Genomic DNA, 111,935 nt, shown 5'->3' with positions numbered 1-111,935 from the left:
AGACATCTTTTGTGTTGGTATACATAGCTTTAACTATTCTATCTTAGCTGTAATATGGTATTTTATCATTCAATGTACCATCCAAGGATGGATAATTTAGTTGATTCAATTTTTTTAACCATTACAAGCCAAAAAAGTACATCAATGGACATCCTTGTATTTACTCTTGCTCAATTGTACAGATATCACTATAAGGTAAATTCTACAGAGCATGTTTCAATGGGTATGTCTTTTAGATATTGATGAGTATTTCCAAATTCCCCTCTAAATATATTGTACCAGTTCAGCTCTGCTAGCTGCATATGAGCATGCCCATTGCCTTTTGTGCTCCTGAACTTAGCTTACATGAAAGAGACCAGAATAAATATTTTACAGGATTTGGATTCTTAGACCTATTGAGCCATGGCCCTGTTTCCTCCAGCCTACTACCTCCTGTTTCCATCAAACCTCTATCTTCAACGGGTCATCCTCCTGAGGCTCTACTCCTCCCATGGCCACTAGCATCAGGGTAACTCCCCCTCACCTTGTCTCCCATATCCAATTGGGGACTCTGTCCCTCATAATCTTCCTCTTCTCAGTCTCTCACATTCATTACTTTTCTTCGAGCTTGTGGCTAATATCCCAGTTCAGAATCTTACTGCCTCCTTCCTGACCCCCCCCCCCATCCCTGATCTCTTCCACCTTCAGTCCAATCTGAGCTTAAGACTATGATCATCTTTGTAAAACTCTCCTTGAATCATGTGGGCCTCTCCTATTTGGAAATCTTGTTTTTCAGCCAGGTCCTGGCTGAACTTTCTCTCCTGTCACTAGCCTACTCTACTAATCACCAGCATGCCTGGTGCTTGTCTGCATTTGATCATGTTAGTCCTTCCCTGAAGTTTTTTTCCCCATATTTCTGCCTAGGAACACTATTCAAGTGAACCATAAAGATGTCTGGGGGAAGAGCTTTCCAGATGGAGGGAATGTTGGGGTTGCAGATTATGTAGTGTCTCATAGGACATTGCAAAGATTATGACTAGGCAAAATTTAAGCATTATCATTATATATAAGTATATAATGTGTCTCTGCTGACAGATGGTCACTAAATGCTTTTTACAAATCCATAACTTTAAAAATATTTTTATGGCAGGAATAAATTATTTTGTGTTAGACTAAAGATGATGACAAAAGCTTTGCCTCTCCCAGACAGGATTTCATTAAGTAGATGCAAAAACTTCAATTTAGCAACTGCACCTACTTATGATAAAAAGGACCCTGAAGTAATGTCTTCCTTATTGTTCATCTTTTGTGTGTATTTATTAACTTATTTTTCTTATTTAATACAAATGACAATCATTTCTACTTTTAAAGAGGTGATTCTTAAATCATGATAGAAAACTATTTGCCTATTTTATTTAACTTGAATTCATATTACATATTTACTCATTGCTAATTCATAGGGTTGTTGGGAGTATTAAATGAGTTAATAGAAGTGCTTAGAACAATGTCTGGCTTATAGTAAATGCTCTATAAGTACTTGCAGTAATAATGTTCTATGTATATGAGGCCTGTCTGGGAAAAGTCCAACCATTGTTAATATGGTTTGCGAGACATCCTTGTAACCTGGCAGCCAAGGAGAGTGGACTGGAATGCACATGTGTGAACAATGACAACTTCACGTTGCTAGTCAATGGAAGCGGTAGACGCTATTGAGTGATCATGTGTATGTATTGTGTGGCTGACGCATTCAAAATAACTGAGTGAGTAGAGCAACAAATCTGCATCAAATTTTGCGTTAAGCTTGAATATTCCTCCATGGAAACTATTCAAATGATTCAGAAGGTTCCAGCTATGGGCAACTGGTGATTGGCAGCTTCATCCTGACAATGTGCCCACTCATGCATCACATCTCATACAGAGTTTTTTGGTGAAACATCAAATCACCCAGGTGACTCAGCACTTCCACAGCCCAGATTTGGCACCCTATGACTTATGGCCTTTCCCAAAACTAAAACCACCTTTGAAAGAGAAGAGATATCAGACCACTGATGAGATTCAGGAAAATACAATGGTGCGGCTGATGGTGATTAGGAGAACTGTGTGAAGTCCCAAGGTACCTACTTTGAAGAGAACTGAGGTGTCATTGTCTTATGTCCGATGTTTCTTGTATCTTATGTCTTCTTCAATAAATGTCTCTATTTTTCATATTACATGGCTCAGTACCTTCTGGATAGACCTTGTATATGCAATCCATTCATTCATTTATTCATACAGCTAGCTAATTATAACTATGTACTGAGTACTATGGCAAGCACTGGAAATTAAAGGCATATTAAGCTGGCTGCAAGGATCCCATGTGTAGTGGAGAAAATAAATGTATAAACACATAATCAAAATAAAGTGTGATAAATTCAATAACTAAGGTATACTTAAGGGGAAGTGGTTGTTAAAGGGCAAAAGGAATGATTCTGGTTGAGAAAGAAAGTTACAGAGAAAATGTTGCTCCCAGCCATGTGGTTAGGTGTAACCAGTTGACGAAAGTTGGTAGAATGTAACAAAACAGAGGAAATTACCTTTAACAAAAACATCAAGTCATGGAGCAGCAGAGTGCATGTGGGGCCTGTAAACATGGAATGGCTGAAGTATACTGTATGTGTACTTCATACAGGATAGGGAAGAGGGAAAAGTACTTGAGATTATGAGTATAAGGGCAAGGAATTTGGACATTCTTTATAAGGGATGGTGAGCAATTGAAAGATTTTAGGTAGATTTCCATTTTAGAAATAGGCAACAAGAGGCACAAATTCAATACCTTGGAGGACTAAGCAAGTACCAAACATGTAAATTGGGGGCTGGTCTAAAGTGTTGGGAAGTAGTGGGGAGATAAACTGAAAAATGTATAAAGACATTTAGGTGATTAAAAGCTACAACAAAATTAAAGGTGCTAAGAAAATAAGTCCAGCCTGAGAGCTGCCAGTTTGAACCCCTGGTATAGAGGCTTGGGGAACAGAGTGGAAAGAGGAGGAAACGAATTAAGGAACCCCTTCATGTAAAACATAATGAGAAGCAAGAGAAAAGCTGCAGGGGTAGAGAAGGACCAGACCTGAAAAATATTTAGGGAGAAGATCCATAGGCCCTGATGGCCTATGGTAAGGCAGAAGGAAGGAAGCTAGAAAATTTCCACATTTCTGGCTTAAATGACTGGATATATGGTAAAAGTATTCACTTCTATAGAAATGGTAGAAACTGGGGCAGGTAGACACAATGAGTTTTGCTTTAGAATATTTAGTTATGAGTGTTTGTGGGTTATCCAAGTGTGAGCTCTCAGTAGAAAGCTAGATTTATAGATGCAAAGTACAAAAGTAAGGCTAGGGTTGGAAAGACAGATATAGGAGTTGTTGGGTTATAGGTGGGAATTAACAACAGAAAAGTGGTGAATATTGTCCAGGGAAAAAAAGTGTAAGCAAAATTATAAGAAAAAATCTTTATCTAACAATTTTAATACTTTATGTATCTGCGGTCATTTTCATATTCATTATATCCTAAAAATTTTATTTAATTTCGTATCTTTCTTCGCAAATTTAAAATGTAGAAATAACAGTGGTAATCTATATAACTTACCATGGGTATTAGAGAAACCAGCCTGTAAATAACATATATAGAAATTATAACACATCCCTATAATTTTTACACATATTTCTAAAAGTATATATAATCCAAAGTGCATATAATTTTGTACAATTACCTTAGATGGACCCTTGCTATTTTATTTGGCAAGACACACAACTAAAAGGGTGGGTGCAAGTGCCTGACATGTCTGGGGACAGAGGGAATGGCACAGTCATGGTCTAAGGACACTGTTCACAGATAGTATGTACATGCATGTGCAAGTGTGTGTACTCGCAAAAAGCAAGAAGTTAAGCTTTAAAAACCAAAGCTAGTTCCAGCTCATGTATTGTTTACGGTCCCTGTTTCCAATAGCAGTGACTCAGCCATAATAAGCACCTTTTGTCTCAAGCATTGAGGAACAAATTTGGACTGAGGAAAGGGAGGAAAGGTCTCCCACATTAAAGAACATACATCCCAAAACCAAGAATGGGTCAATCCCTATCCAAACGTTTTCTTTGGGTCTATATCCATAATCTTAAAGAGTTGTCTTCAATTAGCAAAGAGAAATACTGGAAGGATAATGGAGAAACATTATGGCTGCCAGCTCCTTTTAATCACTGTTTGCTCAACACTTTTAAATGAATTAAAAGCAGATGTTTAAATTGCTGCCAACTGTTCACTTGTCAGCAGTAAATGGGAATTAATTTGGTTTTGTTCGTCATTAAATTAAATGTTAGACTTAAATAGTTTAAAGAGTCTTGGAATGCAGGTCCTGATGAGATTTTAAAGTTACAAATAGTACATAATTTTGGTAACTGTGAAAACATTTGTTGTTGTAAGATAACAATAAAAATTCTGAAACCCTCACACAATATCTGACAAAACAAAAATCAATTTTGTGTTATTGGACAAGAACTTTTGGGTGCCATCTGTACCTTCAGCCCTGCATTTGCCATAGTGGAAAGCATGAAAGAACTTACCAATGTGTGCCATTCTTGGTGTTAAAGAATACAAGATTGTTCCCTGGCTGCTGCCCACTCACTTGGTCTGGGTGTCTTGCAATAAACTGAGTTCTTATCAAGCTGAGTTCAGCTTGATAAGATTGACAGGTGTCCTGAACTTCACAAGCAGGAATCATACAGGAAGCAGTAGGGGGCAGTCCTTGAGATTCTATGCTGGAAAAAGAAGCTCCTGTAACAATTTCACTAAGACAAAGTGGCTTTACCAACTGAGAAAGAAAACCTTTGTAACTGTACATTATTCCTAAAATTTAGAAGGGGGAGAAGGAGGGGTACCTCTGGAAGCTAGCTAAGTTATATAACCCCCAAACCCCAACAGTCGGAGTACTTAGATTAACCAAGTACCCACTTGTAGACTTGGCTCAAGTGTATAGAACAAACTCACTAACTTAATAATAAACTTACTAACAACTTTCTTACCTCTGTATGTGGGGCATTTAGACTTGCCAGGTGCCTGCTTGCAGCTTTGTGCCTGTATGTGTTTCATAAATAAACTTGCTATCTCGTTTCCACTATACATGTTTGTTTCTCACTTGAATTATTTTCTTGTGGGCAAGACAAGGCCTCCTGACTCAGGTCTCTCTCCCCATCTGTAACAGTATTATTGATGAACTCTTCTTACAAAAGGAGAAAAGGGTAATGTAAGAAAATACAGGCAGATAATGTCATCATAAAATTTCATCTAGCCCTTGAAAAGGTTTTTATTTTAAGCAGAAATCTACTACTAAAGCTTACCATATTCTATAATAATCCAGGTAAACAGCAGGACTTTGAGGGGTTTTTTAAAGCACAAAAATACTCAAAGTTTCACCTATAAAAATTTGCATCCACCTAGAAAATGTTCTGTGGGCATAGTGTGGTCCTTGTCGCCTCAGGGAGTGAGGCATGTTGGGGAAAATATGGTCAAACCTGATCCAGAGCAAGAGGAAGAACTCATGATCAGAAAGCTCATCAGCCAGGCATTGTACACTAACTCAGCAACCTGGAGATCAACAACCCAGTGTGGTGTTTGTCACTTCAGAAGACAAGCCAAAGTGAGGGGAAGGTATAGATGGTCCCGATTTAGAGCAAGAGAAAGAGGAGAAAGGGCTTATGGGAAGAATACTCATCTATCACTGAGATCTGCAGTAAGTCAGCAGCCTGTATATCAACAGGCTAAACCTGAGCAAACCTAAAGAGTGAACCAATGGAACCTGTTCAAGAAAAAGAAATCAAAGAAATACCAAGTTCAAGGCTTTGACCTAACAACCAGATTCCTAGAATTACCACTGGAGGAAGAGGATGTCATTTTGGTGAATATCATGACCTCAGAGTATGCTCAGTAGAGCATAAAACAGGTTAATGAGAAAAAGGACAGATGACAAATATTTCACAAAATATCATTGCTAAACATTTTCAATTGAAACCTTATCTCCCAATGGGTTATATACTAACTAACATCATATTGATCCTATCTAAGATAGGCTACATAATTTGTGTGGGCCTAGTGCAAAATGAAAATGAGGAGCCTCTTGTTCCAAAATTATTATGAATTTCAAGATGACAATTGCAGGGCACTAAACCAAGTCCCAGGCCCTTCCAAGAATAGGGCCTTGTGTTATTGCACAAGTTGTATACCCATGAAGCTGACTCTGACCCTTTCTACAGAATGAAGAACTGCTTGCAAATGTCAAATAATATATTCTTAATAGAATAATATTTTACCACATGGTGTATAAAGCAGTCAGTGATTTAATTACACTCAAGATAAATTGCAGCACTGGCCCATGTGGCTCACTTGTTTAGAGTGTTGTCTGGTAAACCGAGGTCACAGGTTCAATTCCCAGTCAGGGCACATGCCTGGATTGCAGGTTCTGACCCTGGTCATGGCAGCTGATCTATGTTTCTCTCTCACATCAATATTCCTCTCCCCCCTCTCTCTAAAATAATAAGTGTGTCCTCAGATATGGATAAAAAATAAATAAAACAAAAAGTTTAAAAAAAAATGAATTGCAACTGAGAATTAGAATCACCTTAACCAATGAACAACTGCTTGCTATGTCACTGAGTTAATAGTTTTTAAAACCTTCTGAAATTTAGAGAACCTTCTGAAAAGCCACTGATAGGAATGAAAGGGAACCAACAGAAATCTTGAATATTAGGACAGTAATTTAACCTAGATTCATGTCTTTTAGTCTTCCTGTTAGCTGTGATCTAAACCCTCATTCCATGTTAAAAGAAATTTTTCCCATAGAAAAACTGAACAGCATGCAGATCCTGGGCTTAGAAGTAGGTGCAATAACATGTGGCTCTGTATTATCCCTCTTTGGGGAAGAGAGTGAACATGTTTTTGATTATAAATAAATAGCTGTACTATGATTTGTGCTGATTTTAATCAAATACTTTCTAAAATTATGAAACATTTTAGAGACCAAAGTACAGACTCTAAAGAACACTGAACACCCACATAGCTCCTTCTCAGTTCTTAAGAAACAAAATATTAAAAATATAACTGAAGCCATTTCCTGCCCTCCCCTAAATATAATTGTGAGAACTACAGAACTTTCTGCTGATAAAAATACTGTGTTCAAGCCCCTGCACTAAGAAACTTGGCCAAACTCTAGCATGGTTTCTAGCAATATAAGCCTGTGTCCCTAGGGTGACCCCAGGTCCTCACTGAACCCCAGCTCTCTATTAAGTGCCTGACTGAGAAAGCTCAATGCTGCCAAGAGAATTTACTGTTTGTTCTAGCCAACAACACCTGATGATAGGCTCCTGACCTCTCTTTCTTGGACTATTTACTGGAAAGAGCTTATGATTGTGAATCCATATCTCATAACTTAGAACTGTTCTCCCAAGGACCTAAGACCATTCCTTTGAAATGCAATCATCCAGAAGGATACGGCCTCTGTCTCCCAGTCTCTGTGGGAGGATAGAATTCTTACTTCAAATATTACCAGCTAACAGACACAGCTGGCCTAGTCACAATTACACTGACCAACGCTTTGTAATTTTTCACTTCTCTGACTAATGAGCCCCTACTCTCCCCCTTCCTCATTCTCCCTTTAAAACCCCTAGTCACCTCTGCACAAATCAGAATGGAGCTCAGCTCTTTCCCCTACTGCCAGCAGTTTCTGAATAAAATCTCTCTTTACTGCTTGAACTAACGCCTGGCTGCGTTTGTTTTTGAGAACTGTCATTCTGATTTTTGTATATATCATTTCCCCAAATTTTTTAAAAAAGACATATGTATCTATTCATAAACAATATATTGTTTTGTCTAAGGCCAAATATGAATGATATATGACCAGTTGTTCTGCAGTTCATTTAACATCATACTTTTCAGATTTATTCATATTGTTACATGTAGCTCTACTTGGTTCCATGACCTGCAAAATCATTTCGGGACGGGGACGCGGGAGAAGCATTTCCCTAGGTCCATCCTTCTGAGCCTGTGCCACACCCCAGGCCCGGGAAGGGTCAAGTGGGGACTAAAAGCCAGTGGTTTGGTTGCGGTGGTGGCGTGACCAAGCTTGGATGGGGAGAAGGCCAAGGAGCCCATCTGTGTGAAGGGGAAGTATGGTGGGAAGAAAAGAAACGTGAGCCGCTCTCCCTGCTTGGAGTTCGAAGAATTTTAGAATCCTAAATTTGAGCTTGACCTTCCAGGCTGTTAGGAAGCTATAGGAAGCTATAGTTATAAAGATGGGAAAGTAGAACATATTTCTTTTACTGTTTAACTTCTTTTATAAACTAACTTCCAAGTATTCAAACATAAAGTATGTAGCCTCCATTTGCTCTTTTAACTGCACCCCACAAATAAGGATGAGCCTGCCATGTTTCGACACCCTACTTTCCTCAAACCCAGCTTTTATAGAAGAAAATTACTGAAATGTGGCACGTTCCTACCTCCTATCTCCACGTTCGAAGTGGAATTCCCACCTCCCCTCCTCCCTCCACTAGTTAAGTCTCTCAACACTGACTTCTTAAGTAACACGCGAAATAGGCAGGAAGACGCTAACTGGACGCCAAGGAGCGACGCTCACTTGGGCTTCCTCCTGGAACTACCTTCCCCACCAAGCTCCGCCCGCCCCGACCAGCCTGGGCCCCGTGGCATCCTGGGACGTGTAGTTTTGGAGGGGAAGCAGCCTCATCCTGATCTCCTCCCCTTAATGATGCCTTTGGCCCTCTGGACGTCGTGACGTCGTGTTCCTCCCGTCCCTCGCCTCCTTCCTCGTTCTTTCCTTCTCCGGAGTCTCAGCCCTAGGCTTCCTAGGGCCTTTTACGACATTGGGTTTCAGAGTGTATCTCGGCGCCCGGTCCACTTTTCGGCAAAGTGACGTGGACGTCAACAGCAATGGCGGAAGGGGAAGAAGTCCCGCCACTGCCACAGTCTAGCGACGACAGCTGGTGAGTGGAAGCCCGTGGCTGATTCTCGCTGCTCTTCCACTCTCCTTTCTCACCACCCTGCCTCTCTCTGAGGCCCCAGCCGGCACCAGCGTGGAACCGGGAGGCCGGTCCTCCTCCGAGTCCCGCGCCCTGCCCCGCCCCCTCTGCCTGCCCGGTGGCCTCATCCATCCTAAAGCCGGAGGGGCTAAGACCGGACTTGAATGGAGAGGACTTGAAGGGAGAGGGGCGTCAGTGGTCGGGGTGCTGGGCCTTAGTGCGGCCCTCCGCCTCGTCCCCCGGTTTCCAAAGTGTGCTACAGGGGGTAGGCTCAGGGCCGGGGTTGGCCGGAGCCCCTGGTCGTGGGTGTTAGAGTAGACAGCTGAGGAAGTTTCGCGGTGCGGGTCTGAGGCGCTGGAATACCACTTGAAGAACAGACCACTTGAAATCACCTTTGCCACCTTTGCCCGCGGGGTCAGAGGTTGAGACACACACCCACGGAGGATCCTTCCGACATAGTTGATATATACGTTTTTTAATCTTAGTTTTTATTTCTCGTTTCGAGCTCCAGCAGTTTCCACCGTTCGTCTCTTTCACACAAGTCATCTTTTCCTTCCTACCACTTTCCTCACAGCTCGAGCTTCACAGCTTTGGATGCAACGTGGGCCGTTGCTCTTGCTGCTCCCAAGCGCTTGAATGCTTACCTGATTTATACTCGGGGTTGTGGGGAGCCTCTCCAATAGTTTTTTGGTAGACTTTAGTCACGCGGTGTTGTTCATCTTTAGGAAAGGCTCCTACTTTTGAAATAGTTGATGTTCACAGGACATTTTTAGGGACATCGTAAAAAAAAATGGAACCTTGAGAGGCTTGTCGAATTTTTACAGTCAATTTAAATGTGTTAGCCACATGTATTAGATAATTACAGGTTTCGCTGTTCATCAAATGTCCATACAGCTCACTGACATTCTGCGTAAAAATAATACAGAATATTTGTACATATGGACTTGAATCCCTGACAATAAATGAAGTCTTTGAAAGGGATAGGTAGTACAGTACTTGGGAAATTCAGCTCTCAATTAGCTGACATCTAGTGTTACTTTAGTGCACGTACACTCCAAGGTGTAGAAGGAAAGTTTGTGATGACCTAGATGTAGTTTCTTTCCTCAATTTGCTTATTTTGAAGTTGGGGGTCTCTGACAGGTGCGTCAGTGACAAGGTAGAATTGATCCAGTTCTCTGGGAATGTGAATAACAGTGTTACGAGACATCAGGGGGCAGAAACCACTTCCACTTGGAGTCACTGGGGGAAAACTTCATGGAGGCAGAGGTGTTTGAATTAGGCCTTGAGGAATGAATAGGATTTGGACCAGTGCTGTTCAGTACAAAGTACACTGTGAGCCAAATACGTAATTTCAATGTTTCTACTAGCCATATTAAAAACTAAAAAGAAACAGGTGAAATTAATTTTCATTTTGTATGTTATTTAATCAAACATACCCAAATATTATTTTAACGTGCAATCATTGTTAAAAATAGATAATTTTACATTTTTTGTACCAAGTGTTTAAAATCCAGTGTGTATTTTACATTTACTCTACATCTCAACTTGGTCTAGCCACATTTTAAATGTTACATAGCCACACATGGCTAGTGACTAACATGGGATAATTCAGTCAGATTAACGGATTGGAATGGCCTCTGAATGGAGTGATAGCATGAGCAAGGACATAGGCAAGAAAATGGATTTGTTTGGAGAGTAGTGACTAGAACTTCATGAAGCTTGCTGTTTTGGAGGAATGAATTGTTGTGTTGCAAACTGGCTGTTACCAGATGCTGATTGAAGGCGAGGAGGGAAATATTTCTAGAGTTAAGGTATCTTTGAGGAGTTTTTGTTCAGAGGAGTGTGAGCATGTGTCTGGTTCACAGGGGCAAGGAACATGGAGTGCATGGTTGTTAGAAGTACCGTTTGGTCTCTTTTGGGTTGCTTTATCTTTGATGTGGCCTTCTGTTTTTCCTCTTTTAATTGTTGTAAGTGGAGGAACCCTGAGTTTTTCTGTGATTTCTGCTTTCCCTCGATTCTGTTTTAATTGTTCTCCTTTTTCTCTACTGACTCCACTCATCTGTCCCCTGGAAGTGAATCTGAGTAGTGTCAGAAGAGATATTAGGATTTGGAGCCAGTGGTTCAGTAAAGCCTCTACTTTTAGACTGCTTGGTTAATGGGTTGTTACAGAATAGGGAGGTTTTACTCTTTTTAAAAAAATGCTGTCATGTTCTTTTTCAGATAGAAATTTTTCTGAAGTGTGTAATATCTCATTGCCCAATTTAAACTCATCTAAATAACAGGATCATCCAGTTTTGCAAATGTAAGTATATAAGAATAAAGCTAGATCTCTGTTTTTAAGGAATTTGTGATTTGGTTAGAGGAATAACATTTAAGAAAATCAGTTACTGTTACAATTCTGTAACATAGTGAGATCTTTAGAACAGATAGGGTAGATCGTTGCTATGTTAAATGACCCCACTCAGGGATCCCATTTTGAGAATGCTTGTTACCAGTTTTTCCTATTTTCTTTCTTTGTTGTTAGTGGTATCTCCCAGTTTGTTCCTGATCTGTGAACCTAGGTAGGTACATTTGTTGAAATTGTGTATACATTTGTAAAAAGGCTCAGGATGGAGCCTGAAGATCTTAAAAGTATGAGATGTCACTTTTACTTACTGGTTTTCAGTCATGTTGTAGATTACTGCTTCTCGGAATTTAAATATACATTGGGTTTACCTGGGGATCTTGTTAAAATGCAGATTCTCATTTAGTAGATTTGCTTGGGACCTGAGATTCTGTATTTCTGACTTACTAGCTCCTAGGTATTGACAGTTTTGCTGGTTCATGGACCACATTCTACTTAGCAAGGTTCTAAATAATGCATATTTCAGAATGAGTTTGTCAGAGGGATTTATCTCTCTATATTATATATTATATGTTATATTGTATCACTTAACATTATACTATAATTTATTGGATTACATGGTTTATCATTGATTACTCTTTAGATAGTGAACTTCTCAAGGGCAGTGGCTGCTAGCAGGTAGCTCAGTAAATGTTTATTGTCTGAGTGTATGTATGAATGAATACAGACTTTTGTAAAATCGTGTGCAATAACATATCAAGCTATGATCTCATATAAATTTTCAGACTCCTGTGTTTTGTGAGCTGTATAATTGCTGGTATAGTGTTCACTTTTTATGGAAAGCCAAGGTTATCAGAAACTGCCTCAGCTCTCAAACTTTCTGAAACTGCAGCCATATAGTTACATGGAGATATTCTTGTAAAACTGTGTATAGTTAGTTTGAAATGATCTAAGTTTAATTAATATAAACTACAGGTTTTTTAAATCAAAGAAATGTTAAATTATTAATTACAGTGCAAATATTGGTAATTGTTCTTCTTGGTAATGAAGAAACCAGCCTTGGATTTGAACATTAGGTCTCATTTTCTGAGGCTGTCTTCCTGAAATAATTCCTGAAGATTAAATCATCATTAAAATTTTTTTTTTGTATAGACATTAATCGTATAACTGTTGGTATTCAAAGTTTGTTTTACTTAGTTTAACATTTTTGTACAACATTGACTTTAAAATTATTTTAATTTATTGCTAAACTTGTCAGTTCTGTAAAGAAGCCTCTGTTGTTAATTTAAGATGTGAATAAAATTGTTTTGAGAATAATAGGGTCTTTTTCAAAGTTGTATGCACTTTGTGAATAGTGCTCTCAATGCTTCCCATTTCATAAGTATTGAAATAGGAGAGATTTAAAATGTCACCTGAGGAGTAGGTAATTGCAGTTATAGATATGATATAAACAAATAAATGCATTTAATATGAGAGAGGATGGAACCTGTTGTTGAAGGATATTGATAGCCTGGGATCCTGGGGAGGCTAGACTAGATACTACCTTACAAAAAATGAAGAGGAAATGAATCTTACTATTCTGAAATAGGGGCTTTTAAGTGCCAAGTGATTTTGTAGACTATAAGCAGACGGCAAAGATTAGAAATTAAGAAGACTTATTTATACCATGTACATTAATGTTTTATTGTAATTCAGGTTTTATTGTTTTTAGAGGTAATTCCTAAATAATAATTCACTCCTATAATTTAATAACATTTATTTGTATTTACAACAGGGAGTACAGGTGCTTTCCCTATCTTATTGCGCGATTCAGGTAATTCTGGAATACCCAGTGAAGTGTACAGCAGTGCACAACCCAATTATGAGTAAGATGTCTTCTGAACAGAATTGATAAATTATACTTGGCAAATCATTTCTGCTGTTTATGCAGAAATGTGGATTCTACTTGGTATAAACTCAAGACAGTGCCGCCACCACCCATTCCCCATCTATCAAAAAGCAAAATAAGAGGAGGGAGGGGGAAGAAAAAGCAAAATAAAGTTTAGCAAAGTATTCGTTCATAATTCATTCAAAAAACATTAACTAACTTTTTCTTCTATTTTGCAACCATACTCAACCATTTCTGTGAGCATCCTGATTATCAGTGTTTTGAGCTCTGCATCTGATAGGTTGGCTATCTCCTCGTCGCTTAGTTCATTTTTTGGAGTTTTGATCTGTTCTTTCATTTGGGCCACATGTCTTTGTTTTGGCATTCCTGTTACGTCATAAGGGATGGAGCCTTAGGTATTCACCAGGGTGGGGGATTCCATGCCACTGTGTTATAGCCAGTCCTCTCTGCCCCTCCCACTTGTCCGGATGAATGTTTCTTTTTTAACTCCTTGTTTATCTGGTTTCCATACAGTTCAATTTTCTGGCAGTTCTGGTTGTTTTTTGTTTTTAAATTTGTTGTCCTTTTGGTTGTGTGAGGAGGCAAAGTGTATCTACCTACACCTCCATCTTGGCTGGAAGTCAGTATTTTTTGTTGTTGTTTTTATTCAGTGATATTGGAGAAATAAGAAGCTTGTTTTTAAAGTAACTTCCTTAATGACTATTTTCCCCTTTAAAAAGTTTCTAGCCTTTTTTTTGAAGTATAAAAGTGACCCATAGAAGGGTGTATGTATCTCATATTACATGTATGATTGAATACCAGAAATTCTTGAGCTTTGTTTTGTAGATTCCACTTAGATTTAATCACTGCTGTGAAAATAAATGAGAACCCCTTTTACCAAATAAATTATAATCAATGGTTGGAATCCAAATTTTAAAAAAAAATCTATCATCTCCTTCTTTGCCAGGTTATGATCTCCATTGGTAAAGTACTTTGGAAAGAATTGTCCAACGTTGCCAAGTGTTGTCACTTCATTTGCAATAGTTGTTCCTTTATTTACCAAAATGATGTTTGCAAGAAAAGAAATATTGGTGGTATTTCTTTCCTCATTATATTTTGGATAAAGTGGAAATTTGTAATAGAAACTGTACTTTTCTGTACATTTGTGTCAATTTGTGCTGTTTTCATTCTTTCTGGTAGGCAAAGGAGACAATCTATTTTCAGTTTCCAAATAAACTACTGCTTTGTTTGGAGGAAGGAACCCTGATGCATTTCTTTGTGCATTAAAAATGCTGGAAAGTCACCTCATGTGTACAGAAAAGAGCAGTGTTTTAGGAACTTTATTTTAAGGAAGCATGAAAGAGGAAAAGATTTAGAGCACTTTCTAAAGTTAACTTCTACTAAGTAGAGAAGTAGAGAATATCTTAGTAGAGAAGATATTCTTCTATTTTATTAGCCAAGTCTTACAGCAAATGCATTGCAACCTTACACATACAGTAATCTAAGTTTTTTCTTAGCAGAGGAAGGGGCACCATTGGTGCAATTTGAGCTACATGGATTATAGATCAAAAGTAAGTCTGTGAAGATTTACAGCATCTGTCCTATTTGTAGTTAATTTTAGTAGTTTACAGAAAAACATTCTGTGATCTCCATCTCCTTTGCCAATTATAGTGCTTAAATACTGTAGTTATCATGTTTGTTTGACTCCTCAAGTCAAAAGGACTAGGTTTAGCACCTTCTTTACTTGGCACCTGGTTAAATACAAATCCTGGAAAGGATTACATTATTTGAAAAGGGACTTTCCTAGAGTGGCTTTTGTAAACTTGATCTTGAAACAAGAGTTTCACCACTTGTGTGTGTGTGTGTGTGTGTGGGTGTGTGTGTGTGTGTATGCCCATATTTATGTGTTGGCATTCAAATATACAACTTGTTAAAATGCTCTAACAGGAATGTCTGGTTCTGACAAAAGTCTAGATAACTTCAAGATTTCACAATAATCAAATCGTACTCTCACATGGTCATGGTCATATTATTTGTTGTTAGGAAGTTTTGATAGTTTGAGATTGGTATTTAAAAATAAGTTACATAGTATACATTATAGTCATTGTACTCCATTCATCTCTACTATATAAGTTAATCTGTAACAAAGTTGTGGTAGTAATTTGTAACCAGTGTGCTAACAATAGTAGCAAAATAGGTTCAGACAAAGCTTTAGCACTGTTGTCTCATGACCTGGGCATTAAGAAATAATCAGAAATATGGTGGCACAAAGTAAGTCATGCAACCACAATTCAACATGTGCAACTTAGTACTGTTACTTTTACACAATTTACTGGTGCTTACAACTAGTTAGCTGATCATTTTTGAGTTTTAAATAATTGATCAGAGGTTTGTGCCTAGGTATAATATATACATGGGCAAACTGACCTGCCATAGTTAATCTATGCTTATAGTGGTTTATGCATTCTAAACAAGTATGAATAGACCACACCTCAGAAAGAGCTGCTCCCACCTCTGTTCATTCGGTTTTAGATAATAAGACTTGGGCTAAAACCTTGGAATAGTCAGCTAGAATGTAAACTATGTAAGAGCATGGACTTTTTTTAAAAAATTTATTTATTTATTTATTTATTTAAAGAGAGGGGAAGGGAGGGAGAAGGAGAAGGAGAGAAACATGAATGTGAGAGAGAAACCTCAATCAGTTGCCCTGATTGGAGACCAAACCAGCAATCTTTTGCTTTGTGGAATGACACCCAACCAACTGAGCCTCATTGATCAGGGCAAGAACATGGACTTTATCTTCACTGCTGAATCTCCAGTGACTCACACAGTGGCTAGCATGTTGTAGGTGCTCAGTACATATTTGTTGAAGGTTTTGAATTAAAGAATACTTTTGTCAGGGAAGGAAAGAATTCAGAGCATGGGTTAGAGATATAGGAGAATTACTGGAAACTGAAGGAGTGTTTTAAGGAGAGGCTAATTTTGGAGAGTATGTAAGGAGGACAAGGAATGAAAAAGATGACATGACTTCTTGGAGCAGTTTTAGTAGAGCAGTGGAGAGTTTCAGTTATTGAGAAGAAAGTAAGTGGAGATGAGTGGAGACTGTATTTAGGAAGTTGAACTCTAAAGGGAAAGAGAAAGATGACTTCTTGAGAGGAAATAGGTTATGTATAGGAACTGTTGAATAAGCACATGTGAAAATATTTGAGGAAAAGAGAATGACAATCACAGGCTATACTGTTCTTTACATTTCTGAATACTAGAAATACTTTAGGTGAAGATTTCAGAGTCTGTTTTATCACTTGGCTCTGTTTCATATGCCAGTAGACTCAGAGGTTTGAACAATATCCTATGCAGTAGGATAACATGTTTAAGATGTTTAGATAGGAGCCTTTGAGCTTTTATTGATTTCCCCAGTAATTCAGTTTTTGTATTTTTATTTGAATCAAACAATAATATATCTTAGACCCTGACATTTTAAGACATAAAATCATTTTTTTAAAATTTGGCAATTGGGTTTTCTTTACAATTTCTCTGTACTCTGCATTTCAGTTTTAAGTGATTACATGTATTCTAGGTCCTAAGTGGTCTTTTTGAACTGTTACAATCTTTCAATTTTTTTTTTTACAATTACAGAAAAGGATTGAACTTAAAATTTTTTGAAAACTGATGATTTGACTTAGCTTACTTGATAGACTAAGAAGCTCCATGAATTAAAAAAAAAATTTTTTCCAATCCAGAAAACATCCTGTCTTAAGTGTTTTTAGAAATTTATCTCAGTATTGTCAGGTGTGAAGTTGAATAGGCTATGGGAAATTTTATAGACCATAAGTTGCTGGAATTATTGCCAACTGCTTAATCGTAGGGCTATTTTATTACTTCATTTTTTAAAAAAAACATACTATTGCCCTGGCTGGTGTAGCTCAGTGGATTGAGCACGATCTGGGAACTAAAGTGTCCCAGGTTTGATTCCCAGACAGGGTACATGCCTGGGTTGCAGGCCATAACCCCCAGCAACCGCACATTGATGTTTCTCTCTCTCTCTCTCTCTCTCTCTCTCTCTCTCTCTCTCTCTCCCCCTCCCTCCCTTCCCTCCCTCAAAATGGATGAATAAAATCTTAAAAAAAAATTAGAAATTTAAAATCTATTAAAAAAAAAAGAATAACTTACTTTAAAAAAACACTATTTATTTTGTCTTTAAAGATTTGTTCTTGACTAAATGAAGTGACTTAGCAATTCCTATACATGTTTGCTCTTGTCCTCTAATTTTAGCTTTTTCCACATTTTATTGTTTTTTATGTCTCAGGGTTTGTGTCACCTGTACCCAAATATGGTTCATATGAATAATACCTCACTCTCTGACACTGCTCTCCTTTGCAAACAGTGAAGACTTCAATGCCTGTGGGAGTCCTGTATGGAGACTATCCTTAAAGAGAAAGTTGAAAAGGACAGATTCAGGCAAGCTGTAGGCATTATCATGGAATGGAAGGAGGACTCAGAGGGATATTTTGGTAGAACAAGATAATTCATATTCTGTATGAATACTGTCCACCTCTTTTGATTAGGTGGTATCTGGTACTGTCTCCATTTTATAGGTGAAGAAACTGAATTTGTATCCTAGGTCACACAACTAGCTATTAAGTGTGTGGAGTTTTCCAATGTCATGTTTTCTAATTTTAAATTTTATACTGTTTTGCATTAATAATACTTTGCCTCTAAAAACCTTTATATCCTTAATTCCTTGGTGCTTTTGCTATTGAGCTGCCATGGCAACTGTTTAGGAGGCTCTTCTTTTCTACTATAGTTGTTAACATGTACTGCTAATCAATTTAAGGAATTAAAGAGATGTTTGAACCCTTCACAGTGATATACTCACTTCAGCGAAATGATAAGTGAGGGTTTGACACAGTAGCTTCCTCTTGAAGTCCTAAATTAAAGAGTTCCTAAACTCCTTCTAAAGAGTTACTTTTTTGGGTAGTATTTTTAGTGAAGACGTAATTCTTGTATCATAAAATTCACCATTTAAAGTGTGTAATTCACCCTGTTTAGTGTGTCTCAGTGGATTGAGTGCTGGCCTAAGAACCAAAGGGTCACCAGTTCGATTCCCAGTCAGAGCACATGCCTGGGTTGTGGACCAGATCAAGTAAAATCTTAAAAAAAAATGAAGTATATAGTTCAGTGGTTTTAGTATTTTTACAGAGTTGGGCAGTCATAATCATTATTTAAGTTTAAAATATTTTCATTATCCGCCCCCCAAAAATTTCATACCCATTAGCAGTCACTCTCATCCCCCCTGTCACCCCAGATCCCAGGTACTGCTGATCTGCTTTCTTGTCTGTGCATTTGCCTATTTTGGACATTTCATGTAAATGGAATCATACAACATATGGTCTTTGTGTCTGGTTTCTTTCACTTCGTATCATGTTTTTAAGGTTTATCCATGTATCTCATGCATCAGCACTTGATTCTTTTTATTACTGAGTGATACTCTACTGTATGAATATATCACATTTTATTTATCCCTTCATCAGAGGTGACAGACATTTGCAAGGTTTCTACGTTCTGGCTGTTATGAATTAAACTGCTGTAAAAATTCATATGTAGGTTTTTTGTTACTGTCTTTTTAATGTGGTAAAATTACATAATATAAAATTTACCATTTTAGTTTGTATAGTTCAGTGAAAATAAAGTTCACTCACAATATTGTTTAACTGTCACCACTATCCATTTCCAGAGTTTGTCATCATCTCAAACAGAAACTGTACTTCATGCACAGTAAATTCCCATTCCCCCTACCACTGGCCTCCAGTAACTTCTATTCTACTTTGTGTCCCTAAGAATTTGTCTATTTTTGGTGCCTTATATAAGGGGAATAATAACAATATTTGCCCTTTGGTGACTGGTTTATTTCACTTAGCATTTGTCTTCAGAGTTCATCCATGTTGCATAGCAAGTGTCAGAATTTCCTTCCTCTTTATAAGGCTGATTGATAGTCTATAGTATGTATATACCACATTTTGTTTATCCATCTATCCATTGATGGATATTTGGGTTGTTTTTGGCTAGTATGAATAGTGCTTCTGTGAACATGGATTATAAATAACTATTTGAGCCCCTGCTTTTAGTTTTTTTGGGTATATGTCCAGAAATGGAATTGCTAGATTATATGGTAATTCTATTTTTGACATTTTAAAGAACTGCCCAACTTTTCCACAGTGGCTGCATCATTTTACATTCCCAGCAGAGCATAAGGATTCTAATTACTCAACATCCGTGCTGTATGTTTTTGATGCTAGCCATTGTAATGGGTGTGAAGTGCAATTATCATGGTTTACATACAAGTTTTGTGTGGCTATATATTTTGAGTTTTGAGGGGTATCTATCCAGGAGTAGAATTGCTGGGTCATACTATAACTTTTAACATTTTGAGGATCTGTCAAACTGATTTCCAAAATGGTTGCACCACTTAACATTCCTATCAGCAGGGTGCGAGGGTTCCAGTTTCTCCACATTAAACACAATACTTGATATTATGTCTTTTTTTATATTAGCTGTTATAGTTATACTTAACTGACCACTGCTTTGAACATACTTATAGCTGAATCATTTTACTCATTCTCAATTATTGCTGGGTGAAAGGGTATAAATGTTAAAAAGGCATTCATAAATATTATTTAAATATTCAAGCAGTGCATGCAAATATAGTACATGTTATTTACTCATGTACTCATGTATTTACTCATTTATAGTACATGTAATGTACTCATGTTATACTGACTGATGCTATGTGAGAAGTGAACATTTTATTGCCATCATTTTTCAGAAGTAACCACCTTCCACAATTTTTGTTTTGTTTTTGTTTTAATGTTGTTGTTTGTTTTGTTTCTAGAACACAGTTTTGGTTTTTGTTCCGGTGGCTACCACCAGCACCACCATAATTCTAAATATCTTATGCCTGCATTACTTAATTTTTAACATTAAAATGTATTGAGTATTGAATAATTTTTTAGGGAATTTGTGCTAAGGATAAGTGGGAAAGATTAATGCAGGGGAAATTTAGAAAGTAACATAAATACCAAGCAGTAGAGGAATAGCCAAATCAATTAGCCATTAAAAGTCTGATTTTTAAAAAATATTGAGTGACTTAGGGAAGTGTTCATAATATATTTGAACAATATGAATAAGTGAATCTTTCAGGGTATAAAATTATATATTTAGTATAATCCAGTTTTGTTTTGTATCTTTTTGTACACATACATACATTTACACACACACACTTATATGTGAAGAATTGAAAAAGTAATTCACTGAATGTGAACAGTGTCTCATGGTAGTGAAATTGTGACTGGTTTTTAAATTTTTTAATACATTGGGCAAATTCTCTAAAAGGATTATGTTACAATAAGGAAAGAGTCATTTTTAAAAAGTTAGTATTGTCCAGCAATAGCGAGAGGTAGTAGTTTTCATTGTTTCTGCTTATTGAGGAATTGTGTGTCAGGTATTATATTTGTAATTTGTGTTCAGAAATTTATTTAAGCATCAACCAACCACATAAGGTAGGCATTGTATTTCTATTTGTGTTACTTGCTTAAGATCATATGGCTATTGAGTTGGGCCAGTAATGAATCTCAGATCTGACTTTAAAGCCTAAATTCTTGAACATTTATGAGATATTGAATAAAGTTGTTTTTTTTTAAATTGTGAAGTACATATAAAACTTATGTTAATTATTTTACGTGTACAGCATAATAGTCTAAAGGATATTCCCATTGTTGTGCAGCCAGTCTTCAGAACTCTTATTTTATAAAACTGAAATTCTGTATGCATTAAGTACTGTTAACTCCTCATCCCCCTCTCCTCCTGCCTCCAGTCCCTGGCAACCACTATTCTACTTTCTGTCTCTGAATTTGACTTTTCTAGGTACCTCATGTAAGTGGAATTATATAGTATTTCTCATTTCATGACTCCTTTATTTTATTTAGTGTAATTTTCCCACGCTTCATCCCTGTTATAAATATGTGAGAAATTTCTTCCTTTCTAAGGCTGAATAATATTCCATTGTATGTGTATATGCTCCATTTTGTTTATCTGTTGAAGTATATTTAAGTGGCTTCTACCTTTGGCTATATGGAATAATGCTGCTGTGCACATGGGTGTACAAATATTTGTTTGAGTTTCTGCTTTGACTTCTTTTTTTAAATATATTTTATTGATTATGCTATTATGGTTGTCCTATTTTCCCCCTTCACTCCCCTCCACCCTGCACACCCCCTCCCACCCACATTCCCCCCTTTAGCTCATGTCCATGTGTCATAAGTTCTTCAGCTTCTACATTTCCCGTACTATTCTTGCCCTCCCCCTGTCTATTTTCTACCTATTATCTATGCTACTTCTTCTCTATACTTTTTCCCCTTCTCCCCTCCTCCCACTCCCCTGTTTCTAACCCTCCATGTGATCTCCATTTCTGTGGTTCTGTTCCTGTTTTATTTGTTTGCTTAGTTTACTTTTGTTGTAGGTATGGTTGTTATTAATTGTGAGTTTAATGTCTTTTTTTACTGTTCATATTTTTTTATCTTCTTTTTCTTAGATAAGTTCCTTTAACATTTCATATAATAAGGGCTTGGTGATGATGAACTCCTTTAACTTCACCTTATCTGAGAAGCACTTCATCTGCCCTTCCATTCTAATGAAAGCTTTGCTGGATAGAGCAATCTTGGATGGAGATCCTTGCCTGTCATGACTTGGAATACTTCTTTCCAGCCCCTTCTTGCCTGCAGGTCTCTTTTGAGGAATTAGCTGACATTCTGATGGGAACTCCTTTGTAGATAACTGTCCCCTTATCTCTTGCTACTTCTAGAATTCTCTCCTTCATTTTTTACCTTGGGTAATGTAATGATGATGTGCCTTGGCATGTTCCTCCTTGGGTCCAACTTCTTTGGGACTCTCTGAGCTTCCTGGACTTCCTGGAAGTCCATTTCCTTTGCCAGATTGGGGAAGTTCTCCTTTATTATTTGTTCAAATAACTTTTCCACCTGATGCTCTTCCTCCTCTCTTTCTGGTACCCCCATAATTCGGATGTTGGAACGTTTAAAGATGTCCTGGATGTTCCTAAGCCTCTCCTCATTTTTTTGAATTCTTGTTTCTTCATTCTTTTCTGTTTGGTTGTTCGTATCATCCTTCTGCTCCACTCCATTGATTTGAGTCCCAGTTTCCTTCCCATCACTATTGGTTCCCTGTGCATTTTCCTTCATTTCACTTAGTGTAGCCTTCATTTGTTCATCTAATTTGTGACCCAAATCAACTAATTCTGTGAGCATCCTGATCACCAGTGCTTTGAACTGTGCACCTGATAGGTTGGCTATCTCTTAGTCGCTTAGTTGTATCTGCTGTGGAGCTTTGATCTGTTCTTCTGTTCGGGATTTTTTTTTTTTTTGGTCTTGTTGCACCTGTTACGTATGAGGGGCGGAGCCTTAGGTGTTCACCAGGGCGGGTCAACCCAGTTGCTGGGTTGTGACCTTGTATGTGGGGGCGGGGTCCGAGAGGGAACAATGGTGCCTGCTCCGCTCTCCCTAGGACTTCAGTCCCCTCTGCCACTTCCCACAAGCAGATTGGGCCCTTCCGGTGCTGGCTCCTGGGCGGGTGGGCTTGTGTACTTTCTAGGACTCTGTGGGTCTCCCCAAGGAGCTCTCCTGTGAGGCTGAGAGATTCTCCCTGCCTTGACCCCCCCCCACGTGTTTTCAATTGGTGCTTTTAGGCTTTGTTGCCTGGCGCTGGGTCCCTGGGTTGCGTGGTCTGTGTCGCTGCCTGTTTTCGCCTAGTTTATCTGTGCGCGAATGTGTGGCTGCAGACAGCCAGCTGCCTTGTGCCCCTCACTGGGCCTGCTCGTTGCCTCCCGAGCCCAGGGTCTGCCACTGGGTCTGTCAGCTGCCCCTGCCCTTCTGGGGTCTGCCAACTGCAGCCTGCGCCCTGCATGCTGGCGTCTGCCAGCCACTGCTTTTTCCTGCTGGGATCCCTTGACCCCTCTCCGTAGGCCTCCGACTCCACGCCTCCTTACTGTTCTGGATGAATGGTTGTCAGACTTCCATTCAGTTCATTTCTTTCTGTTCTGGTTGGTTTTTTTTTGTTTCTAAACTTTTGTTGTCCTTAGTTTTGGTTGTGCAAGGAGGCACAGTGCGTCTACCTACGCCTCCATCTTGGCCGGAAGTCTGCTTTGACTTCTTTTAGGTGTATACCCAGAAGTTGAATTGCTGGATATGATAATTCTATTTTTTAATTTTCTGAAAAATAGCTTTGCTGTTTTCCATAGTGGCTACACCATTTTACATTCCAACCAACAGTGCACAGAGTTTCAGTTTCTTCATATCATTTGCCAATATTCATTGTCTGTTTTTTTTTATTTAGTGGTTACGGTATGGGGTTTTTGTGTTTCTTTTGTTGATTATGCTATTACAGTTGTCCCATTTTTTTTCTCCCCTTTATTCCCCTCCACCCTGCACTCCCCCTCCCACGAGCATTCCCCCACCTTAGTTCATATCCATGGGTCATACATATAAAAAGTCTTTGACTTCTCCATTTCCCATGCTATTCTTAACTTCCTCCTGTCTATTTTGTACCTACCATTTATGCCTCTTATTCTCTGTACCTTTTCCCCCATCTTCTCCCCACACTCTCCTCTGATAACCCTCCATGTGATCTCTATTTCTGTGTTTCTGTTCCTGTTCTAGTTGTTTGCTTTGTTTGTTTTTGTCTTTGTTTTTTTAGGTTCAGTTGTTGATAGTTGTGAGTTTATTGCCACTTTATTGTTCATGGTTTTGATCATCTTCTTTTTCTTAGATAAGCCCCTTTACATTTCATATAATAAGGGCTTGGTGATGATGAACTCCTTTAACTTGACCATATCTGGGAAGCACTTTATCTGCCCTTCCATTCTAAAAGAAAGCTTTACTGGATAGAGTAATACTGGGTGTTGGTCCTTGCCTTTCATGGCTTGGAATACTTCTTTCCAGCTCCTTCTTGCCTGCTAGGTTTCTTTTGAGAAACCATTTGATACTCTTACAGGAATGGCTTTATAGGCAACTGTCTCCTTTTCTCTTGCTGCTTTTAAGATTCACTCCATCTCTTTAATCTTGGGTAATGTGATTATGACGTGCCTTGGTGTGTTCCTCCTTGGGTCCCAATTCTTTGTGACTCTCTAAGCTTCCTGGACTTCCTGGAAGTCTATTTCCTTTGCCAGATTTTGGAAGTTTTCCTTCATTACTTTTTCAAATAAGTTTTCCATTTCTTGCTCTTCCTCTTCTCCTTCTGATAACCCTATGATCTGAATGTTGGAATGTTTAAAGTTGTCACAGAGGTTCCTAAGCCTCTCCTCATTTTTTTTTTTTTTGAATTCTTGTTTCCTCATTCTATTCTGGTTGAATGTTTCTTTCTTCCTTCTGCTCCAAGTTGTTGATTTGAGTACGGGTTTCCTTCCCTCACTTGTTGGTTCCTTGTACATTTTCCTTTATTTCACTTTTCATAGCCTTCACTCTTTCCTCTATTTTGTGACCATACTTAACTAGTTCTGTGAACTGAGCATCTTGATTACCAGTGTTTTGAACCTTGTATCTGATAGGTTGACTATCTCCTTGTTGTTGCTTAGTTATATTTTTGGTGCTTTCTCTGTTCTTTCATTTGGCCATATTTCTTTGTTTCGGCATTCCTGTTATGTAGTAAGTGGCAGAGCCTTAGGTATTCTCCAGGGTGAGGCAACCCACTCTCTGCATTGTGGTGCTGTATGGGGGAGGTAATCTGCTTGCTCAGCTCTCAGCAGTGTTTCAGTCACTTCCCCTGTTACCCACAAACAAATTGGCCCATTCTGGTACTGATTCCCAGGTGGGGGACCCCCTGGGTCTCTCCAACGGACTCTCCTGTGAGGCTGATAGCTTTGCCCGTTGCTACAACCCCACAGATTTTTATAGCCAGAGGGTTTGAAGCTTTATTTTCCCAGGCTGGAACCCTGGGTTGCACTGTCTGTCTCATTCCCCAGTTGTTCCTCCCTGTTTATCTACATAAAGATGTGGGACCATCTAGTTTGCCAGCTGCTGCCTCGCCCACTCCAGTCCTCCTGCTGCCACTTTGCTGCAGGTCCTTTCCACCTCAGTTTCCCATTTCCTCCCCTCCTACAGGTCTGGGTGAATGTTTCTCCTTTAATTCCTTGGTTGTCGGACTTCTATACAGTTCGATTTTCTGGCAGTTCTGTTTTTTTTTTGTTTTTAAATTTGTTGTTGTCCTTCTTTTGGTTGTGCGAGGAGGTAAAGTGTTTCTATGTACATCTCTATTTTGGCGAGAAGCCTGGGTGATGAAAAAATGAAGGTCATACTAAGTGAAATAAAGGAAAATGTACAGGGAACCAATAGTGATAGGAAGGAAACTGGGATTCAAATCAAGAATTTGGAGCAGAAGGAAGAAAGAAACAACTAAACAGAAAAGAATGAAGAAACAAGAATTCAAAAAAATGAGGAGAGGCTTAGGAACATCCAGGACATCTTTAAACGTTCCAACATCCGAATTATGGGGGTACCAGAAGGAGAAGAGGAAGAGCATCAGGTGGAAAAGTTATTTGAACAAATAATAAAGGAGAACTTCCCCAATCTGGCAAAGGAAATGGACTTCCAGGAAGTCCAGGAAGCTCAGAGAGTCCCAAAGAAGTTGGACCCAAGGAGGAACATGCCAAGGCACATCATCATTACATTACCCAAGGTAAAAATGAAGGAGAGAATTCTAGAAGTAGCAAGAGATAAGGGGACAGTTATCTACAAAGGAGTTCCCATCAGAATGTCAGCTAATTCCTCAAAAGAGACCTGCAGGCAAGAAGGGGCTAGAAAGAAGTATTCCAAGTCATGAAAGGCAAGGACCTCCATCCAAGATTGCTCTATCCAGCAAAGCTTTCATTAGAATGGAAGGGCAGATGAAGTGCTTCTCAGATAAGGTGAAGTTAAAGGAGTTCATCATCACCAAGCCCTTATTATATTGAAATGTTAAAGGAACTTATCTAAGAAAAAGAAGATAAAAAAATATGAACAGTAAAAAAAGACATTAAGCTCACAATTAGTAACAACCATACCTACAACAAAAGTAAACTAAGCAAACAAATAAAACAGGAACAGAACCACAGAAATGGAGATCACATGAAGGGTTATCAGCAGGGGAGTGGGAGGGAAGTGAGGGGGAAAAGATAAAGGGAGTAAGAAGCATAATTGGTAGGTAGAAAATAGAGAGGGGGAGGGTAAGAACAGTATAGAAATGTAGAAGCCAAAGAACTTATATGTATGACCCATGGACATGAGCTAAAGGGGGGAATGTGGGTTGGAGGGGGTGTGCAGGGTGGAGGGGAGTGAATGGGGGGAAATGGGACAACTGTAATAGCATAATCAGTAAAATATATTTTAAAAATTTATGTATGTATCTATTTATTTAGAGGGGAAGGAAGGGAGAAAGAGAGGGAGAGAAGTATTGGTGGAAGAGAGGAACATCGGTCATCTGGTTGCCTCTTGTACTCATCTGAATGAGCACCAAACCTGCAACCTAGACATGTGCCCTGACCTGGAGCCAAACCCATGACCTTTGAGTTTGCAAGACTATGCCCAGCCAACTAAGCCATACTGACCAGGGCTTGAAAGCACTCTCAGTGAAAGAAACCAGAGACAAAGACCACATGTTTATGATCACCTATATAGAATGCCCAGTATAGATAAATGTGTAATGACAGAAAAAAATCAGTGGTTTCCCGGGGCTGACAGCCAGGTGGGAAGGAATAGAGAAGGCTGATAATAGATAGGTTCTAAGTGCAGAAATGCATATGTGAAAAAAAATTTGGTAACTGAACTGTCTTATTTTTAATCTCCCATTTGTAGTGTATACAATTAAAGTTTTCATAAATTTTGAAATTTAGGGAAAAGAAGTTTTAAGAACATTATTGGGGGAAACAATTTAGAAAAAAGTATAATACATAGTTATTTTTTTCCTCCTGACAAGTTTTATTCTAATGTTTTATGTTTTAGGAACATCAAATATATAGTCTAGTTACTTTTAAAAGTATTATTTTAAATATGGCTCAACGTATGGCTTATTTATACAATAATTATTACATTTCAAATTGAATTTGTTAATCCTAGAAGCATTTATAAACATGTTTTATTTTTGTAGTGCTTGAAAATCCATATCCTATCTCCATCCTAAGCCCCATCCTCCTTTGTCCCCTTCCCCAACTTTCATTGTGCTGATGTTTCCATATACTAGAATTCATTCAACATTTGGTTGAGGAATAAAAATCTAATTCATTTGCTAGCTTGAATATAAACAGTAACTAATTTCATGTAAATTTACTCATGTTTGCCTTGCTATAGTTCTAAAGAACAATGCTTAGATTAGGTAATTTTGCCACAGGAGATCAGGTGAGAAGAAATTCTGTTATGTTTTATTTAGGTTTTGAAAATGTCATTTATAGATTGGCAGTAACTTACAGCATCATACTAACATATTACAGTTTGAACAACACAGAGCCAGGAAAAGATGCATTTCTGCTTTTCTATAACCCTAAAACTTCGGATATGCTCTGTCTTGAACCATCTGCGCAAAAGAGAGTTACCTATTTTTTATACTTAATAGGGTAAATGGACAAGGCCTGTACTTTTGTATTTTAATACCTGTCTGAGTGTCCTGTATACTTCTGTCAATCTTTAGCTTGTAAGGTCAGCAACAAGTTGCCAAAATCAAAGACTTAAAAACTATAATCTGTACAATTCTACCTGACCAGACTTGTGTTTTTCTTTTCAGTGTTAGGTATTGCTTGTTCAAAAGTAGAAGGAAAATTCTACTTGAGAGCTCAGTGCCATAGAGTTCCTATCTCTAGATAAGAACTTGACCTTTTTATGAATTATTTAACTTTACTTATTTTCAGTTCTTTTACTACTTTTATAAGCACATTTATAATATTGAAGTTCTGATAACTGAACCTTTGAACACCATGCTTAGAAGATAACATTACTTTTAATTATTTACTTTGTGAGAAGTGCCTTTTACTACTGAAGGTGGAGCATTTCTGCTTTCTTGCTCATGATTGTGCTGCTGGGGACTATGTTTGTGGTTCCCTGGGGGCAGCATCCAAGAATCCAACAGTGGCTGTATCAACAGAGATGTGCTTGTACTTTTCTATGATTTAAAAAGTATGTTGAGGATTAAGCATTTTACCCCCAAATACCAGTTACTCTGTTGTCTGGAATAGTAGGGGATTTGGCAAAGTTACTTAAAAAAAAAAAACAAAGGTTTTGCACTGAAAAGTGGAAAAATTCTAGTTCCTCATTTATTTGGTAAAAGTATTTCATCTCATTAAAATGGTGTTTTTAGTTTACACGTTTAATTGTTTTAAAATATGGTATTTATTCATCAAAGATTGTTTTGAATTTTCTTTGTTTTATGATTACAGATAATACTTCAGATTCTAACAGGCTATCTTATAGACTTTGGCCAGAATAACATAAATAGATAAACCTCAGTTTTTATCAACTACAGGCCTGAAGTGTTTCCCAGCAGTAGACTTGATATCTCTTTCCCTCACTTTCCTGTCCAACAGTTTTGGTGGCCATATAGCAAAAGAGCAAAATATTCCTTGTGTAGTTACTAGTTATCTTTTTGTTCATATGAATTTATAGTACCTTTGTTAAGAAACTTTTCAGGTTTGATCACAGCTTTTCTCCGAAGTGATTATGTTTTCATTTAATTCTTTTATTTTAAGAGGGCAACACTTTAGGAAATTTATACATTTGAACTGATATTTTTGGAATCCTATCAATATGAGAGATTTACATTACCTTATTAAGAAAATGTGGAATGAGAGTAATTTATTTTTCTCAGAATGACAGAAATGACAATCCTGGTTCTAGTGGCATGCTCTGCCTTTCAGGCTGCTTCAAGGAATTTTAGAAATTGTCTAGCTGAGTTACAAATTTTTATTTGTAAAGATTTCCTGTGTATTATATGCTAAAATTCTAAGTAGTGACTGAAACTTCATTTTTAGAGAATTCCGAAGAAATTACTAAGTGGTTATTTCCTGGCCAAGAAACAATTCATACCTTTGTGAAAGTTTTTGAATTATTTTAACCGTTTACAAACCAAACTAAAATCTACTTCATACTTTTCACCTAAGCAGAGTAGACTGAATATGACTGCTTGTTGATTTACTTGATAATTTACTTGATGTGGTATTATTTTTCTTTAATATATAATACAGTGGTGCCATTAGAACCTTTGTTTTTCCTCTAACATTTATTGAATATTTACTGTAAGCTGGGCACTGCTCTAGGCATATGTTTGTATAGTTATGTACTAAATATGCCTTCTCATAATGCAGTGCTTTGAATTCCTGACTGAATTTTGTTTCTCCTTGCCACTATCTAGCATAATGTTAAAAACATAAATTCTGTTAAAATTGAATCCTGGCTCTACTATTTACTAGACATATGATCGCAAACCACATAACCCACTTTTGTCTCAATTTTTCACATCTGTAAACTGGGGGCAATGATATAACCTTCTTCAGAGGGTTGTTGTGAGAATTAAGAAGCAAAACAAAACAAAACAAAAAAAACACATGAATGTTTAGAAGAGTGCCTGGCACACGGCTAGTGTTGTATTAAATGTTAGCCATCACTGCCACCACGAATACTACTATCACTGTGACTTAATACTGTCAGCTGTCTTGCCCTTTGTTGTCTTTTTAAATTTCTTTAATCTTAGAGAACAGATAACTAAGCTTGTTAAATTAAGTGCAAATTGAGTAAATTAAGTGTATGAAACCTGAAATTTCCTTCCAAAAACCAAAATGCTGTGTTTGCCTTGGCATTGCATTTTGGCTGCTGAGAACGTTTTTATCTTACACACAGCCTTTAACAAGCCATGCTTATAAATGACTCTGGAATAAGATAAAATAAGAATTAAAATTTCTCTTAATAAGTAGGACTTTTTTTTTTTTTTAGGGAAAAGGATCTTGAAGAAGCTCTGGAAGCAGGAGGTTGTGATCTTGAAACTTTGAGAAATATAATTCAAGGGAGACCACTACCCACTGATCTGAGGGCCAAAGTTTGGAAGGTAACTGGAAACTAAATAAATAAAATGTGATCAGTTAAGAATAATATTTGAGAATGTTTTCAGTTGTCTTAGTTGCAGACGACTTTATTAGCCTATGGGCATGCTACATGTAGAAAATTTTTCAAACAGAATAACTTACTAAAATGTTTCTGTAATGTTCAGTGTATTCAGTAATTTAAGTTTTGAAAGGCAATTTTTTGTAAGCAATTAGAAATGATGTTTATTTAGAAATGGGGGAAGGGGATTAGGTCCCTGGGTGTTAGAATTACAGGAAACTTTTCTTCGTTATTTTCTTCTTTATTCTCCAATGCATGAGTATTTTCATTTTTTTAATCTTAAATTAAGATTTTGTTATGATTACAATAGAAATACTTATTTTTGTTAAAACATGTATATGCAAAGGATAAGCTAAAAATCATCTGTTATCTACCATCTGTAGGTAAAACATATAATAATGCCCTGGTATATATCTTTTTACTTTTTTACTCTTTGCACATTATATATATATAAAAGAAATGGAATTATAACTGTACATAGCATTCTCAGTGGGTTTTTTTTTAATGTATATGTGAAGGATTCTCTTTTAAAAAAATTATTTTTTAGAGAGGGGAGAGAGGGAGGGAGGGGGAGAGAGAGAGAGAGAGAGAGAGAGAGAGAGAGGGAGAGAGAGGGAGAGAGAGGGAGAGAGAGAGAGAGAGGGAGAGAGAGGGAGAGGGAAAGAGATACATCAATGTGCGGTTGCTGGGGGTCATGGCCTGCAACCCAGGCATGTACCCTGACTGGGAATCAAACCTGTGACACTTTGTTCGCAGCCGGAGCTCAATCCACTGAGCTACACCAGCCAGGGCTCGCATTCTCAGTGTTTTATTACAGAAATGTAAAACACAAAAGTCGAGACACTTGTATAATGAACACCATCACTTAGCTTTAACTGTTAATCAACATTTGGCCAATCATGTTTGATTAATAGCCCAGTTCTTTTCTCTTCACACTGGATTAACTAACTCACTGGATTATTTTAAGGCAAATCCTTGGTGGCACACTAAAATACTTTTAGTATGAAAGTCCAGAAGATAAAAGACTTTTAAAATAACCATAATACCATTAAACTTGAAAGAATAGTAATTCCTTAGTATGTCCTCACATGAGTGAAGGGAAAGGGAACTCTCTGGGGTGTTTTTAATAAGGGCACTAATTCCATTTATGGGGGCTCCGCTCTCATGACATAATCACCTTGCAAAGGCCCTACCTCCTAATACCATCACATTGGGGCTTAGGATATCAACACATACATATGGAGGCTGACATAAACATTCATGTTACATAACATTGATGATGTTTGTTTATAATAAATTTATATATGTAATGTAACTATTTTGTGTCATTCCTTCTATTCACTGTATTGATAGTGAGTAGTACAGTTTAATTTAGGAGGATTTAAAATGATTGTGCTGTTTCATTGTGAAATGACTAAGCTCAGTGTGTGGTGGAATATAGATACATTACTTTGTAATCTTTGAAGTATGCATTATTATTCCTAAATTCAGGCCTTCTCTTGTTTCAGCATCTTTCCAAGGAAAGAAATAACATACAAAGCTACTCACTTTTTAAAAATTTTTCTTCCAGATTGCTCTAAACGTTGCAGGAAAAGGTGATAGTTTGGCATCATGGGATGGTATGTTAGACCTACCAGAACAGAACACTATTCACAAAGATTGTCTAGAGTTTATTGGTAAGTTTAATAATTGTTTTCAAATAGTAAAAAAATTTCAAAATAATAAATTTGGGGTGGAGTAATCACTCTTTAGTAGAATTATCTTGTTATAATTTGGGATATGTTGAATTTATAAAGGCCTAGTAAATATTGTAGCTTTAGAACTTTTCTTTTGAAATTCTTACAAAATAATGTCTAATATTTTAAGAAAGGGAGCCCAATTTTTAATGTTTTTATATCATATGTTTAATTCCTTGAGTGTCCCTATAGTTTTATTGCAGTTTAAGACATTTTTTGTATAATTAAAATACCTATATGATTGTATATAGTTCTAAATTAAAGGAAGCTGTGTTCTAAAAGTTTATCTGTGTTAAGTCATAGGTCATGATCTGCTATAGAAAAACTAAATCATGGTTAAATAGTTTTCCAGCCACCCTGTGAGGTCTTTTTCAAGGTTAAATTAATTTATTTTATATTTCTTTTTAATAATTCATCTATAGGCTGTTGGAGTCTTTTTGTTTCTCTTTCCATTATATTCTGGTGAAGTTATTAAGTAGGCTCTTGTTTACTAACCACATAGGAAACATTGTTGCTGGTGTGGGCAAAGAAAAATTAATTTGGAAGTAGAGGATGAATCAATCGCTTTACCTGCCCTTAACAAAGCTATAGTGGCAGCTCACCATCACGGGGTAGATGATAATCTGTTGTTTATAAAACAGTTTTTTTGTTTTCTTGGAAAATGGGTTGTAACTCTCTTTCCTCCCCTTATACTTCAGATGAGATGATCCATTATTATTTAATCTCTTTTTAGGTCAAGTGTTATTAAATTAAGCAAGTAAATGTTGAACAGCTAGTAAATACTGAATAATTATAATGAAAAATGTGCTTTCATATAGTGATGTCATGCTCTAAATGTACTAACATAGTATTATATGTTTGTAAATAGGTATTATATTCAATAATAGAGCCTCGAGCAGGCGTTTGGTAACTTTATTTTGACACTTACTTTCTAGACCATCTTACAGTGCCAGAAGAGAAGGCAGCAGAATTACTTTTGGATATTGAATCTGTAATTACCTTTTATTGTAAATCACGTAACATTAAATATAGCACGTCCCTTAGCTGGATACATCTACTCAAACCACTGGTGCACCTTCAACTGCCACGCAGCGATTTATACAACTGCTTTTATGCTGTCATGAATAAGTACATCCCCAGGTAAAATATGATTTAGTTACTTATTTTAAAATGAATAGCTGTCTAGTTTGCTTGATCTAAAGTTGTTAGATTTACTCTGGTGATAAAATGAAAGGATTAAATAATTTTGAAAGCTGTTTGAATCATAATTGTTATTTGACTTTATTTTTATGATTATAAATATTTTCTTAAAGATTTTATTTATTTTTTTAGAGAGAAGAGAAGGGAGGGAGAAAGAGAGGGAGAGAAACAGCAATGTGTGGTTGCCTCTCACACACCCACTATTGGGGGCCTGGCCCACAGCCCAGGCATGTGCCCTGACTAAGAATCAAACCAGTGACCCTGTGGTTCTCAGGCCAGCGCTCAATCCATTGAGCCACACCAGCCAGGCCTGATTACAAACCTTTTTTTAAGGATTCTTTAGTTAAAAATTTATGTTTTTAGAGTACCGTATTTTGCTGTGTATAATGTGCACCTGTGTTTTTTATGCACATTGTACACTGGATTATTATGCCCAATGGATGTAAACATTCTACCCGTGTATAATGTGCATCCTTATTTTTCCCTCAAAAATTTGGGCAAAAAAGTATATTACACATGGCAAAATATGGTATATACAAGTATATATGTAGCATAACGCTATACTTTTTCAGTGATATCTTCACCTATAAAATAAAAATAGCATTATACTGTATAAGTGAAAAGTAAAAATTTTGGAGTGCAACAGTGAGTGACATGCTGGGGTCTTAGTTTTAGAAATACAGACACAAACAAGCAATCAGAAGTGTACCGAGTGTGAGGAAGGTGAAATAGCACTATGAGAATGTATAATAAGGGTGGCCTAAGCTGCCTTGGAGATCAGGTATGGCTTCCCAGGACAAGTGACACTTAAGCTGAAACTAGACAGATGTGTAAGTGGTTGGGTGTTGGGACGGTAAGTGGTGGGGGTGGCACTCATGAGGCCAGAAAGAATCCTTGTAGTAGCCAGTGCTATGGATCAGGTAGTCAGGATTTTAGAGCCAAAACTTTCAACATCATCTAAACCAGTGGTTTGGCTTCACACTGAACCTTTGGTACAAATTGGAATCATTGGGGCTGCTCTTAAAAACCTGATGCCTGTTTGCAACCTGATAATTAAGTCAGATCTCTGAGGAGAGCACGCAGGCATCAGTGTTTAAAAGCTTCTCAGTTGATTACAGTGTGCAGCCAACGTAGAGAACTGCTCTTCTGGAGCTTGGTAATTAAATGAGTACCATTTTTTACTACTCTCTGTGGTAACACTCTATTAACTGTGGGTCACAGGTGGCAAACACAAGGTCCACGGGCCGAATCTGGCTCTTCACTTTGGCTTATCCAGCCCAGCACTTTGTTTCTGCCCAGCGGCAGTGCGTAGCTCTTGCTTTGCTATTAAGGAATAGTTACATTTATGTATCCTAAAGTGAGTTTGACACCCCTGCTGTAGGTGCTTTGTGTATTTTTTCATTTAAATAGTGACCACTCTAGAGTAGGTATCTCTGATTTACAACTACAGAAAATGAAACAAAAAGATTAAATGATTTATCCAAGATTATACTTCTTGTGTGTGACTGAGTCAGGATTTGAACCTAAGTTTGAATGGACACCTGTGCTTTACTAATATGGTTCTCCACACTGGGTGCTTGTTAGAATCAACTGAAGACTTCCCCCCCACCTCCCCTTTTTTTCTTTTTACTAACAGCTCTATAAGATATTATTCACGTATCATAAAATTCATCCTTTTAGTATGTACAATTCAGTGGTTTTTAGTATAGTCACAGAGTTGTGTGACTGTAACCACAATCATTTTTAGAATATTTTTGTCACCTCAAAAAGAAATTGCATAACCCATTAGTAACCAACTCTCCATTTTCCTGCAACACTCTCAGCCCTAGACAGCCATTACTCTACTTTCTGCCTCTATAGATTTGCCTATTCTGGACATTTTACATAAATGGAATCATATAATATATGGTCTTTTGTGACTGCCTTCTTTCACTTAGCATAACATTTTAAAGATTTATCTATATTGTAGCATATATTATTATTTCATTTCTTTTTATTGCTAAAGACTATTTCATTGTATGCATATAAAACATTTTATTTACTCATTCAGCAGTTGATGGACATCAGGATTTTCACTTTTTGGCTGTTATGAATAGTGCTGCTGTGAACATTTGTGTACAAGTTTTTGTGTGGACATGTAATTTCATTTCTCTTGGGTATATACCTAGGGTGGAATTGCTGGACCATGTAATAACTCTGTGGTTAACCTTTTGAGGAAGTGCCAGACTTTTGCACAACAATTGCATCTTTTCACATTTGCCAGCAGCAGTGAGTGAAGATCCCAATTTCACCACATCCTCATCAACACTTTTTTTTTACTATAGCCATACTAATAATGATTGTTAAGTGGTATATTATTATGGTTTTGATTTGTATTTCTCTTACAGGTAAAGATGTTGAACATCTTTTCTTGTGCTTAGTGATGATTTGTGTATCTCCTTTGGAGAAATGTTTGTTCAGTTGAAGAACTTTTAAAACATGCTGGTCCTTGAAGTTTCAGATATAAGCAGATGAGTTAGAGGCTAGGCGTGGATATATTTTAAAAACTCAGGTGATTCTAATACATGCCAGAGTGGAGAACCTCTTTACTATCTTGAAGCCATAGTGCTTTCTGTAAAGAAAACAGACCCAGAGATGCCAGGACACACAGCTAAGGTCATGGTAGATCCAAGACTGGAATTCATATTTGGGAAATAGTTATACTAGGTCTCTTGACTGCTTATACTTTAGCACCTCTCAGCATAACAGAGCTAGTAAGAGCAAGGGGCATGAGGTTCCAGCTTTCTTTATAGAGAATGTTGGTGGTGGATTATAGCTAATAATAGAGGGGGAAGGTAATGTTGAGCTGTGTAACACACTGTCTTGTCAGGTTCCTCTAGTTAACTGTTTTCATGAGTTCTACTTGTAACATAGTACTTCAGCCAGAGTCAGTGTTAATGCCCTTGGATAGAACACAACTCTGCAAAATTGTGCTAGAGGAACTCCATTATAATAACATCTTTTTATTGCAGAATCAGATGTAGCATGGATAGAATTCTATCAAGCACAGTGCCTAGTAGGAAAAAGTAACTTCACAGTACACAGATATTAAATGAATAGGTGCTGTTGCAATCAGAGGCTGACTCTCTGAGATGTCCCACTTTTTCTGAAGATGAGACCACAAACTAGGCACTTGTTCCTATAATGTATACCCCTACTCAGTCTATAAGCATTGCATTGATAAAGTAGGGAAAGTATTTAGACTAAGGAGAAGATAATCTTCAGTCTCTGGCACCTGAATTACCAACCTAGGGCCTTTCTACAAAACTTCGCTGTCAAACTGCAGTATTAAAAAATGGCAGATAGTCATACCAAAGCCTGGCATTGACCTCAGGTCTTGGATTTGTAGAACTTATATTTTTCTTCCCACTTGAATAGCATTTTAAAACATACATAATGTACAGAGTAATACTGAATGTAAACTGTAGTTGAAAAATAAAAATAATAAAACAAAAATGTGATGCTTCTATGTTAAAACAGTGCCATTCATTTCATTAATTCTTTTGCATGAAGCCTTATACCTTAATTTCTTTATAGTTTGCTTCTTTAGACTGTACCCCTACCAAAATACCACTTGTTAAAATATCAAATTACATATGTGGAAGGGTAGTATGGGATAGTTTTTAAAAATATTTTATTTATTTATTTTTAGAGAGAGGGAAAGGGAGAGAGGAAGAGAGGGAGAGAAGTATCAAGTGTGGTTGCCTCTTGCACATCCCCCACCGGGGGCCTGACCAGAGACCCAGGCATGTGCCCTGACTGGGAAGCGAACCAGCGACCCACTGGCTTACTGGCCCGCACTCAATCCACTGAGCCACACCAGCCGGTGCAGATAATTTTTTTTTAATGTTTCAGAGGCATACTTAATCTCCTGTCCTTTTTAAAAAAGATTTTATTTATTTATTTTTAAGAGAGGGTAAGGGAGGGAGAAAAAGAAGAAGAGAAAATATCAATGTGAGAGAGGAACATTGATCAGTTATCCTCTCATAGTGCCCCAACTGGACAGTGAACCCACAAGCCAGGCATGTGCCCTGACTGGGGATCACACCAACAACCTTTTGCTTTGCATGATGATGCCCGACCAACTGAGCCACATTGGTCAGGGCAGGCATAATTGTTTGATACCCAATTTCTGTGTACAAGTCTTAGTTTCATCACTTCTTAGATAAGTGACCTTGGGTGAACTACCTAGCCTTAGTTTTCTCATCTGTACAATAGAGGAAATAATAGTGTCTATTTCATAGGGTTGCTTTTAAAGATTACCTGAGATAACTGTAAAGTTCCTGTTAAGTGTCTAGCAAATGGTATTTCCTCAATATAAAGGGACTTTTATTATGATAACCTGTACTTTGACTTGTTTATGTTTTTACTAATTTATTTAGACATACGGGAACAAGGAAAGACATGGGATGGTTATTCAGTAAGATGAGTGTTTGGCACCTCCTAGAATTCACATAAAGCACCTGGTACCCAGGCCACTTAAAAAAGCTTCTAAGGCTCTTCTAAGTGTGTCTATTCTGAAATGTTCACCTGGCCATTTCAGACTTGTACCTTTGCTGAAGGACAGTACTACTTGTGTGCATTAACTGTGGAGCTTACCTGAAGCCTTCTTAGGAGTTTCTTCTTTTGGGGCAGGAGAGAAAGAGGGCTGAACTTCTTCAAGACTCTCAGGATCTCCATTTGGGATCCAGAACTTACCAAAATACCCTAAGTAGTCCTGCTGTTTTCAGTGGTCCTTGTAGAGCTTTTGTTAGAGTACTGCCTGGGTTCACCTGGAGAGAATCTCCCTAGACTTAGCTGTGGACCTGCTGTTTCTGTGATACAAATTTTCTGTCGAATCAGGTCCATTAGATGTTAGTAAGAGAGCTCTGCCTGGTTGTAGACTCATATTCAGGTGTTCTAGGAATAGGGAGAGGAGGTGTACAGTACAGGAGGGTTGGTTATTGATTTGATCATTTCTGACTTATTAATGCAAGAAACCTTTCTTCTCTTGTCTTCTAGGGATTGTTCCCTGAAGGGGAGACCATTTCATCTTTTCCGATTACTCATCCAGTACCATGAGCCTGAGCTTTGTTCTTTTCTTGATACAAAGAAAATTACTCCAGACTCCTATGCACTCAACTGGGTAATAAAGTGAATGTAGGAACACTTAATGAAAAATAGATTTCTACAAAACTATAGTTAGGGTTTTTTTTCCCAAGGAAAAGGAAGAAAAGTACTTAATTATAGACCATTACTGCTTAAATCAAAGGAGTAAAATTATTGGCACTTCATCAATAGCTTGTTTTGCTCCTCACTTATGTTAGTTCAGATTATTTAACATGAAGTTTAGTCTTTTGTTGTTTTACAGTGAAATATGTCACGTATTTATGAGGTCTGTCCAGAAGGTATCGGGTCATGTAATATGAAAAATTGAGACATTTATTGAAGAAGATACAAGATACAAGAAACATTGTACATAGAACAATAACACCTCAGTCCCCTTCAAAGTAGGCACTTTGGGACTTCACATAGTTCTCCCAGTCACCATCAGCTACCCTTTTGTAGTTTCCTGAATCTCGTGGATGGTCTGAAATCTCTTCCCTTTCAAAGGTGATTTTAGTTTTGGGAAAAGCCAGAAGTCACAGGGCTTCTGGGCTGTAGGGGTGCTGAGTGATGTTTCGCCAAAAAACCCTGCATGAGCTGTGATGCATGAGCGGGATTGTTGTGATTGCCCATACCCACAGCCGTCTGATCATTGGAATAGTTTCATGGAGGAATGTTCAAGCTCAGTACACAACTTGATGCAGAGTTGTGGCTCTACTCACTCAGTCTTTTTTAATGTGATAACCAGACAATATACATGCTCACTGAACAGCAGCTACTGCCTCCACTGACTAGTATAGTGGAGTCATCATTGTTTAGGCATGTGCATTCCAGTCCTCTCTCCTTGGCTGCCAGGTTACATGGATGTCATGCAAACTGTTCTCGTTACATTACTAATGACTGGAATTTTTCCAGACAGACCTCATATATATGTATATACATATATACATAAACATACATAAACACAGACATATAACCATATGTATGTAATATAGGATAACTGTCAGTTTACTTTAAAACTTAGTGATATTCAACAATGAAAATTACTTAAAATATCAAATGATTAATATAAAAGAATACAAAGTATATCTCACTGCTCTGACATCCTATATTTGTATTTTCAGTGGGAAGTTTTATTCAAGATCATGGTTTTCAAACCTTTTGGTCTCAGGACCACTAATAAATACACAACATTTATTGAGAATCCACTGTTCATGTGGATTGTGTTGACTAGAAATTAAAATTAAGAAGTTTTTATTATTCATTTATTAACTTATTTAGAAGTGATGATAATCTGTTACATGTTAACATAAATACCCTACTTTTTCAATAAAAAGTAACTTTTTCAGAAAATAGTGAGAATAGTTGCATTGTTTTATATCTTGTAAATTTCATTAATATTTGGCTAGATCACAGACAGGTAGATTTTCATATCTTCTGGATTCAGTCAGTGATACGACCACATGTAACCCTTGAAAAATTATATTGTTTGTAAGAGGATGAGTATGAAAAAGGCAAATAAAATCCAAGTATTATTACAAACATAGTTTTGACATCATGGACTCCCCCATAAATCCTCTTGGAGACTCCCAGGCCTCTCAAACCACAGTTTGAGAACTGATCTTCTAGGTGTAATTTAAGATCTTTCTAAGACCATGATTGGGTGCTAGAAAATATATATTCAAAAATTAACATATTCCTTGATTGTGTCTTACCTAACTTCAGGAAATTCCATTTCTGTCACTATTAACTGTGTGATTTAAGATAGTCTCTGAGCCTCAGTTTCTTCATCTATAAAATGGGAATGATAATAGTACCTATCTTAGATGGTCAGGGGATGAGTTAGCAATCAAGAAATGTTGAGAGAATCCTAACTGATTTGATCTCTGGCCTGTTAAATCTGAAACTACAGCAGCCTATTCTTTAGTTCCCTGTTGGCTACAGTCTTATCACTTTGAGTTAAAATGATAAAATACCTATACAATTGTAGCTTCTCTGAGACTCATATGTTGACATTAACTACTTATTTGTCTTGAAATAAGAAACTATTTTTTTAGCATTCTAATATTTAATAGAGATCTCTCTGGTCATGTCATGCATAGGAAATGCCATTTCTGTTGCCAGTACTTAGTGCTCTTAGCAGATTTTAACTGAGTACTAAAAGAACTGGTGTCTCTTCAGTTGATGCCCCATATTGTTCCTTTTTGCTACTAATATCATATCTATAGAATGGAGTCTTTTCTTTTTAATCATGAGATGAAATAAAACTAATTCATAAGCCCTGAAAACCTGTAACTATGCACAGTGCAATGGTAGTTTTAGTTTAGCTGAGTGAGGTTAATGATGACCATATATTGCCATTCCTTCTATATTTGCATCTTCTAATCTGTATTTGTAATAGTAATTTTTAAACAATAACAAAAAATACCAGTACTATTATGCACTTTAAAAGTTTTGTGCTCAAGTGTAGTGGTAGTTCCATGGGCTGTGGCATCTTAAGTGTTTATTCTAGTCCAAACACCACCACTCACTAGCTCTGTGAACTTGGGAATGTTATTTAACACATCTGTTCCCTCACTTATAAAATGGGGAGAAAAAAATTGTTTTTCAAGGCCTGTTATGTGAATATTCAATACTATGACAGTAGCTTAGTACCTGGCTTAAAATATGTGTTCCCATTAGCTGCCTTTAGCCATTAAAAATGTTTTAAATTTACACCTCTATATGGAATTGTTTCTGTACCTAATGAAAATAGAAAGTATCACTGAATTCATTCAATTTAAAGCACAGCTGGGCTTTAGATAAACTTATGCATTAGCAATTTTTTTTATTTAGAAGAGAAAACCACAGAGCTTCTGAAACCCATTGAAGGATATAAATGTTGTCTCATCTATTTCAAATGATATACAAGTATATTTTGAGACCAATTCACATTTATATTGTCATCAAATTTGGGGGGGGATGCTTTTAAATTACAGTGTTCGAGTTCCACAATTATAAGTCCTGGAATAATTATGCTAGTTATCCTTAGTTCAGTGGGGTATCATGTTAGTTATTATGCTGTGGCAGATATGTGACAGTTACCTTAGGTATTCTTACAACAGTGTAAGAAAATGGGTAGTAGTAATACTTTTGTTTTTAAATAGAAGTAGAAATGAAAGCTTTAAAGTTTGTTTTGTGCCCTAAGTCAGGCAGCTAGTAAGTGGCTCCATTGTGCTTTGAATCCCCATGTCGTGCCTTTGGATTATATATACTAAAATTAAAGTGCACATTAAATTTCAGGTGCAGACAATTTGATGTAATGTTACTCATGCATTTGCTTTAATACTTTTAAAAGAACAAGTAATTTCTAACTATTTACGTTTGTCATTTTATTGCCTGATTACAGCTTGGAAGCCTTTTTGCATGTTACTGTTCCATTGAAGTCACTCAGGCAATATGGGATGGATATCTACAACAAGCAGATCCATTTTTTATTTATTTCTTAATGTTAATAATCCTTGTTAATGCAAAGTAAGTATCAAGTTGGTTAGATTTTTCTCCTCTATTCTCAGAGTACTCTTAATATTAACTCATTTGATTCTTTGTTTACAGAGAAGTTATTTTAGCACAGGAGTCAGACAGCAAAGAGGAAGTTATCCGTAAGTAGCATTTAATGTAGAAAAAACATTTCACCTCACTTAACTTTCTTAAACTCAGTTTCCCCACCTATAAATTAGTCTAAAAGAGCTCTGAGGTTCCCATACAACTCTTACACACTCTTCAGGTACAAACCTTAGACTATTTTCCCCAGTTTTTCTACATTCATTCATTCATTCATTCACATATGTTTTTTCACTTTTTCATTCCTTTCCATATACTATTCCTTTGCTTTCATTGTTCAAATAAAATGCCTTGCCCTCCCCTCTTTTCTCTTCCTCCTGTCTCCCTCCCTTCCTTCCTCTTTTTCTCTCCCTCTTTCTTCCCTTCTTTCCTGTCCCCCTCCATCCCTAGCGCCCCTCTTTCTCAGTTTACCTTTCAGTTCTGTTTTCTTTGTATCTCCATTGTGAAACCTTGGTTCTCCTTTTAGGTTCTGCCCACTCTAGCCCCCATACAGATTTAGTTATTTTGTCTCTACATTGCCTGGCACTTGGTACAATCTGTATTACAGTGTTTATCTTGCTAAATTTTAATGATTTATTTTAGCTTTTCTCACACAAGACTAAGTTCCTTATATTAGAACTATTTCTTAGTCATTTTTATTTCCATGGGACCTAGCACCTATTAGGTGTTTGTTAACTAAATAAATCACAGTATTTTGATCAAGGCTAAAGAATTCAATTTGATTGCTTGGCACCATCATTCACTAACAGAATTGCATTAATAGTTTCAGCTCCTCTGGGGACATCCACACCTTCCTAAATAGTTTTAGAGGCATCACAGTTGAGATTCCTTTTATATAATTTTATTATATTGAGAACATTCTAGCTTTGATACATAAATAGTGTTCATTATTATATTCTTCATAAACAATTTTTAAATGTTGTTATGTCTATAATCCTATTTCAGAGTTCTTGGAAAAAACTCCATCCAGTTTGAATCTAGAAGATATAGAAGACCTTTTCTCTCTGGCTCAGTATTATTGCAGTAAAACACCAGCTTCATTTAGGAAGGTATAAGACAAGAAATTCCCAACTATTTGGTGTTTCCATTTTGCACATTGTTTTATTGTTTACATTGTAGCCATTTTGGTTATTCAGGTGTTGCAGTTTTGTGTGATTGCCCACTGTAAAGATTCTCCCTAGTGAAGGAACAAACAGATTTAAAAAGATGGTATAAAAATGTACTAAAATCATCTCACCTGTACTCTGATACTTATTATTTCTGATCATTAGAAAATTGACTATATTTCCTAAATTAGTGCTCTCTTGACTTTAAAAATTATATTACAAAAATCTAATGGAGCATGTATAATTATGCCTTTTTTATCTTTAATTCAGCTTTGCACAACTTGACGGATGCAGAGCTGTCTTATAAGCAAAAAGGGTCACTTAGTCTCATAAACACCTAGACTCTTTCTCAGACCAGACAAATGCATTCAAGAGAAAGGACACCAGATTAGAAGCATGAGTGCTGTCAGGTCCTAGAAAGTAAAAGTCCAAGAAACAAAAGCTCATAGTGGAGGAGGCACAGGAGTACCTCAACAACTGGTGTATTGCACACAGGTTTGTCTGTGACCTTTCGTGCCCATGAGAGCATTATTACTATTTTTTAAGACAACTTGCTAGTTGGTAGTTATGTCACTGAAACATCAAGATGAGGTTATGTTCAATATAGCATGTTTTACAAGGCAGGTAAGAGGAATCTTTTAAGAACATTTCCCTTGAAACTCATTAATTAAAAAGGAGATTCTTTTGTTTCTAGGAACTAATTTCAGCTATTTTATAATTGCCTTATGTAGATTGCCTCAGTTCCTAACAGTGTTGAATAAATCAGATGGTGGAATAGTGGTTTAGGATGTCAAGTGAAAAAGAAGTCTTACAATTTTTTTTCCATTTTTAAATCATTTTTATTTTTCAATTACCGTTGGCATACTTACTGTATTTATCTCAGGTGTACAACCACAGAGATTAGATATTGTATAACTTACTAAGTGATCATCCTGATAAATCTCACACCCATCTGACACAATAAATAGGTATTAGAATATTATTGACTATATTTTCTTTGCTGAACTTTACATCCCCCTTACTGTTCTATAACAACCAATTTATACTTCTTAATCCCTTCACCTTTTTCATCCTTCCCCCATCTCTCCTCCATATGTCAGCCATCAAAATGTTCTGTGTCTCTGTGAGTCTGTTTTGCTATTCATTTATTTTGTTCTTCAGATTCAGTTGAGAGATATGTATTTATTACATTTTCTTATTCATATTTTTTATCTTTTTTTCCTTCTTCATAAATAAAACCCCTTTAATATTTCATCTAATACTGGTTTGGTTGTGAAGAACTCCTTTAGCTTTTTCTTGTCTGGGAAGCTCTTTATATGTCCTTCGATTCTAAAGTGATGCTTTGCTGGGTAGAGTAATCTTGATTATAGGCCCTTGCTTTTTATCACTTTGAATATTTCATATGCCATTCCTTTCTGACCTGCAAAGTGTCTGCTGAGAAATCAGCTGACAGTCTTACAGGAGCTCCCTTGTAGGTAACTAACTGCTTTTAAGATTTTCTCTTTGTCTTTATGCCCTGGCTGGTGTGACTTGGTGGACTAAGTGTTGGCCTGTGAACCAGAGGGTTGCTGGTTTGATTACCAGTCAGGGCACATGCTTGAGTTGCAGGCCAAGACCCCAGTAGGAGGTGCTTGAGAGGCAACCACACATTGACATTTCTCTCTCTCCCTTTCTCTTCCCCTTCCCCTCTCTAAAAATAAGTAAATAAAATCCTAAAAAACAAAAAAGATTCTCTCTTTGTCTTTAACCATTGCGTTTGAATTATGATGTGTCTTGGAGTGGGCCTCTTTGCATCCATCTTGTTTGGGACTCTGTGCTTCCTCGACTTGCATGTCTATTTCTTTCACCAAGTTAGGGAAGTTTTCTTTCATTATTTTTTCAAACAGATTTCCAATTTCTTGCTCTTTCTCTTCTCCTTCCAGCACCTTGATGACATGAATGTTGGTATGCTTGAATTTGTCCCAGAGGCTCCTACTAGAATTCTGCATTTAGTAGATTGCTTGTCTCCATTTTATTTAGTTCTGTTCTTTCATTTGGAACAAGTTTCTTTGTCTCATTTGCAGCCTCCCTGCATTTGTTTCTGTGTTTTAGGTAGAGCTGCTGTGTCTCCCAGGCTTCATAGAGTGGCCTGATGTAGTAGGAGTTCTGTACATTCCGGTGGCACAGCATCCATGATCACCCCAGCTGGGCACTTAAGGTGCATCCCCTGTGTGGGTTGTATACCCTCCTCTTTTAGTTGAGCCTTGATTGCTATTGGCACATCAATAGGAGTGGTTTACCCCCGGTGGATCAGCTGCAAGAACTGGCCTTGACCACCAACCACTGACCTCTGACCACTGTGGAGGATCAACTGTACAAGAGAAGGACTTACTTCATCAGGGTTCTCGTGCCTGCTGAGTCTGCCCCTTAAGTGTGTTGCTTGTGGAGGTGGTTGAGTGGTAATTCTTCGATCTGTTCTGAAGCTGTCCACTGAATGTACTGGCTCTGAGGCCTCCGGGGAGGTGCAAGCCAAGAACAGCCACTACCTCTGTTTTGCCCCAGGGCCACCCTGCATGAGCTACAAAGCAATCTGCAGATGGTTGTACTTGTGCTGGGCTTAGAGGTGCCAAGGGGAGGCCAAGCAGCAAACCAAAGTCCGCTGTTGCTAGTGCTAGGGCTGGGACCACTTAATGACAGGTACGAGGCAGGCTGAGGCCAAGTGTTGCTTATTTCAGAGATTTTAGGAAAATCTGAAGCATGAGCCAAGACAGGCCATTCGTATGGAAAAGCCACTGGAAACAGCTTGGGTGGGCCTGCAAGTGGGGTGGGGCAGAGTCTCAGGGAATCAGCAAGGCTGGGCAAACAGTATGAGCCAGGTTGATGGAGTTTTGAATATGATTCCCACTTGTTAGCTCTGTGTGGGGAGGGCTCAGAAAAGGAATAATGGCGTCTGCCAGCACTTATTTTTTTTTAATGGCTTTTTTTAAATACACTGTATTGATTATGCTAATACAGTTGTCCCATTTTTTCTTCTCTTTATTTTCCTCCGCCATGCACACCCCCTTCCACCAACATCCGCCCCCCAACCTTAGTTCATGTCCGTGGGTTGTATGTATAAGTTCTTTGGCTTCTCCATTTCCCATACTATTCTTAACTTCCCCCCTATCTATTTTGTACCTACCATTTATGCTTCTTATTCCTTGCACTCCCCCCCCCCCCATTCTCGCTCCTTCCCTTCCTCACTGATAACCCTCCATGTGATCTCCATTTCTGTGATTCTGTTCTTGTTCTAGTTCTTTGCTTTGTTTGTTTTTGTTTTTTAGGTTGTTTGTAGTTGTAAGTTTCTTACTATTTTACTGTTCATAGTTTTCGTCTTTTTCTTACATAAGTCCCTTTAACATTTAACATATAATAAGGGTTTGATGATGATCAACTCCTTTAACTTGACCTTATATGGGAAGCACTTTGTCTGCCCTTCCATTCTAAATGATAGCTTTACTGGACAGAGTCATCTTGGATGGAGGTCCTTGCCTTTCATGACTGGGAATACTTCTTTCCAGCCCCTTTTTGCCTGCTAGGTTTCTTTCGAGAAATCAGATGATAGTTGTTAGGGAACTCTTTTGTAGGTAACTATCTCCTTTCCTCTTGCTGCTTTTAAGATTCTCTCCTTCTCTTTAATCTTGGGTAATGTAATTATGATGTGCCTTGGTGTGTTTCTCCTTGGGTCCCACTTCCTTGGGACTCTGAGCTGCCTGGACTTCCTGGAAGTCTTTTTCCTTTGCCAGATTGAGGAAGTTTTCCTTCATTACTTTTTCAAGTAAGTTTTCCATTTCTTGCTCTTCCTCTTCTCCTTCTGGCATCCCTGTGATTGGGTGTTGGAACATTTAACAGAGGTTCCTAAGCCTCTCCTGATTTTTTTTAATTCATTTCTTCATTCTGTTCTGGTTGAATGTTTGTATCTTCCTTCTGCTCCAAATCATTAATTTGAGTCCAGGTTTCCTTCCCTTCACTGTTGGTTCCCTGTGCATTTTCCTTTATTTCACTTTTCATAGCCTTCACTTCTTCCTCTATTTTGTGTCCATACTCAGTCATTTCTGTGAGTATCCTAATTGGCAGAGTTTTGAACTCTGTACCTGATAGGTTGGCTATCTCTTCATCACTTAATTCTTTTCCTGGAGTTTTGATCTGTTCTTTCTCTTAGGCCACATTTCTTTTCTCAGAGCACCTGTTATGTTGTAACAGGCGGAGCCATAGGTATTCATCAGCTCAGGACAACCTACTTCTCTGTGTTGTGGCACTGTATGTAGAGGAGGTATTTGAGAGGGAACAATGCCCCTTGGTCAGCTCTCGCCCTGCTTTTAGCCACTTCCCCTGCTACCCACAAGGAAATTGGGCCCTTCTGGTTCTGATTGCTGGTGGTTTGGTTTATGTACATTCTAGGATCCCTGTCTGAGGTGGCTCTGGAAAATGGTTTTTCTGTAGTTTAGTTGTAATTCAATGTGGTTGTGGAAGCAGGTGTATACTGCATTTATCACCTTCCCCAGAAGTCTTATACTTTACTTTTCAGTTTTATTAAGGGAAACAGCTTTTATTCTTCAGACATAGTAAATAACTGTAGAGTATGTTGTTTCATTTCTCTCATTTTGTGTGAATTCTGACAGGGACTTTGGATGTAGTCTTTTTTCAGCTTTTAGCGTACAAGATTTGAGATGATATATTAAGTTTTATAAATCACACCACTCAAGGATGTTATATAGTTATTTCTCCTTTTATCATGATTTATTAAGAATAATTTTAGGAAGAAAATTTGATTTTGTTTTTTCTTTATAGTGTTTTAAAGTTTTCTCTTCAAATAGGATAATCATCACCTATTTGGTAGTACTTTGTTGGGAATTAAGGATGACGATGCAGACCTGAGTCAGGCTCTTTGCCTGGCCATCTCGGTGTCAGAGATCCTTCAAGCAAATCAGCTTCAGGGTGTAAGTAAAGGAAACCCACAGTTTTGTCAGAGGACTGTACCCTTGAAATGTTAGGAACCAACATTTCCTTTATGTTTGTTGATTTCCACAAAATTAATTTACTGCAAAAATGTGGCCATTTTGCTTTTTTTTTGATGTGCTGAATCTTCTGTCTAGTCATTTTTATTTATTTTTATTATTTTTTAAAGATTTTTATTTATTAGAGGGAGGGGAAGGGAAGGTGAAAGAGAGGGAGAGAAATACTATCTGGTTGCCTCTCATACATGCCCCAACTGGGGACTAAACCTGCAACCCAGGTATGTGCCCTGACCAGGAACCAAACCAGGGACCTTTCACTTTGGGGAATGATGTTCAACCATCTGAGCCACACTATTCAGGGCCAGGTAGTCATTTTTAAACTGCCAATGTTGGCAATATTTTCATTGTCAGCAACTAATTATTTTAATGCCCATTTTTGTAAATTGTTAAACTTTTTTCACTTTACCAAAACAAGTTAATGGTATGTGAAGTACTTAGAAGTGAATTTAGCATCTAACGGTTAAATTCTGAACTGTTACACAATTAATTGGATTATACAGTTAAACACGGTAAAGCATATAGCAAAGGAGAATTGAGGAAATACACCATATTTTTTTTTTTGTCTATTGCTTTCTTCATGAAAATCTAATGAACTTGTTCTTCATTATATGGTATGTTCTTTATTACTTGATGTGGACCCCAATTCGTGGGGTCCGCCACATTGTGGATGAGACACGAGACATTCACACAGACTACTGAGTCCTGTGGAGGAAAAAGTGAGCATGGCTTTTCTCTCAAGGAGAGCAAAAGCTGCGGCCCTGGCTGTGACAGGCCTTTATTGGGTTTCTCAGCACATTACATGATGGTCCTCATTTACTATGCACAGGTTCGCTTTAGGTGGTTACCTTTTACAGAAAACAAAGGAGCGGATGCCACTTGTCACATCACAGAAAAAGGATATTTGCAAATGAAAAGGGAAAAGTAGTTGAACCAGTTACACTTGTCCTTGGAAGGTTTAGCATGGATTTTAGGAAGTTACTTTTCAGTAAAGGTTTGCTGCCTCAATTCAGGGTGAGGAAGTTTTAGCAAAAGCGAGTCTCAAAGTGGCCTAGATACATTGCAGGCCTGATTCCCCATGGGAGAGCCTATCCATGGGCATGGGTCCTGTGCATCTCCAAGTGGGAGCTGGGCCCACACCACGTAGCATGATCTCCTACAATGACTAGTATTGCAACATTTACCCATATATGTGTGTATTTGGAGTGTGTAGTGTTTTTCCAGATGGAGGAAGAGGAATGGACATGGGAAAATGCCTTTGACACTAGATCTTTTTAAAACAAATAATTCACATTTTTTATTACAACTATTATTTAAAAACAAATGGAGCCCTGACTGGTGTGGCTCAGTTGTTTGGGTGTTATCCTATGAACTGAAAAGTCGCCTGTTCGATTCTTGGTCAGGGCACATGCCTGGGTTGCAGACCAGGTTTCCAGTTGGGGGCATGCAAGAGGCAACCAATCAATGTTTCTCTCTCTTTTTCTCCCTTCCTTCCTCTCTCTCTAAAAATAAATAACATTTTTTAAATGAAAATATGTAATCTAGTTTAATGAGACCCATGTGAACTTCTTTAGTTCAAACTGGCATTTGAGAACCTCCTTCACCCACCAAAATCATTTTTAGTTCTTGTGTGAATTTAATTGTTGATAAGTTTGTAGATTTATTTGCAGAAACAGGAATTGTATCTAGATCTGTGTTTGTAACTATATGTTTTTTTAAAAACTGTTTAACATAATAGATATTAAATTAAATTTGAATATATACTGTAATTAGTTTTATAGTTCAAACTGACATTATCTTGCTATGTATTTTAAGACTTCCTGGTCAATAACAGTATATACAAAATGTTTTAACTGTTTAAAATGAAGAAAATTTTTTAGGATCTTGAGGTAATTTTCTAGCACCTGTACTGATTGGATCCTTCTGACTTTTTGTGAGATCAGTTTTTTAATAAACTTGTTTCTCCTCCTTTGGTGAATTTGTTAGTACTGTATTGTGTAAAATGTAACTCTCATGGCAAATTCCAGTACATCAAAAAATTGTTTCTTCCTTAGGAAGGAGTCCGCTTCTTTGTGGTGGATTGCCGTCCTGCAGAACAGTATAATGCTGGGCATTTATCAACTGCTTTTCACTTAGATTCAGATCTGGTTAGTATTAATGCTTATTAAAAATTTTTTTTAATTAAGAATTTTTTTCTTTAGCCCATTAATATACATGTACCTAATTAGGGGTGTTTTTCTTTTCTGCTTAAGGAGGGAGTCTCTGCCCTTATGATAAAAAGTGTTGCTCTCAGGTTGCCTTTTCACCCAGGACACCCTCTGGTCATGATGAAAACATTGTTTACTGTGGCTTACCATTGCCATGTCAGTAAATTCTAAGCTTCTTACTAAAGTTACCTGATGTAGCACTTAGCATAGTGCCTTGCACCTAGTAAATATTAGCTCTTATTATAACTGGATAATTATTCTAAAAGTTTTTATTATAAGCCTTTTTTTCCATCATAAGTACTTATGCACATAATAAACTAATTTAATAAGGTTAGCACTGGCATATAGGTGCTGTGTTGTTAAATCGCTGTCCTTGGGTCACTTTAATTGAAGAAGTATATGAAATAGTGAAATATTGCCATGGCCAGCATGGCTTAGTTGGTTGGTGTGTGATCCAATAACCAAGGGGTTGTTGGTTTGATTCCCGATCAGGCACATGCCTGGGTGTGGACTCAGGCCCTGATTGGGGCGTGTGCAAAGGATGTTTCTCCCTCACATCTCATTTTTCCCTCTCTGTCTCTCTCACCCCCCTCTTTCTCCCCCTTCCCTCCCCTCTCTCAAATGAGAATAAAATAAATCTTAAATAGTTAAGTATTGTCAGAGATGCTTAGAGCAGTTGGTAGACCTATGACTAACATCATTTAAGCCATTCTGGGGTTATTAGAGCCTCAGGGAAAGGGAAGACAGACAGAACATGAACCACTTTCTGTGATGGGGCAAATATGCGCTCTCCCCAACTTGTCTGAAAAACTTAAGTGAGGCGGAAAAGCATATAGAAGGGCCTAGGTGGTGTTAAGAGGAAACTCATGGAAAATGGAGGTAAAACAACGCAGAGAGTTTTAGGTGCCATAGGTGAAGTAGAAAGTCCTAGCTTGTTTGCATCCTGAACGTGAACTCTGTCTTTCTCTTCCTTGATTTATCCAGGAAGACTTAGATGGTTTTAAAATTTACTAAAGTGATTCATGAATACTTGAATGAAAAAATTCAAAGAGAATGTCCAGAGTTAACTATTAACAGCTTTCTTAATCTTCCAGACCCTTAATATGTATTTACATGTTGTTCACTTTTTTCAGTTGCATTTTCACCTGGTAACTCACTTAACAGTTTCTTAGAGATCTTTGCATTTAAGTACTACTTTTCAGTGGCTGTATAATACCCCATGGTACAGCTATACCAGCTATACCTTAATTGACCTTTTTGATTGATGTACATTTGGGTTGTTTTCAGTTTTTTTATAATAACCAGTGCAGTTTACATCCTTATACATATATTGTGAACTCGTGCGAATACTTCTGTAAGATAGAGAGGTATGGGTATAGAATATATTACTAGAGACTACAGTATTGCTCTTTAAAAAGACTGAACCAATTTATACTTTACAACTGTTTATGAAAATGATTGTTTCTTGCCATCAGCATTATTGGACATTACCAATTGTTTTTTATCTTAAAAGAATGATAGATGAAAAACAGTGCTAAGTACTGCTGATGTTAAATATCTTTTTGTGAGTATGTTTGTTTTTTATAATGCGCATCTATGGTTTGTCCATTTTTCTATTGGATTTTCACTGCTTTTTTAACGTCATCTCAGTATAGTAGCTTCAAAAAAATTGTAGTTACTGACATATGTGTTTCCTTGAGGGTAAGAAATTAAGTTTTTCATTTTTTTATCTGTAGTATGTAGATTAGGGCTCATAAATAAAAGGCTTCTGCTGTTTCTGGCTATCTAAGAAATATTAATACATGACTTGCTATGTGAGTGGGAATAAAAAATATAGCTCATTTTTGATATATTGTTTTTAGTCTTGGGCCATTCTACTCAGTGTTAAACTTTTCTTGTCATGACACCTAAGGAACACTAGTTTGTTGTTTAAGAAATAAACAATAAGTGCACATTTTTTTCTAGAATGTTTTCTTTGCATAATGGTATCTCTGTACCATGGCCCACCATACAGCCAATTTAATCAGAAATTCCTGTGAATTTTCAACTTCTGCTTTAATATATTATAGATACATTTATATACATTTCTTTTTTCTTATCCTAGGGATTTTATTTATAAGAGCCTCTTCTTTTTATTTGTTCTCATGGGGGATATTTAAATGTTTTTTTTTTCCCCTGGAAAAATATTTCAGGTTTTACAAATGTTTGTGAAACACAGGCTTGGCATGTTTTTAATTTTTTAAAAATTGTATAGATGCTCCAGAATCCATCTGAGTTTGCACAGTCAGTAAAGTCCTTGCTGGAAGCACAAAAGCAGTCCATTGAGTCCGGTTCCATTGCTGGTGGGGAGCACCTCTGTTTCATGGGCAGTGGTAGAGAGGAAGAAGACATGTATATGAACATGGTCCTGGCACACTTTTTACAGGTATGCACATATATCATTTCAATTTTGCATTGGTACTGTTATCACCTTTAAGAAATTCTCGTGGTGTTTTTGTGCTGTTATCTAATACACTGTCAAATTTATCTGTATTTTTTCCTTACAGCTTATATATTTTGTGTCTATCCCCAGATTTTTATGTGCTTATCAGGTTTATTTTTTATGTTTAAATTTTGAACCATCTGGAATGTTTTTCTGTGTAAGAAGTAAGGTAGGAAGCAAAAAAATTTTTTTCAGGAAGCCAACCAGTTGTGCTATCAATTTGAAATACCACCATTTTAATATACTGAATTCCTCTATGCATTAGCATCTATTTCTGGATTATTCCATTGCATTGATATTTATACTTATTCATATCCTAGTACTTTTTACAGTAGCTGTATAATCAATTATCTCCACTTTGAAATTGAATAAATATACAGGTATATTTATTCATGACACTTAATCACGTTTTTTGTGTGTGTTTGAGTATTGTCTTTGGCACAACTAATCTGTAATTGTGATTTTATGCAATCTGTATCTCTTCTCTACAAAGCTTCACTCAGTTATGGCTCTTTCGTTATAATAGTAGTTGTTTATTAGGAATTCTTTGGTAGTTTATATATTGAAGTCCTCATTTTGTGTAATTCTGAACTATGTAATCAGGAAGACAGTAAACATAGTGTTGCACGGTCCATTCAATTAGGGTACTTTCTATTCATTTTGTATTTTACCAGGAATCAGGTTTTAGAAAATTAGTCTAAAGGACAGAATCCTTGAAAGACAAAATGAGAGAAGCAACAAGGTATTTGGGGGAGAGATTATAAGGTAACTTTATACCTTATTAAGAAAAGATTTTAGAAACTTAATACACAATAACAAACAGGGACTCAAACTGATTTTAGTTATAAATTTAATTGGTCTGTTCTAAAAGTCCTCTGGTATAAACTGTATATTGTGAGGGGTGTCAGATGGCAAGAATTTGGAATATTGTGAACTTTATTTCTATAATTCAATTTCTTTTTAATTGTTGACACTATTACAGGTGTCCTCCATTTTCCCACCCTTTGCCTACCTCCACTCAGCCCCCTCCCCGGGCCTTCACCACACTATTGTTTGTGTCCATGGGCAGGTTATTGATGTGGTTTCAGAAATTATTTTCTTCCATTTTATCATGGAAGATTTCAAATAAATCTAAAAGTGATGAGAGTTGAACTTTATAAACTCTATGTAAAGATATAATCTCATTATTATTATGTTTTACTATAAAAAATCACCTAACCAGTATTCAGGTTTCCCTGAATTTCCCAAGATGCAAAATAGGACATTGCACTTAGATGAGGTCTTTAAGTCTTTTTTCATTTATAGATTTATAAGTTCTCTTTCATATTTTTTCCCTTGCATGTATTTGTTGGGAAAAAACTAGTTACTTCATCTTACAGAGTTCCCTCATTCTGGATTTTGCTGATTGCATTCTTATGGTGTTGTTTATTAGGTTATGTCCCTGGTATTTTCTGTAAACAGGTGATTAATTTAGATAGAGACTTGATCAGATTACTTTTGGGGGAGAAAGGAGGTCCTGGGTGGTGTGTACTTCCATTAGGAGGAAAATAAATACTACCCAGTTATCTCTCTTTTTTGTGTCTCTCTCTTTTTTTATTATCATTGCTTATATCCATTAATTTTTAGTAGTTTGTAAAATGGTAACATTCTGTCATTTTTTTAATATTTCATTTTTATAAAGGATAAAAAATATTTTGAGAACTTTAAAATATTCTAATTACATCCAAAAATTCAACTTAACTTAATTTTGATTTGACTCTTTATTGCACTATTGGAACTATAATACAAGTAAAATTATAGTCTCATTAGAACTATGAAGTTGTTCCCTCCTTCCCAGCCAAGCACCAGACCTTACAAATACACAAGTTAAATATATGTACCTCTCTGTGCCAAAGTCCAAAATGTCAAAGAAAAGAAAAAGTCCAGAAAGTCAACATATAACCTTATATATTACATTTCTCAAAATTTATAAAATTATCAGAAGTTCTAATTAAATTGCATTTTGGAATAATTTAAATTTTATTTTCCATTACAGAAAAACAAAGAATATGTGAGCATTGCCAGTGGAGGATTTATGGGTAAAATTTTAATTTATTAATCCCTTTGCCTACATGTTTCAGTGGAAATCATATTATCATCAGAACTGATTTATAGTAACCAAGTTAGTTCATGGATATACTCTTCCTTCAGTCATTCAGTATTTTCAAAAAAGACAAGGCCAGCAGAACATAGATAACAGACAAATATATCATAGGCAATTGAAATAAATAAATATTTAATGGAAGACTGTAAATAGATGTGTTTAAATTAGCTTGTATTTGCAAAAAATATTTTAGTAAAGATGCATGAAAACTGCCCACATGATTTGCCTCTATAGAGGAGTAGATAGGACTAGGAAAGAAGAGTATGAGGAATACTTTTCACTCTATACCCTTCCTTCTTTTGCTTTTTAAATCTGTTTTTGTTTTCATTTTATTTTTGAATTACTTGAAGGTAACAGCTGCTAAAAAAATGTCAGCTCAATGTAATAAAACAAATAAGCTGATGCTTTCAAATCTGTAGAATCATATCTGGTAATCTAGGATAGTAAAATAATTGACAGAATCTCTGCAGGCAAGTATTTGAGAATGTATGAAGAATTAGGTTAGAGTAATAAGTAAATATAGTTTTAATAATAAAACTATAAAAAGAGTTTTTATTTTTTACAAGAGCTGTTATTTAAGAGGACAAACTTGCAACTAGTAAATAAATCCTGGAGCACTAATGTACAGTTTAGTGAATACAGACAATGTTACTGTATTGTAATCATCAAACTTGAAAAGAGACAAGATCTTATTTATTCCCACCACAAAAAAAAAAGAAGTGCCAATTATAATTATCTTAGGTTACAAGTTAGAATTTTTGGTAGATTAGGATCTATTTCCTGTTGGTCTTTGTTGATATTAGTAAGGATTATGATTATCTCCCATTTGTCATGGCCTGATAATTAACTATCTTTGAAGCTCTTACATAGAGTGGTCTACAAAAGGGATTATTGTAATAAATAGATGAAGCAAGTATTAGCCTTAAAGTAAGAATGATTTATTTTCCAAGAAAAACCTCTCTTTCCAAAGATTAATTGGTGTCTCCTTATAAAACAAAAGCCACCGTAAGTTTTCTTTCTTTAAATTACTTTACACTTAATATTATTTTGTATTCATTTCAGGTGTAACCATAGGTTTTTCTATTAATCTTTTATGTCATTAAAAAATGTTGCTGAGATCATCAATTCATACTTGGAAGATTACCTTCCAAAAGGGAAAATATGAAGCCTATATATACAGTTATTGTCACCCTTAGGGTCAATTAAGAAAAGTCATTATGTGTACAGAGGAATTAGAAGGAAGGAGAAGAGGAGGGGAAAGTTTTCTGTAGCTTGGAGTCCTTTACTCCTTTTCAGAGATACAGAAAGAAATACCTGGGAGATGTCCTTGGATCCTTTTTCATTCAGCTATGACATGTTTATTATACTTCTCTGGTAATGAATCTTTTCAGAAGGGGTTGATATGTCAGGTGTTGTTTTTTTTTTCTTTTCTTGCTTATCTTAAGCACTGCAGCAGCACTTGGCAGACATTAATGTGGATGGACCAGAAAATGGTTATGGCCATTGGATTGCTAGTACCTCAGGCTCAAGAAGCAGTATCAGTTCTTCTGCTGATGTAAGTGTATGTGTTGAGTATGTTACCAATTCAGATAAATACCCAGAAAAGGTGATTAACTATTAAACCCCCACCATAACAGAAATGGAGTCAAAATACTTCAAACATGTACAGTGAGGAATCATGTTATTGTGAGGTTAGTGAAATGATGGAGGAGGCCCACACAGCTCACCTAGCTGAGAGTGCAGAGGTCTGTCTGCTGAATTCAGGTTTCTCCCTATCCAGCTGCAGTTTGGTATCACCTAGTGACAGTTTTCTGCTCCAGCTAAAGTATCTATCAATGGAGATGATTCTGAGTCTATGATGAGCTGGTAATCTCAAATTGAGCTTATTCTAGGAATCTCCCAATTAGTTTGGGCCAAGATAATACTGAGGCTTATGGTCCTTTCTTCTACATACCATGTCTGCTCCTCCCCACGACAATCTTATTTTAGAACTTTAGTCCACCCATATTTGAGAATGGGTTAAGCAGAGGAAGACAGGAACCCATTGTCACTCTCATTATATTCAATTTTTAGTTATTGAGATGTACATTCCTGGATTTTGCTATATTGGGTAAATCCATTTTTCTGTTCTCCTTTGAAAATATTTGGGCCATAAATCTTTTGCATTTTTTCAATATTTCATGTCAGTCAGATTAGATGTCATTACATAATTTCTTTAATAAGTAGTAGCCCTCATCTACCTAATGATTATTCTTTAAAACAGCAATAGAAGGAAAACTGTAGTACAGAGTCACAGTTACTAGCTTTGGCTTACTTGTGTAACACACCAAGATGTTCACATTTTATCTCTGCAACTTATTTTCTTATGGTCTTCAGTAAGATCTTTTCAATTCTGATGTCTTCATCTGTGCAAAACAGATGGAAATAACAGAACCTTCCTCAGAAGGATGACATGATTAAATGTGCGAGTGGAAAGTGTAGTACCTATGGCTTACCCATTTAATAGTAGTTATTACAAGATTATAACTCAGCTTATATTAATTGAGGTTTATCTTCAGCTCTGTGAGTCAAAGCAAATTATTGTCAGATTATGAACAAGTAAGCCTTCTTTGAGAATTAAGTTTTCAACTTGATCCTCCAGGTATCTAAGAGTTCTTCATGTGAGATCACCATGTATTTAATAAACATTTGCCATTTTCAAAATAGTATTCCATTATATGGACATATCATTTCTCAGCACTCTATTGAATATTTACATTGCTTCCAGTCTTTTATTATAAATACTACTACAATTATTTTATGTAGTAACATATTTACATATGTCATGATTATTGAGTCCTAGAAGTAGAATAACTTGATCAAAAGATTAATTATCAGTATCCTTAGAATTCTGCATTATTACCAATAATAATAATAATTCATCCTTCTAATTTATATTTTCACTCACAACATTGGGTATTCTGTTGACGTTTTTATCTTCAGATTTGAAAAACGCTGATTCAGTCTGGGAAAGAAACTGTCTTAAAGATGTGTTGTATTCAAAAGTACCAAAGTTCCATAGTCAGTGTATTTTGGTTTTGAATTTGGTATGGAAATAGAAACACTTTTTTTGTATTGCTTAATGACTTACTCTCATAAAAATAAAAACATGTCTACTATAGCATCATATATAAATATACAAAGTGTAAAAACAAAATCACCTGTATCCCTCTCAGAGATAACTGCTATTTGTAATTTGAAGTATTCTACAGTTCTTTTTAATGCACGCGTATTTTAGTATTTTAAAAGTACTGATCAGAGTATACACATAATTTTATTTTCTGCCTTTTCACTGAACATTTGAGCATTTTCTAGCATTTTAAAATGCTTTTATTTTAAAGCATGGGTTTTTTTTATGTCTGTATAATTTTCCATCAGATAATACCTAAATCCTAGGGTACTTTCTGATTACTTCCATCTCATAAATTTTGAAACTTTTGACCCCAATCACCAACTTGCCCTCTAGGGTATTTGGGAGCAATCCTATGAAACAATTTCAGAATTAGACTCACACTTGCCCTGACCAGTGTGGCTCAGTTGGTTGGAGCATTGTCTCATAATGAAAAGGTTGCGGGTTTGATTCCCATCAGGGCACATGCCTGGGTTAAGGGTTCAGTTCCTGCACAGGGCACATACAATCCCTGGCCCAGGTGTGTACATGAGGCAACCAGCTGATGTTCCTCTCTTGCACTGATGTTTCTCTCAGTCCCTTCCTCTAAAGAGCGGTGAAAAAATGTCCTTGGCTGAGAATATTTTTTTAAAAATTACACTTGTTACATTAGCTACACCAGGATGACGTTTCTTGACCAAATAGAGGCCTAAGTGAAAATGTTTTAAAAAGCAAAAGTTTACAAGAAGTAAATGTTTAAAAGTTTAACTACATGAATGATATGCTGACTACAGGCATCCCCCTTATTTTATTGTGATTTACTTAATCGCACTTTGCAGCTAGTAGGTTATTTTAAAATTGAAACTTTGTGGCCACCTTGCATTAAGCAAGTTCAAACAAGTCTGTTGGCATCATTTTCTAACAGTATTTGCTTACTTCATGTATTTCTGTTACATTTTGGTAGTTCTCACTATTACAAAAATTTTCATTATTATATTTGTTATATTTGTTATCTGTGATCAGTGATCTTTGATGCTACTATTGTTCATTGTTTTGGGCTGCCATGAACTGTACCCGTATATGATAGCAAACTGGAAAAATGTGTGTGCTCTGACTGCTCCACCAATTGGATCATTCCCCCATCTCACTCTCTTTCTTCTCAGGCCTCTCTGTTCTCCAAGACACAACAATAACAAAATTAGGACAATTGATTACTTACAGTGGCCTCTAAGTGTTTGAAGTGAGAGGAAGAGTCACACTTCTTTCACTTTAAATCAAAAGCTAGAAGTGATTAAGCTTACTGAGGAGGGCATGTACCAAACAGCCAAATTCTGAATGCCAAGGGAAAGTTCTTGAAGACAAAAGTGCTACTCTGGTGAACATGTGAATGATTAGAAAGCAAAAGAGCTTTATTGCTGATATGGAGAAAGTATTAGTGGTCTGGATAGAAGATGAACCAGCCACAACATTTCTTAAGCCAAAGCCTAATGCAGAGCAGGGCACTAACCCTCTTCACTTCTATAAAGGTGAAGAGAGATGAGGGAACTTCTGAAGAAAAGTTTGAAGCTGGTTAATGAGATTTAAGGAAAGAAGTTGTCCCCATAGCAAAAGTGCAAGGTGAAGCAGCAAATTATCCAGTAGATCTAGCTAAGATAGTTCATTAAGGTGGCTACACTAAACAACAGATTGTCAATGTAGATGAAACAGCCTTATGTTGGAAGAAGATGCCACCTAGGATTTTCATAGCTAGAGAGAAGACAATGTCTGGCATCAAAGCTTCAAAGACCAGTCTGTCTCTTATTGGAGGCTAATTGGTGAGTTTTAAGTTAAAGCCAGTGCTCACTTTATTCCAAAAATCCTAGCACACTTAAGAATTATGCTAAGTCTAATCTGCCTGTTCTCTATAAATGGAACAAGAAAGCCAGGATAACAACACATCTGTTTACACTATGCTTTACTAAATTATGTTGAGCCTACTTTCAAGACCTACTGCTCAAAAAAAAAAAAAAGATTCCTGTAAAGTATTACTGCCAAGAGCTCTGATGAAGACATACAAAGAGATTAACATTGTTTTCATGCTGGTAACACAGTGTCCATTCTGTAGCCCATGGATCAAGGAGTAATTTTGATTTTCAAATCTTATTATTTAAGAAACACCTTTCATAAGGCTATGGCTGCCATAGGTAGTGATTCCAATGATGGATCTGGTCAAAGTCAATTGAAAACCCAGAAGGGATTCACCATTCTAGATGCCATTAAGAACAGTTGTGATTAATGGGAAAAGGTCAAAATACCAACATTAACAGGAGTTTGGAAGAACTTGATTCCAACCCTCAGTGGATGACTTTGAGGGTTCAAGACTTTAGTGGAGGAAGTAACTGCAGATGTGGTGGAACTAGAATTAGAAGTGGAGCCTGAAGATACCACTCTATTGCTGCAGTCTCTTAACACTTTAATGGATGGGGAGTTGCTTCTTACAGATGAGCAAAGAAAGTGGTTTCTTGAGATGGAACCTACTTCTGGTGAAGATGCTCTGACAATTGAGATGACAAAAAAAGAGGATTTAGAATAGTATATAAAATTATATATACTATTAATTTATAGTTTCTATATACTAATAGTTAATAAACCAGTGGCAGGGTTTGAGAGGATTAAGTCCAATTTTTAAAGAAGTTTTACTATAGGTAAAATGCAGTCAAATAACATTGCATGCTACAGAGGAATTGTTTGTGAAAGGAAGAGTCAATCAATGAGGCAGAATTCATTGCTGTTGTACTTTAAGAAATTTCCACAGTCACCCCAACCTTTAGCAGCTACCACCCTGATCAGTCAGCAGCTGTCAACATCGGGACAAGACCAGCAAAAAAAGACTTGCTGAAGGCTCAGATGATAGCATGTTTTAGCAATAAAATATTTTTTAGTTAAAGTATGCACATTGTTTTTTTAAAGACATAGTGCTATTGCATACTTAACAGACAACAGCATAGTGTAAATGTAACTTTTAGTGCACTGGGAAACAAAAAAAATGGTGTGACTAGCTTTATTGCAAAATTCACTTTATTGCAGTATTCTGAAACTGAACCTGCAGTATCTCTAAGTTATGCCTATGTATACCTTTGCTCATTTTTATAGACTAATCTGAGTTAAGAAAAGGTTGATAACTTGATTGTTTATTGAATAAGGCAGATAACTTCATACTCCACACATTTATATGTGCAATGTGTATCCTCATTTTCTCTTTCTACCTTCCATTCCTAAAATGGTCTCACCTAGTGTATCAGTTTTCTTTGGCTGCCATATCAAAATATGATTGACTGTGACTTGAACAACAGAAATTTTTTTCTCCAAGTTCCAGAGACGAGAGGTTTGGGGTCTGTGTTGGCAGGTTTGATTTCTCCTAAGGCCTCCCTGGCTTGCAGTTGCTATCTTCTTGCTGTGTCCACACATGGCCTTTTTTCTGAGCAGGTACCCCTCTGGTGTATCTCCCTCTTCTGTAAGGATTTCATTCATTGGATTAGAGTCCACTCATATGATCTCATTTAAACTTCATTACCTCTTTAAAGGCCCTGTCTTCACATATAGTCACTTTCTGAGGTGCACTGGGAATTAGAACTTTAACATAGGAATTTAAGTAACCGTTAGCAGTAGTGTATCTTGAATCATTTGGAGAGTTCTTTAGTAATTTCTTTTTTTTTTTTTCCCCAGGGTGAATCCTCTAATGGCTCAAATGACAGAGGAATGAAATCACTAGTAAATAAAATGACTATTGCTTTGAAAACAAAATCCGTTAATGTTAGGGAAAAAGTTATCAGTTTTATTGAGAATACATCAACGCCTGTGGACCGGTGAGTTGCTTATATGGTATGAGCTTATTAAATGAGCTCATGATGAGTAATTAAAACTAAGAAAAGTATTTCAGAGTAAACATTAGTTGAATGTGTTCTAAAAAAGGATCATGAAGTACATTTTTTATTAGATGGTTTCAGTTCTCATTATAATTGTGAGATGTCCTTTATTGCTGTAAAATTTGTCTATAGATTGCTTTCTTTTTACCACTGCTCAGAATAAGGTGCAGATAATGATTCTGCGCATTTATGTGATTTCTTAAAAAACTATTCAAGTGCCATTTTACGTTTTTCACGTCATATGGTGGCTGCTACCCATATGTCAAATGGATAGGAATCATCTAAATGCAGTAATCTTTGTAACAGGAACCTCTTCCTCTGCTTCAGGAATTTAAAAACCTAGAGAATTTGTCATGCTAAATAAAGCAGAAATCCATTTCTTAAGTTTAAGTGTTCAGATTTTCATAGAACTTTGTTCACTGAATATAAAGGACCTTTATTTTCCCATGATTTACAAATGAAGGGCACAGCCAAAAAATAATAAACAAGTTTAAGAATATTTGTTATATTGTTTCTTACTGGAACTGTGAGCGTACAATATGTTTTTTCTTCACACTTTAGCCTAATTGATCTTTCTTGTTCCTTGGGGTCAAAACTCATCTAATTCTGTGCAGAATTTGTTTCTAAGCAAGCCTAATCTTGGAAATGTGTTACAGTATTTAATTTCACTGTTTTGTCTTATAATATCCTAGGTAAGTTGAAATATTTGACTTTTAGACCTAAATGTTCATTTGTAAAAGTATAGTACCTACACATACAAAAATACACTTCCCCCCATTTAGAAAATAGTAAAGAAGAGGTTGTTTTAACCAATTCAGATAATTGTATGTTGTATAAAATGGTCAGCAGATAAATAATATTAAAGTATTTTATCATGAAATGATTTTTTTGCTCATTGATGTACATGTCTGCTCTTAAAAGCCTCTAATCTTTTTTTTTATGATTTTATTTATTTATTTTTAGAGAGGGAAGGGAGGGAGAAAGAGAGAGAGAGAGAGAAACATCAATGTGCGGTTGCTGGGGGCCGTGGCCTGCAATCCAGGCATGTGCCCTGACTGGGAATCAAACCTGCAATGCTTTGGTTCACAGCCCGCGCTCAATCCACTGAGCTACACCAGCCAGGGCTAATCTTTTTAACTTTAATTAGTGCATTCTGAATTTAGAGGACTATTACTACTACATTTTACAGCATGACATTAAAAATCTTATCTTAATGAACTAATGATAACTCTAAATTGTAGGCTTCTCTTTGTTAAAGTATCACTTGAAACAGGCTTCTTTTTCATTTTTTCTTGTACTTTGAGTGATTGAAACATTTTCTTTATAATGTACACTCTGCATTAGAAAAACTGATTATACTGTATTTTTTGTTTTAAAGCTGTTGTGTTTTTTATAATCATTTTGTTCTGTCCTCTGCCTCAATTTGCTATAGAATGTCTTTCAATCTTCCTTGGCCAGACAGAACATGTACAGAGCGGTAAGCCAATAAGTAGAGCAGCTTTGTTGGACCTTTTCCTTTAGCATGCTTCATGCTATCTATAAAGCTCCTGCTGTCTTGGCTAAAATTTCATGTAGCTGTTTCAAGTGCTAAACTTTTCTCATTCTGCTTTTAGGAGTACATGTGATGCTGATCTTTTTGTCTTTTGCTTTGATCATTAAATTTTTTTTCTTGCATGATTCTTTGCATCTCCCATTCCTCAGATGAAAGTCAAGTACATTCAAACCCAAGGACTTCATAAACCTACAGCTTATATTCTGAGACAGAGGAAGCTGAAACAAAGAAAATATATAGTCTCAGAGTTGGCTGGGTATTAGCTTTGGAGCTCATTTACTTTTGTGCCATGCCCTAATGGTAGAGAAAATCATAGTACCTGAAAAAAGGCACAATTCATGGTTCAAATTCTGGTTATTTCATGTACATTGTATCTAAATATTTTTAGATTTTTCTTAATGAGATGTTTGTATTAATACTTCTATATAGCTTTTTCAGTTTCTATACTCAGAATTTTTCTGCAACTTAAATTAGAATTTCAATTATAGCAACACCTATGAACATTTTAAAAGAAAATCTAGTCATACTTAGAATGTAAATTGAGCTTTAGAATAATGGACTTGACTTTTTCTCAGGTCATTTCAATATTTCCAATGACTGGAAATTGCATTTCTAAAAACCAAGTTTACTCTCAACTTACTGATAAGAGTTTTTATTTGCTGTGATTGTTTCTACACAGTATCAATTACAGGGCTTCTATTATAACTTTTCCTAAGACTATTTTAAAGGAAATTGCATCTTTTAAAATTATAATGTTTGTGAATCATCTTTCTATTATCTCTTATTATATAACCACTGAATTAGTCTAGTTTTACTTAACTCGCAAGTTTTCTCCCAAATTCTTAATTTTTAAAAAATTTAAATGATTTTCGCTGGTCCAGAGACATACAGATATATCTATTTTGAATACAGAATTTAGTGAAATGAAACGTTAGCTCTTTCTGAACTCAACAAGTTAAGTAAAAACCTGGTCAAACCATTTTGTAGATGTTTATTACTTTCACTAAGAAAGCATAGTTAACTACTTTTATTTTTTAAAGTTCATCCATTGAATTTCATTAATTTCTAGCCAGTCTTTTATTTTTTAAAGATTTTATTTATTTACTTTTAGAGAGAGGATAAGGGAGGGAGGAAGAGAGGGAGAGAAACATCAATGTGTGGTTGCCTCTAGCATGCCCCCTAACTGGGGGCATTGGCTTGCAGGGACCTGGCCTGCAAGCCAGTTCCCTGACTGGGAATTGAACCAGTGACCTCTCAGTTTGCAGGCTGGTGCCCAGTTCATTGAGTCACACCAGCCAGGACTCTAGCCAGTCTTTTAAGAGCCATGTCAGTAATCTTTAGCAATCTTGTTTATAAAAACTCCACTGTTATAAATCTAGATTGATGATGAATAGCTTTTTTTTTTTAATTTTCTCTTCACACTTGGTTTCTGATTCAAGCATTTACTATAAACATTATTAGTTTCTATGTTATAGCAGGCAGTTTTGGTTATGCTTTAATATTAGGAGAGAAGCAATAATTTAAATCTCATAATTTTATAATTTAGATGGCACTAAAGTATTTTTAGATAAGGCTATATTATCTTCCTCTTTGCTTTTTGTAAGAAAACTGAATCTGAGTTTCATAGGTGTTTAAAGAACTTTTTAATGATCATAGTTTGATCATCTTCAGGATAATTTTACATTATATATATTTGAATATAAAATCAAATGATTTTCTGATTTTAACTTAATCAAAATTTAAGGTATGTATAATAACCTAACTTACAATTCCCAAAGAGTGTCTAGTTATACACTTGACTCTCATTAATTTTCTGTTGAGAATGTTGTTTTGGAAAAAGTAAAGATTTAAGCCATTTTCAACAAAATTAGGTTGTGATAATTTTTATTGATGAAATGTATTAGAAAATGATTTAAAATACATATTTGATCTCCATCTTCTGGAAAAATTGAATTCTAAGACATGTAACTTAATATTTTTCCACTTTGGGCTCTTCTTGATAACATGCCAAAGGGAAATAAAAGACACAGTTTTTCTTCATACCTTATCCTACAAATAATACAATGTTTATTCCCCAGAAACTCATAGTATTTTTTTTGAAATACTTTAATTGTACTTCTTGGTTTGTTTGAGATTACCTGCAAAGTAATGAGGTTAAGTTTTTATGTTAAAAAGAGAGAGGTCACACTTTGTGCAGAACTAATTAACTTTGAGTTTATATGTTGTTTATGCTTCTTTCACTTGAAGAAAGGCAGATTCAAGTTCATGGCTTATTTACATTTATGTATAAGATGTAGAATCTAGTTTCTATTAAAACAATAGGCACAATAAAATAAATTGGGAGGACACCCATATGAGAACCTTAAGCAATCCTAGAATCTGAAAGTTTGGTTCCATAATCTATATTGTCCAGCAAACATGTATGTTAGCACTTGCCATATGTCAGGCATTGTCCCAAGAGCTTTACAAAATATTAACTGATTTAACTCTTACAACAATCGAAGGGTAGATACTATCATCATTTTATATCTGAGTAAACAGAAGCACAAAGAGGTTTAGTAACTTCTCTAAAGCCACACAGATCTAAGCCTTGGTTTTAACATGAATGTTAAAATGTTTCAGATTTAATTTTATTCACAGAATATAACTGACCCTTACATTCTCATACAAATGAAGTATACAGCCAAGAAATAGTAAACAAGTTTAAGAATATCTGTTAATATTGTTTCTTACTGGAACTGCAAGTGCACAGTGTATTTTTTCTCTATATATTAGCCACTGAGTCCTTAATGCCACCTTTGCTAACATATTTTCTTATCATAGCATTTCTTTAACATAGCTATCCTAAAACGGGGTTGTGCATGGGTGAACAAAGAACATTTACATTTGTTTGAATATTCAAATGATAGTTGATGAAAATCTTTCATAACTGCTTAAGTGATACTTCCCCCCTCCCAAAATTCTTTGAACATAGGCATGTGAGTAGCAGTGACAGAGTGGGCAAGCCATACCGCGGTGTGAAGCCTGTGTTCAGCATTGGGGATGAGGAAGAATACGACACAGGTGCAGTAGTACACTTATTTATGGACTTCTTTCCTCAGGTACCAGCAGTGACTATAGAGAGATTATTCTGGGACTAGCAAACAACTACTTAAAAAATAAAAGGCTCAGTGAAATTCTGTAGAAGAGATTATAGACTCTTTCTATTAAGAGTTTGGTTTTAGACACCTTAAGTTCTGTCTACTAGAAATCCAAGCAGAAATGTTGAGTAGCCAGTTGATTGTAGAAGTCTTTAGCTGAGGAGACAAGTCTGAGATAGGATAATCTAGAAATAATCAGTGTACAAATAGTATTTAAATCCATGGGACTGGATTTAAATCCCCTTCATCCACCCACCGAGGAGATTGGGAGTTGTGGGGCTGATGTTCAGGGAGTTCCAAAACAGGTATCGAAAGAGCCTTTTGAAACTAGAGGTGATATTTTAAAGGGCCACAAGATGGAGATACTGTGCCAGGGAAAGTGGTCATCCTTTGTGTGATTAGTTGTCTTTATATTTTCAAAATGATTTATTACTGTGGTTCATAATCTCACTGTTAACAACAGTATACAAATGTACAAAATATGAAAAAAGAATTCCCAAATCTCACCTTGCTTTTTCCACTTAGTAATAATAATATCTTGCATATTTTCCATCTCAGCCCATGTACCTCCTCAGTTATTTTACTGTCATATAAACATACCATAATTTATTTAATGAGTCTTTTCCCATTGATACTGGTAGTTTTTTTCTGTTTCAAATGGCAACATATTTTTATACATATGCATAAATGAACTTTTGCAAGTGCACTCAGAGGGTAAATTTGTAGCAGTAAGCTTGTTAGGTTATAGGGAATCACATCTAATATTTTAATACACATTATAGAATCACCTTCCAGAAAACTTGCATTGAGGCAAATGCAATTTTCTATTTGCTATTTCTCATTGTTTAGCTAATGTTTTCCCATCCTCTCTTTTGCCATGTTCCTGTTGCATTATTTCTCCCTGACTATCTCAACTCCTTCCTTTAACAAAGGGGAGAAACCAATGGATGGATAAACTATGGTATATTTACATAAATCATACACACACACATATTTACACTGTGGAAAACTACACAGTAATGAAAATCAGGAAGCTAAAGCTATGTCTATTAGCACTGATACATTTTATAATGTTGGTAATGGGGTAGCTATTATAGAATACTACAATAGAATAGGCTATTATTTATATAAATTTTACCTAAAATGCAAAACACTTCTTTTTTTTAAGATTTTATTTATTTATTTTTGGAGAGGGAAGGGAGAGAGATAGAGAGAAACATCAATGTGCAGTTGCTGGGGGTCATTGCCTGCAACCCAGGCATGTACCCTGACTGGGAATTGAACCTGCGACACTTTGGTTCGCAGCCCGAGCTCAATCCACTGAGCTACGCCAGCCAGGGCACAAAACACTTCTCTATATTATTTAGGGATATTCATATATAGTTAAAGTAAGGAACTGATTAACATCAAATTCACATAGTCACTATTCCTTAGTCGGGAAGGAAGAGGGATGTGATTGGGGAGAGATACACAAGGGCTTCACTTTCTTATTTAAGCTAGAAGTGTATAGATACATGAGATTTCCTTTTTTTATTATGTCTCTCTATATTTGAAGTATTTCTTAAAAAGCAAAGGGAAAAACATTTATAATTATTAATCTTAGGGACTGTAATTTCCCTTTCTTAAGTGAGAACAAAATAACTAGAATGTTTTCTATTTTTCTTATGAAAAAAGGTTGACTTTTACTTACCCCAGGATGGATTTTTTGTTGTTGTTATTTTTCTTAAAATCAGAAAACAGCAAGACAAAAAGAACTCTGCCATATTTGCCCTTGAGATAGATGCTTGTTCATCCATCTGTCTACAGACTAGTCATAGTTCATAGTTATGGTTATTTTGGGTTTTTAAAAATATTTTATTTATTTAATTTTAGAGATAGGGGAAAGAGAGGGGAAAAAAACATCAATGTGTGGTTGCCTCTTGTGTGCAAACACTGGGGACCTGGCCTGCAGCCCAGGCATGTGCTCTGACTAGGAATGGAACCGGCTACCCATGAATTTGCAGATCAGCACGCAATCCACTGAGCCACACCAGCTGGGATCATAGTTATGTTTTCTAAATCAAAAAGTTTAAATTTCTCAGTTAGTTTCATCTTTTAAAAGTGCATTCTCAGTATGTTCACCTGACTCTTAACCATATAGAGTGACTTTTCATAACAATATTTCTGCATTAGTACCCATGGCATAAGGAAATATAGTAGAAGGATTAGAATTGATTGGGTGTTTTTCCAGACCATATGCTTAAAGTACTACTGAAATTGTTTTTCAAGCTGTTAAGAAATGTATCATTTTTAAAGGTGGTAATGCCCACTTTTAACACTTCAATTTTTTATAGATGAAATTGACAGTTCTTCCATGTCAGATGATGATAGAAAAGAGGTTGTAAACATTCAGACTTGGATAAACAAGCCAGACATCAAGCATCATTTTCCTTGTAAAGAAGTGAAAGAAAATGGACACATGTTTCCTAGGTACTTTTAAAAATGTCTTCTTCAGAAGTAAAATTGAATTTAGAGAAATTAATAACATAAAATTGAACTATAGGAGAAGCTTTATTTATCCAAGTACAATAAAATGCAATTTACTTCTATCAGTATATATACAGTTTTGATTTTTAGAAATGTTTTTATGTATTTTTTTGAAATCTTAAAAAATATTGAAGAAACAGTACATTGAATACTGTTATAAGCCTCTCCTAGATTCACCAACTTTTAACTTCTTTTCACACTATCCCATCTCTGTGTGTGTGTGTGTGTGCATATATGCACATATGAACTTCCCTTTTGCCAAGACACTAAGCAGCAGCTTACAGATACCACACTTTACCCCTAAATCCCGCACAATAAATCTCCCAAGAAAATCTCCCAACTCCAATAGCATCAGCACATCTTTTAAAACCCTAAGAATTAACCTGATTCAACATACAAACCATACTCAAATATTTTCAGAGTGCCCCCAGAGTATCTTTTATACTCTTTGTCAGTACTTCCTATTCCAGGATCGAGTCAGGGTTTACACATTGTATTTGTCTGTTATATTGGGTTGGCCAAAAAGTTCATTCGGACCCCCCCCCCATTTTAGTAGTGCTTAATTACCTTTAACTTCATTGAAAACAGTTTTGTTAGATTCTATTGCGACAGCTGTCATATCACTGTGCACTTAAAAAAACTTATCAAAATTGATGAATTTTTCTACAGCCATTTTAATATTGAAGATGGAGAAAATATGCAACATTTTTGGCATATTATGCTTTATTATTTCAAGAAAGGTAAAAACACAACTGAAACACAAAAAGAGATTTGTGCAGTGTATGGAGAAGGTGATGTGACCCATCAAATGTGTCAGAAATGGTTTGCTTGGTACTATTGACAGTTTGGCCAAATAATTCTTGGCATTGGTTTTACAGCACCTCTGGCCTCTGCCCACTAGAAACCAATAGCAGGAGATAGCCAACATACTCAAAATATCCAAATCAATAAAATTACTGGTAAAAATGAAAAAATGTGTCTCTTATTTTACAGAAGAAGCTTTTTGGCCAACCCAGTATTTAGCCTCACTCAAAGTACAAAGTACTTGACCCCACACCACTGCTCCCCCCTTTTCTTCATAATGAATGAATCCTTTGAGTCTAGGCCTGTTGTTCTGCCAAAAATCCCACATTCTGGACTTGTCATATAATGTTCTTATTGTATTGATACTACCTAAAAGTATATCAGTATTATCATTATATTAAAACTGAGCTGAGATATAAGATGGGTGAGTGTTACTAATTCTGTGCCCATTTTGTCTTCAGGATCCAGATACAGAATATTATAAAATATGTAAGACAGCCCAACTATTGCTTAGTGGTCTTTGATATTAGGCATATGCTATGGTATGTTGAATGAAATACTTTATGAATGCAGATGATACTGTAGAAGTCTGAAAGGTAGTATATTTCATATACCATATAGAATTATAATATAATTTCATATACCATATAGAACATAATAATTTCATATACCATATAGAACATATTATAAAATGTTATACCTTTGCTCTTAAACAGTTACAGGAATATCTGTTAATAAAACATTAATTTTGTATGCAACTAAGGGAAAATTAAAAGCTTTTATTAGGTAGCTTATTTGTTTATAATGAACCTTTGCAGTTTTAACTCAAAAATAATTTCATCTGGAGTTGAACATTTTTTTTATAATTGAGGCTGTTGATATAACATCTATTTTAAATGACATTTGAAAAACATTCTTTTTGTATTTTGCTTTTTTCCCCTCTCAAGTCATCTGCTGGTTACTGCAACACATATGTACTGTTTAAGGGAGATTCTTTCACGGAAAGGATTGGCTTATATACAGTCTCGACAAGCACTAAATTCTGTGGTTAAAATTACATCCAAAAAGAAACATCCTGAGTTAATTACTTTCAAGTATGGAAACAGCAGTGCTTCAGGAATAGAAATCTTGGCCATTGAAAGGTAAGATTTTCTTGGCGTGATTTTATCTGAATTACTGATTTAGTTCATTATCAAACACGGTTTGTTTCTCTGTTTGGGGCACTAGTTGGTGGAATAGGATACTCAAACCACTTTTATTAATATTTGTCTCTATCTTTTTCTTCCAAATCCTTATCTGTTGGTTTAGCCATTAGCACATGATTTCAGTAAGTGCCATAGCTAACTATAAAAAAACTTTTTGACAGAAGGGTCTTTATGAATAATCTATTTCAGTGCTACACTAAATGCTGGTTTGCAATTAAATAAGAAAATTGTCTCAGAATGTAAGGCAATGTTTTTATTTTCTTTCATCAAATTCTTATTTTGAAAGAGTGTCCTTGAAATCAGCCATGCACTGAATGGTGTAGTTAATTTACAATCTGGTCTAAGCTCCTCCACTTGTCTCATTGTGGACCAGTGACAAACAGTTCATGGACTGGCACAAGGGCCACACACCACACTGATCTCTAAACTAAACCATATTTAATTTTACAAGGTAAACATATGAAGCCAAGAGGGGTTGAATGTCTTCCAGATCTTCACCCCTACCTTGCAATAGAACCAAATATAGCCCTTCTGACTCCTGATCTCCAGTTCATTCTGTCTTGCTCTCTACACTATATGAAAAATCACCGTGCTTTTTACATTTAGATTTTATTTGCTTCCAAATATGCTTTTGAGTATGTTAATATAAGTATGGAAGGGCATGGGAGGGCAGGGAAAGCTTCCCATTGGAAGCGACATCTAAGCTGAGTTCTAAAGGTAAAGGACTGTATTTTTTTATGTGTGTGTGCGTATTTATTTATTTATTTATTTATTTATTTATCTCCCCCTCTCCAGATACTTGATCCCAAATGCAGGAGATGCTACCAAAGCCATAAAACAACAAATCATGAAAGTTCTGGATGCTTTGGAAAGTTAATGTGAAAGAAAATTACTTCAGAAGAAATGAAGGCAACCAAGAGAAACATGGACATTTTCCTGACTGAATACTAACTGGAGACATTTCATTTGCTTATGGGGGTGCTTGAATAGCAGGTCTAAAAAAATGTAAATTATTATAATCAATCTCTGGACAGTTAAAAATTTTTTAAATTTTCTTTTGTATTTTTGGTTTTGTAAAATGATTAATTATAAAAGTCAGTTATTGAATGACTTTAAAGTAACTGACCTAGTGCCCTTATGAACTAAGGGAGCAGAATGCAGTTCTGTTTTGAAGAGCTGTTTTAAGGGAACGTGCATCACTTTCAGATTTAAAAACAATCATACACATACATATTTGCAATGTCTTCACTGACACTTAGGGATAGAATTAGTTGAAAAAAACCCTTTAATTGCTGCATTTGGCTTTGCCCACTGAGCAAATATCAGAAACTAAAAATATTACATAGATTAATAATTAGCTTGCTGTTTCTGTTCTTAAAAAGAATAAAATCTTTTTAATGAAATGGGTAAAGATTCCAGCCAACTCAGAAGTTCAGTCCAGCTAGTGAAATGTTGAAACATCAGTTTCCAAACATCTTCTTTGCACCATTAGCTATTAATTTGAAGATGATGTGTTTCAGATACTTAACTTCATCCTAATGGTTTCTATGGAGCATTTAAAAGCAATGTAAGAAGTAGGTAAGCATGTTAAGATTACAATTAACATTTTGAGGACAGAATTGTATTTGTACAGATGCCATTGGTCTTTATTACAAATGGAGTATTTGGTTTAGGATATTTCAAAACACAAGTTGAACACACACTGATTTATCTTCAGTGAGATTATGGTCTGTGACCACAAATAATCCACTTAAATAAAAGCCAAATAATCAGAGGGATGTATAAACTGTAGTTGTTTTTATCATCACTTTCTGAAATTTCTTTGGTTTTTGTCTTGTCTTACTAGTCTGAAACTATTTTTATTCTCTTAATATGACAAAACTGTAAAGTGATCTGCTTTATTTTACAGCTTCCTTAGTTTAATTTATTGAGGTCTGTATTGGACACATTAGGTAAGAGAAATCCAAGAACACATTTGATTGAGGACATGGAACAATTTCTTGTAAAATCTATTTGGGAAGTAGCAAATTCTTACAACATACCGTGTCTTAAAATGTGATAGATTATCTCTAAGGAGTTCATAGGAGAAATGTTTAGATGTGCCCTGTTTGCAGACAGTTATTTTAATTTACTTAATGGAAATCAAGTGAATAAAAGGCAGCATAGCCAATATATTTTATTCTAATACTTAAATAAAAACAGTTTACTTGGAGTGGTTGAAGACATTTGCATGAAATTGCACCTGGTGCAGTAACTGATATTTATAACTCTCCCCACAACTGTTATATTACATTTTTTTTCCTTTTCTTGGTGCCCCTTTAAAAATGTCCTGAAGTCTCATTTTTTTTGCCTATTTCAGCTATGGGACTTTTTACATAATATTAATGTAAAGATGTTGTGTTACTGTTTATAAATTACAGGTGTAAATAAATCAATGCAGTTTGCTCAAAACTTTGTTCTTAATAACAGTCTCTTTTTCTCTCCTCTCCCCCATTTATAAATCTCTGTAGATAGCAAAAAATTAGAAAATCGAGGATTATCATTTTAATAGAATTTAAATGTTCATATTTCAGGTTCAAAAGTATTTAAGATTCTTATTTCTGTTCACCTAGGTGGGGATAGTGGAAAGAGGTAATTTAATGACTTTCAATTTCCCATGTAGTAAACTGAACTTCTTAACTTCTCTGAATTTCAATTTGTTATCTGTAATAACACCAGTTATTTGTCATGAATATTAAGTGAAAATTCATTGCATTGATCATTAGGCACTTACGTAGCTCATTCTCCCTTTACTGGCTCACTAACCACAGAACTAGAATTCACTCTGGGATGTCAACCTCTGGTGGACTCCCAGGATTGCAGAGGCTGCAACGACATGAAGTTGGTATTATTTTCAAGTTGTGAAAACCAAGATTCAAAGAAACTGAGTGAGTGAGAAGGGATAGTACTTGTATCCCCTCTTCTTAATCCTCTTCCTGGGGATTACTATTCCTAATAGGTATAAAATGAATTTGTATATAGATTTGATGCCACTTGCTCACCATTAATAAACCATGTTTTCTAGTAAGGATGATAAATTTGTACTGATGTAATCAACCATTTTTGCCACAGGTATGTTTCACACAGGACCTTTGACTCCATAGCATGATATTCTAACAAACTGACCAGCCATAGATTGGCAGTTGTTTTTGTTTTGTTTTAATTGACATTTTGACTTAGGGGAAACCCAACTCTGTAGGTTGAATGTGTGATGAAAGTAATATCCCATCTTCACAGTAACATCTTTTGGGGGGAGGGTTTTTATTTCAGTTTTATATTTGAATTACAGCATAAATCCGTATTTTGTATTAGTTTCAGGGGTATAGCATAATGGTTAGAACATCATCTGGAACTTTTAAAAAAATAACATCTTTATAGAAATACAAGTCACTATAAAATTGAACTTCTTGAAAGTCTACAATTCAGTGGTTTTTAGTCCATTTCACAGAGCTGTGCAACCATCACCACTGTTTAACTCCAGAACATTTTATAATCCCCCCCTCAAAATCCCATATCCATCAGCAGTCACTCCCATTTCCCCCATCCCTCCAGCCCTTGGCAACCACTAATTTCTTTCTGGCTCTCTGGATTTGCATATTCTGGACATTTCATGATAAAAGGGGATCATACAAGAAGTGGCTTTTGTGTCTGGCTTCTTTCATTTAACAGTGTTTTTTTTTTTTTTAAAGATTTTATTTATTTACTTTTAGAGAGGGAAGGGAAAGAGAGAGAGAGAGAGAGAAACATCAATGTGCGGTTGCTGGGGGTTATGGCCTACAACCCAAGCATGTACCCTGGCTGGGAATCGAACCTGGGACACTTTGGTTCCCAGCCCGCGCTCAATCCACTGAGCTACGCCAGCCAGGATTTAACAGTGTTTTCAAACTTCACTTGTACCATATATCACAATTTTGTTTTTGCAGCCAAATACTATTCCACTGTATGGGTATTATCATGTTTGTTTGTTTTAAATATATTTTATTGATTATGCTATTACAGCTGTCCCATTTCCCCCCTTCATTCCCCTCCACCCTGCACACCCTCTCCCACCCACGTTCCCCACCTTTAGTTAATGTCCATGTGTCGTAAGTTCCTTAGCTTCTACATTTCCCATACTGTTCTTACCCTCCCCATCTATTTTCTACCTACCATCTATGCTACTTATTCTCCATACCTTTTTCCCCTCTCTCCTCCTCCCACTCCCCTGTTGCTAACCCTCCATGTGATCTCCATTTCTGTGGTTCTGTTCCTGTTCTAGTTTGCTTAGTTTGTTTTTGTTTTAGGTGTGGTTGTTAATAATTGTGAGTTTGCTGTCATTTTATTATATATGGTTTTTAGCATCTTTTTCTTAGATACGTCCCTTTAACATTTCATAAAATAAGGGCTTGTGATGATGAACTCCTTTAACTTGACCTTATCTATCTGGGAAGCACTTTATCTGCCCTTCCATTCTAAATGAAAGCTTTGCTGGATAGAGCAACCTTGGCTGTAGGTCCTTGGCCTTTCATGACTTAGAATACTTCTTTCTAGCCCCTTCTTGCCTATGAGGTCTCTTTTGAGAAATCAGCTGACAGTCTGATGGGAACTCCTTTGTAGGTTACTGTCTCCTTATCTCTTGCTGCTTCTAGAATTCTCTCCTTCATTTTTACCTTGGTTAATGTAATGATGATGTGCCTTGGTGTGTTTCTCCTTGGGTCTCACTTCCTTGGGACTCTCTGAGCTTCCTGGACTTCCTGGAAGTTAATTTCCTTTGCCAGATTGGGGAAGTTCTCCTTTATTATTTGTTCAGATAGAAGTTTTCCACTTGTTGCTCTTCCTCTTCTCCTTCTGGTACCCCTATAATTCAGCTGTTGGAACATTTAACGATGTCCTGGAGGTTCCTAAGCCTCTCATTTTTTTGAATTCTTATCTCTTCATTCTTTCCTGTTTGTTTTTTTTTTTTCTTCCTTCTGGTCTACTCCATTGATTTGAGTCCCAGTTGTCTTCCCATCACTATTGGTTCCCTGTGCATTTTCCTTCATTTCACTTAGTGTAGCCTTCATTTTTTTCATCTAATTTGCGACTAAATTCAACCAATTCTTTGAGCATCCTGATCACCAGTGCTTTGAACTTGCATCTGATAGGTTGGCTATCTCTTGGTCGCTTAGTTATATTTGCTGTGGAGCTTTGATCTGTTCTTCTGTTAGGGCCTTTTCTTTTGGTCTTGTTGCACCTGTTACATATGAGGGGCAGAGCCTTAGGTGTTCACCAGGGCGGGGCATCCCAGTTGCTGGGTTGTGACTCTGTATGTGGGAGCGGGGTCCAAGAGGGAACAATGGCTCTTTCTCTGCTCCCTAGTGGATTTCAGTCCCCTCTGCTGCTTCCCCCAAGCAAACTGGGCCTTTCTGGTGCTAATTACCATGTGGGTGGGCTTGTGCACATTCCAGGACCCTGTTAGTCTCTCCAATAAACTCTCCTGTGAGGCTGAGAGATTCTCCCGGCCTCAACCCCCACAGGTGTTTTCAATCAATGCCCCAAGGCTCTATTTCCGAGTGCTGGGATCCTGGGTTTCGTGCAGTGCCTTGCTTCATAATTACTGCCTTGTTGGGTCTGCCAGCTGCTGCCTGCGTGTCCAGGGTCTGCCTGCTGTGGTCTTGTGTGCCCAGGATGCTTTATGCACCTGGTGTCACCGCTCTTTGTGCCGCCACCCCCTCCACCTGGCTGCCCGACTCCACCCCTCCTACCAGTGTAGATGAACGTGTCTATTTTAACTCCTTGGTTGTCTGACTTCCATACAGTTCAATTCTCTGTCAGTTCTGGTTGTTATTCTGTTTCTAAATTGTTGTCTCTATCTTGGTGTGCAAGGATGCACAATGTGTCTACCTATGCCTCCATCTTGGCCAAAAGTTGAAGAGATCATTTTTAACTTCTTACTTTCCAATATGGATACCTTTTCTTTCTTTTTCTTATGTAATGACCCTGGCAAAAGCATCCAGTACAGTGCTGAACAGAAGTGTCAAGAGCAGCATCCATGTCATCTCTTCTCTCTCCTTCTCTCCCTCTCCCTGGCACTGATCCCATTGTGAGGCCCTTACCCTCATGACTTTTACCCTAATTGTCTTTTAAAAGCCTCATCTCCAAATTACTACCACATTGGTGGTCACAGCTTCAACATATGAATTTTAGGGGGACACAAACATTGGCAATAACAATGTTTTTGTCATGAGGGGTCTTAGATGTTTCAAACTTTTTTTTGCATCTAGTAGGATGGTCGAATGACTTTTCTCCTTTATTAATAAGGTTTATTACATTGATCAGTTTTTCATATGTTAAACCAACCTGTTCCTGGGATAAATCTGTTGGTCATGGTGTATACAGTGATCCCTCACCTATCTCGGGAGTTATGTTCCAGGGACCCCCAAATAGGTGAAAATCCTCGAGGTAGCGATGTTATATTTATTATATCTATTTTAAAGCTTTATAAACCCTTCCCACATTCCTATAAACCTTTCCCACTCTCTTATTAACCTTTCCCACACTTTTACAAACACTTCATATGCTCTTAAACACTTTCAACACACTTAAACCTACATAATTTTAACAACATAAATTTTATATGGGTACTCACCAGCGAAGTATACTACAACTTGAATGATGAAGATCATGAATTATGTAGCTGTGCAGTACTGATGGCAATGAAGGTGATGACGATGAGATGAATGTACTGCACAGCCAAGAAGAGCATTACAGCTCTTCTGAAGGCACCACTTCATCAGGTGCTTCATCAGGTGGTGTAGTATCTTCGGCCTGGGCCATAACTTCTATTTCTGCTAAAGGCGTACGCGTAACATCTCTTCACCCAAGTGATGAACATAGTTATGGGGAGTTGCTGGCACTACTTTTTATCCTCAGAGGCAGCTTCTCCATGCAGAGAAATGCTCTTGAGTCCAAAGCATCTCTGAAATTTGTCAAACTAGCCCTTGCTGGCACTGAGTGGGGTTGGTCTGGTGGGAGAAGCACTTGACGGTCCTGCTTCTGAGTCATCATCATTGTCTTCATCCTCATCACCATCATGAACATCCATGCTTTCCCAAAAATTATTATAAAGTTTCTTGTCCTTTGTCCAGATAGTGTTGGTATCCAGCGAGATATTCTTCTTTCTGCAGTCATTTATCCACAGGGCCAACGCAGCCGCCATCCTCACAATGGCCTTATCGTAAGAAGTGAACACCCTCTTTGAAGTCTTGTTAAAAGTCATTGTTGCCGTAGACCTAATATTCTTTTCGTCTTTCTTTATGTCGTGAGCAGTAGATTCATTGATCCCGTAATGGCAGCCTACAGCCGCATAGCTTTTACCTTCCTTTAATATGTCGAGAAGTTCCACCTTTTCTTTGATGGTAAGCACATTCCTCTGGCATTTGGATTCACTGCCAGAAGCCTTAGAACATACAGGCGCAGAATATTTGGGTGGCATTGTAGGGCTTGAAATAAATTCAAACCTCTGTGAAAATTTCACAAAAACACCACAGAGCAACACTACACGCAGCAATCAGGTGACGGTGTGAAGTGGACAAGGACAGATACTGAATGGACACAGTGCAGGAGAGCAAACAGACTGATGCAATGATCACTGAGCCAATCAGTGCCTAGGCTACAGAACACAGTGCTGTGGTTGGTTGCCTTCCATTCCATCAACCAATAGTGAGCCATGTACAATCTCAGGTTGGCAAACTTGCACAAGCGGTAGTGGCATACTGCATTTCCATTGTGTACAGTACAGTATTCATCCACTGATGAAATACATACTACATTTTATTTTGATTTAATATTTTAGTATGTTTGAATTAACATTTTAAATAATTTTCATATTTTAAAAATTTTAGGCAAAAATAATTAAAATCATGAATATTATATAAATACCTATATACCACAAAATCCTGAGATACAGCAAAAACTCCAGGATACAGAGTTAGACTTTTTTTTTTAACCACAATACAGTGAAGCTGCAATAAGTGAACCATGATATAGCGAGGGACAATTGTAATCCTTTTTATGTGTTGCTGGATTCTTGTTAGTATTTTACTGAGGCTTTTTGCATCTGTGTTCATAAGGGTTACTGGTTTGCAGTTTTCTTGTAATGTCTTTGGCTTTGGTATAAGTGTAATACAGGCCTCACAGAATGAGCTGGGAAATGTTCCCTTCTCTATTTTCTCATAGGGTTTATAAAGGTGTTTAACTTATGATTTTTAAAAAATACACTTCGTAGACTGGGAATAGGAAGAACTTCATTAACTTGATAGTGCCTAGAAAACCTCCAGCTAACATCAAGTTTAATGATTAAAGACTGAATACTTTCCCCCCAAAGACTGGTAACACTCAATGATGCCTACTTTCACTCTTGTTCCTCAACACTGTCCTAGAAGTCCTAGCCAGTGCAACAGGCAAGGAAAAGAAATAAAAGACCTACAGATTAGAAAGGGAGAAATAAAATTGTCCTTGTTCATAGATTAATGTATGAATGATTTCAGTAAGATTACAAGAACATATGTATACATGCTCAACATACAAAAATCATATCTATACTTAGCAGTGAACAATCGGAAACCAAAAGCTTTGTAAAATATACCATCTACAAGCTTGCTACTATTGTGTAGCAGGCAATGCATCAGTCTCAAAAATACCATTTACAGCAGTTCAAAACATGAAATATCTATGTATAAATCTAACAAAACATGATGCAGGATCTGTATACTGAATTCTACAAAACACTTGTGGAAGCAATTGAAGACCTGCAATAAGTGGAGAAAATACTGTGTTCATGGATTGGGAGATAACATGTCAGTTCTCCCCAAACAAATTACAGATGTAATAGAATTCCAGTCAGAGTCCCAGCAAAACTTTTTGTTAATACAGACAAGCTGATTCTAAAATTCACATGGAAAGGCAAAGGAACTAGAATAGAATAGTCAAAACAATTTTGAAAAGTTAAAGTTGGAGGACTCACACTAAGCAGGGGTGTCCAAACTTTTGGCGTCTCTGGGCCACACTGGAAGAAGAAGGGCTGTCTTGGGCCACATATTAAATAACACAAACATTAACAAAAACAAAAAAATCTCATAATGTTTTAAGTAAATTCATGATTTTGAGTTGGGCTGTAGTCATAGCCATTGTGGGCAATGTGTGGCCGGCAGGCTGCAGGTTGGACACCCCTACAAAAGTTCAGTAATCAAGATAAGTACTGGTGAAAAAGATAGAAACATATTAATGCATAGAACACATAGTTCAGAAATAGGCCTACACAAATAATGGTTAATAGTTTTTTGGCAAAGCTTCAAAGGCAATTCAAGTGAGAAAGGATTTCATTTTAAATACATGGGTTTGAAAGAACTGGATATCCACATACAAAGAAACAAACATCAATCTGTATCTTTTTTTTTTTAAGATTTACTTATTTTTAGAGAGAAGGGAAGGAGAAAGAGAAGGAGAGAAACAATGTGTGGTTGCCTCTTGTGTGCCCCCCCAGGAACCTGACCCACAACCCAGACATATACCCTAACAGAATCAAACAGGCGACCCTTTGGTTTGCAGGCCGGTGTCAATCCACTGAGCTACACCAACCTGGGTTCAACCTGTATCTTATACCTTATACAAAAGTTACTCAAAATGGATCATATAGCTAAATGTAAACCTATTAAGCTAATAGGTTTTTAAACCTATTAAACTAATTTTAAACCTGTTCAACTAATAGATGAAAGTGGGAAAATTTTCATGACCTAGGATTAGGCCAAGATTTCTTAAACATGATACAAAAAATATAATCCATTAAAGTTTTTTTAAAAAGATTTTATATATTTTTAGAGAAAAGGGAAGGGAGGGAGAAAGAGGGAAACATCCATGTGTAAGAGGCATTGATCAGTTGGCTCTCACATGCCCTCTACTGGGGACTTGGCCTGCAACCTGGGCATGTGCCCTGGCTGGGAATCCAACCAGGGAGGGACCTTTCAGTCCGCAGGCCAGCACTCAGTCCACTGAGACACACTAGCCAGGGCATAATCCATTAAATTTTTTAAACAAATTTGACTATCAAAATTTAAATATTTTGCTCTGCAAAAGACTGTCAATAAAATGGAACAACAAGCTATGTACTGAAAAAAATACTTCAGCAAAACTTATCCAACAAAGGATTTGTGTTGAGATTATATAAAGACTTTCAAAACTCAACAATAAGAAAACAGCCCAACTTAAAAATGGACAAAATATTTAAAACCTTCAAAAAATCTATGGATGGCATATAAGTTCATAAAAAGATATTCAACATTATTAGCTGTTGGGGAAATGCAAGTCAAACCACAACAATACCACTACACACCTAATTACAGTCACTGAAGTTGAAAACAAAAGCTGACAGTGCCAAGAGCTGGCGAGAATGTGGAGTAAGCAGAACATTTATATATTGCTTGCGGGAATGCCAAATGGTCTAGTCACTCTAGACAAGTTTGGCAGTTTCTTAAAAAGTAAAACATGTATAACCCAGGAATCCATTCCTAATTTACCCTAGAGAAATTAAAACAATGTTTACACAAAAACCTGGACAAGAATGTTTATAGCAGCCTTAAAATGTCCAAAGCTGGGAGGGAACAACCCAAATGTCCTTGAGTAGGTTAATGGATAAACAGATTAATTGATAAACAGATTAATACATCCATCCAGCATAATGCTCAGCAAGACGGATACAGCAACATGGATGAATCTCCAAGGCAGAATGCAATATGAAAGAAGCACTCTCAAAATGTATTGTATGATTACATTTCTATTACATTCTGGAAAAGGAAAAATAATAGGGACAGAATTAGTGGTTGCCAGGGGCAAGGAGAGGGTGTGAGCATCAGGAAGCTGAACAAAGGAAGGGCTGTTCAGTACCCAGGTTGTGGTAGTTGTCACACAAATCTGCAATGTGTTAAAACTCATAGAACTATTGGTAGGCTGTTGTCATTTTTTAATTGACAGTCTTGAGAAAAGAGGTCAGTGTCCTTGACTAAATAGTCAGGTATCAGATGTTTTAAAAATTCTTGGGGCACACTGGTTGAAAATTGCTGGCATAAGTGATGGTGCCTACAAGTGAAAGAGAAAAGCTAAAAGGAGAAGCTCTTTTAGAGATGCTAAATGTTTCAGACAATTGAGTTTGAGCTTATGTCAAGATGTGAATAGAGATGGCTTACAGGCATCTGAAGATGGTGGAGTAGCTAGCTCTTCTGGAGTAAAAAATAGAAATCTGACCAGCCTAGAAATGGTCATTAAAGCTGTAAATCATGGCTGGCAATATCAGATTGTTGCCTGGGCTTTAGAGATCCATTTAATTTGCTAGTTTTGTTCTTTGGCTACCTTTCAAATGTCAGATGAAAGGGAACATGGAAACACAAAGGCAGAGCTGCTGTGGTTAAAGGGACAGCTAGTTGGGTGCTGGCAGGGAAAGCTGCACAGACTGTCTTCCAGCCTCTTGTATTGCTTCTAATAGAATACAGGTGATGAAAAGGCCCCTAGAGCAAGGTGATTTGCCCTAGGTATTAACCTCAAATTAGTGGCAGAGGCAGAACTGGAACCCAGCAACCAGCTTTTTCATTGTACTCACAGAGTTCTTAAGAAAAGCTCAAAAAGCCAGTTCAATTCCCAGTCAGGGCACATGCATGGGTTGCGGGCCAGGTCCCCAGTAGGAGGCACACGAGAGGCAACCACACATTAATGTTTCACTCCCCCTCTTTCTCCCTCCTCCCCTCTCTAAAAATAAATAAAATCTTAAAAAAAAATAAGAAAAGCTCAAAAACATGGCTTTCAATTTTATTATCGCTCTCTGCTTTAGAAATGACCTTATGCAAGTCAGCAGCTCCCCTGCATGTGCTATAGGGGACGTGACACCCACAGGCTCTTCTTGGTCTTGATGGTCCTCTCATTAAAGATCTTCCTGCTACAGAGCCTGGTCCAGAGAGTCTGTTAAAGCTTCAAAACCCCTATAATTGATATGTATCCCCCCAATTTTTATTATGAATGTTTTAAAATTTAAAAACTTGTATAAGCTCTTAAATAGTACAATGAACAGCTATATATTCTCCTAGATTTAATAATGAACATTTTGCCATATTTGCACATCTCTACATAAGCACATGTTCTTTTTGCTGACCACTGTCAAGTCAGATATCTGACACTTCACCCTGAAATATTTTGTGTGTCTCCTCAGAGGAAAGAACCTTGTCTGGCATATGTTTAATACCATTATATACAAATTCATTAAAGCATCAAATATCCAGTTCATATTTAAATGTCCCTAATTGTCTTAAAATGTTTTTACAGTCTCATTTTAAAAAATTAGGGTCCATTTCAATGTAATCTAAACCATTACGGAGCACTGAAAAGAATATCAGGTTTTTATTTGTTCTATAATTTTTGATCCCCAAATTTGACAAAAGCACAAACAAAACACAACCAAAAAGCAATCCTGACTAGTAGGTATAAATGTAAAAATTGTAAAATCATATCACCAAAGATTTCAGTATATTAGAGGACTGAATTGTTGAGGATATTGAGTTTGAACCCTCAATTTCTCTTTTACCCTCTCTCATTACACAGCAGCCTTATTAAGCAGATCCCACTGACGTCTTGAGGGCCTATACCATCCTGGAAAATTCCACCCCCGTCACAGCTACTCGTTCAAATAGCCCAAGGCAGTCAGTACTTGGTATTACCCCTAGTCACAATGCTAATCCAACCAACGACACAGACCTTTCGCTAAGAATTGGAGAGGTCGGTCGTTAAACATTTACCAGATTCCACCCTGATTCAGGTCGCCCTTTCTTTGTCCGTTTGTCTTCAGAGGCATTCGATTTTCTGGACTGCGTGGGAATCAGCGGTTTCTCGTTGGCCCATTCAAGCACCAACAGCGAGCAATTGCTGTGGGTCAAAGTACAGCAAGAAACCCACCCCCGCGCGGCGGGCGAGACCCGAGAGGGTGGGGGCGGAGCCTAGGACGCGCGCTCCTCCCCTTCCGACGCGGATTTACCCCTTCTCGCTTGCCCCCAACGGCGCCGCTTCCGTTAGTCTGGAGACCACAGGTCTAGCGGTTCCGCGCATGGTTCTTCCAGGGAGAGCCATGGCCAGTGAGTAGCACTGCGCAGCTAGGGCCGGAGGGGAGGCTTCGGGTGCGGAGCCGGCGCGGGAGGGAGGGGGACGGTGGTGCGGGGGTGACGCCGCACAGGCCCTGGCCTGCCCAGACCTGGTGTCCGCGGACCTCGGGGCTTGGGCGAGCGGGGCGGGAGGCGGCCGCGGAGCGCGGGCCAGAGCACTCGCGAGGATTCCAGTTTTTCTGGGGCGCCGGCGGGGCCGCGGAAGCCGAGAGGTCGCGCCTTGCTGCCGGCTGGGCTCCTGCGTCCTGTAAGGTAGTGCCTGTAGGTGAGTTGTGGAGCCACCTACCACAAATTCACCTGCGCAGGAGGGGCAGGTGTTCATGTGAAATGCAAGTTCTGCCCTTCCAAGGACTACACTTGCAGTGGAGCCTTCTGTAATTATGGTAATTATGATACTTCTTCAGGTGTGAGAGCCTCTGCCCCGCGCGATTCTTAGACGCTTAGGTTTTGCACTAGAAGCGGGACTATCAAGTAGGGTTGCTTTCACACTCTTCATCTAAGATTGACTTTTGAACTTGGGTTTATTTGTGCCTTGAGTCCTATCGCGTGAAACCGAAGAACTTGTTTTCTTGATTTGGGCTGTGTTGTTAAGAGGACTGGGTCATTCGTTCCTCATTGCACCGCCCCGCCACACACACACGGATAATGCCCTACTCTCCTGAGCAAAAAACTGGGCAAGTAGTTTCTGCATCTGCACCTTGAGCTTTAAGGTTGAGTATTAACATGTTGGTTACACGCCCCCATCCTGGATCAGCCCCAGGGGTAAATTTCCCCAGGGCTGTGCCAGATTCTTTCACAAGAGGCAGTGGAGTGCTCCGGATTTAGTCTGGAGACCTGGATTATTAGTCTGGGCTCAGTTAGTATCTTTCCACGTCAACAAGTCATTTAATGTCTTGGGACCTTAGTTCTCTGACCTGTAAAATGGACATAAACTGCTCCTGCCTGGGAGTCTTGTGAGGTTCCCATGACATAAGATTTGTGGGAGTGCACTTTGTTTTTCATTTCAACCTAGAGTGTGTGCGAGTTGGTGGCTGAATGATTGTTCAGGTTTGATATAGAAGTCCTTCCTCTGGATGTGACTGGTATCTTTGAAGAGGTCAGGCATGACAGAGGCTGATAGACTTGAGAGCTGTAGTTTTTAATGCTGTGGATCTTCCTTGAGGAGTGTTTTCAAGTTACTTGACCCCCACCCCGCAAAAAACCCCAAACTAACGCACTAGGTGCCTATCCTGCTTTACAGTTTCCAATTTGGGATTGTTGGTTTGCCGTTTTCTTTGTGCAGTTTTCCCTCTGCAAGCTTCTTGTTGCCTCATTTACAAAGTGGTGTTAATGAAACCTCACAGATGCTTATTTGTGTAAAGGACCTGGCATATTCCTCATGTTGTTCCCATGTTGGTCCTTGCACTTATTATATTTTATTCTTTTCTTCTCCCCCTGGGTAGGTCCTTCACTGTCAGACTATGATGAATATTAAGGCAGCCACGGACCTACAAAAATCATTGTATTTTCACTTAAAAGCTGAGGAGATGAGGTGACTAGTACCTCCCAATGATGACATTTTCCTGCCACAATCCCTCTGTGGAGTGGGTGATTTACAGAATGTCCAGCAATCCCAGGCCTAATTCAAGGCTGCTGCCTTTCTGGGTGGCTGGGGGAGAGGGGAAGCCAGTCAGTAATAGGAATGTGGACGTCCTCTTTCCACCTCTCTGAAGCAGAGACAAAGCCCAGCTTCTGAGTTACAGTGGAGACCTTAAGTGGGTCTGTGTGATGTTCTGGTAATATTCTCAATATACTTGTTTGTCCCAAAGTAATCCCAGCTTTTGTTCCCTATTTTAGTTTCCTTTGTTTTCATGCAGATTCTGAGACTGTTTAACAAGCTGCATTCAGGATTAAATTTAGCTCTTCTCACTATATTTAGAATAAACCAAGGAATGGGACATCTGCATTTTCCTTACAGGGTTAACCCTGAGCCAAACTGACCTTCATCAAAAGCCAGGTCTGTCAGTGTTGTCTCTTCTAGGAACATTTGCACAGTTACAGGAGAAACTCAGAGTGACAGCTCTGTAACAGTGGGTTTTTCAGACTGTAGAGCAGAGGTAGCATAGAGAAGGCAGGACATTACTGCTAATTCCTGAACTTCACAGTTTTGTAGGTTACGACATGCTTTGGATCTAGTGCAGTCTCCCCTCAAACCATGAGCAAAAACTGTATTAGTCAGTGTCCCCGTAGGACACAGACCACACCAGTCACTTGAACAGGGTAAGTTTTTTATGAAGATTTATTCACCAGTATGCCCTGGCCATTGTGGCTTGGTTGGTTGAAACATCTTCCTGTACACCAGAAGGTCGCAGGTTCGATTCCTGGTCAGGGCACTTGTTTAGGTTGCCAGTTCAGTCCCCAGTCAGGATGAGTATGGGAGGCAACTGATATATGTTTCTCTTCCTCTCTCTCTCTCTCTTCCCCTCTCTCAAGCAAATAAGTAAATATGTGAAAGAATTATTAACCACCAAGAAGTGATTACTATAAAAGCCAAAGAGAACTCTAAGAAACGTAGGAAAAGCAAATGTAGGGTGTAGCTCCAACCTCAAGGAAGGAATAAGCCTCACCTCCTTGCCCCAAGGCTGACAACAGATCTTTTTGGCAGAGTTGGCTACATAATTTATGGGATCCAGTCCCCAATAAAAACATGGAGCCCCTTGTTTAGATAGGAGGAAGAAGTGCTGCTAAGGTTTCCTTCCTCAGCATCTCAGCGTCTCATGGTGTTTTTTACTTGTACTTAATACTGTTGTCCTTTGGGCACAGTGATATGCATTGGGTAGACTCTCACAGGTACTCACCGGCTGCCACATTCCCCTTCCTGCTGGCAACTAGACTTAGTCATCGTGTCCCAGTGGGCAATGGGGACCTTAAGACAGGCATCTACCCTGGACCCACTGCCCCAGTCACAGTGGGATTTCACCTTCTGCACTGAGATGCACTCAGTTACCTGGATCAGGGTAGGCCCAAGGCCCAAGATCAAATAGTAAGGAATAATTCTGTGTCCAAACCTAGTTGTTAGGAATAGATCTGTATTCGAACCTAGTTGTTTTCCTTCAAGCTGTGTTCTCACTTGTGTGAAAAACTGGGCCTGTCTACTTCACTTCGGGTTGTGCTGGGCATGGGGCTTTGCCCTTGGCTGTAGCTCTATCTCAGAGTCTCAACATGACCATTTCAGACATTTTGGACCGGATAATTTGTTGTGAAGGAGTGACCTGTACATTTCGGCATGTTTAGCATGGGTCTCTGACCTCTTCCCAACAGGTGCCAGTAGCACCCACCATTTGTGATGATCAAAAATGTCTCCAGACACTGCCAGCTGTCCTGGGAGGCAAAATTGCCCTTGGATTGAGAACTGCTGCTCTGATTGAACAGTCTGATTTCCTGACAACTGTGTTCTCTTCATCCTCAGCTTTCCGCTTGGCCCTCATTCAGCTTCAGGTTTCTTCAATCAAGTCAGATAATCTCACTCGAGCCTGTGGCCTTATCCAAAAGGCAGCCACACAAGGAGCAAAGATAGTTTCTCTGCCAGTAAGTATGGAGGCAGCCTGCCCTTTCTGGGAACTGTTGACTCAGCAGAATAGTGTCTCTAGCTCTGGTTTTCCTCTGTGTCTGGAGTCCAGCAAGGTCTTTGGGAACTGGGATTGTCCATGTTTGTCTGGAAGATGGCCCTTTGCAGGTGTCTTTGGGATGGGACGTGCCATCATGGTTACAGTACTTTAACTTGAGGATTAACCTACTTCATTCAGAACTCTACTAGGTTGAAGTGCTTGCCTAAAGCTAAAGTACTCTGTACCTCTAATACCTTCCTTCTTTCCTTGTATAGCACTTCACAGGACCAGGAAGTATGGATTTTAGAGCTAGGCCTCCAATATTTTAAATAATTGTTGAAAACTGAAACTTGTTAGAGACATTTAAGAAGTTTGTAGTATCTTCCTTAAGCCAGTAGGACTCTGCATCCCATTCCTAGGTGATTTCTTTTAAAATAGAGCCCACTGAAGGTTGCACCACATTTGTTTGTCAGCAAGTGGAGTGTTAGCTCCAGAGCAGGACCCTTCACATGGCAGGGCCTGCATCTACTGGCTTCTTCCCCGGGAAGAGGGTCAGTGGTGGCACTATTCTGGACAGCCCCTCCCCCACTCTCCATGGGGTGGAGGCAGCCCTCTGCAAACTGCTTAGATTGGCTGGAGAATTTTCAGGACCACCTTATATTTTAGGCTCCAGGCCATTACAGATGTGTCTAGTGGGTAGGAATCTAACCAGGGAGCTAGAGATGTTAATGTTAATCCAGCCTTTGTTACCGGTCATGGGGCTCCACCGTACTTGTACTCTATACTTGGTCTCTTGTTGGTTATGTTGCCAGAGATAAGTCTACAGACCAGGAGTGAGAGCACTTGAATTCAGCACGTGCCCCTGTGTCTAACGTGTTTTGTACAAGCTGGTGATCCTCAGGCTTGAGTTGCCTGGCACAGTGTGTGGTATACAGGTGATCTCGATAAACTCAAAATGAATGATTGGAGTCGAAGTCTAGTTGTTTTTGCTTTTTTATCACAGAGCAGTTGAAAACAGACATATCCTGGGGAATGAGCGATTTTGCAGGAGGTTAGTAACGGTTCATTTTACAGATGAGGAAATGTCTTTAACTTCTCTGGCTTTCAGAGGCTCATAATTTTGAACGTATGGGTGCATCCCAATGCCCAAAGTCCTGTAAGGAAGCCCAGTTGTAGTGGGGCCTGGGTGCCCTGGGAATGCATAGCTCTCCTGCAGGCTGGAGGGAGAGACAGTTCCAAGACAGTTCCAGACTTCTGCCAAGGTGACCAGGATGTGGTTGAGCACATGTGTTTCCTGTAGCCCCACGGGAGCCAGCTGCTGAATCCTTCAGTGGCTACAGGGCCTGTAGCCCCAGGATGTCAGTGTTCTTTCTTGTTTTGTTTTATCGGCTGTGTTTACCCCTTTGAGAGCTGAGCTGGAAGCAGCAGCTATACCTTTTTACAGCAGAACTTTAAAATGGGTTGGGTGCTTTGATTCTTTTCCCTTTTTTTTTTGTAAACATTATTCTAGGAATGCTTTAATTCTCCATATGGCACAAACTATTTTCCCGAATATGCAGAGAAAATTCCTGGTGAATCCACACAGAAGCTTTCTGAAGTAGCAAAGGAGTGCAGCATATATCTCATTGGAGGTAACTTCCTACTGTCAAGGTACAATGGCCTAAACATTAAAAACATGAATATTTTTTGTTGTTACATTTAAACAGTGGAATACAAATTATCCATTGAAAAGAACGAGGTAGATCTATATGTAATAAAGTGGAGCGCTCTTCCAGGCACACACTTAAGTGGAAGAAGTGCAAGTTCAAGATGATATGAACAGGTATTCCCATTCAGATTAATCCCCACACAAAAGGTTATTGATGTTTGTGTATAGTTATGCATGTAATACAGAGTTGGTATTGTAGAAGGACACACACCAAACTGATAATGATGATTTTCCCTGGAGGAGGAGAGGCGGGTAAGGGGCAGGTGGAAATGTGGAAAGAAAAGCCATAGCTGAGTGTCTTTCATTATACAAATGCAGGATTAAAATCTTTTTCTTAAAGAGCTATGAACAAAGTAGCTTTATGTGGTTTTGAGATAAATTTTAAAATGTTCAATTTGCTTCAATTAAATCAGTAAAACTGCTTAATAAATAAAGCAAACAAAATTAGTTCTGTACCATGCCATATAAGAATTAGAAATGATTAAGAGGTAGAGAATTGAAAGCACAGCAAGAAGAGGCAGAAGCAGGAACTAGAATACATTCAGTGGTGGAAAGACTTGGGGCTCACATTCCCACAGCCTTTCAGGATGCAGCTGTGTTGCAGGAGGGTCTGGTGGATTTAAGTTGTGCAACAGTGAATTCCCCATGTTGCTTCAATGGTTCACATTACTGTAAGTGTTGCTCAAGGTCTAAGCTGAATTCTGAAATAGTCTGGAACTTTTGAAACCTGTCTTTAGCATTTTATTTAATTATATTTCATCTACACTCTAGAGTTTATCTCTGAAAGATTATATTCAAGAAGGAAAACAACTGATTAAGTGACCCTTAGAAGATAGTAAGCTTTATTGTTGGACCCAAGTGACATTTTATCAAGCCTTTGTCCAGTTCCAAAAGAATGCTTTTCTCAGGATGTTTTTTGTGCCTGTGTGTTTCTCCTCTCAATAAAAGGTTCCATTCCTGAAGAGGATTCTGGGAAATTATATAACACCTGCACTGTGTTTGGGCCTGATGGAGCTTTACTGGTAAAGCACAGAAAGGTAAGCAGGGCCCTGGTCAGTGTGGCTCAGTTGCTTGGAGCGTAATCCAGTAACCTGAAAAGTTGTGGTTCGATTCCAGGTCAAGGCACATGCCTAGGTTCCTGGTTCAGTCTCCAGTGGGGGTGCATATGAAGAGAAGCAGCAAATCGATGCTTCTCTTCCTCTCTCCAAAATCAATAAGCATGTCCTTGAGTGAGGATGGGGAAAAAAAAATAGGTTAGTAGGGAATGTGGCAAGTCTCATTGCTTCTTGAGACTTTACTATGAATTCCCATAGTTTCCTCTTATATTGTACATACGTCAGGCATTTTGACTGGATGGCACAAGTGGCTGTTCTCGGCTTTTGGCACTTTGATATAAATTTTAGAGTCAGCCTGTCAACTTCAGCAAAGGGGAAACCTGCAGGTCTTTTAATTAGGGTTGCATGGATGGATACATAGAGATCCCTTTGGGGAGGTGGGCATCTTTGCAGTAGTAAATGCATGTACATTTAGGATCTTTAAGTCTTCTTGGTAAGTTGATCCTTTTACTGTTATGAAACATCTGGGGGTTTTTAGCTTGTAATACTCTTTGTCTTGAAGTTTATTTTATCTCTGATAATACTGTAGCCACGCTTATACTTACTTTTTGTATAGTGCATCTTTCTTTAATCTCTTATTTTTGAACTATATGTGTCTACATTTAAAATTTGTAGGCAGCATATAGTTGGGTTTTGCTTTTTTATTCATTCTGACAGTGTCTGCTTTTTAACTGAAGTGGTTACTCCATTTATAGTTAATATAATTATTGATATTTTAAGCATATAGATATTTTACTGTTTTTTCCTTTGTTTCTCTTTTTTGCATTCTTTGGGGTCGAGTATTTTTTACAATTTCATTTTAATTAATCTATTGGCTTTTAAATATGCCTCTGTGCTTTTTTTAAAGTTGTTGCTTTAGACAGTACAGGTTGCATCCTTGCACAGTCTGCTTGAATTAATGTTATACTATTTCATTTGAAATTTCCTATCTCCTTCCCATTTTTATACTGTAGTTGACACACACATTGCATCGACATACATTGTAAATCCCACAAAACCCTTATTTTTTAAGTAGCATGCATTTTAAAGAAATGAATAGAAAGTTTTTTATGTTATGCACATATTTCCCCTTCTGGTATTTTTTTTTTCTTCCTGAAGATCCTAGGTCTATCTGATATTTGCTCCTTCAAATACAAGGACCTCTCCTAGCTTTTTTGTAGTGGGGATCTGATAACTGCATTTTCTTAGTTGTTTATGAACATACCTTTAGTACACCTTCATTCTTGACAAATGTTTTGGAATAGAGTTCTGGGTGCACAGTTTGCCGCCCCCCAGCAGTTTGAGAGACATTATTCACTTATTTTCTAGCATCTTTTTTCTTTTTTTTCCCTGATAAAAAGTCAGTGGTAAATTGTATTATTGTTTTCTGTATGTAATTTGTGTTTTTATCTGCCTGCCTTCCAGATTTATTCTTTGTAAATTTCAGTTGTTAATATTTTGCTTCCAGTGTGCCTACATGGTTTTCTTTGTGTTTGCCTTGCTTTGTGCTTCCTGAATCTGAACATGTAAGTCTTTCACCACATGTGGGAAATTTGGGGGCATTATTTCGTTTTACGTTTTTCTCTCCCATTCTCTTACAGGGTTCCAATGTTGATACTGTTCCTCCAAACCAGGTCACCAAGGCTTTTGTTCTTTGTTTTTATTTTTCCAACCCCTTTTCTCTCTCTACTTCAAATTGGGCAGTTTTCATTGATCTACCTTTAAGTTCACTGAGTCTTTCTTTTGTAATCTCCAATCTGCTATAAACCAAACGAGTGAAATTTGTTTAAATTTCAGATACTGAATTTTTCAGTTCTAAAATTTTCATTGGGTTCTTTTTTATAGCTTTTATTTCTCTACCATTATTTTTATTTGTGTAATTCATTAAGAGCAAGTCCTTCATTCCCTTGAGCTCCTTTAAAGTCTTTGGTATTGCCACATCTGGTTGTGTTGGGGTCTATCTGCTCCACTGATTGCCTTTTCTTTAGAGTTTAGGTCATATTTTCCATTTCTTTGTGTGTATAGTAATTTTGGATTGTACATCATTAGATGCTATGTTCTTGAGGTTCTAACTTCTATTTCTTTGAAAAGTGTTTATTTTTTTTGTTTGTTTTTGTAAGTACAATAGTTAACTTGGCTGTACTCAAACCCCAAATTCTGTGTGTGTGTGTGTGTGTGTGTGTGTGTGTGAGAGAGAGAGAGAGAGAGAGAGAGAGAGAGAGAGGGAGGTGGGCAGCAACCTCAGCTGTTTAGACTGTTTAGCTGGGCTGTTTAGCTTGGAGTCTGCCCCATACATCTTTACTTCAGCGGTTAGCCAGAGATTTGGGCAGATTTTGTTTGTAGAACTTGGGGCTCTTTGGCTTTGGCTTTATCCTTTTCAAGATTTGCCCCCTCACTTTGCTGCTGCTGTGAAGCTGTCTTCTGGTTCCCCGGGCCAGTCTGATTGTGGATGGTTTCCCCACTGCTCCTAGCAATGCCTGGGGCCTTGCTTCTAACTGAAAGCAGTAAACAAACAGGAAACCTACCTGGTGCTGTTCCCTTCTTCCAAGTATTGACTTCCCTTCAGGTGTTCCCTAATTTTGATCATTCTCCAGAGTTCATGCTTATGAGAAAGCTAATGGACCTGATGGGAGCCACTCAGCTATTACTGGAAGAGGAGCCAGCATTGAGCTATTAACTCCATCATTTGAAGTGCATGTATGTCCACGAAGTGCATGTATGTCCACGAAGTGCACTTGTAGGCTTTTAAAAATTTCACATTATTTTTTATGGTTTTTCCAATATAGTCATATATCATTTGCTAGATTTATTCTTCATGAGTGGTTTGTTTATGCCCTCTCATTTTCTGTTTCTTACTAGTATGTGGAGAAGTACAACTAATTATAAAAATACTGACCTTCTACATACACAGTAACCTTGCTAAAGTTACTCATTAATTTTAATAATTCATCCATAGTTTTCCTTTGGAGTTTCCAGGTACACAATTATATCATCTGAGAATAATGACAGATTTAATTTTTTCTTTCTAATCCTTGCACTTTCTGTTCCTTTCTTTTGCCTGGTTGCTGTGGTCAGGGCCTCTGGTAGAGTGTTGGGTAGCAGGTGTCCTTGTTTTGTTCCTGATCTTAGTAGGCGAAGGCTTCAGTATGTTAACATTAGTGTTTTTGTAGATACTCTTTATCAGATTAAAGAAATTCCCTTCCTGGAAGAGGTTTTCTTTTTTGTTTTTAAATAAGCATGGATGTAGAAGTTTACCAAATGATCATTATACACCTCTTACAATGCTCATGTGACTTTTCTCCTTTATTTTGTTAGTGTGATAAATCAGAATTCAATTTGGAAGTGATATGTTACTCTTTATAAATTGCTGCATTTGGTTTGCAAAATTTTGCCTATTTTTATTTCTTTTTTTTTTTTAGATTTTATTTATTTACTTTTTGGAGAGAGGGGAAGGGAGGGAGAAAGAGAGGGAGAGATACATCAATTGGTTGCCTCTCACATGCCCCCAACTGGGGAACCTGGCCCACAACCCATACATGTGCCCTGACTGGGAATCGAACCTGTGACCTTTTGAGTCGTACACTGGTGCTCAGTCCACTGAGCCACACCAGCCAGGACTAAATTTTACCTATATTTTTAATCGCTCATCCACTCTCCACCTCTCTTGCCAGTGTGTCAGTTTGATTCTGATTCTGAGGAGTTTTCATTTAGCATTTACATTGAGTTAAAAAAGCAACACGTTAATTGGTTCCCATAAGAAACCTAGACATGGATTTGTACACCACCTAGGAAAGAAGGGTCATGAAACTACCATATCCCATATTAGAATTCATTTTGATAAAGCGTCAGATTGTGGGTGGGTTGTGGGCTATTAAGGGTGCTATTCGTACAGTTGATCTTAGATCACCCCCCACATCTCGCCAGGGGAGGATGTTTGTAGTTATTGCCGTGAACCCTGCTGCAAAAGAGGTAACCAAAGCCCTATTTGTGATGCAGCTCCATCTGTTTGACATTGATGTTCCTGGGAAAATTACATTTCAAGAATCTAAAATACTGAGTCCTGGTGACAGTTTCTCGACCTTTGAGACTCGTACGTACCAGATAAGTCCACCTCTTTTAGCAGTCCCTGTAGAAGAGGATCAGGTATTCCTTTGTTTCTTTCTTATGCCCCTCCTTAATTTCTTCATACAACCTGGCTGAAAGACCAGAAGTGAGGAGGGCAGAGAATGGTCGGAGATCTAGAAAGGGCAGGCCAAATGGAGAACTAAGGGTTTGATGTGATTTTGCTCTTCCATTTGATCACAGCCCCCTATTAGTATGATGGCTTCCAGAGTGTACCTGCCAGGCCTTGATGAACACTTCTCACTTAGATCATAAGCATTCAGTTAGAATAAATTTCTCACCTCCACTCTGCTGACATAAGTGATATATGAGGTAAAGTCCAAGCAGAAATAAGCTTATAGATTTCTCCATCTGTGGGCCCTGTGTTACTGTATTCCCCCGTGGTTTGTGATCATTACATCAGGAGGGTTTACCCTGCCTCACTGTGCCGTGGGTTAGCTTTTCATCCATGCGTTTTCTGTTTGTAAGCAGCTTACTGCAGAGTGGGCCTGGGCATCTGCTATGACATGCGCTTCTCAGAGCTGGCACAGATCTACGCAGAGAGAGGTGAGGCAGCACTGTATTTGTGCTGTGTGGGTGCCTGGAGGTGTGAATCTGGGCTGGTCTTTGTGGGTGGAGGGAGCCCTTCGTTGGCAAAAGTGGAGGAGAGGTCTTAATCTGTCCACTCCCATCTGCCTTCTCAGACGTCTGCTTCGTGTGAACAATATGGTTTTTCAGAGGTTGTGCTTTAACACATTGGGCAGCTAAGGCAGGAGACAGACTCTTAAACATCTGTTCTTCCCTCGGGCCCTTCCTGTTACTGTATTTGGAAAGAGTCACTTGGTAGAAATGAAGACATGGTTTTGCCTTGTGGATTTCACTATTCGATGGTCCTACATGTTGGGTGCAGTAGAAATGTAGTGACAGACATTTTGGTCCAGAGAAAAGGTGTCCTACCATCCAGGAAGAGCACCAAACCAAGTCAGGAGGTCTGGGTTCTGGTTCCAACTTCTCTCCTAATTGGCATGGTACTTTGGGTGAATTATTTACTCTCTAGAGCAGTGTGGATCTCAGTGTTCTCATAGGGACGGGGTGAAGATTACGGAGAGAGAACTTACTAAAGGTCCTTGTATGGTAATCAGCAAATAATTATCATTCCTACTAGCCTGGCGGAGCTGGTTTGATTCTGAATCAACTGTCACTTCATACAGTGAAGTGGATGCAGACGGTGGGACTGCTCAGCAAGAGGTGGAGGCGCGTGGGCTCTGAGTCTCTGTAGCCTCCTGGCAGTGGCCACTGGAGCACCTGCTCTGCCCCTCTTGTCAGTTGAAAAGCATTACAGACCACGGTCCTTGGCCATGCAGAGCTAACCATGTGGCGCTGAGAGGAATTTCAATGACAGTTCTCCACTTTTTTTTTTTAAAGCAAAGTCACATGTTGTGGTTTTGGTTATCCGTACCACTTTTCTTGTGTGTGTTATGCGAGTGTCTCTAAAGGAATTCAAAGCTGTAACTTAATGCTGCTGACACTGACTTGGCTGACATCTTTTCATGCTTTTGAGAGAGTTGGAGTTTGGTGCCCCTGGGTGGAGAGCAAAGGGAGGGACTAGTGAGGTTGGGTGTTCTTTGCGTTGACTCTTCAGCCTTTCTCTCCCCAAGGCTGCCAGCTGTTGGTATATCCTGGAGCTTTTAATTTGACCACTGGACCAGCTCACTGGGAGTTGCTTCAGCGAGGCCGGTAAGAAAGTATGTCAGACAGACACAGCTTCAGGCATCTCAGTGTTTCTTTGTGCAAAGATTTCAGTTCTTTGCCATAGCAGCATCCAGATGTATTTTGAAAAGATGAATGTTTTCATCTTTCAGTCCAAAGGGAAGGCTTCTGCTAAGAATCTTCTCTTCAGAAGCCACAGCATCAACCTCACAGATTTTGGAGACTGTGATCTTTGCATTTCCAATAGCAGTTAGTGCATCAGGCGGGCAATGGTTTCATTCACTGTGATCAGATGTGGGCTGGTGTCTCTGGGACAGTTGCCACCAACTTTTACAGAGACTCAGAGACCCGTGGAGTGTGTGGGTCCAGAGCCCCAGAAGCCAAGGAAAAGCAGGGGTTTTTTAGCCTGATAGTCCTAGGGAGAGGTCTATTTGGGGTCTTCACACAGCTGACCCTGTGCTGCTCAGATTGGGGTGCTCATCCCAACCAGACTTCCACAGCAGCTGCCAAGAACCTCATTACAAGCCCTTGTGCTTCTAAGCTGTACATCCTGGGCACCACACAGACATGTCTAGGGTGTCACAGTTGCTGTTTCTGTAGTCCCCTCAGGCTGAGGAGAGGTGAAGGGCAGACAGCAGAGGTGGAGGTCCCATGGAAGGGAGGGGGAGCATGACCCTCTGGTGGAGTAAATGTTCTGCAAACCATGCAGTGCTGGTCAGAGATGGTAGTGTTTTTGATTAAATACTTTTTAAATTGAGTTGTAATATATTTGACAGGAAAGTGTTCAGATTTTAAGCATACAGGCCTGTGAATGTTTACATACTCACCACCTATGACCAAGGTTCACCACACAGAACATTTCTGGTCCCTAGAATGCTCCCTTTTGCTTCTTCTAAGTCAGTACTCGCTGTTGTCCCTCCTGGAGATGATGGTAACTTTGCCTGGAGGGGGATGTAGAGGTGTCTGGCTGGTGGCATGGCAGAGGATGGGGTGTCCAATCCCATGGGTGTTAATCAATGCAGTCTTGTCAAAGCAGTAAAAGCTTGGGAGAGGCTGGAACGACTAGGTATGGACCTATTGATTGAGCCCACAGGGCTCCCAGGTGAGGTGGCTGGATGTACCCAGGCTGCCACCTGACTTCTCATCTAACCTGACATGAGGGGGCTGCCACATTGGCATGGAAGTGCCATGCAGCCCCTCCTGGTGTATTGCTTCCCCTGGTCCTGCCACCCCCTGCCCGACCCCTTGTCTTTGGCCGCCTTGATTGGCATTAACCAGAGAAGCTCTTTTACTGGTTGGCTCAGGCCAGGGTCTCTCATCTGTGGCAGTATTAACATTTTGGCCTGGACAGTTCTTTGTCATGGGGGTGTCCTGTGCATGGGATGTTTAGCAGCATCCGTGGCCTCCACCCACGAGATGCCAATAGCATCCCACTAGTTATGACAATCAGAAAGGTTTCCAGACACTGGCAAATGTCCTGTGCTGGCCAAAATTGCCCCCAAGAACTGGCTTAAGTGATGAGATAATTTTTTAAGAGAGGGTTCCATGGCTTTGGGTGTTTCCTTTCATATCTGAGCCAGCCTGTCCTGTCCTAGTTTTTAAAAGGAGGATTGGTACACATAGGATAGGAAAATATCTCAGATCTATAGTGTATGATTTAAGTGTTTTCTGTCCACTGACTACAGGGCTGTTGACAATCAGGTGTATGTAGCCACAGCATCTCCTGCCCGAGATGACAAAGCCTCCTATGTTGCCTGGGGACACAGCACTGTCGTGAATCCTTGGTGAGTTGCCTAAGCAGGGACTGGCTTACTAGGAGCTTAAGAGAGCTGGCACTTGGGCAGGCGGGTTGCCTGATTCATGGCTGGCCCTGCCCCTCACCCACCCCCATAGCCCCACATGTCTACCAGGTCTCCGCCTCTGTGAGGGAAGGTGATTTTTTGCTTTGGAGAGATTGGATTTCACTAGGTATGGATTTAAAGTCCTGCTTTGGGCCAGAGATTCAGCTCTGGAAATAGTTTTCTAGATCAGCCTTTCCCCAGATTTATGGAGTGTTGCGATTTCCAGGTGTGAGGCTCCTGCCAGGGTGTGCTTTCCCCAGACTCCACAGGCTGAAACCTTGCCTTCAAAAACTAAAGGCCATTAACATAGCGGTGCAGGGATCGCAGGCACAAGGAGCCAGAGATGCCGCAGATCTGGGCCATGCCCAGGCCATGCCTCACTATCCCAGGGTTGGGGAGCAGCCTTGGGAGGTGGGAAGAAGCAGAGCCAGATCACCCTTGTGAAGGGTTCCTATTGACGTGCACTCATGAGGGGGTGGGAGGGCACTTCCTGTTGGTTATAGGTGGCTCTGTTCCCAGATGTGTATCATAGAACAAAAACTAGGAATTTGCAGTTTAGAAAACATACTCCATGATTTTCTCACTAAGTCCTAACAGAGTTCTTATTTCCCACTTTGTAAGTGGAGATTACAAATGACTTGGCCCAAGGCCACACAGCCACTTACATGGTAGAAAAGGAGTTTATACCCCTACTAATCTGAAGAAATCTCAGATTCCTTCTCCTTTGGCATGTTAGAGGGGGTAGAAAAACAGAGAGAGGTCTTGAATATCAGCAAACATCAGCGAATCCATGTACTCTCCCTGGAATCTCTTTCAGGGGGGAGGTCCTGGCCAAAGCTGGCACTGGAGAAACGATCGTGTATGCAGACATAGGTAAGATCTGCCCAGCACAGGTGAGGCCTCTAGCGTCCCAGTGCTCTGAGGCCAGATTCCATAGCTGGTGCAGCCCTTGTCACCTGGAGGGGTTCCTTTGTCCCCTGTCCCCTCCCTCCACACACGTGCTCTATTTGTCCTTGATTTATCCTTGGTTCTTTGTTTGGGTCCAGAGAGTTATAGTTCAGCTTGGGTTTTTTTTGGTTTGGTTCCAAATGACTCCAGAGGCCATGTCGGGCCCTCTGCCTCTAGGCAAGGCCTGTATTACTGGGTTACTTGTTGAGGCTCTGGTGGTTTTTATGCTGTTCGGGGAAAAATAGTCCCTTTGGTTAGTGAAGAGTTTCATGTTATTAATAGTAAACTTTACTGTTTTTGCAGACCTGAAGAAGTTGGCTGAAATACGGCAGCAAATTCCCATTTTTAACCAGAAGCGATCAGACCTCTATGCAGTGGAGGCAAAAAAGCCCTGATTATGTTTCCAATGTGCCACAAAATAGGAAGATGTGTTTCTGCAACATCATCAATTCCCTGATGAATTGTTTATTGGAGATCCTTTTCCTAACTGGGAACTCTGGTTATGATGAGGAACTTCAGCACACTGGTACTCTCCACACTGTGTTAAATAGTCAAAGGGGACTAGGCTGGCACTGAAGGGCAGAAGGAGAAGGGGATGGCTGTAAACCTTATTCCATGCTTATGCTGCTTCAAAGCAGCTGGTAAAAGTATCAGATTTGGGTATTTTGGTGGTTGATTCACCTGATACAAATGTATTTGTGTCACAAGCCTCTTACCTCATTGCTGGAATTGGAATCCATATGTAGAAAACTGGCACACTCTTTTTCCAGCAGTACCTTCCGTTACATCTTTGGTCTGTAAGTAGCTGTGGGAGGCAAGGTGATGGATCCTTGGTGTTTGCCAGAGGAGATGGCAGCCCCTGCAGCAGCCTTCAAGAAGGAGCTCAAGAGTCAACTCCAAACCCTCCTGGCCTTAGGGAAAGATGGTGTCACCAGAGAGCCCGTGGGGGAAGGCAGTGGCAGCATTTGGTCAAGGCAACAAGTCTGTGTCTGCAAGAGATTTTTCTTGGTTGGAGTGTCTGAAAGTCTGTCTCTCTTTTTTTTTTCCCCCTAGTAATTCTGCCTTCCAAAGGCAAGTTTTTAGCCTAGTGGTTCTCAGAATTCTTTTGCACAATTAAAAATTAAGAATTTCAGCTGTTATTTATGTATGTTATAGCTAGCAGTGAGCTGGTAGATGTTTAACAACCAGCTGTCTGAGAAAAAGCCCTGATTTTGTGGCAGCATTTGCCATTTTCTGTGGTGTAAATACTTCCACCATGGCCAAGTTCCATCTATCAATGTGACACCTCTACACATAGAGTAGGGAATACATGTGTACCATCTGACACGTGTATACATCCAGGAAACCCCTGTCATCAAGGTTATGATCATACCCCCTACCCCCAAAAGTTTCCTTGTGTTCTTTTATAATTGCTGTAGCTATTCCTCTTGTTCCCAGGCAATTACTGATAGGCTTTATCACTATAGATTAGTTTGAATTTTATAGAATTATGTAAAAATGGACTCATGTTATATCAATGTATACTTTTTGTTTTTCATTATCATTTGGAGATTTACCCATGTGTATGCATCAGTAATTCATTCCTTTCTTGTTGCTGAGTAATGTTATGTTACTGTAATTTCTCCACCTGCTGATAAGCATTTGAGTTTCCAGGTTTTGTCTATTACAAATAAAGGTTCTCGTACAAGTTGTTTGTTTCTCCTGAGCTAGATATCTAGGAGTGAAATGAAAGGGTGGGATTATGCGTGTGTTTCACTACCAAACTTCTTGAAAGTGATTGTGCCATCATCATACGTCACTCAGCAGTCTGTCAGAGTCCGAGTGTGCTCCACATCCTCACCAACACCTGGTATGATCACTCTTCCTAATTTCATCCATTTTAATGGACATGTAATGCTATTTCATTGTGGTTTTAGTTTATATTTCCCTGATCAGTAATAATCCTGAATATCTTTTCATGTACTTCTTTGCTTATCTATCTTTGGGAGTGTCCATTCATCTCTTTCCCCATATTTTTATTGGGTTATTGATTAGTATGAATTCTTTATATACTCTTGATAAAAGTCCTTTTTCAGGTATTAATATTTTGCAGATATATTCTCAAGCCTGAGAGAAAAATGTCATTTCATTTTTTAAAGAGCATTCCTTAAAAAGGAAAAGATTTTAATTTTCATAAAAGCTGATTAATATTTTTCTTTTTAAGTTTGTCTTTTTAAAGTTGTAGTTCTGTAAATGTATTTATTATGTAAATCATCAAATGCAAGGTCACTAAGACTTTATCTTATTTAAGTCTATAATTCATTTTGAATTGTTAATTTTCCTTCTATATGGTGTAAGAGTCAATTTTTTTTTCTGAGGTTGCCAGTTTTATCCTATGCCTACTGAGTATCATTGGCACCTTCAAGAAAAGTGTATTGACCATATATTTCTCGTCTAGTTGTGGACTCTCTAGTTCATCAATATTCTGTATATCTTTATACCAGAAACTAACTGCATTGATTACTGTAGCTTCATAATAAGGTGGATTTTTAAAAATATTTTATTTATTTTTAGAGCAGGGAAAGGAGGGAGAAAGAGGGAGAGAAACATCAATGTGTGGTTGCCTCTCATGTGCCCCCTACTAGGGACCTGACCCGCAACCTAGGCATGTGTCCTGACTGGGAATCAAAACAGTGACCCTTTGGTTCACAGGCTGGCACTCAATCCACTGAGCCACACCAGCCAGAGCTATAAGTCTTTAAAGTCAGGTAATATTAGTCCTCTGACTTTTTCTTTTTTTTTCTCAAAATCGTTTTGACTATTCTAAGTCATTTATATTTTTTCTTTTTTCAACATATTTTATTGATTACACTATTACAGTTGTCCCATTTCCCCCCTTCATTCCCCTTCACCCTGCACACCCTCTCCCACCCACATTCCCCACCTTTAGTTCATGTCCATGTGTCATAAGTTCTTCAGCTTCTACATTTCCCATACTATTCTTGCTCTCCCCTTGTCTATTTTTCTACCTATTGTCTATGCTACTTATTCTCCGTACCTTTTCCCCCTCTTTCCTCCTCCCACTCCCCTGTTGCTAACCCTCCATGTGATCTCCCTTTCTGTGGTTCTGTTCCTGTTCTAGCTGTTTGCTTAGTTTGTTTTTGTTTTAGGTGTGGTTGTTAATAACTGTGAGTTTGCTGTCGCTTTACTATACATGTTTCTTTATCTTCTTTTTCTTAGATAAGTCCCTTTAACATTTCATAAAATAAGGGCTTGGTGATGATGAACTCCTTTAACTTGACCTTATCTGAGAAGCACTTTATCTGCCCTTCCATTCTAAATGAAAGCTTTGCTGGATAGAGTAATCTGGGATATAGGTCCTTGTCTTTCATGACTTGGAATACTTCTTTCTAGCCCCTTCTTGCCTATAAGGTCTCTTTTGAGAAATCAGCTGACATTCTGATGGGAACTCCTTTGTAGATAACTGTCCCCTTATCTCTTGCTACTTCTAGAATTCTCTCCATTTTTACCTTGGTTAATGATGATGTGCCTTGGTGTGTTCCTCCTTGGGTCCAACTTCTTTGGGACTCTCTGAGCTTCTTAGACTTCCTGGAAGTCTATTTCCTTTGCCAGATTGGGGAAGTTCTCCTTTGTTACTTGTTCAAATAAGTTTTCCACTTGTTGCTCTTCCTCTTCTCCTTCTGGCACCTCTATAATTTGGCTGCTGGATCGTTTAAAGATGTCCTGGAGGTTCCTAAGCCTCTCCTCATTTTTTTAAATTCTTATTTCTTCATTCTTTTCTGTGGTTGGTTGTTTCTTCTGGTCCACTCCATTGGTGTGAGACCCAGCTTTCATTCCATCACTATTGGTTCCCTGTGCATTTTTCTTCATTTCACTTATTGTAGCCTTCATTTTTTCATCTAATTTGCGACCAAATTCAACCAATTCTGTGAGCATCCTGATCACCAGTGCTTTGAACTGTGCATCTGATAGGTTGGCTATCTCTCAGTCGCTTAAAAAAACTGGATCTCGGGCTTTTAATTCTGTTTGAGCCATCTCCTCCCCCCACCCTGTTTGGTCTGGTTGCACCTGTTATGTATGGGGTTCAGAGCCTTAGGTGTTCACCAGGGTGGAGCACCCCAGTTGCTAGGTTGTGATGTTATATGTGGGGGCGGGGTCTGAAAGGGAACAGTGGCGTTTGCTCCACTCTCCTTGGAACCTCAGTCCTTTCCGCTGCTTCTCCCGAGCAAACTGGACCCCTCTGGTGCCAATTCCCGTGTGGGTGGGCTTGTACACGCTGTGGGACCCTCCAAGGACCTCTCCTGAGAGGCTGGGAGTCCCTTCCTGCTCCTCAATCCCAACAGGTGTCCTCAATCAGTGCCCCAAGGTTCTACTTCCCAGTGCTGGGACCCTGGGTTTTGTGCAGTGCCTTGCTTCATAATTGTCGCCTCGCTGGGTCTGCCAGTTGCCACCCCTCAGCTGGGGTCCGCCAGCTGCTGCTTGTGTGCCCAGGGTCCAGACGCTGTGGTCTTGCGTGTCCCAGCTGCCTCACAGGTCGGGTCCCAACGCTCTGTTCTCTGCACCATGACCTGTGCCTAGATGCCCAACTCTGCCCCTCCTACCTGTCTGGATGATGAGTCTGTTTTCTTGGTTGTCCGATTTCCATTCACATCAATTTTCTGTCAGTTTTGGTTGTTATTCTGTTTCTAAATTGTTGTCGTCTCTATCTTGGTTGTGCATGGAGGCACAGTGTGTCTACCTGTGCCTCCATCTTGGCCGGAAGAAAGTCAATTGTATTTCTATGTAAATTTCAAATCAGGTTGTAAATTGTTATGGAAAAGTCTCTAGGGATTTTGATGGGATCACATCGACTCTTGAGGGTAGTTTGGGGAAAATTGACATCTTAACAGTACTGAAACCCTAACCCATGAACATGAGATGTCTCCTCAGTTATTTAGGCCTTCTTTAGTTTCTCTTAGCAGTGCTTGATAGTTTTACAGTGAAGAATGAGGGTTTGTTTGTTTTTTGCCAAGGACTGCAGTTTTTTTATCTGTATGTAGTATTGTTTCATAAACTTCAGTGTCCAATTTTTCACTGCTAGTATATAAAATATAATTTACTTATTTAATCTTATATTCTGAAACCTTGTTAAATTCAATTATTTTAGCAGCTTTTTGGGGGTAGTTTCTATATAATTTTTTAAAATAGATAATTATGCCTATAAATAAAGTTTATAAAATACGCTTCTTCCTCTTCAGTCTTGTTCCCTTTTATTTTTTCTGGCTTATGGCATCAACTAGAACCTTCAGTACAGTGTTGAATAGAAAAGCACTGGGTGGACATATTTTCGTTGGTCTTGACCTCATAGAGAAAGCATTTATTCTTTATAGATGCCTGCCTTCAGCTTGGGGAATTCCCTTCTATTCCTAGTGTGCTGGGAGTTTTTATCAGGAAAGGATGCCAGATTTTTTCAGGTGCCACTTCTGCCTTATTGAGATGAGCACTTTTTTTTCTTTAGTTTGTTTTTATCATGAATTACATTGATTTTTCAATGGTAAATCAATCTTGTGTTTCTGTGAAAAACTTCACTTGACCTCAATATATTAAATTAAGTTCCTTTTTTTATTTATTGTTGGATTTATTTATAAACATTTTAAGAATTTTTGCATCTATCTTCTAAGGTATGTTGGTGTATGTATTTTTTTCCTTGTAATACTTCTGTCTGGTATAGGTCTCAGGGTCTGCTGGCCTCATGAAATGACTTGGAGTGTGCTCCCCGCTCTGCAGTTGTCTGGGAGAGCTGTGGTAGCTTGTTTGCATCTTGCCTCCAGATGTAATTGTGGCTGGAGGTTTATATATTTTATTGATCTTTTCATAGAACCATTTATTGGTTCCATTGATTTTTATCTGTTTTTAAATTTTTATTTCTGACCTTATTTTCTTCTACTTGCTTTGGGTTCCATTTGTGCTTTTTCAGATTTTTCGTAAAGTGGATTCTGAGTCTCACTAGTTGAAGACCTTTCCTCCTTTCCAGTAGGTGTTTAGTCTACAAACTGCCTTCTAAGTAGTGCTTTTGTTGCACCCCAACCTTAGATACGTTGTGTTTTAATTTTCATCCAGTTTAAAATACTGTGTAATTTCTCTTCTGATTATTTTCCTGTGATCGAAGGGTTATTTATGTTATTTAGTTACTAAATATTTGGGGATTTTCAAATCCCCCCAAAGTGTTACTGATTGGTAATTTAATTCATTGTGGCCAGATAACATACCTTGTGTAACTTGAATTCTTTTAAATATATCAAGACTTGTTTTGTATCCCAGAGCATGATCTCTCTTAGTCACTGTTCCATGTGCTCCACAGTTGTTTGGCAGAGTGTTCTGTAAATGCCAATTAGGTCACATCAGTTGATAGTGTTTTTAAGTCTTCTATAGCTGCACTGACTTTCTGTCTAATATCTCATTAAGTTGTTAAGAGAGGGGTGTTGATATATCTAGGTATAATTGTGGATTGTCTACCATTACAGTTTTATCAGTTTTGTCTTCATGTGTTCTGAAGCTTTGTTATTAGGTTCATAAATAGTTACTGTTATATCATTTTGATGCATTGGCCTTTTCCCTTATGATATATTGCTGTAATATTATTCGCTCTAAATTAACATTGATATTAATAACACCACTGTAACTTTCTTTTCATTATTATTGCCATACACCTTTTTCAACCCATCCTTTTAATTTTTTTAAAATTGAACTTAGTTGGGATGACATGAATTGATAATAACATCATGTAAGTTTCAGGTGTATGTTGGGGATATCACATCTATCTACTCTGCATTTGACCCCTTACCCTCTTTGTCCTCATGCCGCCCTTCTTCCTCTCTGGTGACCACCATTCTGTTGTCTGTATCTTGGAGCTTTTTTGTTTGTTCGTTTTTTTGTTTGTTGCTTTTGTTTTATATCCCACGTATATGAGTGAAGTCATATAGTTCTTCTCCTTATCTGTCTGACTTATTTCACTTAGTAAAATACACTCATGATCCATCCATGATGTAAATGGCAGTGTTTCTTTTACATGGCTGAGTAGTATTCCATTGTGTGTATTTACCACATCTTTATCCAAATAAGTTGGATAAAGACACTTAAGTTGTTTATATGTCTTGGCTGTTGTGACTAATGCTGCAGTGAACATAAGGGTACATATATCTTTACCAGTAAGTGTTTTCAGATTTTGTAGGTAGATACCCAGAAGAGGAATTGCTGTAGCTCTATTCTCAATTTTTGAGGGAAATCTGCATACTGTTTTTCATAGTGGCTTCACCAAATTTGCATTCCCAGCAGCAGGATGCAAGGGTTCCCTTTTCTCCACATCCTCGCCAGCACTTGGTATTTCTTGTCATTGGTAATAACCATTCTGATAGGTATGAGGTGGTCTCTTAAGGTTTTGACTTGCATTTCCCTTATAACTAATGGTGGTGAGCATATTTGAATATATCTGTTGACTACCTATATGTCTTCCTTGGAAAAGTGTCTATTCAGGTCCTCGGCCTATTTTTTCAACAGGGTTATTTTTGTTGTCAAATTATGTGACTTCCTAATAAAATTTTGGATCTTAGCCCCTTATCAGAGGCATTGTTTGCAATTATTCTCTCCCATTCAGTTGCTTGCTTTTGTTGTTGTTGTTGATTTCTTTAGCTCTGTAGAAGCTCTTTAGTTTAATATAGTCCCATTCTTTTATTTTTGTTTTACTTTCCTTGCCTTTGGGGATGAGTTCATAAAAACCCCTCTGAGACCAAGATTCACAACTTGAGTGCTTATGTTTTCTTCTATGCATTTTATTGTTTCAGGCCTTATATTTAATCACTGATCCATTTTGAGTTAAATTTTGGGCATTGTGTTATATAGCAGTTTAGTTTCATTCTTTTGCAAGTGACTTTCTAGTTTCCCCAAAACTGTTTATTGAAGAGACTTTCCTTTCTCCATTGTATGTTTTTGGCTCCTTTGGTGAAAATTAGTTGCCCATATGTGTGTGGGTTTATTTCTGGGCTGTTAGTTCTGTTCCATTGGCCTGTGTTTTTCCAGTACCATACTGTTTTAACTACTGTAGCTTTATAGTATAGTTTGAAGTCAGGGAGTGTGATGCCTTTGGTTTGGTTCTTTTTTCTCAGGATTGCTTTTGCTATTTGGGACCTTCTGTGGTTCCATACATATTTGAGGATTTCTTTGTACTGTTTCTGTAAAAAAGGCCATTGGGATTTTGATGGCAATTGCATTAAATATGTATACTGCTTCAGGTAATATGGCCTTTGTAAGATGTATATATATTTATTTAGAGGGGAAAGGAGGGAGAATGGGAAAGAAGTATCCATATGAGAGAGAAACATCAATCAGTTGCCTCCCATACATACGCTCCTGACCAGGTACTGAACCCGCAACCTAGGCATGTTCCCTGACTGGAAATTGAACCAGCTAACTTTTGGCTTTTTGGGATGATGCCCAACCAACTGAGCCACACTGGCCAGGGTGGTAATATAGCCTTTTTAACAATGTTAATTCTTCCAAGCCACAAACACAGGATAGCTTTCCATTTCTCTGTGTATTGTTCAGTTTCTTTCAACACTGTCATACAGTTCTCAGTGTGCAGGTCCTTCACTTCTTTTGTTAATTTTTTTCCTAGGTATTTTATCCTCCTTGTTGCCTTGTTAATGGGATTGTTTCCTTCATTTCTGTTTATGATATTTTATTGTTAGTATATAGTAATGCAGTAGATTTTTATATATTGATTTTATAATTTTGTTGTATCTGTGTATTATTTTCTGACAGTTTTAGTGGAGTTTTTAGGATTTTTCTGTATTTGGAATCCTGTCATCTGCAAATAATGAGTTTTACTTCTTCATTCCCAGTTTGGATGCCTATCATTTCTTTGTTTCCAATTGCTTTGACTAGGGCTTCTGCTGCTATGTTGAGTAACAACAGCAAAAGTGGGCATTCTTGTTCCTAATCTTAGATGAAAAGCTTTTAGATTTCACCACTGAATAGCATGTTAGCTGAGGGTTTGTCATATGTGGCCTTTATTATGTTGAGCTGCTTTTCTTCTATACCCATTTTATTGAGTGCATTCATCATAAATGTATGTTGTTTCTTGTCAAAAAACATCATACACTTTGTATCTTTTTTTAATGTTGTGTATCACATAGCTTGATTTGCAGGTGTTGAACCATCCTTGCATCACTGGAATGAGACTCGATCATGATGTGTGTGATTCTTTTAATGTATTGGTGCATTCAATTTGCTACTATTTTGTTTAGGATTTTTGTATCTCTGGTCATCAGAGATATTGGCCTCTAGATTTTTAGAATCAGGTAATTTTGGGCTTCATAAAATGAGTTAGGAAGTATTCCCTCCTCTTCAGTTTTTTGGAAGAAGTTGATAAGGACTGGTACTAAATTTTCTTTGAATATTTGGTAGAAGTCACCAGTGAAGCCATCTGGTCTTGAACATTTGTTTTTTGGGGGAGAGGTTTTTGACTACTGTTTGTTTTTCTTCTTTTTTTTTTTTTACTTTTTAAACATTTTATTTATTTATTTATTTAGAGAGGGAAGGGAGGAGGAGGAGAGAGAGAGAGGGAGAGAAAAACATCAATGTGCAGTTGTGTAGTTGCTGGGGGTCATGGCCTGCAACCCAGGCATGTACCCTGACTGAGAATCAAACCTGCGACACTTTGGTTTGCAGCCTGCGCTCAATCCACTGAGCTACGCCAGCCAGGGCTGTTTTTCTTTTTTTTTTAATAACTGATAGTCAAGTTATTACAAAGGTTGTTTTAAGCATCGGCAGTGGTGAGTTCAGCCTCCATTCCTGGTTCACTACTGACAGAAAAAATCTGCTTAACAGTCTCAGAAGGATCCTGTGGATCCTCACCCGGAAATGATTCCAAGTCTGTGCACCCAAAACTAATATAAAATAATATTGAACGTAAAAACTGCCCCAGGGAGCTTTTCTTAACAGTGATTCTCAGTATTGGTAGGTATCCGACTGGTTCTTTCACGCTGAGGCTCTTTTCCTTCGCACTTCCTATCAGGCCAGCACACCTCCTCCAGAGATTTTACATCGCAGCTGCTTAGAGTAATTCTAATTTGGTGAATCACACCTCTGGTTGCATGGGTGTCTTTCCCAGTGCCTTTGGAAGCCATGGCCCTGGCGTGGCTTTCTGGCCACTGCCTTCCTCGGTGAGAGCAAACAGAGGTGAGTCCAGAGCAGAAGAGGGCGGAATGCAGTTCCACTGCAGGTGCTGCTGAAACTTCCTCAAAGAGTCAGTTACTATTCCAATTTCTTTACCTGTCACTGCTCCATTTAGTTTTTCTAATTCTTAATGATTTGGTCTAGGAATGCCATATATTTCTAAGAATTTGTCAATTATTTCTAGGTTATTCAATGTGGTGGCATATAGCTTTTCATAGTATTCTTCTGTAAGCCTTTGCATTTCTGTGGTGTCCACTGTAACTTTTTTTCATTTCTGATTTATTTTTCAATGTATTTGTTTTTATTTTATTTTTTTTTCTATTCATTTATCCCCCTTATGCCCTCTGTTCCCTGCAGTTACCACACTGTTGTTCATGTCAAGTCCTTCTTCCTTTTTGCTTGAAGCCTTCACCCCTCAACCTCCCCGCATCTGCAGAGCTATCAGCCTGCTCTCTATGAGTCTGTCTCTATGTTTATTAGATTACACATGAGTGAAATCATAGGGTATTTGCTGCTAACTGGATTATTTTACTTAGCGTAATGTTCTCCAGGTCCATCCATGCTGTCTGTCACAAAGGGTAAAATTCTCACTGTTACAACCAAGTAGAAACATTGCGTAAATATCCCATAGTTGTTTCATCCACTCATCTACTGATGGGCACTTGGGTGGCTTCTATGCTGTGGCAATTGTAAATAATGCTGCAATGAACATAGGGGCGCTTATGTTCCCTCGAATTAATGTTTTGGGTTTCATCAGATAAATTCCCAGAGGTGGGGTCAAAAAGCAGATCCCTTTTTAATTTTTTGAGGTATCTCTGTACTGCTTTCCACAGAGGCTGCACCAATCTTCATTCCCACCAACAGTTCATGAGGAATCGCCTTTCTCTACATCCTCTCCAGCACTTGTTGTTCGTTGATGTATTGATGATAGCCATTCAGACAGATGTGAGATGATATTTCACTGTTTTAATTTGCATTTCTCTGATTAGTGATGTTGAGTATCTTATGCCTATTGGCCATCAGTGTGTTGTCTTTGGAGAAGTGTCTCTTCAGGTCCTTGGCCCATTTTATAAATGGATTGTATATTTGGTGTTTTATAAGTTCTTTGTAAGTTTGGGATATTATCCCCTTGTAAGATGTATCAGTGAATATGTTCTCCCATTCAGTGGGTTGTCTATTTTGTTGATGCTCTCCTTTGCTGTGCAAAATCTTTTAGCTTGATGTAGTCCCATTTGTTTGTTTTTTTTCTTTGGTCTCCCCTGCCTGAAGAGATATATCAGAAAAATACTGCTACGAGCAATGCCTCAGACTTTAGTGCCTATGTTTTTTTCTAGGATTTTTTTGTTTTTTGGTCTAACATTTAAGTCTTTAATCCATTTTGAATTTATTTTTGTTTGTGTCATGAGAAGGTGGTCTAGTTTCATTTTTCTGCATGTATCTGTCTAATCATCTTTTCAACACCTTTTATTGAATAGACTATCTATTGAATAACTTGCTTCCTCTGTCAAATATCAATTGACTAACGGTGTGGGTTTATTTCTGGGCTCTCTGTTCTGTTCCATTGATCTTTGTGTCTTTTTATGCCAGTACCATGCTGTCTTGATTGCTATGGCCTTACAGTTTGATATTAGGTAGCATGATTTCTCCAACTTTGTCTTTCTTTCTCAAGGTCACCGTTGCTATTTGGTGCTTTTTGTGGTTCCAATATAAATTTTTAAAATATTTGGTCTAGTTCTGTGAAATATGTCATTGGTATCCTGATAGAAATTGTATTCAATCTATGGATTGCTTTGGGTAGTGTGTACATTTTAATGATGTTAACTCTTCCTGCCCATGAACACAGTATATGCTTCCACTTATTTGTATCTTCTTCAGTTTCTTTCTTCAGTGTCTTATAGTTTTCTGAGTACAGGTCTTATACATCCTTGGTTAGGTTATTCCTAGGTATTTTATTCATTTTGAAGCAATGTTGAATGGGATTGTTTTCTTCATTTCCTTTTCTGTTAGTTCATTATTGGCATATAAAAATGCAACTGATTTCTGGATATTAATTTTGTATCCTGCTACCTTGCTGAATTCCTTTATCAGTTCTAATAGTTTCTTAGTGGAATCTTTGGGGTTCTCTCTGTACAGCATCATATGATCTGCAAATAAAGACAGTTTTACTTCTTCCTTTCCAATTTGGATGCTTTTTATTCTTCTTCTTA

At 37.9% G+C, this 111,935-nt stretch overlaps 2 protein-coding genes across 4 annotated transcripts; both read left to right on the top strand.

The window, feature by feature from the left end:
- The first annotated feature begins 8,816 nt into the window (after positions 1-8,816).
- On the top strand, positions 8,817-73,785 carry TBC1D23 (TBC1 domain family member 23). Of its 3 annotated transcripts, XM_045851621.1 has the most exons (20): positions 8,897-8,993; positions 11,250-11,331; positions 30,253-30,364; positions 31,991-32,096; positions 33,092-33,296; positions 38,397-38,520; positions 41,869-41,993; positions 42,075-42,121; positions 43,029-43,132; positions 48,025-48,147; positions 50,277-50,369; positions 52,684-52,854; positions 54,947-54,989; positions 56,500-56,609; positions 61,908-62,047; positions 63,540-63,584; positions 66,634-66,722; positions 69,133-69,268; positions 71,077-71,271; positions 72,130-73,785. In XM_045851621.1, coding segments are annotated over exons 2-20 (2,052 nt in total). In that variant the 5' UTR covers positions 8,897-8,993; positions 11,250-11,329; the 3' UTR covers positions 72,212-73,785. The 3 variants fall into 3 exon arrangements, with proteins under 3 accessions (XP_045707575.1, XP_045707576.1, XP_045707577.1); XM_045851619.1 differs by lacking the exon at positions 11,250-11,331 and having other exon boundaries at positions 8,817-8,993; XM_045851620.1 differs by lacking the exons at positions 11,250-11,331; positions 63,540-63,584 and having other exon boundaries at positions 8,817-8,993.
- Positions 73,786-84,251: 10,466 nt separating this feature from the next.
- Positions 84,252-101,203, top strand: NIT2 (nitrilase family member 2). The gene is made up of 10 exons (XM_045851670.1): positions 84,252-84,500; positions 87,976-88,094; positions 89,625-89,745; positions 90,771-90,859; positions 94,913-95,006; positions 95,510-95,584; positions 96,676-96,754; positions 98,413-98,511; positions 99,386-99,441; positions 99,820-101,203. Exons 1-10 carry the CDS (start codon positions 84,473-84,475, stop codon positions 99,909-99,911), a joined length of 852 nt encoding a protein of 283 aa, XP_045707626.1. The 5' UTR covers positions 84,252-84,472; the 3' UTR covers positions 99,912-101,203.
- Positions 101,204-111,935: the final 10,732 nt, after the last annotated feature.

Source organism: Phyllostomus hastatus, unplaced genomic scaffold (assembly GCF_019186645.2).
Source record: "Phyllostomus hastatus isolate PE091 unplaced genomic scaffold, TTU_PhHast_1.1 phas_contig_86, whole genome shotgun sequence".
In the NCBI taxonomy this organism is placed as follows: Eukaryota; Metazoa; Chordata; class Mammalia; order Chiroptera; family Phyllostomidae; genus Phyllostomus; species Phyllostomus hastatus.
Note: the sequence above shows the minus strand (reverse complement) of the source record. Positions and strands in the feature narration are given on the sequence as shown.

What these genes read in the sequence shown, in the direction of transcription:
- TBC1D23 (XM_045851619.1), top strand. Translation starts at nt 8,941, where the DNA reads ATGGCGGAAGGGGAAGAAGTCCCGCCACTGCCACAGTCTAGCGACGAC. An exon ending in GACAGAACATGTACAGAGCG is followed by an intron (nt 63,585 to 66,633) that starts GTAAGCCAATAA and finishes CTTTGAACATAG; the next exon opens with GCATGTGAGTAGCAGTGACA. An exon ending in AATGGACACATGTTTCCTAG is followed by an intron (nt 69,269 to 71,076) that starts GTACTTTTAAAA and finishes TCCCCTCTCAAG; the next exon opens with TCATCTGCTGGTTACTGCAA.
- NIT2 (XM_045851670.1), top strand. Translation starts at nt 84,473, where the DNA reads ATGGTTCTTCCAGGGAGAGCCATGGCCA. An exon ending in CAAAGATAGTTTCTCTGCCA is followed by an intron (nt 88,095 to 89,624) that starts GTAAGTATGGAG and finishes ACATTATTCTAG; the next exon opens with GAATGCTTTAATTCTCCATA. An exon ending in GAGTTGCTTCAGCGAGGCCG is followed by an intron (nt 96,755 to 98,412) that starts GTAAGAAAGTAT and finishes CACTGACTACAG; the next exon opens with GGCTGTTGACAATCAGGTGT.